Source organism: Pseudophryne corroboree, chromosome 3, assembly GCF_028390025.1.
Source record: "Pseudophryne corroboree isolate aPseCor3 chromosome 3, aPseCor3.hap2, whole genome shotgun sequence".
Lineage (NCBI taxonomy): Eukaryota > Metazoa > Chordata > Amphibia > Anura > Myobatrachidae > Pseudophryne > Pseudophryne corroboree.
Window position 1 is genome coordinate 466,573,050 of NC_086446.1, and position 144,179 is coordinate 466,717,228.

The 144,179-nt window shown below is 46.8% G+C and overlaps 1 protein-coding gene across 2 annotated transcripts; it reads left to right on the forward strand.

Moving 5' to 3' along the window:
* The first annotated feature begins 5,853 nt into the window (after positions 1-5,853).
* LOC135056023 (actin-related protein 2/3 complex subunit 1A-A-like) lies at positions 5,854-93,351 on the forward strand. 2 transcript variants are annotated; one of them, XM_063960730.1, is made up of 10 exons: positions 5,854-5,990; positions 41,984-42,057; positions 54,410-54,514; positions 63,977-64,199; positions 66,419-66,526; positions 67,037-67,243; positions 68,932-69,007; positions 83,703-83,896; positions 91,993-92,094; positions 92,177-93,351. In XM_063960730.1, the coding sequence occupies exons 2-9, from the start codon at positions 41,994-41,996 to the stop codon at positions 92,090-92,092; spliced, it is 1,077 nt and encodes a 358-aa protein (XP_063816800.1). In that variant the 5' UTR covers positions 5,854-5,990; positions 41,984-41,993; the 3' UTR covers positions 92,093-92,094; positions 92,177-93,351. The 2 variants fall into 2 exon arrangements, with proteins under 2 accessions (XP_063816800.1, XP_063816799.1); XM_063960729.1 differs by lacking the exon at positions 5,854-5,990 and adding an exon at positions 9,793-9,880.
* Positions 93,352-144,179: the final 50,828 nt, after the last annotated feature.

The following is a 144,179-nucleotide window of genomic DNA, read 5'->3' on the forward strand; positions in this document are numbered from 1 at the left end:
TGGAATCCCTGAGAGCGGTGATCTCCAGCTTGGAGGAAAAGGAATTTCTGGTATCGATGGACATCAAAGATGCTTATTTACATGTTCCCATCTACCCGCAGCATCAGGCATACCTGAGGTTTGCGGTGCAGGACTGCCACTACCAGTTCCAAACGTTGCCTTTCAGGCTCTCCACGGCTCCGAGAATATTCACCAAGGTTATGGCGGAGATGATGGTTCTTCTTCGCAAGAAAGGAGTCAAAGTCATCCCATTGTTACGTTCCTGATGCTCAGAACTAGAGAGATGTTGCGTAGTGAGTCCAGAGCACCAGGACGTGACGCTGAAATAAGGGGTGGTACGGGAATAGCCCCTAGCACCCTACCTCCATTGTTTTACCCGTGTGGTCAGTTCACGCCTGAGTGACTATGGTTTCTTGGGCCCACGGCAGCCGCGTTTGAAGGGCGGATTAGGTCTGCCCAACTCCGATGCCCCCAGGTCTTAGAGTGAGACAAGGCGTGAACCGAGACAGGATAATAACAAGGGGACCTCTAACTAAAGCAAACAGAAAGCTAGGGGCTACTAACTACCCTAAAACTAAATATATGTGCGGCACGCCGCCAAAGGAAAAGAACAACAAAAGATACCACTGTCCACTCCCCCACACGGCACCGCCGAGTTCCGGGGAGGACAGTGAAAACCGGAAACCTCCGCAAAAACCACCAATACAAAATTAACACAAGGACTAAGCGGCCTAGGCCGCAACACGCGGCAGAAGCCGCTACTCACGAAACCGGGAGAGAACCCCAACAAGCGAGAACCCCCAGATGACTGCAACAGGTTCACTTGGACAGGAAGGATTCCCAGGACCGGCTTCAGAACTCCAGAACTCAGGAGCACAGGGAGCAGGATCGACCAGATACAGCTGACCAGGAACAGACGTTGCAAGGCAGGAACAGCATACAGGAAGCTATCACCGGCGAGGCTGCAGTGTGCTGGCTCCCATAAAAAGACCCTGCTGGCCAATGACAGGAGGGCCAGCAAGACCAGCCCCCAGACCCTAATTACTAGTTGCCGTGCAGCTGCCCTGCTGCACGAGCAACTAATCAATTCTATCTGGCAATGGGGAACGCGGTCCGCCAATGGCGTCCCCGTTGCTATGGACCCAGCGGCTGAGGACGCCCGGCGTCCTAGCGTTGCCAGGGACCCGGCGGCTACAGTACGCACGGCGTCCTGGTGTTGCTAGGCGCCGGGCGGGCAGGGAGGAAGGTGCGGCGGCCGTGAGCGTCGCTCGGTAGCAGACCGAGCGGCACCGCGGACCGCGGCACCTAACACCCATACTTGGACAATCTCCTCATAAAAGCGAGATCCAGGGAGAAACTAGTGCAGAACATTGCACTTTCCCTGACGGTGCTTCAACAGCACGGTTGGATCATAAACCTTCCAAATTCACAATTGGAACCCACAATGAGGTTATCATTTCTGGGAATGATATTGGACACGGAAGCAGAGAAAGTATTCCTACGAAAAGGCTCTGGAGATCCAGAGGATGGTCAAACAAGTTTTAAAACCAGCACGCGTATCGATTCATCAGTGCATCTGCCTGCTGGGGAAGATGGTAGCGGCCTACGAGGCTCTACAATTTGGCCGATTCCATGCCAGGGTATTCCAATGGGACCTACTGGACAAGTGGTCCGTATCGCACCTACACATGCACCGGAGGATAATCCTGTCAACAAAAGCCAGTATTTCACTCTTGTGGTGGCTTCAAAGTTCTCACCTCCTGGAGGGACGCAGGTTCGGGATTCAGACTTGGATCCTGGTGACCACAGATGCAAGCCTCCGAGGTTGGGGAGCAGTCACGCAAGTGGAAAGCTTCCAAGGACGATGGTCAAGTCAAGAAGTAGTCCTTCACATAAACATTCTGGAATTGAGAGCTGTGTACAACAGCCTTCATCAAGCGGCACACCTTCTTCAAGGTCATCCCGTACAGTTCCAGTCAGACAATGTAACGGCAGTAGCTTACATAAACCGCCAGGGTGGAACAAAAAGCAGAGCGGCAATGGCAGAGGTGACAAAGATACTCCTCTGGGCTGAAAGACATGCAAAAGCTCTGTCTGCAATTTTCATTCCGGGAGTGGACAACTGGGAAGCAGACTTCTTCAGCAGACACGATCTCCATCCATGAGAATGGGGCCTCCACCCAGAAGTCTTTGCAGAGGTAGCAGATCATTGGGGCGTTCCTCAAGCAGATATGATGGCATCACGTCTCAACAAGAAGCTTCAGAAATATTGTTCCAGGTCAAGAGACCGACAAGCAATAGCAGTGGATGCACTGGTGACCCAGTGGGTGTTTCAGTCAGTGTATCTGTTTCCTCCACTTCCACTAATACCAAAAGTTCTCAAGATCATCAGAAGAACAAGGGTTGGAGCAATTCTCATTGCTCCAGGCTGGCCAAGGAGGGCTTGGTATCCAGATCTTCAGGAGTTATTACTGGAAGATCCTCAGCCTCTTCCTCTTCGCGAGGACCTGCTTCAGCAGGGGCCGTTTGTTTATCAAGATTTACCGCGGCTGCGTTTGACGGCATGGCTGTTGAGTGCCAGATCCTAGCCCGTAAGGGTATTCCCAATTAAGTCATTCCCACACTTATTCAGGCCAGGAAAGGGGTAACGTTCAAACATTACCATCGTATTTGGAGAAAATATGTATCTTGGTGTGAATCCAAGAAGTCTCCTGCGGTGGAGTTTAAATTAGGACGTCTTCTCCTATTTCTACAGGCGGGTGTGGATGCTGGCTTGAGATTAGGGTCTATCAAGGTCCAAATTTCGGCCTTTTCCATTTTCTTTCACAAACAGTTGGCTTCCCTTCCTGTGGTCCAGATGTTCGTGAAGGGGATTCTGTGCATCCAACCTCCCTTTGTGCCTCCTGCGGCGCCATGGGATCTTAATGTGGTGTTGCAGTTCCTTAAATCGGACTGGTTTGAGCCTCTACAAGAGGTAGAGTTGAAGTTTCTCACTTGGAAAGTGGTCATGCTGTTGGCCTTGGCCTCAGGCAGACGAGTGTCTGAATTAGGGGCTTTGTCACACAAGAGTCCTTATTTGATTTTTCATGAAGATAGAGCTGAACTGCGGACGCGTCAGCATTTTCTTCCAAAGGTTGTGTCTTATTTCCATATCAACCAACCTGTGGTGATGCCAGTGGCTTCTGACACCTGAGCCGTTTCAAAGTCCTTGGATGTCGTCAGATCATTGAGGACTTATGTTGCAAGAACGGCTCGGATAAGGAAAACAGAATCTTTGTTTGTCCTCTATGACCCCAACAAGATTGGGGGTCCTGCTCCTAAGCAGACTATTGTGCGCTGGATCAGAGGTACCATTCAGCACGCTTATTCCACGGCAGGATTGCCATTACCGAGTTCGGTAAAGGCCCACTCTACAAGTAAAGTGGGTTCTTCCTGGGCGGCTGCCCGGGGTGTCTCGGCATTGCAAATTTGCCGAGCAGCTACTTGATCAGGGGCAAACACGTTTGCTAAGTTTTACAGGTTTGATACCTTGGCTGCTGACAACCTTCAGTTTGGTCAGTCAGTTCTGCAGGAACATTAGCACTTTCCCGCCCGTACTAGGAGCTTTGGTACATCCCCATGGTACTAAAATGGACCCCAGCATCCTCTAGGACGTAAGAGAAAATAGGATTTTAATTACCTACCAGTAAATCCTTTTCACGTAGTCCGTAGAGGTCTAGAGGATGCTGGGCGCCCGCCCAGTGCTCATTTTTCCTGCAAATTACGTTTTGTCTTTTTACACAGGTTCTCATGTGTTAAGATGTTTTACAGCAGTTGCTGTTACGTTATGCATGCACGTTAGCATTGGTTATGTTAAAGGCCATGTTAGGCGGCATGTTTTGTATGGTGTGAGCTGGTGTGAATCTCGCCACTAGTTTAATGTAAATTCTTCTCTCAAAGTTGTCCCGTCTCCTCGGGCACAGTTCCTATACTGAGGTCTGGAGGAGTGGCATAGAGGTAAGAGCCAGTTCACACTGTTGAAAAGTCTTAAAGTGTCGAAGGCTCCTGCGGAACCGTCTCTGCCCCATGGTACTAAAATGGACCCCAGCATCCTCTAAGGACTACGAGAAAAGGATTTACCGGTAGGTAATTAAAATCCTATTTTTATTTTGTTTTTTTTTCATTTTTTTTAACTAAAATCATTTGGGATAGGGTTAAAGTAATGTTCTTCACCTAATTCACTCATAAAAAAAAAACACAACAATTTCGTAGCGGTTTTCGGCGAAATAAATCGTCAGTTAAGTGGTTAAGGACCTTGGACCTAATTCAGATCTGATCGCAGCAGAAAATTTGTTAGCTAATGGACAAAACCAAAACCATGTGCACTGCAGGTGGGGCAGATATAACATGTGCAGAGAGAGTTAGATTTGGGTGGGTTATATTGTTTCTGTGCAGGGTAAATACTGGCTGCTTTATTTTTACACTGCAATTTAGATTTCAGTTTGAACACACCCCACCCGAATCTAACTCTCTCTGCACATGTTATATCTGTCCCACTGTAGTGCACATGGGGGGTCATTCCAACCTGATGGCATGCTGACGTTTTTCGCAGCGCAGCGATCAGGTCACTACTGCGCATGCGTATGCACCACAATGCGCAGGCGCGTCGTATGGGTACAAAGCGGATCATTGCTGAGCGATGTATTTAACAAAGAATCCATTTGCACAGCCGATCGCAAGGAGATTGACAGGAAGAAGGCGTTTATGGGTGTCAACTGACTGTTTTCTGGGAGTGTTTGGAAAAACGCAGGCGTGTCCAAGCATTTGCAGGGCGGGTGTCTGACGTCAATTCCGGGACCAGACAGGCTGAAGTGATCGCAAGGGCTGAGTAAGTTCAGACCTACTCAGAAACTGCACAAAATGTTTTTGCAGAGCTCGGCTGCACAGGCGTTCACACACTTGCAAAGCTAAAATACACTCCCTATAGGCAGCGAGCTATCAACTCGGAATGACCCCCATGGTTTTGCCCATTAGCTAACAAATTTGCTGCTGCGATCAGATCTTATTCAGTAAGGATTGCATTTTCTGATAAAAAGCAGTTCAAATAGTTGCTGCCCAGATATAGAGAAAAAACGGCCATTGCAGAAATTGCGAATGCATCGCAATATGCGGGCTGATCGCATAACCATATACAATTCCCGGAACATCGAAGACACAAGAGGCTGGAAGTGGTCATCGCTAACGTCAGAGTCACTCTTAAAAACGCCTGGGCATGCCTGTGTTTTTTCAGAAAATGGCAGGTTTCCACCCAGAAACGTCAGCTTCCTATCAGTCAAACAGCCTCTGCATTGCGATCACGATGTGTACGCAATTTCTGTCGCTATAGTAACTCGCACCTGCACAATGCGAACGTTGCGCATGCGCAGCCGTTCAATAATCATCTGAATTGCGATTTGCTAATTTTGTAATCCTTACTGAATGAGATCCTAAAACTATGCAAGTACTAGGATGCCGATTACAGATTAAAATGGCTTTATTCTTTCAATTTCAAAATCTATACTTAATTGTAAAATAGTTTTAAATATACATTGCTTTTTTTTCTGACAACATGGAACTGAAAACTCAATTCTGACCAGGTCACGCATGAGTAAAACCTTTTACAGGGGACCAGCAAAGCAGTACATTAACCCTTGCAGCTCAGGGCCTTTATTGCTAAGGCAGCTGAGCCTCATAAAGTCACCAAGCCGATATTTAGTTGATAAGTGACTTTATATTGTCATGAAAAGCAGTAAAAAAAAAACTTAGGAGAGGAAAAAAATCAGTTAAGTGTTTTGTTTTTTTATTTTCTCCTGTTTCGTTTGCCAGTGGCTCCACCTCCAGCATACCTGTGCTCATCTAAGGGCTCCAGGCAGTGTGAAATACCTGCATATCCCCGCCCTGCGCAGAGTGTGAAAGGTGCATTTAGAAGCCAACATCAGCCACAGAGACATCTATCTCACCCAATATACCAGGTAATTGTACTATATAATCTAATGCTTAGAGATTTCCAACTCACATATACCATGTTGTGGGCTGTATAAATCAAACTGAGACTGATTAGATCAATTACGTGCTATTCAGCAGTCAGAAAATAGCAATAGTCAGTGTAAGAAAAAAAAAGTAAGGCTATTTAAAATCATACGCTCTCCAATCAGATTACTGTGGATGGAGGAAGAGAATGTAGCAGGGGGCTAATAAGGGTCCTGTTTAAGTCAAGAATAGGTCTACCTCTTGAATAAGCTGGTCGCAAGTATGTATATACAATACAACTAAATTGTGTGGAAATTCATACAGGCAGATTTATCAAAAGCTATAAAGCGCTACTGATTACATTTCACACGTGATAATTTCTTTTTTATAGTTTCACCAGAACGTATTTCCATCCGTAATAGCAATTACCAATGGCAAGTTCCAGGACTGAAAGCCTAAATGGGAATTCACTGTGCAAGAGCAGAGCAAAATCATAGCCAATGCCGTGAGAAGGGAAGGACACACGTGCCCACTCTCCGGTGTGTGTGTGTCCCCTGCCCATAAAAAAACACTCTATGTAGCCAGTGATTGCATTAACTTAAAGCAATAGAAGTGCTTAGGATGATTCTGTACAGCTGATCACTGAGATATTAATTGCATGTCTCATACTAAAGGTGCGTGGTTTCTGCATGCTTGCCAACCTTTCCTCCCGGAAATCCTAGGTCAAGGGAGGATGAGGTCCACGTGGAGGGGCAGGGGTGTCATGTTGATAATCACGCTTATACCATCCTGCCCCTGTTACATAATGCTGCTTTTTTGTGGTATTGTGTCATGGGGGGAGGGAGGGGGCATTATAATGTGGTTCATAGCAAGGACACCTACGACCGTTCATAGAGTAATGGGTGGGATGCAGGAGGCTTAACTACTGTCACGGAACCCACTCTACTAAAAACATCAGTCTCAGAAATTCCGGTAGAGTAAGCATGTATGGTTTTCCTTGCATTGCAGTAGTCTCCCAGGGTCTCGGAAATGTAGAAATCTTAAAACACACCAAGCTGTATTTCAGCATCTTTCTATGCTTAAAGTTAGCATCTTGGTCCTTGCACATGCTGACACACAGATGTACACCAGGGAAAGACTTCTAGAGGTACACACACACACACACACTGCAGCACTGACTCAGAATCGGGCTCTTAGCAGCATGAATGTACTAGGGACGTGTGGTAGTATGAGTGCAATTGCGACTCACTTAATGGGGGTAATTCCAAGTTGATCGCAGCAGGATTTTTGTTAGCAATTGGGCAAAACCATGTGCACTGCAGGGGAGGCAGATATAACATGTGCAGAGAGAGTTAGATTTGGGTGGGGTGTGTTCAATCTGCAATCTAATTTGCAGTGTAAAAATAAAGCAGCCAGTATTTACCCTGCACAGAAATAAAATAACCCACCCAAATCTAACTCTTTCTGCACATGTTATATCTGCCTCCCCTGCAGTGCACATGGTTTTGCCCAATTGCTATCAAAAATCCTGCTGCAATCAACTTGGAATTACCCCCATTGTGCAACTGTCATTCAGCCCCTGTAAAGGGATAGATGGATGCTGACATCATATGTTAATAAAAGGCACAGTACAGATTTGTCAGATATACTAATAGTGTAATGGAAACAGATTTGGCTCTTGTTGTTATGGGAATATTTATAACCCTTCCTTCCTGCAGTTATCATCTACAGGAAGTTTTATATTTACATTTTAGTTGCAAATGACCTGTAAGAACATCTTTTCCCAACAATGTGTAATAACCGTTGTATACATGGGATCTCTGTAATCTGGAGTGTTTTATGGCAGATAGTACCCACATGTCTCCTGAGTAGTATCACATTACTCACTAAACTAAACTAACCACTATGCATTTCTGTTGTTTTGTCAATTACATGTGCTTAAGAAGCATAAAACTTTTCTGTATGCTTAATAAACCATAACATTAACCAATATTCTGGAAGGTTTGTACAGAGTGATCAGTATAAATAGTCCATGACATTTTTCATCAGATGTCAGTAATAAACCTGGTGAAATTTTAGAATTTCAGGGATAGTTCTACTCAAGTCATAACAAACCCTGCTTGTGCTGACACAAGTCTTAGCATGTTCCACCTCTCTCAGTCAGCGGAGAGAACACACAACTGTCTCTGTATATCTCCTACATTTTACACTACAAATGAGAGATCATCTCAGCACATCGTCTAACACGATCTGTAAATGCATCACGTGGACATTGTACTGAATTATTACTTTATTTATAAATATACATATATATATAACGTAAAAAGTATGAGCGCCCACCACACTCACAGTGGGCTGTGTGTATCCGCCCGGCCTTCCTCCTCCTGCTGCTCCTGGAAGTGGCTTCCCTGGGCTGCATACTGTCCCGGGGCCGGCTCCCTGCTCTTTACAGGAGGGAACACCAAGCCAGACCAAGCCCACTGACGAAGTCTGATGACGAAACGCGTATGGGCGTGGTCTGACGTGCGGACACTGAATCCCGAACGCTGATTTGCACTGTGGGATAATTTCATGCTGGTTATACAAGCGGTGGTTTAACCGCCTTTTACGGTACGGGTTTTTACTTGATTACCGTGGATGTGTTTTAAATAAATTGTTTACACTTTTAGGGGTACATTTACTAAGCAGTGATAAGAGTGGAGAAGTGAGCCAGTGGAGATATTTCCCCATCAACCAATCAGCAGCTCTGTATCATTTTATAGTATGCAAATTATAGATGTTACTTCAGTGCTGATTGGTTGCCATGGGCACTTCTCCACTGGCTCACTTCTCTGCTCTTATCACTGCTTAGTAAATGCACCCCTTAATGCACTATTGGCGCTCCCTGCTCTTTTCATATTTTCTGGCATACATATATATATATTTAACCATTTAACCATTCTGTTACTGTTAGAAGTACTGCCTTCCGTATGAGGTAACTAAAAGGGCATGAAGTCACCATGTCTACGTTCACAGCAGAAGGTTGACCTTTATGATGTTGACATGGTTAAAACATACTTCCCAACTTTGTATCTCCACAAAGAGGAACAAGGGGTGTGGCCTAAGAAAAGGGGCATGGCTTCACGGGAGGACCCGCGATCGAGAGCCAGGCCCCCGTTTTCATCACTGAGGGGGCATGCCCAGCGCTCTGGGAACTGCTGGCATGCCCCCTCTCCCTCTGACTCCAGTAAATAGACCCTGTGCGCATGCGCACAGCGTCTATTCACCACTGCTCTGCTCTGGGCGCCTCCGCGGGACACTGCTGCCTGCGGGTGGGACAGCGGGACAGTGCCCAAAAAACTGGACTGTCCCGCGAAAATCGGGACAGTTGGGAGGTATGGTTAAAATGTTCATTAATGTCGATATAACATCAGTATCCACCAGAGACATGCAATCAGGGGAGGCAGGGGAGGCAGAGCCTCACCTGTCATGCTCCCTGTCATACTTTACAGTTTTGACTATAAAATTGATTGGAATAAAACAAAGAAGATGCTTATAACTTCTAAGCATATTCTTTGAATTATTGCAGCATTTCATAGATAAAACTGGCCAGAGCTGCAGGGCTCCCGAAATTACAGGGAGAGATAAAGATGAGGCAGCAAGAGCTGAGCCTCCTCTCACACACTGTCAGAGCCTGCCTGTACAGCGGGACTGGGCTACACAGCAGCCAATCATGCTGCTTAGAAAAGAGAAATGGGAGGCATGCCTCAGTGTGGGGGCGTACTTGTGCTATGTCATGTGACCAATCCAGGAAGTGCAGGAAGACAGACACCGGAGCTGCGCAGCGTGACAGAGGAGGAGGGAGATGGGGATCTGAAGTGCCAGCAGCAGCCACCCGTGCACAATGACTGGGGTGAGTAGCTGCCAGTACCTGGACTCTGAGTGTGTGTGTGTGTGAGAATTATCTGTAGTGAGTGTGGAGACAGAATTGTATGTGTATGTGTGTGTCTGTGTGTGTGTGTGTGTGTGTGTGTGTGTGTGTGTGTGTGGCATCTGTAGTGAGTGTGGACACAGGACTGTGTGTGTGTGTGTGGGGGGCACTGACAGCTTTGCTGGGCCCCAGTAATGAGTGGGGGCATGGCCAATGAAGGGGCGTGGCCAGAGCACTATTGAAAATCTAAAAAAAAACCTGACATGTGGCGGCAAAGCTGGTGTGCACAACGCAGTGGGGGAGCCGGTGTCAGAACTGGTGGGTGGCAGCGCAAGGGAGGGCGCGATGGCTCCCCTTCCTTTCATCGCAGTAGAGACTGGCCACCGCTGAGTTGCCTGTCACCCCAGCACATGTCAGAATTTGCTGGGCTGGGAGAGAGGCTGCTGCAGCGGCGGCGGACAGTCCTCTCTCCCCACCCAACATGCTGCTGTCAACAACAAGGAAGGTGGAGGGCAGCGGGACCAGGGCACCCCCGGGCCCCTCCAATGGGCCTGGGACAGGTAGAGAGTACCCTCCACCTCCTCTCGTCGCCACTGTATGTGTGTATCATCTGTAGTGAGTGTGGGGACTGGGCTATATGTATGTGTGTGTGTGTGTGTGTGTGTGTGTGTGTGTGTGTCATCTGTACTAAGTGTGGGAACAGGGCTGTGTGTGTGTGTGTGTGTGTGTGTGTGTGTGTGTACGGGTGTGGCATCTGCAGTGAGTGTGGGGACAGGACTGTGTGTGTGTGTGTGTGTGTGTTGCATTGAATAGGGGGACACAGACTCCCAGCACCCAGACCCACCCCCATGTGTGCCTCCACAGCCGCTGACCCCACCGCACATCACTGGTATCCACATCCTATCCGCATCAGTGGCACATTCACAGTCAGCCAATCACAAGCTGTCTGCTAATGCTGGCAGATGCAAGCAGGCATGAGGACCAGAACCACACAAGTCTGGATAGACAAATATGAGTTTATCAATTTTCGTGACATCCAGAGTGACAGTGCAAGATCACGCTGCAATAACTGGCATACCACTCACTCTGCATCCATTCTTGTGAGTACTCAGTTCTATACAAATTATAACTTTTCATGGGAACATAGTACAGATTTTATAAATGTTTCATTTGACAGAATATAAGCAAGCACCGATAAACAAATATACTATCACACATCTCATTTTGAATTAGATACATCCCGCCACTTGCCACATGTATGGTGGCATTTATTAACGTCGTCTGCATGTAGATTTGTGAAAATAAATGCAAATGACAGCTCTTCTGATAAGAGCTGTCCATTGTGATATCCGGACCTCCTAGTGTTTGCCCCAGGAGTCCTTCTACACATGCGCGGCCATCTAGCAGCACATGCTCAAGACACACGGGGATCTCTATTGGATCCCTCTCGGGGAATTATGCAAAAGGAAGCCATAGGATTCTATAAGCAACACCATCTAAAGATAGCTTTGCCTACTGGGTACGAGCTCTGGAAAGTTTTGCTTTCTGGAGCTTGATACATATGGGAAATGTGGTCAAACCTCTGAGAACTGTAGTTTTCGAAGATATGACCGCGTTTTTTGCTGTTAGTACATCCGCCCATAGAGATATATACTGGTGTATGCATCATGAAATGTATTGCTTTGATGTAGTTTTTTTCCTAAATAAAGCATACTGCACTTGGAGTGACCCAACTAGTCCTTGTGGTCAAACCAATAGCTGAAATATTTCAGCATGTGGAGTAGGGTACCATAAAACATAGTACATTAATATTCATTCACCCCTGGTATCCTACAAACAGAGACTTCACAGGGGTTTAGTATGAAATACCTACAATCAAAATCCTGACAGCCAAAATCCCGACAACAATTGAACGACGGCCAAAATCCTGACAAGGTCAAAATACCGACATTTACAATACCAACAAGGTCAAAATACCAACATTTAAAATGTTGATCGGTCAAAATGTCGATACAAGTTTTCACTGGTTTTTTTTTGCGTGTGTATGTCGACATGGACAACGTATAATTGTACCGCTGTACTCGCCATGCTTCAGGCATGGTGCCTTGCTGCGCTTGCCACACTATTATATTCCTCTTCCAGGTCCACTGGGATGGTAAAGTATGTCAGTTTCCAAGAAAAAATCCTGAAAAACTCATGTTGACTTTTTGACCTGTCGACATTTAAATGTTGGTATTTTGACCTTGTCGTTATTTTACATGTCGAAATTTTGACCATGTCAGGATTTTGACCTTGTCGAGATTTTGACCGTCGGTCAGGGGTTGTCGGGATTTTGACCGTCTGGATTTTAATTGTAGGTAAATTGACTGCATCCCCTTCACAGGTATCCTTATATTTGGGAGTAATCATTACTATATTTGAATATTATATTTCTGCAGCGGGGTACACTGGTATTCCACAGGGAATAACATCAGGACCAACTACACAGGGACCAACTACAGCAGTGGCGGATCTAGACTTAACTTTTAGAGGGGGCGGTTTAAGAATTATGACTCCTCCCCCTAATCATAACTCCTCCCACTTAGAAATGCCCTTCCCGTTCGCTCCTAAAATTTTCTATTGTTGCCATTACTAATAAAATGTTGCCAGTTAGTGGAGAGAACCCTGCACACTGGTGATACAGACTGGCGAATCGCCATTCCTGCATAGCACACAGAATGAGCCGAAATTCACATTATAGCACACAGAGTGAGCCGAAATTCACATTATACCACACGGTATGTGCTAAAATTCACATTATAGCATACAGAATGAGCCGAAATTCACATTATACCACACGGTGTGAGCTAAAATTCTCATTATAGCACACAGAATGAGCCAAAATTCACATTATACCACACGGTATAAGCCGAAATTCACATTATAGCACACTGTATGAGCCGAAATTCACATTATAGCACACTGAATGAGCCGAAATTCACATTATAGTACACCGTGTGAGCCGAAATAATGCAGGCACTGGGACAAGGGGAATCCTACCCCCTTATTAACTGTACACTGGGGCAGCGAGGAAAAAAAAACACAGGGGAGCCTGCCCCCTTCTTTACTCCGTTAGGCAGAGTATTGCAGCGGAAGGGCTTAAACAGTATCTCACCCCGAGCTGCGGGTCTGCGGATCTTCTGTCACCTCCGCCTGGCTCTCGGGCTGCACTCTTTGTCCCAGGTCCACTTCTGGACTGGAGGTCCTCTGCCAGATCAGTCATCTGTCCCACCACTCCACTCAAATGGCCGTCGAGCTGTCCCTGTCTTGGAGGGACATGGTGACATACACACTGTGGCTTTAAGGGACATAGTGACAAATACGGGGACCAGGAGAGGGATTTGGTGACAAACATACTGGGGGAGGGGGGGCATGGTGACATACACACTGGGGCCTGGGACAGTACTGGAGCAGACACACACTTTAGCTGGGGGGGGGGGGGGGGGGGCGGCACTGGGACGGTACAAGAGGAGACACACACTTTAGCTAGGAGAAGAGTGGGGGAGACTTGGTACAAACACACATTAGCTAGGAGGGGGAACTTGGCATACACTTTAGCTAGGAGAAGAGGGGGGAGACATGGCACACAGACACATTAGCTAGGAGGGGAGGGGGGCGACGTGGCACACAGACACATTACCTAGGAGGGGAGGGGGGAGACATGGCACACAGACACTTTAGCTAGGAGAGGAGGAGACATGGTATACACTTTAGCTAGGAGGGGGGCATACATGTTGAAACATACTGTATTTTGGAGTCCGTTGGCCCGCACGCTGCAGCATGAGGAGACAGAGAAGGGACGGCAGAGGCAGCAGTGTCCCCGCCGGCTTCTGTTCTGACCACGCCCCCTCCTCCCTGTAAGCCGACGGACAGATTGGCTGCTGCTGCTGCACTGTGTCACTCTTCCGCAGCGTTCTCTCTCCCCTTCCGCCGCCGCGCTGCAGCGCTCTCCAGTCCGTTCCCGGGCCGCACCGGCAGTAACACCAACACCGCAGCGGGACCCAGCCATCCATCCCGATGGCGGTATGTTTAGGGGGGGCGTTCGCCCTAATCGCCCCCCCCCCCCCCCCCCCCCCCCCCACTAAATCCGCCACTGAACTACAGACCGGTATCAAACCTTCCTTTTCTAGGAAAGGTTATTGAGAAAGTGGTTGCAAATCAACTGGAAACCCGCCTGACAACCCATGATATCTATGATCCATTCCAATTAGGATTCAGGAGAAGATATAGCACTGAAACAGCCCTGGTGTGTGTGTTAAATGATCTTCTGATGGCAAGAGACAGAGGTGATTGTTCAATATTAATCCTTCTGGATCTCTCTGCAGCATTTGATACCGTGGACCATGGGCTTCTGATTGAGCGACTGATACATTTTTGTGGACTGGATGGCACAGTCCTAAGCTGGTTCAAATAATTTCTCACAGGCAGGTCACAGAGAGTATCGTCTGGAGTATACTCATCACCATCAGTGCCATTGCCATGTGGTGTCCCACAAGGTTCTATATTATCCTCCATGCTTTTTGCAGTATACATGCTCCCGCTGGGTGAAGTAATCAGGCGCCATGGGCTGGTCTACCACTGCTATTCAGATGATACATAACTGTACTTGTCCATTGCTCCGGGCACTAATAACCCAATAGCAACCCTAAATGGTTGTCTAGCTGAACTCCAGGAGTGGATGAGTGCCAGTTGGCTGCAACTGAATCCAGATAAAACAGAGGTCCTTATGATAGGACCGCAACATCAAAGGTCAAGACTGCAGCATAGCCAACCAACTGGACTTACACTCGGGGATTCAGAATTACAAACCACTGATTGTGTGCGGAATCTTGGCGTTGTCCTGGATGGTGGCTTGACACTTAAACATCAGATATCAGCCACAATCAAATCCTCATTCTTTCACCTGAGGAACATAGCCAGAATCAAGCACTTAATTCCCTCAGATGATCTCCAAAAAGTCATCCATGCATTTGTATCATCTCGATTAGACTACTGTAATGCCCTCTACCTTGGTCTCCCAGCAATAGAATTGCACCGCTTACAGCTGGTGCAAAACACAGCTGCCAGGCTGTTAACCGACCAGCCCCGTTCTAGCCACATAACATCCATACTCTACTCCCTTCACTGGCTGCCTGTAAAATGGCGAATCATCTTCAAGATTGGCTTACTGAGTTTCAAAACCCTACATGACCAGGGCCCAAGGTACCTGAAGCAGCTTCTGACCCCATACTGCCCCAATCGATTACTGCGATCTGTAGATGAAGGACTTTTAGCAGTACCTAGAATCTCCCGTAATTCTTCTGGGGGTTGAGCTTTTAGTCATGTGGCTCCGACTCTAAGGAACTCACCCGCACAGTGCGAGAGGCCCCAACTATAGAATCCTTCAAAAGTAGACTCAAGATTTTCCTGTTTACTCAAGCATTTCCGCAATGTCCCCTTAGTATCTACATGCTTCTGTATTTTATGAAAAACTTTTTTGTACTTTATTATTTTCTGTACTATATTATGCTGTGCATCTGTTAAGCGCCTTGAGTCCTATTGAAGAGCGCTTTATATATAAAATTATTTTCTCTAACGTCCTAGTGGATGCTGGGGACTCCGAAAGGACCATGGGGAATAGCGGCTCCGCAGGAGACTGGGCACAAAAGTAAAAAGCTTTAGGACTACCTGGTGTGCACTGACTCCTCCCCCTATGACCCTCCTCCAAGCCTCAGTTAGATTTTTGTGCCCGAACGAGACGGGTGCAGGCTAAGGGGCTCTCCTGAGCTGCTTAGTGTAAAGGTTTAAAGTAGGTTTTTTATTTTCAGTGAGACCTGCTGGCAACAGGCTCACTGCACCGAGGGACTAAGGGGAGAAGAAGCGAACTCGCCTGCGTGCAGAGTGGATTGGGCTTCTTAGGCTACTGGACATTAGCTCCAGAGGGACGATCACAGGCCCAGCCATGGATGGGTCCCGGAGCCGCGCCGCCGGCCCCCTTACAGAGCCAGAAGAGTGAAGAGGTCCGGAAAATCGGCGTCAGAAGACGTCCTGTCTTCAATAAGGTAGCGCACAGCACCGCAGCTGTGCGCCATTGCTCTCAGCACACTTCACACTCCGGTCACTGAGGGTGCAGGGCGCTGGGGGGGGCGCCCTGAGATGCAATAAAAAACCTTTTTTTGGCAAAAAAATACATCACATATAGCTCCTGGGCTATATGGATGCATTTAACCCCTGCCAATTTTTCCATTAAAAAGCGGGAGAAAGGCCGCCGAGAAGGGGGCGGAGCCTATCTCCTCAGCACACTGGCGCCATTTTTTCCTCACAGCTCCGTTGGAGGAAGGCTCCCTGACTCTCCCCTGCAGTCCTGCACTACAGAAACAGGGTAAAACAAGAGAGGGGGGGCACTAAATTGGCATATTAATATATACAGCAGCTATATTAGGGAAAAACACTTATATAAGGTTATCCCTGTATATATATAGCGCTCTGGTGTGTGCTGGCAAACTCTCCCTCTGTCTCCCCAAAGGGCTAGTGGGGTCCTGTCCTCTATCAGAGCATTCCCTGTGTGTGTGCTGTGTGTCGGTACGCTGTGTCGACATGTATGAGGAGGAAAATGGTGTGGAGGCGGAGCAATTGCCTGTGTTAGTGATGTCACCCCCTAGGGAGTCGACACCTGACTGGATGGTCTTATGGAAAGAATTACGTGATAGTGTCGGCACTTTACAAAAGACTGTTGACGACATGAGACAGCCGGCAAATCAGTTAATACCTGTACAGGCGTCTCAAACACCGTCAGGGGCTATAAAACGCCCGTTACCTCAGGTCGATACAGACACTGACACGGACACTGACTCCAGTGTCGACGGTGAGGAAACAAACGTATTTTCCAGTAGGGCCACACGTTACATGATCACGGCAATGAAGGAGGTTTTGAACATTTCTGATACTACAAGTACCACAAAAAAGGGTATTATGTGGGGTGTGAAAAAACTACCCGTAGTTTTTCCAGAATCAGATGAATTAAATGAGGTGTGTGATGAAGCGTGGGTTTCCCCCGATAAAAAACTGCTAATTTCTAAAAAATTATTGGCATTATACCCTTTCCCGCCAGAGGTTAGGGCGCGTTGGGAAACACCCCCTAGAGTGGATAAGGCGCTCACACGCTTATCAAAACAAGTGGCGTTACCGTCTCCTGATACGGCCGCCCTCAAGGAACCAGCTGATAGGAAGCTGGAAAATATCCTAAAAAGTATATACACACATACTGGTATTATACTGCGACCAGCAATCGCCTCAGCCTGAATGTGCAGTGCTGGGGTGGCTTGGTCGGATTCCCTGACTGAAAATATTGATACCCTGGACAGGGACAATATATTATTGACTATAGAGCATTTAAAGGATGCATTTCTATATATGCGTGATGCACAGAGGGATATTTGCACTCTGGCATCAAGAGTAAGTGCGATGTCCATTTCTGCCAGAAGAGGGTTATGGACGCGACAGTGGTCAGGTGATGCGGATTCCAAACGGCATATGGAAGTATTGCCGTATAAAGGGGAGGAGTTATTTGGGGTCGGTCTATCGGACCTGGTGGCCACGGCAACGGCTGGGAAATCCACCTTTTTACCCCAAGTCACCTCACAGCAGAAAAAGATACCGTCTTTTCAGGCTCAGTCCTTTCGTCCCCATAAGGGCAAGCGGGCAAAAGGCCACTCATATCTGCCCCGGGGCAGAGGAAGGGGAAAAAGACTGCAGCAGACAGCCTCTTCCCACGAACAGAAGCCCTGCCCCGCTTCTGCCAAGTCCTCAGCATGACGCTGGGGCCTTACAAGCGGACTCAGGCACGGTGGGGGCCCGTCTCAAGTATTTCAGCGCGCAGTGGGCTCACTCGCAAGTGGACCCCTGGATCCTGCAGGTAGTATCTCAGGGGCACAAATTGGAATTCGAGACGTCTCCCCCTCGCCGGTTCCTGAAGTCTGCTTTACCAACGTCTCCCCCCGACAGGGAGGCGGTATTGGAAGCCATTCACAAGCTGTATTCCCAGCAAGTGATAATCAAGGTACCCCTCCTACAACAGGGAAAGGGGTATTATTCCACGCTGTTTGTGGTACCGAAGCCGGACGGCTCGGTGAGACCCATTTTAAATCTGAAATCCTTGAACACTTACATAAAAAGGTTCAAGTTCAAGATGGAGTCACTCGGAGCAGTGATAGCGAACCTGGAAGAAGGGGACTATATGGTGTCTCTGGACATCAAGGATGCTTACCTCCATGTCCCAATTTGCCCTTCTCACCAAGGGTACCTCAGGTTTGTGGTACAGAACTGTCACTATCAGTTTCAGACGCTGCCGTTTGGATTGTCCACGGCACCCCGGGTCTTTACCAAGGTAATGGCCGAAATGATGATTCTTCTTCGAAGAAAAGGCGTCTTAATTATCCCTTACTTGGACGATCTCCTGATAAGGGCAAGGTCCAGAGAACAGTTTGAGGTCGGAGTAGCACTATCTCAAGTAGTACTACGACAGCACGGATGGATTCTAAATATTCCAAAATCGCAGCTGATTCCGACGACACGTCTGCTGTTCCTAGGAATGATTCTGGACACAGTACAGAAAAAGGTGTTTCTCCCGGAAGAGAAAGCCAGGGAGTTATCCGACCTAGTCAGGAACCTCCTAAGACCAGGCCAAGTGTCAGTACATCAATGCACAAGGGTCCTGGGAAAGATGGTGGCTTCTTACGAAGCGATTCCATTCGGCAGATTCCACGCAAGAACTTTTCAGTGGGATCTGCTGGACAAATGGTCCGGATCGCATCTTCAAATGCATCAGCGGATAACCCTGTCTCCAAGGACAAGGGTGTCTCTCCTGTGGTGGTTACAGAGTGCTCATCTCCTAGAGGGCCGCAGATTCGGCATTCAGGATTGGGTCCTGGTGACCACGGATGCCAGCCTGAGGGGCTGGGGAGCAGTCACACAGGGAAGAAATTTCCAGGGCTTGTGGTCAAGCATGGAAACGTCACTTCACATAAATATCCTGGAACTCAGGGCCATTTACAATGCCCTAAGTCAGGCAAGACCTCTGCTTCAGGGTCAGCCGGTGTTGATCCAGTCGGACAACATCACGGCAGTCGCCCACGTAAACAGACAGGGCGGCACAAGAAGCAGGAGGGCAATGACGGAAGTGGCAAGGATTCTTCGCTGGGCGGAAAATCATGTGATAGCACTGTCAGCAGTGTTCATTCCGGGAGTGGACAACTGGGAAGCAGACTTCCTCAGCAGACACGATCTTCACCCGGGGGAGTGGGGACTTCACCCAGAAGTCTTCCACATGATTGTGAACCGTTGGGAAAAACCAAAGGTGGACATGATGGCGTCCCGCCTCAACAAAAAACTGGACAGATATTGCGCCAGGTCAAGGGACCCTCAGGCAATAGCTGTGGACGCTCTGGTAACACCGTGGGTGTACCAGTCAGTGTATGTGTTCCCTCCTCTTCCTCTCATACCAAAAGTACTGAGAATCATAAGAAGGAGAGGAGTAAAGACTATACTCGTGGCTCCGGATTGGCCAAGAAGGACTTGGTACCCGGAAATTCAAGAGATGCTCACGGAAGACCCGTGGCCTCTACCTCTAAGAAAGGACCTGCTCCAGCAGGGACCATGTCTGTTCCAAGACTTACCGCGGCTGCGTTTGACGGCATGGCGGTTGAACGCCGGATCCTGAAGGAAAAAGGCATTCTGGATGAAGTCATCCCTACCCTGATCAAAGCCAGGAAGGATGTGACCGTACAACATTATCACCGTATTTGGCGAAAATATGTTGCGTGGTGCGAGGCCAGGAAGGCCCCTACAGAGGAATTTCAACTGGGTCGATTCCTGCATTTCCTGCAAACAGGACTGTCTATGGGCCTAAAATTAGGGTCCATTAAGGTTCAAATTTCGGCCCTGTCAATATTCTTCCAAAAAGAACTAGCTTCTGTTCCTGAAGTTCAGACGTTTGTCAAGGGAGTACTGCATATACAGCCTCCTTTTGTGCCTCCAGTGGCACCTTGGGATCTCAATGTAGTTTTGGGGTTCCTAAAATCACATTGGTTTGAACCACTCACCACTGTGGACTTAAAATATCTCACATGGAAAGTGGTAATGCTGTTAGCCCTGGCTTCAGCCAGGCGTGTTTCAGAATTGGCGGCTTTATCCTATAAAAGCCCTTACCTAATTTTTCATACGGACAGGGCAGAATTGAGGACTCGTCCTCAATTTCTCCCTAAGGTGGTTTCAGCATTTCACTTAAACCAGCCTATTGTGGTGCCTGCGGCTACTAGGGACTTGGAGGATTCCAAGTTACTGGACGTAGTCAGGGCCCTGAAAATATATTTCTCTGACGTCCTAGTGGATGCTGGGAACTCCGTAAGGACCATGGGGAATAGCGTCTCCGCAGGAGACTGGGCACAAAAAGTAAAAGCTTTAGACTAGCTGGTGTGCACTGGCTCCTCCCCCTATGACCCTCCTCCAAGCCTCAGTTAGATTTTTGTGCCCGAACGAGAAGGGTGCAAGCTAGGTGGCTCTCCTGAGCTGCTTAGAAGTAAAAGTTTAAATAGGTTTTTTATTTTCAGTGAGTCCTGCTGGCAACAGGCTCACTGCATCGTGGGACTAAGGGGAGAAGAAGCGAACTCACCTGACTGCAGAGTGGATTGGGCTTCTTGGCTACTGGACATTAGCTCCAGAGGGACGATCACAGGTTCAACCTGGATGGGTCCCGGAGCCGCGCCGCCGGCCCCCTTACAGAGCCAGAAGAGCGAAGAGGTCCAGAGAAAGCGGCGGCAGAAGACGTTCCTGTCTTCAAATAAGGTAGCGCACAGCACTGCAGCTGTGCGCCATTGCTCTCAGCACACTTCACACTCCGGTCACTGAGGGTGCAGGGCGCTGGGGGGGAGCGCCCTGAGACGCAATAAAAACGATATAAAAACCTTATATGGCTAAAAAAAATGCATCACATATAGCTCCTGGGCTATATGGATGCATTTATCCCCTGCCAGTTTCCTGAAAAAAGCGGGAGAAAAGGCCGCCGTGAAGGGGGCGGAGCCTTTCTCCTCAGCACACAAGCGCCATTTTCTTTCACAGCTCCGCTGGAAGGACGGCTCCCTGACTCTCCCCTGCAGTCCTGCACTACAGAAACAGGGTAAAACAGAGAGGGGGGCACTATTGGCAGCTAATATATAAATACAGCAGCTATAACAGGGAGTAACACTTATATAAGGTTATCCCTGTATATATATAGCGCTCTGGTGTGTGCTGGCAAACTCTCCCTCTGTCTCCCCAAAGGGCTAGTGGGGTCCTGTCCTCTATCAGAGCATTCCCTGTGTGTGTGCTTGGTGTCGGTACGATTGTGTCGACATGTATGAGGAGGAAAATGATGTGGAAGCAGAGCAATTGCCTGTGTTAGTGATGTCACCCCCTAGGGAGTCGACACCTGACTGGATGGTAGTAATTAAAGAATTACGTGACAATGTCAGCACTTTGCAAAAAACTGTTGACGACATGAGACAGCCGACAAATCAATTAGTGCCTGTTCAGGCGTCTCAGACACCGTCAGGGGCGCTAAAACGCCCGTTACCTCAGATGGTCGACACAGACCCTGACACGGATACTGAATCCAGTGTCGACGGTGACGAGACAAACGTAATGTCCAGTAGGGCCACACGTTACATGATCACGGCAATGAAGGAGGCATTGAACATTTCTGACACTACAAGTACCACAAAAAAGGGTATTATGTGGGGTGTGAAAAAACTACCAGTGGTTTTTCCTGAGTCAGATGAATTAAATGAGGTGTGTGATAAAGCGTGGGTTTCCCCCGATAAAATACTGCTGATTTCTAATAAATTATTGGCACTATACCCTTTCCCGCCAGAGGTTAGGGCACGTTGGGAAACACCCCCTAGGGTAGATAAGGCGCTCACACGCTTATCAAAACAAGTGGCGTTACCGTCTCCTGATACGGCCGCTCTCAAGGAACCAGCTGATAGAAGGCTGGAAAATATCTTAAAAGGTATATACACACATACCGGTGTTATACTGCGACCAGCGATCGCCTCAGCCTGGATGTGCAGCGCTGGAGTGGCTTGGTCGGATTCCCTGACTGAAAATATTGATACCCTGGATAGGGACAGTATATTATTAACTATAGAGCATTTAAAGGATGCATTACTATATATGCGAGATGCACAGAGGGATATTTGCACCCTGGCATCTAGAGTAAGTGCGATGTCCATTTCTGCCAGAAGAACGTTATGGACGCGACAGTGGTCAGGTGATGCGTATTCCAAACGACATATGGAAGTATTGCCGTATAAAGGGGAGGAGTTATTTGGGGTCGGTCTATCGGACCTGGTGGCCACGGCAACGGCTGGAAAATCCACCTTTTTACCCCAGGTCACCTCTCAGCAGAAAAAGACACCGTCTTTTCAAACCCAGTCCTTTCATCCCTATAAGGGCAAGAGGGAAAAAGGCCGCTCGTTCCTGCCCCGGGGCAGAGGAAGGGGAAAAAGACTGCACCATGCAGCCTCTTCCCAGGAGCAGAAGCCCTCCCCCGCTTCTGCCAAGTCCTCAGCATGACGCTGGGGCTCTGCAAGCAGACTCGGGCACGGTGGGGGGCCGTCTCAAGAATTTCAGCGCGCAGTGGGCTCACTCGCAAGTGGACCCCTGGATCCTGCAGGTAGTATCACAGGGGTACAAATTGGAATTCGAGACGTCTCCCCCTCGCCGGTTCCTGAAGTCTGCTCTACCAACGTCTCCCTCCGACAGGGAGGCAGTATTGGAAGCTATTCACAAGCTGTATTCCCAGCAGGTGATAATCAAGGTACCCCTCCTACAACAGGGAAAGGGGTATTATTCCACGCTGTTTGTGGTACCGAAGCCGGACGGCTCGGTGAGACCAATTTTAAATCTAAAATCTTTGAACACTTACATAAAAAGGTTCAAATTCAAGATGGAGTCACTCAGAGCAGTGATAGCGAACCTGGAAGAAGGGGACTATATGGTATCTCTAGACATCAAGGATGCTTATCTCCATGTCCCAATCTACCCTTCTCACCAAGGGTACCTCAGGTTTGTGATACAAAACTGTCATTATCAGTTTCAGACGCTGCCGTTTGGATTGTCCACGGCACCACGGGTCTTTACCAAGGTAATGGCCGAAATGATGATTCTTCTTCGAAGAAAAGGCGTATTAATTATCCCTTACTTGGACGATCTCCTGATAAGGGCAAGGTCCAGGGAACAGTTAGAGGTCGGAGTAGCACTATCTCAGGTAGTGCTACGTCAGCACGGGTGGATTCTAAATATCCCAAAATCACAGCTGATTCCAACAACACGTCTACTGTTCCTAGGGATGATTCTGGACACAGTCCAGAAAAAGGTGTTTCTCCCGGAGGAGAAGGCCAGGGAGTTATCCGAGCTAGTCAGGAACCTCCTAAAACCAGGACAAGTGTCAGTGCATCAGTGCACGAGAGTCCTGGGAAAAATGGTGGCTTCTTACGAAGCGATTCCATTCGGAAGATTCCATGCAAGAACTTTTCAGTGGGATCTGCTGGACAAATGGTCCGGATCGCATCTTCAGATGCATCAGCGGATAACCCTATCTCCAAGGACAAGGGTATCTCTCCTGTGGTGGTTACAGAAGGCTCATCTTCTAGAGGGCCGCAGATTCGGCATTCAGGATTGGATGCTGGTAACCACGGATGCCAGCCTGAGAGGCTGGGGAGCAGTCACACAGGGAAGAAATTTCCAGGGCTTGTGGTCAAGCATGGAAACGTCTCTTCACATAAATATCCTAGAGCTAAGGGCCATTTACAATGCCCTAAGTCAAGCAAGGCCTCTGCTTCAGGGTCAACCGGTATTGATCCAGTCGGACAACATCACGGCTGTCGCCCACGTAAACAGACAGGGCGGCACAAGAAGCAGGAGGGCAATGGCAGAAGCTGCAAGGATTCTCCGCTGGGCGGAAAATCATGTGATAGCACTGTCAGCAGTGTTCATTCCGGGAGTGGACAACTGGGAAGCAGACTTCCTCAGCAGACACGACCTCCACCCGGGGGAGTGGGGACTTCATCCAGAAGTCTTCCAAGTGATTGTAAACCGTTGGGAAAAACCAAAGGTGGACATGATGGCGTCCCGTCTCAACAAGAAACTGGACAGATATTGCGCCAGGGCAAGGGACCCTCAGGCAATAGCGGTGGACGCTCTGGTAACTCCGTGGGTGTTCCAGTCGGTATATGTGTTCCCTCCTCTTCCTCTCATACCAAAAGTACTGAGAATCATAAGAAGGAGAGGAGTAAGAACGATACTCGTGGCTCCGGATTGGCCAAGAAGAACTTGGTACCCGGAGCTGCAAGAGATGCTCACGGAGGACCCGTGGCCTCTACCTCTAAGGAAGGACCTGCTCCAGCAGGGACCTTGTCTGTTCCAAGACTTACCGCGGCTGCGTTTGACGGCATGGCGGTTGAACGCCGGATCCTGAAGGAAAAAGGCATTCCAGATGAAGTCATCCCTACCCTGATCAAGGCCAGGAAGGATGTAACTGCAAAACATTATCATCGCATTTGGCGAAAATATGTTGCGTGGTGTGAGGCCAAGAAGGCCCCTACGGAGGAATTTCAACTGGGTCGTTTCCTACATTTCCTGCAAGCAGGATTGTCTATGGGCCTAAAATTAGGATCCATTAAGGTTCAAATTTCGGCCCTGTCGATCTTCTTCCAGAAAGAACTGGCTTCAGTGCCTGAAGTTCAGACGTTTGTCAAAGGGGTACTGCATATACAGCCTCCTTTTGTGCCTCCAGTGGCACCTTGGGATCTCAATGTAGTTTTAGGGTTCCTAAAATCACATTGGTTTGAACCACTTGCCACAGTGGATTTGAAATATCTCCCATGGAAAGTGGTAATGCTGTTGGCCCTGGCTTCAGCCAGGCGCGTATCAGAATTGGCGGCTTTATCCTATAAAAGCCCTTACCTGATATTTCATTCGGATAGGGCGGAATTGAGGACTCGTCCTCAATTTCTCCCTAAGGTGGTTTCAGCGTTTCACATGAATCAACCTATTGTGGTACCTGTGGCTACTAGGGACTTGGAGGACTCCAAGTTGCTGGACGTAGTCAGGGCCCTGAAAATATATGTTTCCAGGACGGCTGGAGTCAGAAAATCTGACTCGCTGTTTATACTGTATGCACCCAACAAGCTGGGTGCTCCTGCTTCTAAGCAGACGATTGCTCGTTGGATTTGTAGTACAATTCAACTTGCACATTCTGTGGCAGGCCTGCCACAGCCAAAATCTGTAAAAGCCCATTCCACAAGGAAGGTGGGCTCATCTTGGGCGGCTGCCCGAGGGGTCTCGGCTTTACAACTTTGCAGAGCAGCTACTTGGTCAGGGGCAAACACGTTTGCTAAATTCTACAAATTTGATACCCTGGCTGAGGAGGACCTGGAGTTCTCTCATTCGGTGCTGCAGAGTCATCCGCACTCTCCCGCCCGTTTGGGAGCTTTGGTATAATCCCCATGGTCCTTACGGAGTTCCCAGCATCCACTAGGACGTCAGAGAAAATAAGAATTTACTTACCGATAATTCTATTTCTCATAGTCCGTAGTGGATGCTGGGCACCCATCCCAAGTGCGGATTGTCTGCAATACTTGTATATAGTTATTGTTACAAACAAATCGGGTTGTTTATTGTTGGAAGCCATCTTTTCAGAGGCTCCTACGGTTATCATACTGTTAACTGGGTTCAGATCACGAGTTGTACGGTGTGATTGGTGTGGCTGGTATGAGTCTTACCCGGGATTCAAGATCCTTCCTTATTATGTACGCTCGTCCGGGCACAGTATCTTAACTGAGGCTTGGAGGAGGGTCATAGGGGGAGGAGCCAGTGCACACCAGCTAGTCTAAAGCTTTTACTTTTTGTGCCCAGTCTCCTGCGGAGCCGCTATTCCCCATGGTCCTTACGGAGTTCCCAGCATCCACTACGGACTATGAGAAATAGAATTATCGGTAAGTAAATTCTTATTGTTTCCAGGACGGCTGGAGTCAGAAAATCTGACTCGCTGTTTATCCTGTATGCACCCAACAAGCTGGGTGCTCCTGCTTCTAAGCAGACTATTGCTCGTTGGATTTGTAGTACAATTCAGCTTGCACATTCTGTGGCAGGCCTGCCACAGCCAAAATCTGTAAAAGCCCATTCCACAAGGAAAGTGGGCTCATCTTGGGCGGCTGCCCGAGGGGTCTCGGCTTTACAACTTTGCCGAGCAGCTACTTGGTCAGGGGCAAACACGTTTGCTAAATTCTACAAATTTGATACCCTGGCTGAGGAGGACCTGGAGTTCTCTCATTCGGTGCTGCAGAGTCATCCGCACTCTCCCGCCCGTTTGGGAGCTTTGGTATAATCCCCATGGTCCTTTCGGAGTCCCCAGCATCCACTAGGACGTTAGAGAAAATAAGAATTTACTTACCGATAATTCTATTTCTCATAGTCCGTAGTGGATGCTGGGCGCCCATCCCAAGTGCGGATTGTCTGCATTACTTGTACATAGTTATTGTTACAAAAATCGTGTTATTGTTGTTGTGAGCCATCTTTTCAGAGGCTCCTTCTGTTATCATGCTGTTAACTGGGTTCAGATCACAAGTTGTACGGTGTGATTGGTGTGGCTGGTAAGAGTCTTACCCGGGATTCAAAATCCTTCCTTATTGTGTACGCTCGTCCGGGCACAGTATCCTAACTGAGGCTTGGAGGAGGGTCATAGGGGGAGGAGTCAGTGCACACCAGGTAGTCCTAAAGCTTTTTACTTTTGTGCCCAGTCTCCTGCGGAGCCGCTATTCCCCATGGTCCTTTCGGAGTCCCCAGCATCCACTACGGACTATGAGAAATAGAATTATCGGTAAGTAAATTCTTATTATTATTGTTATATACCATATATAGTGTTCCACAGGGCATACTGTTTTGTATTTTTCACTGTGTGTTTCAGTCACCTCATACATCTTAAATCCTCTTTTCTGCTGCGGGGTACACTGGGCTCCACAAGGAAAGACATAGGGGTGTAGAGTAGGATCTTGATCCGAGGCACCAACAGGCTCAAAAGCTTTGACTGTTCCCAGAATGCATAGTGCAGCCTCCTCTATAACCCTGCCTCCCTGCACAGGAGCTCAGTTTTGTAGTTGGTGCCGCAGATAGCAGGCACATAACAGAGGGGCTGCTCTGGGCAGCCCTAAGAAGAGCTTTTTTTGAGAAGAAAAGTGAAGACTTCAAGGGCTGTAGCAGTGTGTACATGTCTAGTGACATTCACTGCTGCAGCTCCATCTCTCCCCAGTGGCGCTGTACACTCCCGAGCCCTGGTTGCCGGGTAACTACAGCAGGAGGCTCCGTTTTTCTTCTGAGTCAGCTCCATTTCCAGCAAATGTTCCCGCCCTGGAGCTGCATATCTGTCTCTCCATCACTCCCTGTCAGTGTTTGGGCGCCATTTCTCTCAGCTACACTGTTCCTGGGACTGCTTGGGCAAATCCACCTTTGTAAAGCCGCCTGGTTGACAGCGCTGTGACTTTACATGACACTTAAGTATTCTACATGTCAATTAGATAGTGTTAGTTAAGAAAGAGTGCATTTAGTCAGGGTTCTCTGGTACAAGTACCCTGTGATATACATCCAGTTCTTACTGTGCAGTGTTATATCTATTGACTACTTAGCTATATATATAAGCTGGTCCAGTGCAGTATTATTGCTAGTAATAACCTCTGCATTGTACAACTGTGACTATATGTGTGTGCATTAGCTTGCTGAGTGGTTTCCATTTCGTGTCTCTCACTCCACTTGCTATCCCAATATTCTATAACCTGAGGGGGCTTGGTGCGTCAGGTTTTATAATTTATATAGGATTTTCACAAGATATACTTTAATACGTATTTTTCTCTGTGATTTTAGTCACCATATCTCTCCTGTATCCCTGCTTGTGCTGACTACACTGCGCAGGGGTTTGGGCAAGAGGTATTGTGCTGCTGACAATTGTACTGTGTTACCTGATACTGCAAGTTATATCATGTCTGCTTCTGAGGGTAATGGTTCTGGGGCTGAACACACTGCCGGTGTTGCTGAAGCCACAGATCCCTATGAGGAGACCATAGCAGCTGTGGGCTCCGGTTCTGGGGGCTCCTTGCCCCCCAGTGGGACTGTGGCAACGGGGGTGCATAATGACCCACCGTGGGCTACTTTCTCCACGCTTCTGCATACACTAGTTACTAAACTAACACCCCCTATGGGACCTCCTATGCCGTGCAACCGTATATGGTCCCTGCAGCTAACCCGCCATGGGCGGATAATTTGTCTGCTCAATTGAAGAAGTTGAACCAGTCCTTGACTACTAAAAAGTCTGACCCTCGCTCGCCTAAGACCAAGGGGTCCTCTAAGCAAGCTCTTATCTCCTCACAATCCACTGCTGTCACTGACACCCCGTCTGATGAAGATGGCGCTTATACTGACCCCACAGATTCTGACACAGATACTGCTGAGAGGGAGGGTAGTTCACATGTGGATGTTCCTGATCTTTTGGAGGCTATTAAGTTGATTTTACAGATTACGGATGATCCCGAGCCATCCGCCCCTCCTAAGAAACCAGATAGGTTCAAGCATCAGAAGGTAATTAAAAAAGTTTTACCTCACTCTGACCACCTTGTGGATATACGTCAGGAACCCTGGGGAAACCCGGGAAAGAAGTTTGTGCCTCAAAAGAAGATGCTGGCTCGCTATCCCCTCGCACCAGAGCTGTCTAAAAATTGGGAAACGCCTCCTCCAGTAGACTCACATGTGGCTAGGATGGTGGTTTCCTCAGCTCTACCTGTCACTACCGTCACATCTCTGAAAGAGCCTACGGATAAACGTGTGAAGGGTTGTCTAAAAGCGATTTACACCCTCACGGGTGCTGCGCAAAGGCCCACTATTGCAGCAACATGGGCTGCAGAGGCTATTGAAGCATGGGCCCTAGAGTTAGTGTTAGGTTCCTGGTGCTCAGAACAAGGGAGATGTTGCGTAGTGAGTCCAGAGCACCAGAACGTGACGCTGAAATAAGGTGTGGTGTGGAAATAGCCCCTAGCACCCTACCTCCATTGTTTCACCCGTGTGGTCAGTTCACGCCTGAGTGACTATGGTTTCTTGGGCCCACGGCAGCCGCGTTTGAAGGGCGGATTAGGTCTGCCCAACTCCGATGCCCCCAGGTCTTAGAGTGAGACAAGGCGTGAACCGAGACAGGATAATAACAAGGGGACCTCTAACTAAAGCAAACAGAAGGCTAGGGGCTACTAACAACCCTAAAACTAAATATATGTGCGGCACGCCGCCAAAGGAAAAGAACAACAAAGGAAATGCTGTCCACACGCCGACACAATACTGTTGTGTACCGGCGGTGACAGCATAAGCAGAACCCTCTGCAAAACACCAGTAACAAATAAAACCAAAGAATACTGCGGCCTAGGCCGACGGACGCGGCAAAGCCGCTACTCACGGAACCGGTACAAATACTGGCAAACGGACAGGAACCCCCAATGTAGCCGACACAGACTCTCAGAACCGGAGGACAGGCAGAATCCCAAATGACAGACCGGTGGACACCAAGAAGCCAGATACTCGACCAGGCACAGACAAAGCCACAGGACTTCTGGACAGGAACGCTTCACGGCAGGACACGGGATCAGACACTGGAACCGACACTGGAACCGACACTGGAAGCAGCTAGACAGACACTTCTAGACAGGAGCTCAGGAACTGGCAGGGACTAGCTCAGAACTCAAGAACTCTGGAAATATCACCAGCGTCTGTGAATTGCACTGAGCCAGAATATAACAGAGTCTTAATTAATTATGTCGTGCAGCTGCCCTGCTGCACAACTGAGAGGTGCAATCAACAGACAGGTGAGGCTGAACACATGGGAACAAGCTGCAATCACACAGACTCACCACCGGCAGCAAACAAGAGTCTTCTAAAACCAGAGCAACGGGAAATCCTGGCCTGCAAGACAACTATAAACATAGAATAGGAATGAACTACTACCTGTGGTTCATAACAGTTAGAAGCTGAAATCTCTTCTGACCATGCTACACAATGCTTGTCATATATTGTCACAGCTTCTGATGCCGGTATCCTAGCAGCCAAGGCCTCTACTACATCAGTCCTGGCTCCCGGATATTGTGGCTGAGATCCTGGTCTGTGGATCTGGATTCTAGAAAAACCCTGGAGGTACTCCCTTTCAAGGGAGATATTCTGTTTGGGGAGGACTTAAATAAGATAGTGGCTGACTTGGCTACTGCCAAAACTGCCTGTCTGCCAAGTACCGCTCCTTCTGTGTCGAAGGCTAAAGGTACGTCCTTTCGCCCCTTTTGTCCTTCAGGTAAAGCAAAAGGTCAGGCGTACAACAAGCAGGCCCACACTTCCAAACCTAGTAAGCCGAAGCCCAAAAGAGCCTGGGCTGCCCGTCAGCCAGCTTCCAAGACCGATAAGCCTGCCGCATGATGGGGCGGGCCTCCCCCTGGGGGATCCCAGGGTGGGGGGCCGGCTTCTAGGGTATACCCAGGAATGGTTGAAGACCACTTCAGATGCCTGGGTACGGGAAGTCGTCACTCGAGGTTACGCCATAGCCTTCAAAAACCGCCCCCTCATTGATTTTGCAGGACAGACCAGACAAAGGCAAACACTCTACATTCGGTGGTACAGACCCTCCTGGATACAGGAGTCGTAGTACAGGTGAATCTTGCTCAGAGGGGCCGGGGGTACTATTCTCCGCTGTTTCTGGTCCCGAAACCGAATGGGTCCTCACGGCCCATTCTCAACCTCAAGGCATTGAACAGGTTTGTGAAAGTTTCCAAGTTCCGTATGGAAACCCTTCGCTCTATAGTTCTGTAACAACAAAATAACAGGTGGCGCTAGACAATCGAGTGAATTTTATAAAAACATTTATTCAAATACAATATTTAAGGTTACAACACACTCCCGGGAGAAATAAAATGATATAACAAAATTTCACAATTGTAAAAACTGTGCACTGTATGCGAACTTCTTAATCAATTTCCTCAGGAAACCAGTTATAAATTGTAAACTTATATGCACATATTTGAAAAAAATATATATAGCTGTGCCTGAGGCTATTCACTTTTTTTAAAATGCACTGAAATGCAAACAAACTTCGATATAAAATGTATGTGAATTAATTGATTAATATAGTAACATAATAAAAGTCACTCACGCCTTGGTAAGCCACAAGGTGCTGAATACGTCACAGATCCATATGTATAGATGGTTAATTGTAAAGATACATTGGTAAGTTACCTCCGCTGGGCAGGAGCCTGTGTTTTCCTTGCTCCCTGGTGTCGTCTCGTTGTGCTGTCAGAGACACACACCAGAGCCTCAGCGGGTATGGTATTGCTGTGCCGTGCAGTGTGCCTGTAAGGCCGTGCAGGTAGATCACACTGCCTCCGGTACCTCCGCACTTGCAGACAGGAGGCTATTTGGGCTGATTTTCCGGAGTGCGCCGGGCTTGCAAGGGAACAGCACCCGTGAATATCTTTTCCCCAGATGGCGTGCTCAACCGGAGCTACGGGGATTGGAAGTGGATTGCAAGTGCAGGTGCTCCCAATGGCAGCGCTGTGTCCGTGGGCTTCTCTACACGGACAAACCGTGGGTGCAGCAGCTGATGAGAGTGTGGGTCCTTGTGAAGAAAAGCCTGTATCCTAGGATACAGGCTTTTCTTCACAAGGACCCACACTCTCATCAGCTGCTGCACCCACGGTTTGTCCGTGTAGAGAAGCCCACGGACACAGCGCTGCCATTGGGAGCACCTGCACTTGCAATCCACTTCCAATCCCCGTAGCTCCGGTTGAGCACGCCATCTGGGGAAAAGATATTCACGGGTGCTGTTCCCTTGCAAGCCCGGCGCAGACCGGCGCACTCCGGAAAATCAGCCCAAATAGCCTCCTGTCTGCAAGTGCGGAGGTACCGGAGGCAGTGTGATCTACCTGCACGGCCTTACAGGCACACTGCACGGCGCAGCAATACCATACCCGCTGAGGCTCTGGTGTGTGTCTCTGACAGCACAACGAGACGACACCAGGGAGCAAGGAAAACACAGGCTCCTGCCCAGCGGAGGTAACTTACCAATGTATCTTTACAATTAACCATCTATACATATGGATCTGTGACGTATTCAGCACCTTGTGGCTTACCAAGGCGTGAGTGACTTTTATTATGTTACTATATTAATCAATTAATTCACATACATTTTATATCGAAGTTTGTTTGCATTTCAGTGCATTTTTTAAAAAAGAGAATAGCCTCAGGCACAGCTATATATATTTTTTTCAAATATGTGCATATAAGTTTACAATTTATAACTGGTTTCCTGAGGAAATTGATTAAGAAGTTCGCATACAGTGCACAGTTTTTACAATTGTGAAATTTTGTTATATCATTTTATTTCTCCCGGGAGTGTGTTGTAACCTTAAATATTGTATTTGAATAAATGTTTTTATAAAATTCACTCGATTGTCTAGCGCCACCTGTTATTTTGTTGTTAGTGGTCTATGTAAGGGATTGGCAATTCCCTTTATCAGGAGGCTGCTGACAATCTCAGTGCAGTGTTTTTCACCCAAGCGCTTAGTTTCCTTTTCTTCGGCTCTATAGTTCTGGCCTTGGAACCTGGGGACTACATGGTCTCCCTGGACATACAGGATGCTTACCTGCATATTCCTATAGCGGTGTCACATCAGCAATACCTGAGGTTTGCGATTGGCAACCTCCATTACCAGTTTCGGGCGTTACCTTTTGGTTTAACTACGGCTCCGCGAGTCTTCACCAAAGTTATGGCGGTGATGACGGTGGTACTCCGCCGTCAAGGGGTCAGGATACTGCCGTATCTGGACGACTTGTTAATCCTGGCAAATTCCCCAGAACTTCTCCTACGTCATCTGGATATGACTGTCCGGTTTCTACAAGCCCACGGGTGGCTCATCAACTGGAAGAAATCCTCCCTGGTCCCTGCTCAGAGCATGGTGCACCTGGGAGCGCTATTAGACACTCACAACCAGCGGTTGTTCTTGTCTCAGGAGAAAGTCCTGAAGCTTCAGGACAGGATTCGTTGCTTCCTTTCTCGTCCGCAAGTGTCGATACATTCGGCGATGAAGGTGCTGGGCCTCATGGTATTAGCATTCGACATGGTGGAGTATGCTCAATTCAATTCTCGCCCCCTCCAGAGGCTGATTCTAGCCAAGTGGGACGTCCTACCTCACCGTATCAGGTCTCACATAATCTCATTGACTCCGGAGGTCCGTCTGTCGCTGCACTGGTGGCTCCAGGACCAACGATTGTGCAGGGGCTGTCACTTCTGGATATCCGACTGGGTCCTGTTGACGACAGATGCCAGTCTAAGAGGTTGGGAAGTGGTGCTGGAGCAACACTTCCTTCAGGGTCAGTGGACCAAGGAGGAATCTCTCCTCTCGATCAAAATTCTGGAATTGCGGGCGGTCTTCAATGCGTTGAACCTGGCCCAGCATTTAATTCAGAACCGTCCTGTTCAAGTACAGTCGGACAACGCCACCACAGTGGCTTACATAAACCATCAAGGCGGCACTCGAAGCCGTTTGGCAATGAAGGAAGTCTCAATGATTCTACATTGGGCGGAACGGCCATATCGGCAATATTCATGAATTGGGAAGCGGACTTTCTCAGTCGTCAGGACGTACACGCCGGAGAGTGGGGCCTCCATCCAGAAGTGTTTCAACTCCTAGTGGAAAAGTGGGGCCTTCCAGACGTGGATCTGATGGCGTCTCGACACAATCACAAGGTTCCGGTCTTCGGAGCAAGGACAAGGGATCCTCAAGCAGCATTCGTGGATGCGCTGGCGGTGCCGTGGAGATTTCGGCAGGTGTCACTCCTGCCCAGGGTAATTTGGAAGAAAGAGGAATTCTGCTTCTCATAGCTCCAGCGTGGCCCAGAAGGCACTGGTTCTCAGACCTGCAGGGCCTATCGTCAGAGCGTCCAATTCTACTTCCACAACGCCCAGACCTCCTCGTTCTGGGCCCCTGTGTCTACCAGGACCTAGCCCGGCTGTCTTTGACGGCATGGCTCTTGAAGCTTCCGTCTTAAGGGCTAAAGGGTTTTCTGAGGCGGTCATTCAAACTATGTTGCGGGCCCGGAAACCGGCTTCTGCTCGGATTTACTATAGGGTCTGGCATTCTTACTTTGTTTAGTGCGCATCTAACAATTATGACGCTTCCAAGTTTAGTATAGCCAAGTTGTTGGCCTTTCTTCAGCAGGGCCTGGACTTAGGCCTGCGTCTGGCCTCCCTCAAGGTTCAAGTATCTGCCTTGTTGGTGTGGTTTCAGAGAAAGATTGCGACCTTACCTGATGTGCATACCTTTACTCAGGGTGTGTTGCGTATCCAACCTCCCTATGTCCCGCCTGTGGCTCCTTGGGACTTGTCGGTGGTTTTGGAGGCGTTACAAGAGTCTCCGTTTGAACCTCTTGGTTCAGCTGATCTTAAGTGGCTTTCCCTTAAGGTGGTGTTTCTGCTGGCTATTGCTTCAGCTAGAAGAGTGTCGGATTTGGGTGCCTTGTCTTGTAGGTCCCCATATCTGATATTTCACCGCGACCGGGCGGTTCTTAGGACTCGTCCCGGATATTTACCTAAGGTGGTTTCTTCGTTCCACCTTAACCAGGAGATTGTGGTTCCGGCACTTGTTTCTCCTGATCTGTCTACCAAAGAGCGGTCTTTGGATGTGGTACGGGCTCTCCGTATCTATGTGAAGAGAACTGCTTCTATTAGGAAATCTGATTCTCTCTTTGTACTGTTTGGATTTCACAAACGTGGCTGGCCTGCTCACAAGCAAACTTTGGCCAGATGGATTAGAATGGTGATTTCACATGCTTATGTGAGGGCTGGTCTATCAGCTCCTGCTCACATTACGGCCCATTCTACTCTGTCTGTTTGGACCTTCTTGGGCGGCCCGCCGTGGTGCGACCCTTGAACAATTGTGCAAGGCGACTACGTGGTCCTCTGTGAACACATTCATAAGGTTCTATGCCTTCGATACTGCTGCTTCCCAGGATGCTTCCTTTGGACGCCGGGTTCTTGTGCCCGCTACAGTGCATCCCCTCCCATAAGGAACTGCTTTAGGACATCCCCTATGTCTTTCCTTGTGGAGCCCAGTGTACCCCGCAGCAGAAAACGAGTTTTATGGTAAGAACTTACCTTTGTTAAAACTCTTTCTGCGAGGTACACTGGGCTCCACAAGGCGCCCACCCTGACGCACTTAGCTTCTTTGGGTTGGTATGGCATTAGCCGCTGACACTTCTCCTGTCGTGAGAGTGTGGTGTATGTGGCTACTAACCGTTGTAGTCTCTTTTCCTGCTACTGCATTGGGCTGGTTAACTAAAAACTGAGCTCCTGGGCAGGGAGGCGGGGTTATAGAGGAGGCGGTGCTATGCATTCTGGGAACAGTTAAAGCTTTTGAGCCTGTTGTTGCCTCGGATCAAGATCCTACTCTACACCCCTATGTCTATCCTTGTGGAGCCCAGTGTACCTCGCAGAAAGAGTTTTAACAAAGGTAAGTTCTTACCATAAAACTCGTTTTTGTGCTCTGCAATTGCGGTCACATATCTTAGTTTTTTTTTGTCAGGTATTGTGTTTGTCTGGCTATATTGTACTGATACACCCTAAGGCTACATTCCCAATAATGTCTGCTACACAGGGCCGGAAATCAGCAGACGCTCCTGCATCATGCAGTGCTGGCGCCATGGATTTACCTGAGGAAATGATTTTTGCTGAGGGTTCAGGTACTGGGTGTTCTGCACCCCCTAGTCAGCCCGCAGCACCTGTGGCAGATCCACCTTGGGCTGCATTTTCAAATATGCTGACACTTGTAACACGACTTACGCCCCCTGTGGGACCTCCTGTGCCATTACAGCCACATATTGTCACTGCAGTTAATCCACCATGGGCGTATACTATGTCAACCCAGTTACAGCAATTAAATCAGTCCTTAGTAAAACAAAAACCTAACCCTTGCCCTACTGGGACCAAAGGGTCATCTAAGCGGGCCATTTCTTCCTCACAATCCACTAATATTTTGGATGATTCTTCTGATTCGGATGGGGAATTAGTCTTACCACATTATGACTATTTAATTGACATACGTCAGGAATCCTGGTCTTCTCCAGGAAATAAATGTTCCCTGTCTAAAAAGATGCTAGCTCGTTATCCTATCTCTGCAAAGTTGAGTAACAAGTGCGAAACCCCACCACCAGTGGACTCACATGTAGCCCGTCTTGTGGTGTCATCTACTCGGCCTGTCACCACCGTCACCTCTTTGAAGGAACCGACGGATAAGCGTGTGGAGGGTTGGTTTGAAGTTTATTTACACTCTTACAGGTGCTGTACATAGACCCACTATGGCAGCCTCTTGGGCTGCAAAAGGCATTGATGCATGGGTACAAGCAATTGAGGAAGAGCTACCTCAGAATTTTTCTGACACTGCCAGACAATATCTGTCATATATTACCACAGCCTCCCACTATATTCAGGAAGCGTCCTCTGATGCAGGCGTTATGGCGGCCAAGGCATCTACTACGTCTATACTGGCTCGCTGTATTCTGTGGTTACGGTCCTGGTCGGTGGACCTGGACTCTAAGAAGACCTCGGAGGTGCTCCCTTTTAAGGGAGATATACTGTTTGGAGATGATCTGAACAAGATTGTGACCGACTTGGCGTCGGCCAAGACTGCATTTCTACCAAGTACTAATCCTTCGGTTCCGAAGGCTAAGAGTACTACTTTTCGTTCCTTTCGACCTCCAGGAAAAGCAAAGGGTCAGGCGTACCCGAGACAGGCTCGTACTTCCAAATCCTCTAAGCCCAAACCTAAACGTTCTTGGGCCGCCCGTCAACCTGCTTCCAAACTGGACAAGCCTGCTGCATGATGGGGCGGGCCTCCCCCTGGGGGACGTCAGGGTGGAAGGCCGACTTCTGCAGTTTGCCCAGGTATGGTTAAAGACCACTGCGGACGCCTAGGTGCAGGAAGTGGTCTCTCACGGGTACGCGATCTCTTTCAAGAGACGTCCCCCTCGCCAGTTTTGCTCAACGGTTATCCCTTCGGATCCATTAAAAGCACAAACTCTACATTTGGTTGTCCAATCCCTCCTGGATACAGGAGTGATAGTGCTGGTGCCTCTGTCTGAGAGAGGCAGGGGATACTATTCGACGCTGTTCCTAGTTCCAAAGCCGAATGGATCCTCCCAGCCTATACTCAACCTCAAATCTTTGAACAAATTTGTGAGGGTGTCCAAATTCCGTATGGAAACTCTGCGCTCTATTGTACTGGCTTTGGAACCCAAGGACTATATGGTATCCCTGGATATACAGGATGCTTACCTACACATATCGATTGCCATGTCGCATCAGCAATATCTACAGTTTGCTTTTGGCAACCTAAATTATCAGTTCCAAGCCTTGCCTTTCGGACTGACCACGGCTCCTTGGATCTTCCCCAAGGTCATGGCGGTCATGACGGCCCTTCTCCGCCATCAGGGTAGCAGGATCCTGCCGTATCTGGACGACTTGTTGATCCTGGCGAACTCCCCAGAGGTCCTCCTCCGTCATCTGGAACTGACGGTCCAATTCCTACAAGCCCACGGGTGGCTCATCAACTGGAAGAAATCCTCACTGGTCCCTGCTCAGAACATGGTGCTCCTGGGGGCATTACTGGACACACACAACCAACGTTTGTTCTGTCTCCAGAGAAGGTCCTGAAACTTCAGGACAGAATCAGATGCCTCCACTCTCGCCAGAGAGTGTCGATACACTCGGCGATGCAAGTACTAGGCCTCATGGTGTCGGCTTTAAACATGGTAGAGTACGCTCAATTTAATTCCCGCCCTCTGGAGAGGTTAATCCTTTCCAAGTGGGACGGCCTGCCTCACCGGATCAGGTCTCAAATGATCTCCTTGACTCCGGAGGTTCGTCTGTCACTGAGTTGGTGGCTACAGGACCAACAATTGAGCAGGGGTCATCCCTTCTGGATCTCCAACTGGGTCCTCCTAATGACGGATGCCAGTCTGCGTGGTTGGGGCGCGGTGTTGGCGCAACATTCTCTCCAGGGTCAGTGAACCAGGGAGGAATCGCTCCTCCCGATAAACATTCTGGAATTGCGGGCAGTGTTCAATGTGTTGACACTTGCCCTGCTTTTCGTACAGAACAGGCCTGTTCAAGTACAATCAGACAACGCCACCACGTTGGCATACATAAATCATCAGGGCGGCACTCGAAGCCGCATGGCAATGATGGAAGTGTCAAAAATTCTTTGATGGGCGGAACGCCATCTGCCAGCAATATCGTAAGTGTTCATCCCTGGAGTCCTCAACCGGGAAGTGGATTTCCTCAGTCGTCAGGACATTCATGCCGGAGAGTGGAGTCTTCATCCGGAAGTCTTTCAACTCCTAGTGGACAAGTGGGGCCTACCAGATGTAGACCTGATGGCGTCTCGACACGACAAGGTTCTGGTCTTCGGATCAAGGACAAGGGATCCTCAAGCAGCGTTCGTGGATGCACTGGCAATTCCATGGAACTTTCGGCTGCCATACGTGTTCCCTCCAGTGTCACTCCTGCCCAGGGTACTACGGAAGAGAAAGCAAGAAAGAGGAATACTACTTCTAGTCGCTCCAGCGTGGCCCAAACAGCATTGGTTCTCAGACCTGCAGGGTCTATCGATAGAGCGTCCTCTTCTACTTCCTCAACACCCAGACCTCCTCGTTCAGGGCCCTTGTGTTTACCAGGACCTGGAAAGACTGGCTTTGATGGCGTGGCTTTTGAAGCTTCACTCCTGAGGGCCAAAGGATTTTCTGAGGCGGTTATTCAAACTATGTTGAAGGCCCGCAAACCAGCTTCTGCACGGATTTATTATAGGGTGTGGGATTCTTACTTCACCTGGTGTGCTGCTAAGAATTACGATGCGTACAAGTTTAGTACTTCCAGACTTCTGGGTTTTTTGCAACAAGGCCTGGATTTAGGACTTCGCCTGGCCTCCCTCAAGGTTCACATTTCTGCCTTGTCGGTGTGGTTTCAGCGAAAAATTGTATCTATTCCTGACGTTCATACATTCAATCAGGGCGTACTACGGATTCAGCCTCCCTTTGTCCCTCCTGATCTGTCTGTTGTTCTTAATGCCCTTCAAGAGTCTCCGTTTGAACCTCTTGAGTCTGTGGACCTTAAATGCCTTACACTTAAGGTAATTTTTCTGTTGGCTATTGCCTCTGCTAGGAGGGTGTCGGACTTAGGTGCTTTGTCCTGTCGTCCACCCTTTCTGATTTTTCACTGTGACCGGTTAGTTCTTAGAACTCGCCCTGGTTATCTACCTAAGGTGTCATCTTTCCACATTAACCAAGAGATTGTGGTTCCGGCCTTTTATCTCTCCCGGTTTGTCCTCCAAAGAGCGGTCTTTGGATGTGGTACGGGTTCTCCGTATATATATGGAAAGAACTGCCACTATCAGGAGATCAGATTCTCTTTTTGTACTTTTTGGTTTTCACAAACGTGGCTGGCCTGTGAATAAGCAGACCTTGGCCAGATGGATTAGAATGGTGATTGCACAAGCTTATGCGCAGGCTGGACTCCCAGCTCCTGCTGCTATCAAGGCCCATTCTACTCGGTCTGTTTGACCTTCTTGGGTGGCCCGCTGTGGCGCGTCCGCTGAACAATTGTGCAAGGTGGCTACTTGGTCCTCAGTGAACACGTTCATCAGGTTCTATGCCTTTGATACTTCCGCCTCCCAGGATGCTTCATTTGGACGCCAGGTTTTTGTGCCCGCTACAGTGCGTCCCCTCCCATGAGGAACTGCTGTAGGACATCCCCGATGTTATTCCCTGTGGAATACCAGTGTACCCCGCTGCAGAAAAGGAGATTTATGGTAAGACTTACCATTGTTAAATCTCTTTCTGCGAGGTACACTGGTTTCCACAGGGCGCCCACCTTGACGCACTTAGCTTCTTTGGGTTTATATTTCATTAGCCGCTAGTCCCTTCTCCTGTTGCGAGAATGTCGGTGACTAATATCTACCGTCTCTCTTACCTGCTACTGCATTGGACTGGTTAACAAAACTGAGCTCCAGTGCCTGGAGGCGGGGCTATAGAGGAGGCAGTGCAGTGCATCCTGGGAACAGTCAAAGCTTTAGCCTATTGGTGACTTGGCTCAAGATCCAACTCTACACCCCCCCCCCCCCCCCCCCCCGATGTTATTCCCTGTGGAAACCAGTGTACCTCGCAGAAAAAGATTTAACAATGGTAAGTCTTAACATAAATCTCCTTTTTCTTAACTCCTGATTATGCCATGCTCATGACACACTGTTTGGGCTTTCAGTTTGTGAAGCGGTTACCATACCACTAGTCGGGATCCCGGACGTCACAATGCCGATGCCAGAATCCCGACTAGTGCTGAAATACCGACGCCGGAATCTTGCTGCCACAGGCTTTTCTCCCTCTATGGGTGTCCATGACAACCTTAGAGGGAGAATAAATCCTGTGGCGAGCACAGCGAGCCACCATGCCCACAACATGGCGAGCACAGTGAGCCTGCAAGGCAAACCGGTGGCCGGGATCTCGCTGTTGGTATACTGACAGCTGGGATCCCGCCCGCTGGTTTTACCTACTGATCCCTTCAGTTTCTATTGTAAGCAGGAAGTCACTGCTCATGTGCAGCAACAAGCATACTTACAGAAGTGGAGCTGGAGTCTCCCGAACAAGGATAATAAGACCCCATATCAATTTGATGTGTTAAGACAGTGGTCAGTTATCAAGTGGTCTTCCAAATATATCAGTGTAAATTTGTCGGTGGGTAGATAATGCAGAGCTATGTTATGTATATCTCTAGAGTGGTCAGTAATCTAATAATCTGCAATGTATCAATGTCTATATATTAAAACAGTGGTTCTAAAAATTTGTGCTGTGGCACCCTGGGGTGCCCCCGGATACTTGCAGGGGTGCCTTGGATTAGTGGTCGAGGACCAATTAAAATTATTTATGGTCAATGTAATAGGCAAAATCAGTGCTGGTGGCTGCCAATCATAAAATGTGTGGCTAAACAGAAGCAAATCTTGTCCCTCACCACACAACTGAACCTAAGGATATATGAACACAATTTACTTAATATTTCTTTTTAAGTTTCACAATAACAAACTTTTGGCCTGCTCTAGGGCACCGTGATTCAAAAAAGTTTGAGAACCACTGTGTTAAATGATTGAACAAAGCAAAGTCCTGTACATATCCAGAATACATGAATACACAATGTAACAGAGAGTTCAGCAGAATTTTAGAAATGTGAAGGTAATAATCTGCAGAATAATTTAAAAGGTAAAGAAAACTATTTTTAAAAGAAGATCCTACATGGTAAGAATGTACAGGCCAATACATTCCTGTACCCCTTCTCCCCCTCCATGGAGAAATTATTAATATAATGTATGGCTCTCATGGCGGGATCCGGTCTGAAGATCGACACTGTCTAGGTCGACAATGTTTAGGTCGACCACTATAGGTCGAGTCACTAGGTCGACATGGATGGAAGGTCGACAGGGTTTCTAGGTCGACATGTGCTAGGTCGACAGGTCTAAAGGTCGACATGAGTTTTTCACATTTTTTATTTTTTTATTTTTTCATACTTAACGATCCACGTGGACTACGATTGGAACGATAATCTGTGCCGAGCGAAGCGAAGGCACCATGCGAGGGGACGCGGTGCACTAATTTGGGATCCCGGTCAATCTACGAAGAAAATGACAAAAAAAAAAAAAATCCTCATGTCGACCTTTAGACCTGTCGACCTAGAAACCCTGTCGACCTTCCATCCATGTCGACCTAGTGACTGTCGACCTATAGTGGTCGACCTAAACATTGTCGACCTAGATACTGTCGATTTGATAAACCAAACCCCTCATGGCATGACTTCTTAAGTTAAGAAGTGGCATCTTTGCAGATATCAGATAATGGATCTCCCTCAGTTTTTTATTTATTTTTTGACAGGTACAGTGTGATGTCTCTTTACAGTTTTGGGACAGATCCCATATCGTGTCATGCCTGGAACAAAGATAGATCTCGTAAGTATAGAGTAACATATTGTACCTGCCAACAATTTAAAAAGCCACCCTGACTCCCCAAGACCATGCCCAGTCAGTCCCACTCAAACCCTATCTTCAGTTAAACCACACCCACATCATCTATAGGCCATAAACATTTCTGGCTAGCGAATTGTGGGAGTCAAAGCAATATAATGGGGGAGATCTGTCAAGCCATGGAGAGAGATAAAATGGAGAGTAATAAAGTAGCAACCATTCAGCCATTTTACAGGATGTTCTAGATAAATAACAAAAGCTGATTGATTAGTGCTTTATCTCTATGCACTTTATCTATCTCCAAGACTTGATAAATCCCCCCAATATATGTTTGGAGGTATGTAAAAGCAATTTTCACACAGGGGAAAAATGCAATACAGTAGTGAAATGGCCCTTTGTGGGGGATGGCATCAGGATCCTGGCGTTTGGGATGCCGGCTGTCAGAAGACAGTGGCATTCTGATGCGCAGAATTTCGACATCTGCTAGGTAAATATATTCTAACCCTCCCCCTCTACCAACCTAACACCTTCCCCCCGCACCCTAACCCCCCCCCCCTCCAGCAGCCTAATTCTAGCACTCTCCGCTTAGTGCCTAACCCTAGGCCTCCCTCCCCCCAGCCTAATCCTAACTCTACCCTCTTAGTGCCTTAACCCTCCCTGTCTGCAGACTAACCCTAAAATTCCCCCCCCCCCCAAAAAAAAAAAAACAACCACCACCACCCTCCCACATCATGACCCTAACCCTCTCCGGCATACTTAAGATTGGGATCGATGTTGGAATCCCGAAGTCATCTGACCTGTGTTGGGAGTCCGTCGTATGCTAACCAGATCCCCTTTGTGATGCCATGTGTCTACTTTTGTGTAAATACACTTGTTTTTATTGGTGAGAAAATAGTTTCTAAATCAAAATGGTGGCATCTGCAAAGGCACAAAAGTTTGCATCGTCAGTTGAGAAGAAATGGGCAGATCTCTGGTGTACCATGTGCATCTAGGTTTATACTTAAGTATACTTGCCTACTTTTGGAAAAGCATATCAGGAAAATTGTGAAAGCTACACCTATGCACGCAGTGTTGTAGAGGGTGTGTACTGCTCCGTGTGAGAGGCGAGTCATAAAATGGACTTACTGTATGTTGGACTGTAAATGAGTCCTAAAACAGTCACACATCCTTGGGCATACAGCCACTCATGTAGTCATCAGTGTGCTGGTGAGCAGCTTCCATTTTATTGTAGCACATGTCCTATTATATATAAATGTCCCCAGGGACTTCTTAACAGCAGTGTAGGCCCCTGGGCAAAGCAATGCACTGGGCCCCCAACCCATCCTTCAGCGGTAGGGGTGGGGGGTACTATCAGCGGCAGCTTTAATGTCCTGTGGGCGGTAGGGGGTGTTCTAGCTTCCACTCAGCATTATGGACCTGGAGCAGTAATTTCTGCTAATTTCTCCTTTACTGCACAGATGGTGGGAGATGGGGGGCAGGAAGGAGAACAGTAAACTGTAGACTGGGGCATTGGGCTGTATGAAGGGACCCAGGTACATGACTTAAGGGTGGTAGGGATCGTTTGATATACAGGGGAGGGCTGGATAGTGAAGTGGGCTTACTATTCATCATTTTCTGGTGGGAGGGCAGCTTGCTAGACTGCAAATATCTCCAGTTCCTGGAAATTGATTTCTTAGCTTTCAATTGGATTTTTTTTTTTAAACGAGAGAATCCCACCTTTCAGGGGGTACTGGGGACTTGGGGATCAGAGTTCAGAAGCCAGAGCAATCCACCAACGAAAATATAAAATTGCATACCATGCGTGTGGAGCTGGAGCAGGCACCAGCTGCTGGAAGGCTGATATCTCTGGTTCTGGGCATAGTAGAGACAAGCTGCCAGTGTCTACCGAAAGGGGAGAGTCCCAACTTTTGGAGTTGCCCTCAGAAAAACTCTACGTCAAACAGAACCAAAGATATCTGGCTGCGAAGAGCAATTAACAGGCTTGGATGGGGACCACTGCTTTGAAGTCGGATATCTCCGGTACCCCAGGGACGATTTAAAAAAATCTGGTACCCCTAGAAAAAGGGGACCCTCAGCTATCATCCTATGACCCTTATATTCCTGGGGCCCTTGGGCAACTTCCCATTGAGCCCATACGAAAAGACGGCTCTGAATATCCCGTTCCAGCAGATATTACAAAATCCAGTCTATTTAATCCCAATGTCGGATGGTAAGCACACACTTTTAGAGAATAATAATAATAATAATACAAATAATAATAATAATAATAATAAGAATCTTTTGTTAAATTGTAACAGGGCACACTAGGAGCTGAGCTGACAATGTAAATGATATTGGGGGTAATTCCAAGTTGATCGCAGCAGGAATTTTGATAGCAATTGGGCAAAACCATGCGCACTGCAGTGGGGGGGGGGGGGGGGGCAGATTTAACATGTGCAGAGAGAGTTAGATTTGGGTGGGGTGTGTTCAATCTGCAATCTAATTTGCAGTGTAAAAATAAAGCAGCCAGTATTTACCCTGCACAGAAACAAAATAACCCACCCAAATCTAACTCTTTCTACACATGTTATATCTGCCTCCCCTGCAGTGCACATGGTTTTGCCCAACTGCTAACAAAATTCCTGCTGCGATCAACTTGGAATTACCCCCATTGTAGAAAAATTGTTACTAGCTGCAGTTTTAACAATAGTGTATAACACCTGTTGTGGAAGGTTACTGAAAAAAGCTCTACCTTATCTTTTCTACGAGATAGTCAAAATTGACTTGCCTGCACAGTCTATCTAGTCTTGCTATGCCGACCGCGCATCGGCATCGAATCGGGATCGCAAGGTGACTTTCACCTTGCGATCTGCACTAATTTTTCTTACGATTTTGACTATATAATCAAAGTCATAAGAAAATATCTCTGCGTGTGTACACACCGTTAGACTAAGGTAGTACATTTTTCAGCAGACACCAAAAACAACTAGATTTCTAACAGATTATTATTATTATTATTATTATTATTATTATTATTATTCAGTACAAGTGTGTGCCTACCAGCGGATATTGGGAATAAATGCACTGGATTTTGCAATATCATCTGCTTGAACAGGGAATATTTTGTACCTTTGATTTGACTCCACTTTATCACAGAAGGGTCTATTTACTAAGCATTGGAGAGAGATAAAGTGGAGAGAGAAAGTACCAACCAACCAGCTGCTAACTGTAATTTTTCAAACAGTCTGTAACATGGCAGTTATGAGCTGATTGGCTGATGAGTGATAAAACTTGTTGTGAATGATAAAACTTGTTGCATATGATAAACGGCGCTTCTGCCAATCATCTCCTAGCTATCATGCAGCAGTGGCGGTTCTTGCCACGGGCAAGCAGGACTTTTGCCCGGGGCGCCGCCTTCCGGAGGGCGCCGCACCGTGGCAAGATCCGCCACTGCTGCCCGCTGTGTCCCCCGTCCGCATCCGCTGCCGTCCCCGTCCTCGGCGCCTCCTGTGAAGGGAACTAGACGCTATGCGTCTAGTTTCCCTTCGTGGAGAGTAACTGCTGAGCGGTGCGCGATGACGTCATCGCGCACCGCACAGCAAAGGTCCTCTCCACGAAGGGAACTAGACGCATAGCGTCTAGTTTCTCTTCGTGGAGAGGACCTTTTGCTGTGCGGTGCGCGATGACGTCATCGCGCACCGCTCAGCATTCAAGCGGCGCTTTCAATGTACAGGGGGCGTGACTCACCACGCCCCCTGTATTAGGCCACGCCCCTTTCCTGCCCGGGGCGCTCTGCGCCCTTGAACCGGCCCTGCATGCAGTCAGCTCCTGTCATATGTTTGAAAAAAAATGGCAGTTTGGATCTGATTGGCTGGAGCACCATTTACGTATCATATGCAATGAATTTTATCATGCACAATAAGTTTTATCACTGGAGAAGTTAGCCAGTGGCGAGGCTCCCCATGTCAGCCATTCATCTGTTACCTACAGTATCATTTTATAGAATGCACTTGATAAATGTTACCTCAAAACTGATTGGTTGCTATTGGCAACTTCACTGGTTCACTTCTCCATTCTATTCACTGCTTCATACATCTTCTTTTGGTTTTATATGATATAAGGTTTATGGTACAATATTTATATTTGTTCATTTCTGTATGTGTGTCTATGTTTAAAATTAGGTAAATATTAAAATATTTAATAGATCTCAAGCTTATTTCATTTTTATCATTTTAATTAAGACATGGGTGTATGGGATGGCACAGGAAATGTTGCCTAGGGAGTCAGAAAATCTAAATCGAGAGCTGGACATCACATGTATTCTGATAAGTACTATTACTGTAGATATGAAGTCTGTTGTTATCTAATCTCTATATAATATTACTATAGGAGAATTTACGCATTCTCTTAGTACTATTGTAATTCAGTACTTGCCTATCTAATACATTATGTACATTCCTAATGTCCCCAAATTTCCCACATGTGGGATGGGAGGTGAATACCAGGCAAAGTCAATATAAAATGATTTACAATTACAATATTATTGTGACACTTCCCATGAAAGAGCTGTTAATAATCTTCACCCACATATAAAATAAATATCTTAAAGCTGTATGTCGATTGATTATGTAGCCGGGCACTGGAAAGAGGGAGAGAGTAACAGGATCTTCCAATGAGTGAGAGCTCGGGAATAGGGGAGCAATGTCTCAAGAACAGATAATAAACCTGAACAGTACTAAATTATTCTACTACATCAATATATAAATACATAAATAATATATGCGGATCTGTATCTATAAAATCAAATGTAATGAAAGCGGCTCAGACTTAATACAGGCTTGTCGGTCACACAAAAGACCTTGACAAAGTGATGGCAAAAACTGAATTGATTTGACCTTATTATAATCCACAGCATATTCGTCCACTGTACCAACAATGGCAATCTCTATCAGCAGGGGTACCAGGAGGATGGTCCAATTACTCATGAGCCAAGCCAAGGCCATGGCCACTCTCTCAGAATGGCATGCAGCTAAGGTCACAAAACTCAATTTCTGCTGCGGGGTACACTGGGCTCCACAAGGATTGGACAATGGGGTGTAGAGTAGGATCTTGATCCAAGGCACCAACAGGCTCAAAGCTTTGACTGTTCCCAGAATGCACAGCGCCGCCTCCTATATCACCCCACCTCCCAGCACAGGAGCTCAGTTTTGTAAGTTGGTGCTGCAGTAAGCAGGCACTTAACAGAGGGGCTGCTCCAAGCAGCCCTAAGAAAAACTTTTAATGAGGTAAAAAGTGAAGACTTCAAGGGCAGCAGCGGTGGTAAATGTCTTGTGACATTCACTGCTGCAGCTACAGCTCTCCCCAGCGGCGCTGTACACTCCCGAGCCCTGGTTGCCGGGTACCTACAGCGGAGGCTCCGGTTTTCTTCACGTTAGACACACACGGCTGGAGCTCTCCAGGATTGCATGGCCGCGCTTCGGGAGGTTGTAAGTGGGTCCCGCGATCCGTTGCGGTCAGTGGGAGGCGGGCCGCGCGCGCTGGCGGTGGACACTGTGGCAGTACAGGCAATCCCACTAGATCACCAGGGCATGGGCGCAGGTCAGGTTTTCTCTCTAAACCAATTCTTATATCGCCCACAGTACCCGGTGGTTTTGCCAGCAGAGGGGATAAGGCTTAGACCTGAAGCCCCTCCCCCAGCCCCAGGGCGCCATTTCTAGCAAGTGTTCCTACCCTGGAGCTGCATGTCTGTCTTTTCCTCACTCCCTGTCAGTGTCTGCGTCGCCATTATCCCTCAGCTCACTGTTCCTGGGACTGCTTGGGCAAATCCTCCTATGTAAAGCCGCCTGGTTGTCAGCGCTGTTCCTTTACATGACACTTTAGTATTCTACCTGCCTTTTTAGACATTGATAGTTAAGAAAGAGTGCACTTAGTCAGGGTTTTATAGTACAATTACCCTGTGATATACATCCAGTTCTTACTGTGTACGGTTATATCTATTGTTATATAGCTGTGTAAGCTAGTCCAGTGCAGTATTATTGTCAGTAATAACCTCTGCATTGTACAAACTGTGACTTTCTGTGTGTACATTTGATAGCTGAGTGGTGTCCATTTTGTGTCTTTCACTCAACCTGCTATCCCTATATTCCATAACCTGAGGGGGCTTGGTGCGTCAGGTGTTATCTAATATAGGATTTTCACAAAGATATACTGTATTACGTATTTTTCTCTGTGATTTAGTCACCATATCTCTCCTTTATCTCTGCTAGTGCTGACTACACTGCGCAGGGGTTTGGGTTCAGAGGTATAGTGCTGCTGATAATTGTACTGTGTTAACCTCATACTGCAAGTTATATCATGTCTGCTTCTGAGGGTAACGGTTCTGGGGCTGAACACACTGCCGGTGCTGCTGACGCCACGGGGCCATATGAGGAGAATATAGCAGCTGTGGGCTCTGGTTCTGGGGGCTCCTTGCCCCCCAGTGGGACTGTGGCAACGGAGGCACATACTGACCCACCGTGGGCCGCTTTTTCCACGCTTCTGCATACGCTAGTTCATAAACTAACTCCCCCTATGGGACCCCAATGCCGGTACAACCGTATGTGGTCCCTGCAGCTAACCCGCCGTGGGCGGACGATTTATCTGCTCAATTAAAGAAGTTGAACCAGTCCTTGACTACTAAAAAGTCTGACCAACGCTCGCCTAAGTCCAAGAGGTCCTCTAAGCGAGCGCTTATCTCCTCACAATCCACTGCTGTCACTGACACCTCGTCTGATGAAGACGGCACATTTACTGACCCCTCAGGTTCTGACTCAGATACGGCTGATTTGGAGGGTAGTTCACATGTGGATGTTCCTGATCTTTTGGAGGCTATTAAGTTAATTCTGCAGATTACGGATGATCCCGAGCAATCCGTCCCTCCTAAGAAACCAGATAGGTTCAAGCGTCAGAAGGTGGTTAAGCAAGTTTTACCTCACTCTGACCACTTAGTGGATATACTGTACGTCAGGAACCCTGGGAAAACCCGGGTACGAAGTTCGTGCCTCAAAAGAAGATGCTGGCTCGCTATCCCCTCGCGCCAGAGCTGTCTAAAAATTGGGAAACGCCTCCTCCAGTAGACTCACATGTGGCTAGGATGGTGGTTTCCTCAGCTCTACCTGTCACTACCGTCACGTCTCTAAAAGAGCCTATGGATAAACGTGTGGAGGGTTGTCTGAAAGCGATTTACACCCTCGCGGGTGCTGCACAAAGGCCCACTATTGCAGCTACATGGGCTGCAGAGGCTATTGAAGCATGGGCCTTGGAGTTGGAAGCTGAAATCTCTTCTGACCATGCTAGACAATGCTTGTCATATATTGTCACAGCTTCTCAATATATTAAAGAGGCGGCTTCTGATGCCGGTATCCTAGCAGCCAAGGCCTCTACTACGTCAGTCCTGGCTCGCAGGATATTGTGGCTGAGATCCTGGTCTGTGGATCTGGAGTCTAGAAAAACCCTGGAGGTACTCCCTTTCAAGGGAGATATTCTGTTTGGGGAGGACTTAAATAAGATTGTGGCTGACTTGGCTACTGCCAAAACTGCCTGTCTGCCTAATACCGCTCCTTCTGTGTCGAAGGCTAAAGGTACGTCCTTTCGCCCCTCAGGTAAAGCAAAAGGTCAGGCGTACCGTAAGCAGGCCCGCACTTCCAAACCTGGTAAGCCGAAGCCCAAAAGAGCCTGGGCTGCCCGTCAGCCAGCTGCCAAAACCGATAAGCCTGCCGCATGATGGGGCGGGCCTCCCCCTGGGGGATCCCAGGGTGGGGGGCCGGCTTCTAGGGTATACCCAGGAATGGTTGAAGACCAGTTCAGATGCCTGGGTAAGGGAAGTCGTCACTCGAGGTTACGCCATAGCCTTCAAATATCGACCCCCTCATCGATTTTGCCAGACAGACGTCCCTTTGGACCAGACAAAGGCAAAAACTCTATACTCGGTGGTACAGACTCTCCTGGATACAGGAGTCGTAGTACAGGTGCCTCTTGCTCAGAGGGGCCGGGGGTACTATTCTCCGCTGTTTCTAGTCCCGAAACCGAATGGGTCCTCCCGGCCCATTCTCAACCTCAAGGCACTGAACAGGTTTGTGAAGGTTTCCAAGTTCCGTATGGAAACCCTTCGCTCTATAGTTCTGGCCTTGGAACTACATGGTCTCCCTGGACATACAGGATGCTTACCTGCATATTCCTATAGCAGTGTCACATCAACAATACCGGAGGTTCGCTATTGGCAACCTGCATTACCAGTTTCAGGCGTTACCTTTTGGTTTAACAATGGCTCCGCGAGTCTTCACCAAAGTTATGACGGTGGTACTCCGTCGTCAATGGGTCAGGATACTGCCGTATCTGGACGACTTGTTAATTCTGGCAAATTCCCCAGATCTTCTTCTGCGTCATCTGGATATGACGGTCCGGTTTCTACAAGCCCACGGGTGGCTCGTCAACTGGAAGAAATCCTCCCTGGTCCCTGCTCAGAGCATGGTGCACCTGGGAGCGTTGTTGGACACTTACAACCAGAGGTTGTTCTTGTCTCAGGAGAAAGTCCTGAAGATTCAGGACAGGATTCGTTGCTTCCTTTCTCGTCCGCAAGTGTCGATACATTCGGCAATGCAGGTGCTGGGCCTAATGGTATCAGCATTCGACATGGTGGAGTATGCTCAATTCCATTCTCGCCCCCTCCAGAGGCTGATTCTAGCCAAGTGGGACGGCCTGCCTCACCGGATCAGATCTCAAATGATCTTCTTGACTCCAGAGGTCCGTCTGTCGCTACACTGGTGGCTCCGGGACCAACAATTGTGCAGGGGTCATCCCTTCTGGATATCCAACTGGGTCCTGTTGACGACAGATGCCAGTCTAAGAGGTTGGGGCGCGGTGCTGGAGCAACACTCCCTTCAGGGTCGGTGGACCAAGGAGGAATCTCTCCTCTCGATCAACATTCTGGAATTGCGGGCGGTCTTCAATGCGTTGAACCTGGCCCTGCATTTAATTAAGAACCGTCCTGTTCAAGTACAGTCGGACAACGCCACCACAGTGGCTTACATAAATCATCATGGCGGCACTCAAAGCCGTTTGGCAATGAAGGAAGTCTCATGGATTCTACGTTGGGCGGAACGCCATCTACCGGCCATATCGGCAATATTCATTCCAGGAGTCCTGAATTGGGAAGCGGACTTTCTCAGTCGTCAGGACGTGCATGCCGGCGAGTGGGGCCTCCATCCAGAAGTGTTTCAACTCCTCGTGGAAAAGTGGGTTCTTCCAGACGTGGATCTGATGGCGTCTCGACACAATCACAAGGTTCCGGTCTTCGGAGCAAGGACAAGGGATCCTCAAGTAGCATTTGTGGATGCGCTGGCGGTGCCATGGAGGCTTCGGCTGCCATATGTGTTCCCTCCGGTGTCACTCCTGCCTAGGGTAATTCGGAAGTTCAAGCAAGAAAAAGGAAATCTGCTTCTCATAGCTCCAGCGTGGCCCAGACGGCACTGGTTCTCAGACCTGCTGGGCCTATCGTCAGAGCGTCCAATTCTACTTCCACAACGCCCAGACCTCCTCGTACAGGGCCCCTGTGTCTACCAGGACCTAGCCCGGCTATCTTTGACGGCGTGGCTCTTGAAGCTTCCGTCTTGAGGGCTAAAGGGTTTTCTGAAGGGGTCATTAAAACTATGTTGCAGGCCCGGAAACCGGCTTCTGCTCGGATTTATCATAGGGTCTGGCATTCCTACTTTGTTTGGTGCGCATCTAACAATTATGACGCTTCCAAGTTTAGTACAGCCAAACTTTTGGCTTTTCTGCAGCAAGGCCTAGATTTAGGCCTGCGTCTGGCCTCCCTCGGGGTTCATATTTCTGTCTTGTCAGTTTGGTTTCAGAGAAAAATTGCGACTTTACTTGATGTTCATACTTTCACTCAGGGTGTGTTGCGTATCCAACCTCCCTATGTCCCACCTGTGGCTCCTTGGGACTTGTCGGTGGTTTTGGAGGCGTTGCAGGAGCCTCCATTTAAACCTCTTGGTTCAGCTGACCTTAAGTGGCTTTCCCTTAAGGTGGTGTTCTTGCTGGCTATTGCCTCTGCTAGAATAGTGTCGGATCTGGGTGCCTTGTCTTGTAGTTCCCCATATCTGATTTTTCACCGTGACAGGGCGGTTCTTAGGACTCGTCCCGGATATTTACCTAAGGTGGTTTCTTCGTTCCACCTTAAATCAGGAGATTGTGGTTCCGGCCTTTGTCTCTCCTGATTTGTCTCCCAAAGAGCGGTCTTTGGATGTGGTACAGGCTCCCCGTATCTATGTGAAGAGAACTGCTTCTATTCGAAAATCTGAATCTCTCTTTGTTTTGTTTGGATTTCACAAACGTGGCTGGCCTGCTCACAAGCAAACTCTGGCCAGATGGATTAGAATGGTGATTGCACATGCTTATGTGAAGGCTGGTCTCTCTGCTCCTGATCACATTACGGCCCATTCTGCTTGGTCTGTTGGACCTTCTTGGGCGGCCCAACGTGGTGCGACCCTTGATCAATTGTGCAAGGCAGCTACGTGGTCCTCAGGGAACACGTTCACAAGGTTCTATGCCTTCGATACTGCCGCTTCCCAGGATGCTTCCTTTGGACGCCGGGTTCTTGTGCCCGCTACAGTGCGTCCCCTCCCATAAGGAACTGCTTTAGGACATCCCCATTGTCCAAACCTTGTGGAGCCCAGTGTACCCCGCAGCAGAAAACGAGTTTTATGGTAAGAACTTACCTTTGTTAAAACTCTTTCTGCGAGGTACACTGGGCTCCACAAGGCGCCCACCCTGACGCACTTAGCTTCTTTGGGTTGGTATGGCATTAGCCGCTGACACTTCTCCTGTCGTGAGAGTGTGGTGTATGTGGCTACCATTGTCGTCTCTTTTCCTGCTACTGCATTGGGCTGGTTAACTAAAAACTGAGCTCCTGTGCTGGGAGGCGGGGTGATATAGGAGGCGGTGTTGTGCATTCTGGGAACAGTCAAAGCTTTGAGCCTGTTGGTGCCTCGGATCAAGATCCTACTCTACACCTCATTGTCCAATCCTTGTGGAGCCCAGTGTACCTCGCAGAAAGAGTTTTATCAAAGGTAAGTTCTTACCATAAAACTCGTTTTGTGCCTACTGTAGATTTTGCTGTCACAGCCATGGAAATTATTTCTGGAGTTAAACAAACTGTTGAATGAAATCCTCCATGATCTTGAGCCTAAAGGATGAGGAGACCAACATGTGAATGGCATCTGTAGAGAAAGGACTTTGAAGACAAACATAGTGAGAATGCAGCTTCTTATCCCAATTACAGGAAGTGCAAACACAGAGGTGAAAGGTTAGGTATAGTACTAGCAGACTTCAGCACTTTACCTTCCACTTAGCTGGTGGACGCAGAAGCGTATGCAGTAGTGTCTATTGGCCATCTACCATCTGCGTCTTTAGGCAAATACTGCTGACTGAATGTGCAAGGACTGAGCGATCCATTGTCAGAGTCTGTACATGCAGTAAAACCAATTGGTCCATTCTTATTTGCATCATTGAAACTTACAGCAGGTGCAGTTCCTGCTTCTGACTATGGCCTCCCATGCCTGCAGCTGTACGTCTGTAGACGCAGCTGCTTTCACTGTCACACTCCCATAACACCCACTGAATGGGCCATTCTTGTGTGTATTTCTAGCCACCTCCCAGTCACTGCCCAGGAACACCCATTACTTTTCCACAACATTTCTGGTATCTAAGTGTAAACACTGTGTAATGCCTGCACTGACGGAGTTTTTAGGAATTTCCAAGCATGCGCAGTCACAAAACATCGCTCAATTATGTGAAAGTCAGTAGTGTGTGCCGCTCTGTCTCTGGCCGTGAGTCTGCTAGGTCTTGTGTAGGGCATAACCCTGCCCTGTATGACGGTTGGACATATCCTTTTCTTTTGGAAATGTAATCCATTCCTCACATGACTGTCTTCCAACTTGCCACAAGCAATTTTGAACATTTTTGTCATATTTACTATTATGTATTAGTTGTGTATCTTTTACGTTATTTTTATATTTTATACTTAGTTGGGCATTTATCTATACAGTATGTAGGTGCTCAAAACATTTTTTCTTGGTCTAGAAAAATTTGCATGGTCGCCAGTTCATTTACCTTTATTTACCCTGATGTTACTTTATTTTCAGGTGACCAGGTATATTCCCAGAATAACACATTATTAGCTTGTACTGATAGGTAGATTATACTCCCTGTACTAAACACTATATTTTAACATTTATAAGCTAATGTATGTTTGTCTTTTTAAAAAAGGTTTCTGTATGTATGAATGCATATTTTTTTGTTTTGTTTCGTATATGTATAGAAATTGCCATCAGCCCTAATAATCACAATGTGCAAATATACCAGAAAGTAGACGAAGGGTGGAGTAAGATCCATGAGTTGACAGAACACAATGGGCGCATCACAGGTAAGGAAGAGAGAGATTTAATTTAGTAGGAATGTGATTGCAGACCTGAGCAATATTTTACACTGCTCACTGGGGGTCATTCCGACCCGATTGTATGCTGCAGTTTTTCGCAGCCATGCGATTGGGTCCGGAATGCACATGCACTGCGGTCGCAATGCGCAGGCGCGCCGCTGCCCGGCGACGGGGAACGTCAGGTAGCGATTGATCACAGCGGCGATCGCAAGGTGACTGACAGCAGGAAGGCGTTCCGGGGTGGCAACTGACCGTTGTCACGATCCGGGTATCTGGACGCCATTTCTTACCCATCAGATGCCTCCTAAGGCTGGCTCAGCGCTCCAGGACCGGATCCCATCTGTTATCCTAATGTTCACATTCCTGCATCCTCTCCTGTCTCTCTGAGACGCTGTCACAGTAACCCCTTATTACATCTGGCATGGCGTCTCCCGCGGCCTCCGCCGCCGTCCCTGAGCTTCTGCATGCAGAGTGTCAGAGTGGCGATTACGTCAGCCGCGGCCTCCGCTGTGTCCGCGTGGTTGGATGTGCACTTGTCAGCCTGGCGTCTCCTGTCTCCAGTGGCCGGCGCCGCCATTACTGTTTTCATTACCACATGGATTACAAACCAAACTTCCCTCCAAGTGTCTGCATGGGCGCAGCCATCTTGGATTCTGTCAGCTGATCATTTCCTCCAATCTGTTGTCAGTATTGTTAATCTGCATAATTGCCTAGCCAATCCCTTCCTTGCTGCAGGTATAAATACACTGTGCCTGAGCAAGGAAGGCGTCAGTGCTTTGGTTGTCAAACCTAGTTCCTGTTTGTCTCTCTCCTGTGATTGTCTTCCAGGTTCCAGCTCCTGTCTCAAGACTTCCACCATAGAGACCCGCACCAGCATTCCACCTGCGGTGTAGCCTGACTCTCCAATCCATTGTGGATTCATCTGTTTCCAGCTACAACATTACCTGCTTCCAGCTCAGCTTCCAGCAGAGTACAGCTTCCCTTAAAGGGCCGGTGTCCTTTCTACACTTTACCACTCTCCACCGGTATTATTATTTCTCCGCTCTCAAGTTCTACATTTCAGTTCATATTTCATCGCTCCCAAGTTCATTTATTATTTAACTGGTTCCAGCCAGTATCCACTCCGTGCTAACAACAGTCTGGTTCCAGCCAGTATCCACAGCAGCTGTTTTATCTTCAGCAACCCAGCTTTTCCTGGAACACCAGCTGGCACAATCCTGGGTTATCTCCATTGCTACAGTCGGGCCTGGTAAGGACTTTCCATCTAGAAGATCATAAGAACTATCTCACACTACCAGTGCCCTGTGGCTCCTGCCATCCTGTAGTACCCAGGAACTGTATTTATTCTTTGCTGACTTTTACGTTTTCTTTTACTGCTGCTGTGTTGCGGAGTTGTCATAATAAACATCATTGACTTTTATCCAAGTTGTCGTGGTCACGCCTTCGGGCAGTTATTATTCATGTTACTTACATGTCCAGGGGTCTGATACAACCTCCCAGGTTCCGGTACATCTCAGCCCCTACAACTGAGGCTGCCTCCCGTCAGCTCAGGCCCTCAGTTGTGACAGTAAGCACTGACCTAATGAATCCAGCCGGAGACCAGGATCAAGCGGCCAGGCCGATGCAAGAACTGGCAGCCCGACTAGAACATCAGGAGGCTGCACAGGGCCACATCATCCGCTGTCTCCAGGATCTCTCTACTCGGCTGGATGGGATTCAGACAACTCTCCGTGGATCAGGCGCATCTGGTGCGTCAACCACAGTGACTCCAGCTATAACCCCACCCACCTTACCCATTTCTGCTCCACGTCTTCATCTTCCAACGCCAGCAAAATTTGACGGATCTCCAAGATTCTGCAGGGGATTTCTCAACCAGTGTGAGATTCAGTTTGAGCTACAACCTGGCAATTTTCCCAGTGACCGTACAAAAATTGCCTACATTATCTCTCTTCTCAGTGGCTCTGCCCTTGACTGGGCATCACCGTTATGGGAGAGGTCCGACACCCTGCTATCTTCTTACACCGCATTCGTGTCAACATTCAGGCGCATCTTCGACGAGCCAGGCCGGGTAACCTCAGCTTCATCCGAGATTCTCCGTTTACGCCAGGGGTCACGTACTGTAGGACAATATCTGATACAGTTCCAGATCCTGGCATCCGAACTGGCATGGAACGACGAGGCCCTGTATGCTGCATTCTGGCATGGCTTATCTGAGCTTATTAAAGATGAGTTAGCTACCAGAGACTTACCTTCTAAGTTAGATGAGCTAATCTCACTCTGCACGAAAGTTGATTTACGTTTCAGAGAGAGAGCAACTGAGCGTGGAAGATCATCTGCTCCAAAATCTTCTGCTCCTCCTCCTCGTCAACTGTCACCATCTAAAGATGAGCCCATGCAAATTGGCCGTTCCCGTTTAACTCCTGCTGAGCGCCGAAGACGTCTCTCTGAGTCTCTCTGTCTGTATTGTGCAGCTCCGTCTCACACCATTAATGCCTGTCCCAAACGTCCGGGAAAACTCCAAACCCTAGCTCGCCCAGGAGAGGGCCGGCTAGGAGTAATGATCTCCTCTCCATCTCCTCATGATTGTAATCTCCCAGTCTCGCTTCAAGTTGCTCAACGTTATCGGAACGTCATTGCCCTCCTTGATTCCGGAGCAGCTGGGAACTTTATTACTGAAGCCTATGTTAAACGGTGGTCCCTACCCACCGAGAGACTTCCTTCCTCCTTTTCCTTAACTGCCGTGGATGGCAGTAAAATTTTTGATACTGTTATTGCTCTAAGGACTCTACCAGTTCGTCTGAGAGTGGGAGTTCTTCATTCCGAACTTATTTCACTTTTAGTGATTCCAAGAGCCACACATCCTGTGGTCCTGGGCCTTCCATGGCTCCGTCTTCACAATCCTACAATTGATTGGACGACTACGCAAATCCTGGCATGGGGTTCCTCCTGTGCAGAGACATGTTTGTTTAAAGTATTGCCTGTCTGTTCTTCCTCCCCCAGGTCGTCTGATGTTCCACCTCCTCCATATCAAGATTTCACGGATGTGTTCAGTAAAGCTTCTGCTGATATCCTTCCTCCTCATAGAGAATGGGACTGCCCGATTGATCTCGTTCCAGGGAAGGTTCCACCTCGAGGCCGAACTTATCCGTTGTCTCTGCCTGAGACGCATTCTATGGAGGAATACATTAAAGAGAACCTAGCAAAGGGGTTCATTCGACCTTCTTCTTCCCCAGCCGGCGCAGGCTTCTTTTTTGTAAAAAAGAAAGATGGTGGTCTGCGGCCGTGCATCGACTACAGAGGTTTGAACGACATTACCATCAAGAACCGTTATCCTTTACCCCTGATTACTGAGCTCTTTGACAGAGTTAGCGGAGCTACCATCTTTACAAAGCTGGACTTGCGAGGTGCATACAATCTCATCCGGATCCGTGAGGGTGACGAGTGGAAGACCGCCTTTAACACCCGTGACGGACATTATGAGTACCTCGTCATGCCCTTCGGATTGAGCAATGCTCCAGCTGTCTTCCAGCATTTTGTCAATGAGATCTTCAGAGACATTCTATACCGTCATGTCGTGGTCTATCTAGACGATATCCTCATTTTTGCCAACGATTTAGAGGAACATCGTTTTTGGGTTAAAGAGGTTCTGTCCCGTCTCCGTGTCAATCATCTCTATTGCAAATTAGAAAAATGCGTCTTTGAAGTCAAGTCCATTCCGTTTCTAGGGTACATTGTGTCCGGTTCCGGACTAGAGATGGATCCTGAGAAACTACAAGCAATTCAGAATTGGCCGGTACCCTTAACCCTCAAAGGGGTCCAGAGGTTTTTAGGGTTCGCCAATTATTACCGAAAGTTTATACGAGACTTTTCCACCATTGTGGCGCCTATTACTGCTTTCACCAAGAAGGGTGCTAACCCGTCCAAGTGGTCTGAAGAAGCCATGCAAGCTTTTCATCTTTTAAAACAGAGGTTCATCTCTGCGCCTGTCCTGAAACAGCCTGACATCGACTCTCCTTTCATCCTAGAGGTGGATGCCTCCTCCGTTGGAGTAGGAGCGGTGTTATCTCAGAGGGCTAAAGATGGCCATTTACATCCTTGCAGTTTCTTCTCCCGGAAGTTCTCCCCAGCTGAGCGCAACTATGCCATTGGCGACCAGGAGTTGCTAGCCATCAAGCTCGCTCTAGAAGAGTGGAGGTATCTGTTGGAGGGAGCTTCTCATTTAATCACCATACTTACAGACCACAAGAACCTTTTATACCTGAAGGGCGCACAATGTCTCAACCCTCGTCAGGCCAGATGGGCACTTTTCTTTTCCAGGTTCGACTTTAAACTCCAGTTCTGTCCGGGCTCTCAGAATCGCAAGGCCGATGCCCTTTCCTGCTCATGGGAGCAAGAAAATGAGTCAGAGTCTTCAGACAAGCATCCTATTATAAATCCGTTGGCATTCTCCACGGTAGGGATGGACTCTACGCCCCCATCAGGGAAAAGTTTTGTGAAGCCGATGCTAAGGAAGAAGCTCATGCATTGGGCCCATGCTTCCCGTTTTGCCGGACATACAGGTATCCAAAAAACCCTGGAGTTTATCTCTAGGTCCTATTGGTGGCCAACTCTGAAAAAGGACGTCTTGGAGTTTATTGCATCTTGCCCAAAGTGTGCCCAACATAAAGTATCCCGCCAGTCGCCTGCGGGGCAACTGGTTCCACTATCCGTTCCCCGTCGACCATGGACCCACTTGTCGATGGATTTCATTACAGACTTACCCATGTGCAACAAGTTCAATACCATCTGGGTGGTAGTTGACCGGTTCACCAAGATGGCACACTTCATTCCTCTCACCGGTCTTCCGTCAGCTTCCAAGTTGGCTCAAGTATTCATACAAGAGATCTTCCGACTCCACGGTCTTCCTGAAGAAATTATCTCAGATCGAGGAGTTCAATTCACAGCCAAATTCTGGCGAAGTTTATGTCAAGTCCTCCAAGTCAAGCTAAAGTTTTCCACGGCTTACCATCCTCAGACCAATGGTCAAACCGAGAGGGTGAATCAGGACTTGGAGGCCTTCCTCCGCATCTATGTGTCCTCCTCTCAAGATGACTGGGTTCAATTACTTCCCTGGGCCGAGTTCTGTCATAACAACCAGTATCATTCTTCATCTGCTTCAACACCATTCTTCACTAACTTTGGATTCCACCCTAAAGTCCCTGAGTTCCAACCGCTTCCAGCAACTTCTGTTCCCGCAGTGGATATCACCTTGCATCAGTTTGCCAATATCTGGAAGAGCGTACGATCAGCTCTGCTCAAGGCATCGTTCAGGTACAAGAAGTTTGCGGATAAGAAGCGTCGAGCAGTTCCTGCTCTCAAGGTGGGTGATCGGGTATGGTTATCCACGAAGAATTTGAGGTTAAGAGTTCCCAGTATGAAGTTTGCACCTCGCTATATCGGTCCTTTCAAGATTGAACAAGTCATCAATCCTGTTGCTTACAGACTCCAGTTGCCTCCCTTCTTAAAAATACCCAGGACATTCCATGTTTCCCTGTTGAAACCGCTGATCTTGAATCGGTTTCATTCCTCACTTCCTCCAACTCCGAAAGTCCAAACTCAACGAGGCGTTGAGTATGAAGTGGCCAAGATCCTGGACTCACGTCACCGTTACGGTCAACTACAGTATCTTATTGACTGGAAGGGTTACGGCCCTGAGGAACGTTCATGGACCAATGCTTCTGATGTCCATGCTCCTGCCTTGGTCCGGAGATTCCATTCCAAGTTTCCTCAAAAGCCAAAGAAGTGTCCTGGGGCCACTCCTAAAGGGGGGTGTGCTGTCACGATCCGGGTATCTGGACGCCATTTCTTACCCATCAGATGCCTCCTAAGGCTGGCTCAGCGCTCCAGGACCGGATCCCATCTGTTATCCTAATGTTCACATTCCTGCATCCTCTCCTGTCTCTCTGAGACGCTGTCACAGTAACCCCTTATTACATCTGGCATGGCGTCTCCCGCGGCCTCCGCCGCCGTCCCTGAGCTTCTGCATGCAGAGTGTCAGAGTGGCGATTACGTCAGCCGCGGCCTCCGCTGTGTCCGCGTGGTTGGATGTGCACTTGTCAGCCTGGCGTCTCCTGTCTCCAGTGGCCGGCGCCGCCATTACTGTTTTCATTACCACATGGATTACAAACCAAACTTCCCTCCAAGTGTCTGCATGGGCGCAGCCATCTTGGATTCTGTCAGCTGATCATTTCCTCCAATCTGTTGTCAGTATTGTTAATCTGCATAATTGCCTAGCCAATCCCTTCCTTGCTGCAGGTATAAATACACTGTGCCTGAGCAAGGAAGGCGTCAGTGCTTTGGTTGTCAAACCTAGTTCCTGTTTGTCTCTCTCCTGTGATTGTCTTCCAGGTTCCAGCTCCTGTCTCAAGACTTCCACCATAGAGACCCGCACCAGCATTCCACCTGCGGTGTAGCCTGACTCTCCAATCCATTGTGGATTCATCTGTTTCCAGCTACAACATTACCTGCTTCCAGCTCAGCTTCCAGCAGAGTACAGCTTCCCTTAAAGGGCCGGTGTCCTTTCTACACTTTACCACTCTCCACCGGTATTATTATTTCTCCGCTCTCAAGTTCTACATTTCAGTTCATATTTCATCGCTCCCAAGTTCATTTATTATTTAACTGGTTCCAGCCAGTATCCACTCCGTGCTAACAACAGTCTGGTTCCAGCCAGTATCCACAGCAGCTGTTTTATCTTCAGCAACCCAGCTTTTCCTGGAACACCAGCTGGCACAATCCTGGGTTATCTCCATTGCTACAGTCGGGCCTGGTAAGGACTTTCCATCTAGAAGATCATAAGAACTATCTCACACTACCAGTGCCCTGTGGCTCCTGCCATCCTGTAGTACCCAGGAACTGTATTTATTCTTTGCTGACTTTTACGTTTTCTTTTACTGCTGCTGTGTTGCGGAGTTGTCATAATAAACATCATTGACTTTTATCCAAGTTGTCGTGGTCACGCCTTCGGGCAGTTATTATTCATGTTACTTACATGTCCAGGGGTCTGATACAACCTCCCAGGTTCCGGTACATCTCAGCCCCTACAACTGAGGCTGCCTCCCGTCAGCTCAGGCCCTCAGTTGTGACAACCGTTTTCTGGGAGTGGTGAGGAAAACGCAGGCGTGTCCAGGCGTTTGCAGGGCGGGTGTCTGATGTCATCGCAGTGGCTGAGAGTAAGTTCACAGCTACTCAGAAACTGCACAAAATGTTTTTGTACAGCTCCCCTGCACAAGCGTTCGCACACTTGCACAGCTAAAATTCACTCCCCCATAAGCGGTGACTATCTGATCGTACGGGCTGCAAAAAGTTGCAGCGTGCGATCAACTCGGAATGACCCCCACTGTCCGATATCTGTCATGTAACAAGGAAGCACAGTTTTCACAGTGTAACTGTGTTCTAAAAACTACTAAAACAAGGAGTTTAAACGGTCACTAACAGGTTTCAATTAATAAAAAGTCCAAACATGCTTTGGTAAAATACAGGTTTATGGCACTGACTTGGTATAGGAAAAGATCAGAGACACATACTTGAATACCTACAGTGTCGCTGTATTTTTCAGTAGGTAAATAAAAAATTTAGGGAACCTTACATTATAAACTATACACTATAAAAATGCCAGCACATAGTGATGAAATATACCTCTAATTAAGCAGTAAATGTTCTTACCTTGTGTTATAGGAAATGGGAACTGCATGCTCAAAGTTCCTATTGATATAACTAATTGTTATTTCTTAGTGACAATATTATGCTAGAATACGAAAACATCAGGTAGAAGGAGATCACTCTTCCATCAACTTGTTTTTCCTCCAGTGTTTTTGTTAAAAATAGCATCTGTCATATCCAGGGCTGGTACAAGCTCTGGAGGCACCCTAGGCAGAGCACGGTTCTGGTATGAATGGTCGACCATGTTAAGGTCGACAGTCATTAGGTCGACCACTATTGGTTGGCAAGGACATGGTCGACATGGACAAATAGTCGACACGTGAAAATGGTCGCCACTGGACAGTCGACACATGAACAGGTCGACATCGATTTTTGAACTGTGTTTGGTGTCATTTTTTCCGTAACATGACCAGGAACCCCAATTAGTGTACCGCTAGCGCTGCGCTCGGCACAGGTTACTATTCCCAATTGTAGTCAACGTGGATGGTAAAGTGTGAAAAAGTAAAAAATCTAATTTTTTTTAAAAATGCCATGTCGGCCTTTCATGTGTCGACCAATTTCATGTGTCGACCATTTGTCCATGTCGATCAACAGTGGTTGACCTAGTGACTGTTGACCTAAGTAGGGTCGACCTGCCAAATGGATACCATAGAGCACAGCATCTATCGCTGGATGCTTCTCCATCTTGTCAGCATGCAGAACTCTGTGTGAGGGCGCAGCCAGGCATTAAAATCACTGGATAAGTGCCATTTTTCAGTGTTTTAGGACCCCCTAACCATTGACCCCCTAGACAACCGCTTATGTTTTCCTAAGGGTAGCATCAGCCTTGGTCTCACCCTCTTCATTACTTCCTTATTCCGGACCATCACTCTCTATAATTCTATCCATGATTATATGCAACCTGCCCATATATCTGATTATGTATAACTGTATAATCAATGTGACTGAGCCCTTCTATAATGTTGTATTATTAAGGCAAGAAAAGTGGTGATGGTGTAAAGAATAAGTACCAGTAAATGTTAATAAAGATGTTTAAAAACTGTCACAAGATTTCTTTTCATAATAAGAGATACGTTGACTTTGATGTTGGCTTACATAAAACTGCAAGCATAACAGTACTGACCCCCCGGCATCCTGGAGTACCATATAAAATACAGCATGTGTTTTTCACAAATTAAAAATACTGATTAGTTTTTCAATAAATATTTCTGGAAACTACAGATATCAAACATTTTAAATACTGTACTGATTACCGTGATTGGGAGCTGCCATGCTGCTTATGGATCCTGCTGAAATTAAATATCCGTCACAGGGGTTTATTTATCCCATGTATTGATAGCCATGGGTTGTGGTATGAAATGTCGACAGTCATTATGTAGACAATGATGAAATGTTGACATGTTAGAATATCTACATATTGTCCCTGGTGGCCAAGCGGTCACTCACCTGCTCCTGATAGCTTCAGCTGCTCCAGTGTGGCTCCTGGGTCCCAGCGGTCATGTGACCGTCACTTCCGAAGCTGACCTCTGACCTTCCAGCAGTCTGGTAAGTATTCTTTCCCAACCTCTACTTGTAATCCTAACTACGCCTCTCCCGCACCCCGAGCCTAACCTCCCTCTAGTGATTAATCCTATTATGTCGACATTTCACATGTTGACATTCCGAGAATGTCTGAGCATTTCATTCCAGCTACATATGTTCACTTTGCATCTCTGCTATGAAATCGTTAATACACTCCATATGTTTCAGGTATTGACTGGGCCCCTAACTCTAACCGTATTGTGACATGTGCTGTGGACAGAAATGCCTATGTGTGGACCCTCCGAGATGGTGTGTGGAAGCCTACCCTGGTCTTACTGCGCATTAACCGAGCTGCGACTTGTGTCAAGTGGTCACCCCAGGAGAACAAGATTGCAGTGGGCAGTGGATCACAGACTATTTCCATCTGTTACTTTGAAATGGATAATGACTGGTGAGTAATGCAGGTCATTTCCAGGTATGCTTTTTAGTATACAGTATTTATCCATGAAATCATTGATATCTGTGCTGATGAAAGAAAACATGTCTTCCTCAAGCAAAGCAGGGCACAAAGGGACTGTACACAGGGTTCAGATTGCTTCCTGTTATTGCACTAGGAGGCACATTCTGTTTTTTTCTTGTATTGCTTGAAATTGTCATGTGGATATTAGAGGTAATCTCTCCATTTTTAAATTGAATCCCAATAGCAGAGTGTAAAAGTAAATGGCAACAACAAGGAGCAACCAGATGATATATAAATATGCCAATCACCTGTCTGACGGATTCTGGGTAACCTCCTCAAGATTTATGCAAACAAGTGATGTATCTGGCCAAGTTGGAGGCACTTTACAGCAGGAGGTTAGATATAATCTGAGTCAGACCAGTAACAAACAGGTCAGGTACAATCCAGGTCAGGCAACAGGTATTCAACTATTAACGGACACAGGCAATAAACAGGTCAAAGACAGTCCGAATCAGGTAACAGGTATCCTACTAGTGAGGGCACAGGCAAATACAGGTCAGGGATCATCAGAGTCTGGCAACAGGTATCCAACAAGTAAAGCACTTTAACTCAGACACAGGAGTTGGAGTTAAGGTGTCCGGAAGGAGACCAATCACCTAACACTTGTTAGGTGAAGTCTCCTTAAAATGCTGTGGTTGGAGTAATTCCAAGCCAGACTGGGGGGCCTCCTCTGCACAGGAGCACCAAGTTCTGGATCCTGTGTTGCAGCAGACGAAGAACCTTTGTGGTTGCCCTGGATCACAGAAAGACTCCTCAGAAGTTTGGTTGCCACCCTAAAACACTAAGGATAACTACACTTAGAACACCTATTTTAGTTTCTCAATCTCCAACTAAGTACCATGGTTTATTTCATTCTGTGAAGGTAAAAAAAAACTAATATAAACAAATTTTATGGAATAAATCAGTGTGCTTGATACAAGCAGCCTCACATGAACCAGGTGGAAAAAAACAGCTTGTCACCACACACTATAACAATGCAAAAGGTAAGGAAATCACCACCAGGTCCACAGGCACTGTGGACTTGCTGGTAGTATCCTTACCTTTTGCAAGGTAAGAAACCTATACTGTATGTAAAGAATTTCAATTGAGGCATTTCATATTATATCATTAACATGAAGCAGTCAGTGTCTCAGATTGTGATATTATCTCGATCTGAAAAAGTATATCATGCCATCACTCTAAAGTTAGGCTCTGTCTCTCTTACAGACCCCTCACGTCGTTTGAGGCTTTTTGCCTTAGATGATCCTCGACAAAAGATCTAATCTCCCTCTTATACTGAGTTGATCGAGGCTTCGACGTATACCCATTTCCACTATCAGGCGGCTTGGGAGGTGGACTTGGGAGAAACATTGAATGAGGGTGACTGGTCTGTTAAAATAAAGGGGAATGTTTCTAAGTTACTGTAGAGATGGTATTATTTGCCATCGCGTCTAAGCAAAATGTTTCCAGATACTTCAAACAGATATTGGAGAGGTTGCGCATCTGAAGGCACTTTTCTCCACATTTTGGTGGACTTGTCCCAGAATCTCAGGTCTCTGGTAGGAAGTCATTGATTTAACCTCTCACATCCCTCAAATCCCTATTCCATACGGACCTACATTATTCCTTCTTCCGCTTGATCTCTCGGTTGCTACCTGACACCAAAATAAGTTAATATGACATATAACATCTGCCACCACCTATCAGATTGCAGCTAACTGGAAACAACTCTCTCCCCCATCCCTTCACTCAATTATATCCCGAATTAGGTATATACACGGAATGGAATTCATGGCTAGTATAATTAACAACTCATCTAAGTCTTTTCTTTTGCCTCTTTCTGTATCTGATCTACTTTCTTCATATTGTGGTCTGCCACGCCGCTGTCTCCCTTGCCCGTTCCCTCCTCTCTCCTACTCCCTTTTCGTAAAATTGGTCATTACGTTTTATCTTTAGTTGTGATTGATATTAGCTTTACACTGCTTATGTCAGTCATCATACTTTGTATTGCTTTTACCATTTACGGTGACTTTCAATAAACGTTATATTTAAAAAAGAAAAAAAATGTCAAGCCATAGTTTTTTCTTCTACACTATAATTATCATATATCTCTGCAATTAAATATTATCATAGATTTGTCATCTAATCTAAAGTATACCTTATTGTGACAGGTGGATCAGCAAACATATTAAGAAATCTATTCGTTCCACAATTCTGAGCTTGGCCTGGCATCCAAACAATGTCCTGCTGGCAGCCGGTGGCTGTGACTTTCAGTGCAGGTAGAGTGACATTCATCTAGGCACTTTACTCGCTAACCTTGGTGCAGTATAGGGCTGTAAGGCATCTGGAGCCATTTATTCACTTACCCAGGAATCTGTGTTGGTACAGGGTACTCTCACTAGTCTGGTATCCTGGGCAAGTACAGAATAAAACTGGAGTCATCTGAACTTCCTACTAACCTATGGAGCCGTTTTTAGCAGTGACCCTATTCCTGTATGTCAGGGTTCATGTACAAGAAATCTAGAGACAGCTTGGAGTAGGTGGAGTAATGTTATTGAAGTGTAATTGGGGAAATGACATAGCAATCCTGATTGTGAAAAGCTTTTTCACAGAAATTGGTGCTTTACTTTTAAACCATTCCATAGACTCTGAGCAGTTTTCAAGTCATATTTCAGGATATTATCAATTACTGTGCATCAAAATCTTTGCATGTTAAATTGAGTCATTAACTGGAAAGAGAAATACAAAAAGTACCACATCAGCCCATTTATCTGGGTCTTTTTTTCTAGAATCTTTTCAGCATATGTGAAGGAAATTGAAGATAAACCGAGTCCAACTCTGTGGGGTACAAAGATGCCATTTGGAGAGCTCCTGTACATGAGGGGGGAGAATGGAGGATGGGTGCACAGTGTCTGCTTCTCTCCTAGTGGTCAATACCTCGCCTGGGTCGATCACAACAGCTGTGTCAATCTAGCAGATTCAACACACGACAAAATGTAAGACACCACTTACTAGTGAGTATGTTGGAATATATATTTGTAATACGTAGATATGACAGCTTCTGTAAGGGACATCTGCTGTACTCTGCTCTGTGATAATGATACAAGTCACACAAAGTACCACCACAGCAAAGAGTCGGCCATGTTTTGTGCTGACCACGCATTTGAAATCAGACATTTGATCATTTTCTAAATATATGTTTTAGCAAACTAATGAAAGTTAGCTCTGGATTGGTTGTTTGCAGTTTGACAAGTGTGCTTGGTGCTAGTTAATTTCATAAGTGGAAATAGATGTCATAAAACATTTTGATAAAGGAAGTAAGCTGTATTATTTTAGCAAAACCTCATACATAGATTTCTCACTTCACACAGATACCTGTGCTCATGCATGGAATCCCCACACAGGTACCTGTGCTCATGCATGGAATCCCCAGTACTGTATATTGATAAAGTGTATTTTTCCCACTGATATGACATAAGATGTGACATTATATTATGACTTGTTAACGCAGTGTGGTAGATATTTGGAACCACTGTGTATAGTGGGTGACCTATGATATGTAAGTATTTTTTTTTTAATCTTGGCTCCAGGTTAATATTTTCACATGGAGACATGTAGGGATTGATTAAATTCCAAGGTTATGTTACTTTGTCTCAACAATACACATTTTGCCAGGAAAATATATGATTGGGTTATCATCTGATGTGCACAACACTAGTATATCATGTTTTGTTGCATGATGTAACATCATCTGTGATTAAATTGCCCCCATTTAGTACAAGTTCCACTGTGGAAAGCATAGAGAACACAGCCAGATGTGCTGGAAGTGAAATCCATTCTGGGTTTTCATTCAGACATTACTGGCCTGCTACAAAAATGGATATAGGGGGTAATTCAGACCCGATCGCTGCTGTGTTTTCGCACAGCGGGCGATCAGGTCTGAACTGCGTATGCACCGCAATGCGCATGTGCGATGGCCCGCAGCGACGGGATGGTGCGAGAAATCCGATCGCACTGGCGAACGTAAGAAGATTGATAGGAAGAGGGCGTTTGTGGGTGGCAACTGACCACTAGGGAGTGTCCGGAAAAAAAAGCAGGAGTGACCCAGCGTTTTATGGGAGGATTCATCAGCTCCAGCCCCGATCATCGCATCGGGTGAGTAAGTCCTGGGCTGTGCAGAGACTGAACAAACTGCTGTTTGTGCAGTACCCCAGAACATACGATCACGCACCAGCACACACAAAGACCCCTCCACCTGTAGGTGGCGACTACCTGATCGCAGGACAGCAAAAAACGCTGCCCAGCGATCAGGTCTGAATTAGGCCCATAGTCTCTTACTGGAAAACTTGGATTGATTGTATAGTGATAGACATATATATCATATAAACACTATCAGCATATAAATAATATTTAGAGCTTTTATAAGGAGTTTGATATTTCTGATTAAATCCCTTCTATATACGTCCCAGATAAAATTCTCCCAGCTAACACTTCACTCCTAAAATTATCAAGACCCAGATCACAAAGGCAAAGTTGGTGCAAATTAAGTTGCAGGCTGCACAGACCCTTTACAAAGCTGTCTCCTGCACTGACTCAAATGCTGATCGTATGCTCTCAAAGTGGATGTAAATCAGTCTGTTCTCCGCCACCTGTTCAGTGCTGTTTCCTGTCTTCTCTATTACAGAGCCACCGAGTTGAAGACTGACAATCTCCCCTTCCTGAGTGTTCTATTTGTGAATGAGTCCCGGCTTGTCGCGGCTGTAAGCTTATCTACCACTAATCATGTTGACGTGGAATCTATTTTAAAAGCATGTGCTCCACTGTTGCTGTTTTGGTTTACAGCACATCGAATAATCAAACACTGTAAATTATATTAATAATGTTTAAGCAAGTCTTGTAGCGCAAACTGAGCTTGAAGGTCTTGCATGAGTCAGGGATGTAACTTTGATTATTAGAGGTAAACATTTGTGACATACAGTAGAAAGCACACATATTCTTGATAAGATTTCCAGATTTTTTAATTTATTTATTGAATCTGCTTCTGATACCTAATGATTGACAGGTGTCTCAATTTCCCCAATTACAAGCGTAAACCTGAGTAAGCTTTGTGTCTGAGCTGCAAATACTGCTGTATTAATGGCTTTTTAAACAAAGATCATTGATTTCTATAGCTATCTCAATGTCTTTACACACTGAGCCTGGAAATTGTCAGTATGAAACTAATAGGCCCTACACACTTGGCGATATTCTGAAAGATATGAACGATCTCGTTCATAAATGAACGAGAACTCGTTCATATCTTTCAGTGTGGAGACTTAAGCGATGAACGATGCGCGTCCCCGCGCTCGTTCATCGCTGGTCTCCCGTCGGCTGTGCATGCAGGCCAATATGGACGATCTCGTCCATATTTGCCTGCACTTCAATGCAGCCGGGTGACGGGGGGAGTGAAGAAACTTCACTCCCCCCGTCACTGCCCCCCCCGCCGCCGGGTCGCTCGTCGGCCGTATCGGCTGTCGGGCACCTCGGCGGCACATCGCCAAGTGAGTAGGGCCCATAACAATACAATTGGTATTGAGATGGCATGTCAACCTGCAATGACCACAGAGCATGCTGAACATAACGGAAAAAAACATTTACCAGTACATGTCTAGCCAAACAAGATACAATGGGGCAGATGTATTAACCTGGAGAAGGCATAAGGAAGTGATAAACCAGTGATCAGTACAAGGTGATAAAGGCAGCAGCCATTCAGATCCTTACTGTTAATTTCTCTAACGTCCTAAGTGGATGCTGGGACTCCGTAAGGACCATGGGGATTAGCGGCTCCGCAGGAGACTGGGCACAACTAAAGAAAGCTTTAGGACTACCTGGTGTGCACTGGCTCCTCCCACTAAGACCCTCCTCCAGACCTTAGTTAGATTCTTGTGCCCGGCCGAGCTGGATGCACACTAGGGGCTCTCCTGAGCACCTAGAAAGAAAGTATATTTAGGTTTTTTATTTTCAGTGAGATCTGCTGGCAACAGACTCACTGCAGCGAGGGACTAAGGGGAGAAGAAGCGAACCTACCTAACAGGTGGTAGTTTGGGCTTCTTAGGCTACTGGACACCATTAGCTCCAGAGGGATCGACCGCAGGACCCGACCTTGGTGTTCGTTCCCGGAGCCGCGCCGCCGTCCCCCTTACAGAGCCAGAAGCACGAAGAAGGTCCGGAATATCGGCGGCAGAAGACTTCGGTCTTCACCAAGGTAGCGCACAGCACTGCAGCTGTGCGCCATTGCTCCTCATGTACACCTCACACTTCGGTCACTGATGGGTGCAGGGCGCTGGGGGGGGGGCGCCCTGAGGGCAATAAATAACACCTTGGCTGGCAAAATATACATCATATATAGTCCCAGAGGCTATATAGATGTAAAATTACCCCTGCCAGTATCACAGAAAAAGCGGGAGAAAGTCCGCCGAAAAGGGGGCGGGGCTTCTCCCTCAGCACACTGGCGCCATTTTCTCTTCACAGTGCAGCTGGAAGACAGCTCCCCAGGCTCTCCCCTGTAGTTTTCAGGCTCAAAGGGTTAAAAAGAGTGGGGGGGCACTAAATTTAGGCGCAATATATGTATACAAGCAGCTATTTGGGGAAAAATCACTCAGTTATAGTGTTAATCCCTGCATTATATAGCGCTCTGGTGTGTGCTGGCATACTCTCTCTCTGTCTCCCCAAAGGACTTTGTGGGGTCCTGTCCTCAGTCAGAGCATTCCCTGTGTGTGTGCGGTGTGTCGGTACGGCTGTGTCGACATGTTGGATGAGGAAGGTTACGTGGAGGCGGAGCAGAGGCCGATAAATGGGATGTCGCCCCCTGTGGGGCCGACACCAGAGTGGATGGATAGGTGGAAGGTATTAACCGACAGTGTCAACTCCTTACATAAAAGGCTGGATGACGTAACAGCTGTGGGACAGCCGGCTTCTCAGCCCGCGTCTGCCCAGGCGTCTCAAAGGCCATCAGGGGCTCAAACAACGCCCGTTACCTCAGATGGCAGACACAGATGTCGACACGGAGTCTGACTCCAGTGTCGACGAGGTTGAGACATATACACAATCCACTAGGAACATCCGTTACATGATCTCGGCAATGAAAAATGTGTTACGCATTTTCTGACATGAACCCAAGTACCACATAAAAGGGGTTTTATTTTGGGGGAGAAAAAACAGCCACTGTTTTGTTCCCCCATCAGATGAATGAATGAAGTGTGTAAAGAAGCGTGATTTCCCCCGATAAGAAACTGGTAATTTCTAAAAAGTTACTGATGGCGAACCCTTTCCCGCCAGAGGATAGGTCACATTGGGAGATATCCCTTAGGGTGGATAAGGCGCTCACACGTTTGTCAAAAGGTGGCACTGCCGTCTTAGGATACGGCCACCTTGAAGGAACCTGCTGATAAAAAGCAGGAGGCGATCCTGAAGTCTGTATTTACACACTCAGGTTATATACTGAAACCTGCATTTGCCTCAGCATAAATAGTGCTGCTGCAGCGTGGTCTGACACCCTGTCAGATAATATTAATACGCTAAGACAGGGATAATAATATTTGCTAACATTGAGCATATTTAAGACGTTGTCTTATATATAAAGGATGCACAGAGGGATATTTGCCGGCTGGCATCCAGAATTAATGCAATGTCCATTCTGCCAGGAGGGTGGTAGAAACCCGGCAGTGGACAGGTGATGCTGCATTTAAAAGGCACATGGAGATTCTGCCTTATAAGGGTGAGGAATTGTTTGGGGATGGTCTCTGGGACCTCGTATCCACAGCAACAGCTGGGAAGAAAAAATTTTACCTCAGGTTTCCTCACAAAAGCCTAAAGAAAGCACCGTATTTTCAGGTACAGTCCTTTCAGCTTCAGAAAAGCAAGCGGGTCAAAGGCGCTTCCTTTCTGCACAGAGACAAGGGAAGAAGGAAAAAGCTGCACCAGTCAGCCAGTTCCAGGATCAAATATCTTCCCTCGCTTGCTCTGAGTCCACCGCATGACGCTGGGGCTCCACAGGTGGAGACAGGTGCGGTGGGGGCGCGTCTCTGGAACTGCAGGGATCAGTGGGCTTGCCCACAGGTGGATCCCTAGGTTCTGCAAGTAGTATCACAGGGATACAGGCTGGAGTTCGAGACGACTCCCCCTCGCCGTTGCCTCACATCAGCCTTGCCTGCTGCCCTCAGGGAAAGGTAGTACTGGCGGCAATTCACAAGCTGTACTTCCAGCAGGTGAAATCAAGGTACCCCTCTTTCAACAAGGCCGGGGTTACTATTCCAAAATGTTGTGGTACCGAAACCAGACGGTTCGGTGAGACCCTTTCTAAAATTGAAATCCTTGAACACTTATATACGAAGGTTCAAGTTCAAAATGGAATCGCTCAGGGCGATTATTGCAAGCCTGGAAAATTTCAGGGTATCACTGGACATCAAGGATACTTACCTGCATGTCCCTATTTACCCTCGTCACCAGGTGTACCTCAAAATTGTGGTACAGGATTGTCATTACCAATTCCAGACGTTGCCGTTGGTCTGTCCCCGGCACCGAGGGTATTTACCAAGGTAATGGCCGAAGTACTTATCCCGTACTTGGACGATCTCCTTATAAAGGCGAGGTCCAGGGAGCAGTTGTTCGTCGGAGTAGCACTATCTCGGGAAGTGCTACAACAGCACGGCTGGATTCTGAATATTCCAAAGTCACAGCTGGTTCCTACGACGCGTCTACTGTTCCTGGGTATGGTTCTGGACACAGAACAGGATAAAAAGGGTTTCTCCCGGAGGAGAAGTCCAAGGAGTTGGCGTCTCTAGACGGAGACCTCCTAATACAAATACAGGTATCGGTGCATCTATGCACGCGAGCCTTGGGAAAGATGGTAGCTTCTTACGAAGAATTTCCATTCGCCAAGTCCCATGCAAGGATCTTCCAGTGGGATCTGTTGGACAAGTGGTCCGGGTCGCATTCTCAGATGCATCGGCGGATAACCCTGTCTCTAAGGGCCAGGGTGTCGCTGTGGTGGTGACTGCACATCTTCTAGGGGGCCGCAGATTCGGCATACAGGACTGGGTCCTGGTGACCACGGATGCCAGCCTTCAAGGCTGGGGGGCAGTCACACAGGGAAGAAACTTCCAAGGCCTATGGAAAAGTCAGGAGACTTCCCTACACATAAATGTTCTGGAACTTTGGGCCATTTACAATGCCCTAAGTCAGGCTAGACCCCTGCTTCAACACCGGCCGGTGCTGATCCAGTCAGACAACATCACGGCGGTCGCTCATGTAAACCGACAGGGCGGCACAAGAAGCAGGATGGCGATGGCAGAAGCCACAAGGATTCTCCGATGGGCGGAAAATCATGTGTTAGCACTGTCAGCAGTGTTCATTCCCGGAGTGGACAACTGTGAAGCAGACTTTCTCAGCAGACACGACCTCCACCCGAGAGAGTGGGGACTTCATCCAGAAGTCTTCCAAATGATTGTACACCGTGGGGAAAGGCCACAGGTGGACAGGATGGCGTCCCGCCTCAACAAAAAGCTACAAAGATATTGCGCCAGGTCAAGGGACCCTCAGGTGATAGCTGTGGACGCTCTGGTAACACCGTGGGTGTACCAGTCGGTGTATGTGTTCCCTTCTCTGCCTCTCATACCCAGGGTAATGAGAATAATAAGAAGGAGAGGAGTAAGAACTATACTCATTGTTCCGGGTGGCCAAGAAGAGCTTGGTACCCAGAACTCCAAGAAATGATCTCAGAGGACCCATGGCCTCTGCCGCTCAGACAGGACCTGCTGCAGCAGGGGGCCTGTCTGTTCCAAGACGTACCGCGGCTGCGTTTGACGGCATGGCGGTTGAACGCCAGATCCTGAAGGAAAAGGGCATTCCGGAGGAAGTTATCCCTACGCTATTTAAAGCTAGGAAAGAAGTGAACGCAAACCATTATCACCGCATATGGCGGAAATATGTTGCGAGCTGTGAGGCCAGTAAGGCCCCAAAGGAGGAATTTCAGCTAGGTCGCTTTCTGCACTTCCTACAAGTCAGAGGTGACTATGGGCCTAAAATTGGGTTCCATTAAGGTCCAGATTTCGGCTCTATCGATTTTCTTCCAAAATAGGACTGGCTTCACTGCCTGAAGTTCAGACTTTTGTTAAGGGAGTGCTGCATAGTCAACCCCCGTTTGTGCCTCCAGTGGCACCGTGGGATCTCAACGTAGTGTTGGATTTCCTGAAGTCGCATTGAGTTGAGCCACTTAAATCCGTGGAGCTACAATACCTCACGTGGAAAGTGGTCATGCTGTGGGCCGTGGCGTCGGCCAGGCGTGTATCAGAATTGGCGGCTTTGTCATACAAATGCCCTTATCTGTATTTTATATGGATAAGGCGGAATTGAGGACTCGTTCCCAATTCCTTCCTAAGGTGGTATCAGTTTTTCATGTGAACCAACCTATTGTGGTGCCTGCGGCTACTTGGGACTTGGAGGATTCCAAGTTTTCTGGACGTAGTCAGGGCCCTGAAAAGTATATGTTTCCAGGACGGCTGTAGTCAGGAAAACTGACTTGCTATTTATCCTGTATGCACCCAACAAGCTGGGTGCTCCTGCTTCTAAGCAGACTATTGCTCGCTGGATCTGTAGCACGATTCAACTTGCACATTCTGCGGCTGGACTGCCGCACCCTAAATCTGTAAAAGCCCATTCCACGAGGAAAGTGGGCTCTTCTTGGGCGGCTGCCCGAGGGGTCTCGGCTTTACAAATTACTACAGATCCAGCGAGCAATAGTCTGCTTAGAAGCAGGTGCACCCAACTTGTTGGGCGCATACAGGATAAAAGGCGAGTCAGTCTTCCTGACTCCAGCTGTCCTGGAAACATACATTTTTAGGGCCCTGACTACATCCAACAACTTGGAAGCCTCCAAGTCATTCGTAGCCGCAGGCACCACGATAGGTTGGTTCAGATGAAAAGCTGATACCACTTTGGGGAGAAACTGGGGACGAGTCCTCAATTCTGCCCTATCCATATGGAAAATCAGATAAGGGCTTTTACATGACAAAGCCGCCAATTCTGAAACCCGCCTGGCCGAAGCCAAGGCCAACAACATGACCACTTTCCACGTGAGATATTTTAAATCCACGATTTTCAGTGGCTCAAACCAATGTGACTTTAGGAAATCCAACACCACGTTGAGATCCCAAGGTGCCACTGGAGGCACAAAAGGGGGCTGAATATGCAGCACTCCCTTAACAAAAGTCTGAACTTCAGGTAGTGAAGCCAATTCTCTCTGGAAGAAAATCGATAGAGCCGAAATCTGGACCTTAATGGAACCCAATTTAAGGCCCATAGTCACCCCTGACTGTAGGAAGTGCAAGAACCGGCCCAGCTGAAATTCTTCCGTTGGGGCCTTCCTGGCCTCACACCACGCAACATATTTTCGCCATATGCGGTGATAATGGTTCGCGGTTACTTCTTTCCTAGCTTTTATCAGCGTAGGAATGACTTCCTCCGGAATGCCCTTTTCCTTCAGGATCCGGTGTTCAACCGCCATGCCGTCAAACGCAGCCGCGGTAAGTCTTGGAACAGACAGGGCCCCTGCTGCAGCAGGTCCTGTCTGAGCGGTAGAGGCCATGGGTCCTCTGACATCATTTCTTGAAGTTCCGGATACCACGCTCTTCTTGGCCAATCCGGAACAATGAGTATAGTTCTTACTCCTCTTCTCCTTATTATCCTCAGTACCTTTGGTATGAGAGGAAGAGGAGGGAACACATAAACTGATCGGTACACCCACGGTGTTACCAGAGCGTCCACAGCTATCGCCTGCGGGTCTCTTGACCTGGCGCAATATTTTTCTAGCTTTTTGTTTAGGCGGGACGCTATCATGTCCACCTGTGGTTTTTCCCACTGGTTTACAATCATTTGAAAGACTTCTGGATGAAGTCCCCACTCTCCCGGGTGGAGGTCGTGCCTGCTGAGGAAGTCTGCTTCCCAGTTGTCCACTCCCGGAATGAACACTGCTGACAGTGCTAACACGTGATTTTCCGCCCATCGGAGAATCCTTGTGGCTTCTGCCATCGCCGTCCTGCTTCTCGTGCCGCCCTGTCGGTTTACATGGGCGACTGCCGTGATGTTGTCTGACTGGATCAGAACCGGCTGGTTTTGAAGCAGGGGTTTTGCCTGACTTAGGGCATTGTAAATGGCCCTCAGTTCCAGAACATTTATGTGCAGGGAAGTCTCCTGACTTGACCAAAGTCCTTGGAAGTTTCTTCCCTGTGTGACTGCCCCCCAGCCTCGAAGGCTGGCATCCGTGGTCACCAGGACCCAGTCCTGTATGCCGAATCTGTGGACCTCTTGAAGATGAGCACTCTGCAGCCACCACAGCAGAGACACCCTTGTCCTTGGAGACAGGGTTATCAGACGATGCATCTGAAGATGCGATCCGGACCACTTGTCCAACAGGTCCCACTGAAAGGTTCTTGCATGAAACCTGCCGAATGGAATCGCTTCGTAGGAAGCTACCATTTTTCCCAGGATCCGCGTGCAGTGATGCACCGACACCTGTTTTGGTTTTAGGAGGCCTCTGACTAGAGATGACAGCTCCTTGGCCTTCTCCTCCGGGAGAAACACTTTTCTCTGTTCTGTGTCCAGAACCATCCCTAGGAACAGCAGGCATGTCGTAGGGACCAGCTGTGACTTTGGAATGTTTAGAATCCAGCCGTGCTGTTGTAGCACTTCCCGAGATAGTGCTACCCCTACCAACAACTGCTCTCTGGACCTCGTCTTTATCAGGAGATCGTCCAAGTACGGGATAATTAAAACTCCCTTCCTTCGAAGGAGTATCATCATTTCCGCCATTACCTTGGTAAAGACCCTCGGAGCCGTGGAGAGACCGAACGGCAACGTCTGGAATTGGTAATGACAATCTTGTACCACAAACCTGAGGTACTCCTGGTGAGGATGGTAAATGGGGACATGTAGGTAAGCATCCTTGATGTCCAGCGATACCATGTAATCTCCCTCGTCCAGGCTCGCAATAACCGCCCTGAGCGATTCCATCTTGAACTTGAATTTTTTGATATATGTGTTCAAGGATTTCAAATTTAAAATGGGTCTCACCGAACCGTCCGGTTTCGGTACCACAAACATTGTGGAATAGTAACCCCTTCCTTGTTGAAGTAGGGGCACCTTTACTATCACTTGTTGTGAATACAGCTTTTGAATTGCCTGTAACACTGCCTCCCTGCCTGAGGGAGTGGTTGGCAAGGCAGATTTGAGGAAACGGCGGGGGGGGGAGACGTCTCGAATTCCAGTTTGTACCCCTGAGATACTATTTGAAGGATCCAGGGATCCACCCGTGAGCGAGCCCACTGCTTGCTGAAATGCTTGAGACGGGCCCCCACCGTACCTGGCTCTGCCTGTGGAGCCCCAGCGTCATGCTGTGGACTTAGAGGAAGCGGGGGAGGACTTTTGCTCCTGGGAACTGGCTGTATGCTGCAGCTTTTTCCCTCTACCTCTGCCTCTGGGCAGAAAGGACGCGCCTTTAACCCGCTTGCCCCTATTGGGCCGAAAGGACTGTACCTGATAATACGGTGCTTTCTTTGGTTGTGAGGGAACATGGGGCAAAAATGTAGACTTCCCAGCTGTTGCTGTGGAAACGAGGTCCGAGAGACCATCCCCGAACAATTCCTCACCCTTATAAGGCAGAACTTCCATGTGTCGTTTGGAATCTGCATCACCTGTCCACTGCCGAGTCCATAACCCTCTCCTGGCAGAAATGGACATTGCACTAATTTTGGATGCCAGCCGGCAAATATCCCTCTGTGCATCCCTCATGTATAAAAGTGCATCTTTTATATGCTCTACGTTCAGCAAAATAGTGTCCCTGTCTAGGGTATCTATATTTTCTGACAGGGAATCTGACCACGCAGCTGCAGCGCTGCACATCCAGGCTGAAGCTATAGCCGGTCTCAGTATCACACCTGTGTGTGTATATATAGATTTCAGGATAGCCTCCTGCTTTCTATCAGCAGATTCCTTCAGGGCGGCCGTATCCGGAGACGGTAGTGCCACCTTCTTCGACAAGCGTGTGAGCGCTTTATCCACCCTAGGGGATGTTTCCCAGCGTGACCTATCCTCTGGCGGGAAAGGGTACGCCATTAGTAACCTCTTAGAAAGTACCATCTTTTTATCAGGGGAAGCCCACGCTTCTTCACACACTTCATTTAACTCTTCAGATGGAGGAAAAGCTACTGGTAGTTTTTTCTCTCCAAACATTATACCCTTTTTTGTGGTACCGGGGGTAACATCAGAAATGTGCAACACATTTTTCATTGCCTCAATCATGTAACGTGTGGCCCTACTGGAAGTTACATTAGTCTCTTCGTCGTCGACACTGGAGTCAGTATCCGTGTCGACATCTGTGTCAACCATCTGAGGTAGCGGGCGTTTTAGAGCCCCTGATGGTTTTTGAGACGCCTGGGCAGGCACAGGCTGAGAAGCCGGCTGTCCCACATTAGGTATGTCGTCAAACCTTTTATGTAAGGAGTCGACACTATCACGTAATTCCTTCCACAGCACCATCCACTCAGGTGTCGACCCCGCAGGGGGTGACATCACATTTACAGGCATCTGCTCCGCCTCCACATAACCCTCCTCATCAAAGATGTCGACACAGCCGTACCGACACACCGCAAACACACAGGGAATGCTCTGACAGAGGACAGGACCCCACAAAGCCCTTTGGGGAGACAGAGAGAGAGTATGCCAGCACACACCAGAGCGCTATATAACACTGGGATCCCACTATCAATGAGTGTTTTCCCTATAGCTGCTTTTTTATATATATTACATATATATATATCTATACTGCGCCTAAATTTAGTGCCCCCCCTCTCTTTTTTACCCTTCTGTAGTTTTCTCAGACTGCAGGGGAGAGCCAGGGAGCTTCCTTCCAGCGGAACTGTGAGGGAAAAATGGCGCCAGTGTGCTGAGGGAGAAGCCCCGCCCCCTTTTTCGGCAGACTTTCTCCCGCTTTTTCTGTGATACTGGCAGGGGTAATTTTACATCTATATAGCCTCTGGGACTATATATGATGTATATTTTGCCAGCCAAGGTGTTATCTATTGCCCTCAGGGCGCCCCCCCCCAGCGCCCTGCACCCATCAGTGACCGAAGTATGAGGTGTACATGAGGAGCAATGGCGCACAGCTGCAGTGCTGTGCGCTACCTTGGTGAAGACTGAAGTCTTCTGCCGCCGATTTTCCGGACCCTCTTTGTGCTTCTGGCTCTGTAAGGGGGACGGCGGCGCGGCTCCGGGAACGAACACCAAGGTCGGGTCCTGCGGTCGATCCCTCTGGAGCTAATGGTGTCCAGTAGCCTAAGAAGCCCAAACTACCACCTGTTAGGTAGGTTCGCTTCTTCTCCCCTTAGTCCCTCGCTGCAGTGAGTCTGTTGCCAGCAGATCTCACTGAAAATAAAAAACCTAAATATACTTTCTTTCTAGGTGCTCAGGAGAGCCCCTAGTGTGCATCCAGCTCGGCCGGGCACAAGAATCTAACTGAGGTCTGGAGGAGGGTCTTAGTGGGAGGAGCCAGTGCACACCAGTAGTCTAAAAGCTTTCTTTGTAGTTGTGCCCAGTCTCCTGCGGAGCCGCTAATCCCCATGGTCCTTACGGAGTCCCCAGCATCCACTTAGGACGTTAGAGAAATTGTACATAAGTTAAGAAGAAATGTCCTTAGTAATGGAAGCAAAACATAAAATAAATTACGTGCCTTATACTGTATGTCTATGCCCACCAGAATTCGACCATATTGGTTTCGGATTGGTCCTCATACCTGATTCTTCTACCAGCATCTTAATCCAGTAGCAACTATATTCCCAGACAATCTCAAACACAACACTGCATATTCCCCGTACAATGCAATAACCCCAGCTTTACTTGAACTAACTAGTGCCTTCCAGGTTTTGGGATCAAGTTCCCTAGAGAAGAGATATAGGCCCTCATTCCAAGTTGTTCGCTCTGTAAAAATCTTCGCATCGCAGCGATTTTCCGCTTAATGCGCATGCGCAATGTTCGCACTGCGACTGCGTCAAGTAAATTTGCTATGCACTTAGTAATTTTACTCACGGCTTTTTCATCGTTCTGGCGATCGTAATGTGATTGACAGGAAATGGGTGTTACTGGGCGGAAACAGGCCGTTTTATGGGCGTGTGGGAAAAAACGCTACCGTTTCCGGAAAAAACGCAGGAGTGGCCGGAGAAACGGAGGAGTGTCTGGGCGAACGCTGGGTGTGTTTGTGACGTCAAACCAGGAACGACAAGCACTGAACTGATCGCAGATGCCGAGTAAGTCTGGAGCTACTCAGAAACTGCTACGAGGTGTGTAATCGCAATATTGCGAATACATCGTTCGCAATTTTAAGATGCTAAGATTCACTCCCAGTAGGCGGCGGCTTAGCATGAGCAAATCTGCTAAAATCCGCTTGCGAGCGAACAACTCGGAATGACCTCCATAATTAGGTAGGCTTATGTGTATACAATTGTAGTTTACACAATAGTTAGGAAAGGAAAACATGACAACGCCCCCTATCTGTTCTCATACTCTGGACCAGGGAACATATGCGCAGAATGGGTTTTGTGCCTGTGCAGACACCGCACCATCGTATTTGTGCGTAAACTATCGGGTTTACATACAGTTGTGCTCATAAGTTTACATACCCTAGCAGAATTTGTGATTTTCTGGCCATTTGTCAGAGAATATGAATGATAACTCACAAACTTTTCTTTCACTCATGGTTAGTGGTTGGGTGAAGCCATTTATTGTCAAACAACTGTGTTTACTCTTTTTAAATCATAATAACAACAGAAACTACCCAAATGACCCTGATCAAAAGTTTACATACCCTGGAGATTTTGGCCTGATAACATGCACACAAGTTGACACAAACGGGTCTGAATGGCTACTAAAGGTAACCATCCTCACCTTTGATCTGTTTGCTTGTAATCAGTGTGTATAAAAGGTCAGTGAGTTTCTGGACTCCTGAAAGACCCTTGCATCTTTCATCCAGTTCTGCACTGACGTGTCTGGATTCTGAGTCATGGGGAAAGCAAAAGAATTGTCAAAGGATCTGCGGGAAAAGGTAACTGAACTGTATAAAACAGGAAAGGGATATAAAAAGATATCCAAGCAATTGACAATGCCAATCAGCAGTGTTCAAACTCTAATTAAGAAGTGGAAAAGTGGGGAGATCTCAAACGTGCAGTTCATGCAAGACAGCCCAAGAATTTACAGGAACTGGAGGCTTTTTGCCAAGAAGAATGGGCAGCTTTACCATCTGAGAAAATAAAGAGCCTTATCCACAACTACCACAAAAGACTTCAAGCTGTCATTGATGTTAAAGGGGGCAATACACAGTATTAAGAACTGGGGTATGTAAACTTTTGATCAGGGTCATTTGGGTAGTTTCTGTTGTCATTATGATTTCAAAAGAGTAAACACAGTTGTTTGACAATAAATGGCTTCACCCAACCACTAACCATGAGTGAAAGAAAAGTTTGTGAGTTATCATTCATATTCTCTGACAAATGGCCAGAAAAATCACAAATTCTGCTAGGGTATGTAAACTTATGAGCACAACTGTATAAATCTAAATTAGGCCCAGACTCTATGTTGTACTAAATTTGTATTTTATTGCAGGAAAACTTTAAACCTTTAAAAACGTAAAAAATTCTATTGAAAAAAAAAAAACTTGTTAACTTCCTATATACTGTCAGGCATTTTTATAGAATAACAACCATTAGAATATCCATGGCTTGGTGAATTCTTCAGAACAGCATACTTTCCAGAACGGGTATGGGTCGTTGGATAGACACAACTTAGATCGACAGTCATTAGGTCAACCATGGAAGGTCGACGTGCATTAGGTCGACAGGGACAATAGGTTGACATGGTCATTAGGTCGACATGTACTATGTCGACACGTCGAAAGGTCAACATGAGGTTTTTGACTGTTTTTGGTGTCGTTTTCTCCGTAAAGTGACAGGGAACCCAAATAAGTGCACCGTGTCCCCTCGCATGGCTCGCTTCGCTCGCCGTGCTTCGGGCAAGGTGCCTTGCTCCGCTACCGCTTCGCTTGGCACAGATTACCATTCCAATCGTAGATCACGTGGATCGTTAAGTATGAAAAAAATCCAAAAAATGAAAGAAAAAAAATCGTGAAAACTCATGTCGACCTTTTGACCTTTCGACCTAGTACATGTCGACCTAATTTCCATGTTGACCTTCAGTGGTCGACCTAATGAGTGTCGACCTAAGTTGAGTCGACCTAACGGTCGTAACCATCCAGGACACATGTAAATGAGAGTAAGGTTGGTAAAGTGAAATAAAATTATGAGAAAGGACAGAATTATTTTTTATTGATATAATTAATGGGGGCATCCTCACAAAGTACTTTTTAACTTTGAATAAGATAATCGTTCTTCTTAACTATAGTTCTGCTTTGATTTTATAATATAAAGCTTATCTTTAATCAGCATTAAGCTAAAACATTGATGGTAAATGCCGTATTCACGGCCCGATTTGGGGAGAGATGTGTGCTGAGCGTGCGGGGGAGGGTACGGGGGGCCGCTGATTTCACCCAGCGGGTGAAATGAACGACCTGCTAGATTGAGCATGCAGGCCAATCTAACACCAGCGATAGCGATGCACTGGGCCGCGCATCGCTATCACTGTGGGGGTACACACAGAGAGATCACTTCTTAAAAGCTAAGCAATCTAGTCAGATTGCTTAGATTTTAAGCAGCGATCGCTCCGTGAGTACCCCCCTTATCTGTGATCTAATGGGAAACAAAAGTGAGATGAGAGCTGGCTGCCTACTGTCTGCTTTTAATAAATGAGCTACAGCTAATCAAAAGCTTCTTTTTCCCAAATCACTTCATTAAGGTTAGCTGGATCTGGCTATGGATATGTAAATTGCCTTTAATGAACAATTATTCGCAAGTGATACTGCAGATCTTTGAATAGAGATCGCACACATGGCAATGTGTGATAGGGATCATGGCTTTGGGTGTAAAAGGCCTCTGCTCTTGAATGGAGTCCTGTTTAAACTGAACCTGTGTAATCCTGGATTCACATTTATCGAATCAGTGCATCACAAATTCCACATACATACAATTCCATTAATTTCAGGCTCCTTAAGTCTATCCCTCCCATTTGTTTCTTGGTAGTGTTTGTGTTACTCTAGAAAATGAAACGATCTGTATCATTTATATTTGTATAAAATAAAGATGGCTATTGATGCTGTCCTATATGTCATGCAGTATACTGCACACTGCTGCAGAGAATGTGCTGTATAAATACTTGATAATGCCATTATTGTTGGTTTTATAATGGAATGACAAGTTCCTTTTAATATTTAATAAATATTTAATTGTTTCATAGACTTTATTCTAATAATCTCTCCATCAGGGATATGACTACACCCCCTATCTATTCTCATACTCTGGACCCGGGAACATGGAGTTCATCTGTAGAAATGACGCCCAGAGACAGAGCTCCAGGTCCACTACGTCAGCTATGCAGCATTTCCGCAATCTGGATAAAAAGGCTGCACAGGAGAATAACAACGAAGAGGTGGACACCCTACATCAGAACAGCATCAGGTGGCAGAATATATTATGTCCTATCTAAAGCTAGTGATATAGTCAGACACAGCAAACATGTACATTCTGCAGAGACAGCAGCAGCACTGCCATCATAGTCCATAATCACATCCAATTATGATATCCTCTTTTTATTACTGTAAATTTACAAAGGATGAATCGATCCCAATAAATTATGGGACATATCCAAATACCTTTCTGTTGGGACAACCAATTTATGGCTAGTATCTAACTATGATTTATGATTTTAGTAATGTTGTGTGCACCAGTCTTTATCTGCACATCAGTATATGCATATACATAATAAGATAACTTGAGGATGGGAATCAAGTCTAAACACATAATTAATTTGTATTTCATTCATATACACCTTATACACATGGCTTAAAGGTAATTTTATACAATATCTTTAATAATTTTGTGCATGAAACAAACTTTGTGTACCCTGAGCCATTAGAGAGCACGTTATATCATTTTCTCAGTCAGCGCTCAAACAGTTTTGGAATTGGGGGCATTTTGGATTTCTGAAAAGGGGTACTCAACCCAGTGGCATCAGAAGAGGGGCGCTGCTAGAGGGTGCATAGTGCGCACTGGGTGTCACCAGACCCGGTGACGCCACTGACTCAACCTGTATATATAATACAATAGTGACTGGCACTCATGCTACTCACAAATTTATCTGCCCTGGTGCCCTCCTCTAGCATAGGCAGAAAAAATCTGAGCATTAATAGGCGGCACTCTGGGTCTTAATGAAGTAATATGTTTATGGTATGTCACAGATGCCAACGTTTCAGATTTGAAAAGGGGGCATGGCCACAGGTAAAGTGACGTGGCCACGTCCCTTTTTCTACACTTTCAATGGAAGTTTGGAGAGCCAAAAATCGGTACAGACCATAGAAAAAAGGTACTGTACCTGCCAAAAAGATACAGTTGGAGGGTATGCCACTGCATCTGCAGCACGTCTCTGCGCTGTAGATAGGGGGGGGGGGGGGGGGAATCCTTTTACTGCAGCGTCCTATGTCCTGCTGCCAGTCTGCCTGCCCCCTCCGGCCTCAACAATCCCCACTCCATAGCCACAGCGCAGGTGGAACAAAAGCTGCTGCGCCCATCGGCATAGATGTGTATAAAAGCGGCGCAGCGGAAGGCTTTCATAGCCCTCCCTGCGCCGCATACTCTCTGAGCCCCGGAGCCTCCTCTGCGCGTGATGTCACAGAAGTGCCTCCTCACCACAGCCGTGCCCAGATCCCCAGAGGCCCTGACTCCGCAACACAGCACCTGGGCTGCTGGCCTGGAAGCCCCGAGATGGCTAATGTAACGGATAGAGTGGGTGATATCGCGGAGGGTAGTGTCTGGACGCTGAATCAATGTAAAAGGTGACAGTGCTGTGCAGTGCAGTGTCACTGACACTGCACAGCACTCTCACCTTTTACATTGATTCAGCAAGTCAGTCATTTCTGCCAGCCTGTCACTACTGTTAGCGCCAGTGTCTCAACACACCGCATTACAGGGAAGTAGACGCACTAAATAAACTACAGCTCCCAGCAGACCTTAGCGCCGAAGCATTCTGGCGCTATGGCCTGCTGGGAGCTGTAGTTTATTGGGTGCATCTTCTTCCCTGTAATGCGGCACGTTGGGACACCGGCGCTAACTATAGTGACTGCCTGCTTGGTTGATGTACGAGTCTCCGGGAGAGCCACTGCCAAAGGGAGGATATCAGCTTAGCTGCTTCCAGCAGGAGAAGCATGGGAAACATTACCCGCCACTCCTCCACTCGCAGTACCTCTGGGCCCCATCCGCAGCACCCCCCCCCCTTCCACCAACCATATGTTGCGTATTTAATGGGACAATTTTGTGCAGTGTGCCTCTTCAAATGTTTTCATCTCTCCACACATCAAGGCATATTTGGCATTTATAGAGAGCTCTCCCGAGAGTTAACTGTGAATGTTCACCTTTATGTAAGCAGGGTGACTCATCTAAGCGCATCAATACAGAAATAAAACATTTTGTGCTTCACATATAGAAGTCTGAAGGCCAATGTATCCACCCCTCTAATCCTTTACATACCTCCCTGCACTGAATAGATCCATGTATACTGAAAGCCATAGCATACACTGTGGCTCAGAGGGTGAATGTCAGGAGGCTTGGGTAGTGTGTGCAGTGCAGATGCCTCTAACAGCAGGTCTCGGAGCAGTGCGAGATATTTGGCATTATGGAATGTGAAATGTCAACTATTGTCTTACAATGAACTGCTCAATACTATTTATATGCAGTAGTACATTTATACCTCCTTTTTCAGATCTGCTGGTAATAATTGTTCCATTGGCATGAGCAGTGTACAACTTCTTTAATGTTACTTTGACTTACTTGAGTCGGTGGTGTGCAAAGTCTTTCTTGTATCACTTTGGAAAGGGAAAGAGGAGAAAGGTAGTACAGGTTGAGTATCCCTTATCCAAAATGCTTGGAACCAGAAGTATTTTGGATATCGGATATTTCTGTATTTTGGAATAATTGCATACCTGTTATGAATTGAGTACTTGGAACTCAGGGGAGTATATTACAATGGAAGAGTTCCAGTACTCACTGGAGGCTGCAGCTGGAATAGACGTCTGTAATCACTCGTGCTCTACCCCTGACTCCGTTACCCCTCTTAGTGGTCGAGTTGTGCCTGCGGTGCTAAAGTTCTTGTGCCCACGGCAGCTGCGTTTGAATGGGCGAATTAGGTCCGCCCAAACTCTGATGCCCCCGATCTTATAAAGTGACAGGGCACCACCCTAGACTGCGAGTGAGTAAGGGGAAACCTAACTAACCCTGCAACACCAAATGCACGAGTGATAGTGAGACCAACAATGGTCTAAGATGTTATAAACAAATAAACAGAGAAAGCAACAATGCTCAGAGATGTTAAGATATGAATACAATAATAAACTGTTTAGCGTGGATTCTCCACGAAAACCTGAACTCCGGCTGACCAGATCTGGTAAAGAATTGATCAGGGACAGACTCCAGGTCACAGCGCAACACGACAGGATTGCCAACGACCTGAAAGGTTCACACTGAAGTAGAATTATCACCAGCGTCATTGGAGTGACCAGGAAGACCAGGAAGAGAATATATCTGATGTTGCACCAATCCTGGAGGACAGGAGGACCGACTACTTACAAAATGATGTGCAGCTGTCCTGCTGCACGTCTGATAAGCTGGCTACTAAATTACCCAGCAACGGGGTACGCCGTTTGCCTCCGGCGTCCCCGTTGCTAGGAACCCGGCGGCTCCCAGCACCTGGCGTCTGTCTGTTGCTAGGCGCCAGGCAGGGACCAAGATGCATCCGCCTATTGCTAGGTGCTAGGTGGAAGTCAGCGGGAGGCACGGCGTCCCAGTTCCATGACGATGGCTGGGGCACGCGTCTCCCGGCGCTAACAGTAACCCCCCCCCCTTTGAAGAGGGGTTAAGAAACCCCTAGATCCAGGCTTCTGGTGATATTTCTTGAAAAATCCTCTCTTTAAGTCAGAAGCATGAAGGAACTTCCCAGGCATCCAATCTCTCTCCTCAGGACCGTAGCCTTTCCAATGAACTAAAAAATGTACTTGACCCTGCACATACTTGGAGTCCAGAATTTTCTCAACAACAAATTCTTGATGTCCTTGAACCAGGACTGGGGAAGGTCTCCTGAAACTTCTTACTTTAAATTTTTTAGAAACAAATGCCAATTTAAAAAGAGAACAATGGGCGGTATTATTGATTCTCAAAGACCTGTGTAACTGCAGACGAAAAGCAACAGGATTGATTTTCTGGATGATTTGAAATGGTCCAATGTAACAGGAGCAAACTTTTGAGATTTCTGGCGGAGCTTGATGTTTCGGGTAGATAACCATACCATGTCTCCCACTTTAAACGAGCAAGGTTTCCGAAACCTGTCAGCAAATCTCTTAGACCGGACTGCCGTGTCCTCCAAGGCTCTATGTACTTTCCTCCAAATCTTCCTGAGGCAAGACACAGGAGAAGAAGAACTAGACAGTCGTGATGGTGTGAACGTATTGAATTTGGGATGAATACCGGAAACACAGAAGAAAGGAGACATGGAAGTTGAAGAATGTTCCGAATTATTAAACTCAGCAAAGGGTAGATAGTCAAACCAAACATCTTGGCATTTAGAGATATAACATCGTAAATATTGCTCCAAAGATTGGTTAACCCATTCTGTCTGGCCATTTGACTGAGGGTGATATCCTGATGAGAGAATGACATTGATTCCCAGTTCCGCACAGAAAGATCTCCAGAAACGGGCTACGAATTGATAGACTCTATCCGAGACAATATCTTCTGGAAGGCCATGAATACGGAATATGTGCTGAATAAAGAAGCAAGATCCTTAGCATTAGGCAATTTAGACAGAGATATGAAATGATCCATTTTACTGAAACGGTTAACCACCACCCAGATGCCTGAACATTTGGAAGATCTTGGTAAATCTACAATAAAATACATTGACAAATGTGTCCATGGCTTGGAGGGTACAGACAGAGGGAGTAATTGTTCAGAGGGAAGAACACGAGGAGACCTGTTTTTGGCACAGACATGACAGGCCCTAGCAAACTCTTGAACGTCTGCCTTATTAGTTGGCCACCATACTGAGCGTGAGAGAAGATGTAAAGTCTTATTAACCCCTGGATGTCCTGAAGTCTTGTTGTCATGGAACTCAGATAACACAGCTGATCTGAGTTTCACTGAAGAAGTCTTAGATGGGGCCTGCATCTGTGCTGACTGGATTTAATAGGGAAGATTCATGGTTAGGCCAGCAAGGATACAACCTGGGGAAAGAATCGGCTCCGTACGCTTAGAGATTTCATGACAAGACATAAAACTTCAGGATAAAGCATCAGCTTTGATGTTTTTAGAGCCGGGCCTATACGTAATAATAAAATTGAACCTAAGAAAAAACAGTGCCCATCTGGCTTGCCGAGATTTTAGTCTTTTAGCAGATTCAAGGTAGACTAAATGTTTGTGGTCTGTGAGAACGGTTACAGTATGCCTTGCTCCCTCCAGCCAGTGTCTTCATTCTTCCAAGGCACATTTGACTGCAAGAAGCTCACGATTCCCTATGTCATAGTTGACTTCTTTGACTTCTGTGGGAGAACATTTTTGAGAGAAAAAGGCGCAGGGATGGAGCTTATGACTGAGTGGATCCTCTTGTGAAAGGACAGCTCCAACGCCTACCTCGGAGGCATCCACTTCTACAATGAAGGGCAGATTTGGGTCGGGATGCCAAAGAACAGGAGCAGCGATAAACGATTTCTTGAGGTCCTCAAAAGCCTTTGTTGCCTGTGGTGGCCAATGCACAGAATTTGCACCTTTCTTGGTCAGGCTCACAATTGGAGCAACAACTGAGGAAAATTAAGCGATTAATCTTCTGTAGTAATTTGCAAAACCAAGAAAACGTTGCATGGCTTTTAAATTGGAAGGACGGAGCCAGTCCACGATTGCCTGAAGTTTCTTAGGAGGTGATGATGTATCCAAGGAAGGCTAGCTTCTCAACCTCAAATTCACACTTTTCTAATTTTACATACAGATGGTTCTCTCCTAGTTTGGTGAGGACTGCTTTAACATGAGCTTGATGTTCTTTAAGTGAGGCAGAATAGATCAGAATATCATCAAGATAGACGACCACAAATCTTCCAAGGAAATCCCGAAGAACATAATTTATGAGATCCTGAAAAACAGCAGGAGCATTGGAGAGTCCAAAAGGCATGACCAAATATTCGTAGTGACCCGAATGAGTATTGAATGCGGTCTTCCATTCATCTCCCTGCCGGATCCGAATGAGATTATATGCCCCTCGTAAATCAATCTTGGAAAACATAGTAGCACTTCTGAGGTGATCAAATAAGACAGTGATCAGGGGTAAAGGGTATGAATATTTGATTGTGATCTTATTCAGTCCCCCATATTTGAAAAGGAATAATTGAGCATGATATTTTTAGATATTGATCTTTTACACCTACCCCAACATTTTTTTAATTAAATAACCGCAAAACAAGATTTAATTTTGTCTTCATATTTTTCATATTATTCAGGTGAATATGAGCCTACTAGATGTAGGGCCTAATTCAAGACTGATTGCAAAACAACATTTTCCTCTAATGTGCACTGCAGGTGGAGCAAATAAAACGTGCAGAGAGAGTTAGATTTGGGTGGGGTGTGTTCAAACTGAAATCTACAGTAAATTGCAGTGTAAAAATAAAGCAGCCAGTATTTACCCTGCACAGAAACAATATAACCCACCCAAATCTAACTTTCTCTGCACATGTTATATTTGCCCCACCTGCAGTGCACATGGGCCCTCATTCCGAGTTGATCGGTCGGTATTTTTCATCGCATCGCAATGAAAATCCGCTTAGTACGCATGCGCAATATTCGCACTGCGACTGCGCCAAGTAATTTAACAATGAAGATAGTATTTTTACTCACGGCTTTTTCATCGCTCCGGCGATCGTAATGTGATTGACAGGAAATGGGTGTTACTGGGCGGAAACACGGCGTTTTATGGGCGTGTGGTTGAAAACGCTACCGTTTCCAGAAAAAACGCAGGAGTGGCTGGAGAAACGGAGGAGTGGCTGGGCGAACGCTGGGTGTGTTTGTGACGTCAAACCAGGAACGACAAGCACTGAACTGATCGCACAGGCAGAGTAAGGTTGAAGTTACTCAGAAACTGCTAAGTAGTTTGTAATCGCAATATTGCGAATACATCGGTCGCAATTTTAAGAAGCTAAGATACACTCCCAGTAGGCGTAGGCTTAGCGTGTGTAACTCTGCTAAATTCGCCTTGCGACCGATCAACTCGGAATGAGGGCCATGGTTTTGCCCATTAGGGGAAAATGTTGTTTGGCAATCAACCTTGCATTAGGCCCATAATGCAGTAATTTGCCTATTTTACCTAGTCTTCTGCATTAAAATATACATACCCTATAATGCGTTTCGTATGTAGTACCGATGGGTGGGATGTCGGCTGTCAATCAGGGCCGGCTCAGGGTCTTCTTGCGCCCCGGGCGGCCATAGTGGGGCGTGGCTTCATACAGGGGGCGTGGCCAGTTACGCCCCCTGTACAGTAGTAGCGCCGCTGAAATGATGTGCGGTGCGCGATGACGTCATCGCACATCGCACAGCAAAGGTCCTCTCCACGAAGGAAAACTAGACGCTACGCCTCTAGTTCCCTTCGTGGAGAGGACCTTTGCTGTGCAGTGCGCGTTGACGTCAACGCGCACCGCACATCAGTACAGAAAAGGTCCTCTCCACGAAGGGAAACTAGACGCGTAGCGTCTAGTTTCCCTTCACAGCGGGCAGCCCACGAAAGGAAACTAGACGTGTAGCGTCTAGTTTCCCTTGGCAGCGGGGCAGCGGCAGCGGGGGGCACAGCAGCAGCGGATCTTGCCGTGGTGCGGCGCCCTCCGGATGGCGCCGGCGCCCTCCGGAAGGCGGCGCCCCGGGCAAAAGTCCTGCTTGCCCGTGGCAAGATCCGCTACTGCTGTCAATATCCTGACAGCTGTATCCCACCCGCCAGAATGCCGGCAGCGGGGCGAGCGCTAAGAGTCCCCTTGCGGGCTCGGTGGCTTGCCACAGGATCTATTCCCACTCTATGAGTGTCATGGACACCCACGAGTGGGTATAGCCCTGGTGCGCCGGGATACCGGCTGGCAGGATTTCGGCATAGGTATCCTGAACGCCGGGATCCCGGCCGCTGCAAAAATGACTGCATCCCCCTATAACATATAGTTTCTAAGATGACTTAATATTTACAATGAAGCAGTCAGCTAATGTGTACTGAAGACTACGGCAAATGTAATAGCCTGTGAACTGTGGCAAGTGATGGGATTTTGGCGCAAGTGCAGAGATTTAAAGCACCATTTTATTAAAGACAAAACAAACCTTGTTTTGCCTTAAAAAATGGCTTTTTAAATGTTGTGTCTAAATCTCAGCATTTTGCCCAACTTGCAGGCTATTACATTTGGGCCTATACTGAGTGAGCCTTCCTTTTATAGAAATAAAGTGTAATCATCCAGGTCTGATATACTGCCATACTCATCCTTCCCCTCTTTCCACAGCCAGTTATCAGTCGTTGATGGAGATCTGACCAATGTGAACACTTTTAGCAGCAGTGGGATGGATGGAGCCCTGGTTATTTGGACCACTAAGGTCCTATAAAGGTTTGTGTATTTGTGTTTGTCTTTGGAGAACATATGGTTAATTCCAGGAGCAGCTCAGAATAACATGTGTCTCTGATTGCAGAACTGAGCAGACAGCAATCACCACCCTCTCTTGGGGTCAGCGGATATGTGACAATTAGAAACCTGAGACATGGCTGGTCACTGTGAAGTGGGTGCAGAATGTCACTGAGGATTCTTGGCAGTGCCGAACTTCCGGATGCTTCACATACAGACAAATCAGAGGACAGTGAGCTGTGATCTCCAAAATGGGTCTCAATCTGTGCAGAGCCTAACTCATGTGGATTAAAATATAACTCCTGTTGTGTAATCGTATGCAGACATTTTACAGAACTATAGCCTTGTTTACTTATATGCATTATCTCTTCATTTTACTATTCCTTTCAGTCAATAAATAGTATTTCTAAGTACAATGTAAGCTCTCACGAGCAGGGCCCTCAACCATCATGTGCTTATCCTTCTCTTACTTAAACCATTCCGGACGGCACCTAATCCTGCGGGTTTAGGACACCCTGATACTTATGTCAGTGTTTATTTACCCTGTTCTTGTCCTATATTGTTTTTAACTGTAAGTCACTATTGTCCTGTTTTGATTTTTAAGTTATGTATTCTGTAAGGTATCCGTTCAGATGGTCGACCATGTTATGGTCGACAGTCATTAGGTCGACCACTATTGGTCGACATTGACATGGTCGACATGGACACATGGTCGACACATGAAAGGTCGACACGTGAAAAGGTCGACATGAGTTTTTTTACTTTTTTTTCTTTTGGGGAACTTTTCCATACTTTACGATCCACGTGGACTACGATTGGAACGGTAATCTGTGCCGAGCGAAGCGAAGGCACCATGCCCGAAGCATGGCGAGCGAAGCGAGCCATGCGAGGGGACGCTGTGCACTAATTGGGGTTCCCAGTCACTTTACGCAAAAAACAACACCAAAAAAAGTTTAAAAACTCATGTCGACCATTTTCATGTGTCGACCACGTGTCCATGTCGACCATGTCAATGTCGACCAATAGTGGTCGACCTAATGACTGTCGACCATAACATGGTCGACCATTCATACCGGAACCATTCTGTAATTGGGCACTGCGGATTCCATGTGGTGCAATATAAATAACCGTTAATAATAATATTAATAATAATAATAATAATAATAATACTGTAACATGATCACAACAGACACCTGGACATCTTACACAAATAAAATACAGGAACCCCTGATTCATCTCTCAGCTGCAAACAGTTATTTATAAGGATTGTACAGTTTGAGGTAATACCTCCTCTTTAGGAAGTGCTCCCTAACTTAAATATTACTGGGATCCTCCTAGGACTGCTCCTAAGTGGTGGTGCTGTACTGCAGAGTTTCACCAGATTAACAAAACAAATATGGTTCCTGATTGGGCAGGAAACAGAACCATCTAATCAAGTAACACAGAAAATCCTTCCCATTTAATCTTATTATTGCCTTGGACACTCACATCCAATACCCCATCCATTCTCTACAGATAAACACCATGGCCTAGTGCTCAGCAAGTGGTATCTAATGTAAAGAGGTGGTAATCCTCATCAAGGTCACCCCTTTAGAAAGCTGCCATGTACCGTCCGATAATGACTGCAATGACTGATAATGATCATATTGAAAAAAAAAGGACTGCAAGAAAGAGTAGCCTTATCATGCATGTTTGTGCATGTGGTTGGACGATAGCCTCTAAGGGCCCTGACAATTCTAAATTCCTTGTCGTATAAACAACCCTTATGAAGCTAAGAACACTGTACGCTGTTTATTTAAGAAATACCGTAATGATACGCTATTTGCGTAACGATCGCTCAGCCGTAGGCGAGACGCTCAAGCGTCACGTTCGCTCACGGCCCAGTGATCACAGGACACGTTATTGGTTATGTCTAGGGGAAAGATTCGCTGTAACGTAGCGTACGCTAGAGACCACGAGGAGGTCACCAGCGATGCAGACGCTCACAACACTATACCTTTATGTTAAACCTTATACCGATGAAATACACTGAATACCTTAATGTGAGTACAGGGTGTAAGTGCAACCTTGTGGAACCTGACTATCTACAAAGCTGCATGAGCGTCACCGACGCTCAAATGAACACTTATCACTATAGGAAATACACAGATACTGGTTTAGGTTTCCAAGGCCTATTAACTGTATTATGTCTAATATACTTGTAAAAGGGGATAACAGTACATATGATACACTACAATATAACAGAGACTTCCTAACCACAGAACTAAACAATAAATACAAAAAGACAATACTACACTGACCTAAATGCAATACGATACAATACTATAATACTATAAGGTATTTAAGAGAAAAAGAGGAGAGAGAGAGATAGAGAGAGAGAGAGAGAGAGATTGGCTCGCAGAAAGACAATGATTATGGAGAGAACTTACGCACAAAGGGTATGATCGCCAGCGCCTCGATATCCAGCTCCCGATTATCAGCAGATAACCGTTGATGAGAGAGTGAGAGCTGGATGTGGTCGGTCTGCCTATTTATGCCCCACACACAATGCAATCTCCTGGTCCTACAATCCCATTGTCCATTGGCCGAAGGAATTCGGCCCTGCATCATAACAAAAGGTCATAGGGTGATTCATACAGGTGGGCTGTGACGATTTCCAACAGCTCAGGTGGGTGGGAAACTGGGTTTCCCGCCGCATACCTGAGTATGTGCAAATCATAGAAATGGACATAAACTTCTTATGTCCATAACTATTCGCACGAGCGATTAATACGCTCCAAACCAACACCGGAATATTGCTAATTAAATACTCTTCCGATGGGTACTAAACACTGCTGTATGATTCCTGTTAAACCCTTCGTACGATGCAAAGAGGGATTCCTCAGCTCTGGGACATTATACTTTAACCAAACTTACAGAAACTATCAAAGGGATCATGATCTATAAACTACATTAATTGTGAACATTTGTAACTAATGAGTCGCACGCTACGATCACATAAACTCTACCGTAAATGCGCATACTGCGCGTGCGAGTGCACGCTATTGCGGGTATGCGCTTCCACGGGAGAGCGTACGCATGCGCAGCACGGACCAGTGTGCGGTGCAAATATGGCAGTGTGCACTAAGACATTTTTCTGACTTTGACAGCCCATATGGACCAGTGTACGTGCTTATCTTCAGATTGCACAAATGTTTAATGCTACTGGAAGTAGTCCCACAAAAGAAATGCAGAACTGAAAACAAAGGTTAGGGAGACCCATGAAGGGCTGAGCCAGGTGTATAAGTATGGTTAATAGTAAAGATTGGGACGTTTACATGATATATGTTTGAAATGAGTAGGCTCTAGCAAAGAGGTGAGTTGTCACTGAGGGTTTCAAGATTGAAAGAATGTGGGAAAGTCGATAAGATGAGCTAAGGATTTCAATAGGTGGGTGAGGCTAAGGTCAGAGACAGAGAGTCTGAGGTACAGCATTTTGTGTAGGTTCTTGAGAGCTTTTTAGGTTAAGGTGAGTAATTTGACTGGGGTTCTAGAGGACAGTGTTGGGAATTGCAGAGTGGATTAGCAGACGTGGATTGTCCTTCAATGTGCAGTTTCAGAAAAGACTACAAATTTGGTAAGGTTGAGTAGCATAGTTAGACCCTCCATCCAACTTATGCTGTGGGGCCTGACGATGCCACGTTCTGCATGGGAATCCATCAGGAAAAGAAAAGTATGGTTTAGACAGCCTATCTATTGGGGAATTATCTAGAAAACTGAGTTCTGGGGGCATGTGTAATTGCATCCAAGATTGCCGGAGGTGTGGGTTGCCGGCCAAACTCGGATGTTTTTTAAAACGTCAATCACTTAACAAGGCAAAACCATGCCTTCTAAATGACTGCCACTTTTGAAGTTTTGTAGAGCTGTAGAGAATCTGATAGGGAGAGGTAGAGACTTCCAGCGGTATGGAGCACCACAGCCAAAATCTTGAAGGCAGGAATGGGAGGAAGTAAGCAGTTGTCAAGTGAGGCAGCAGGCATTTGTGGAGTGAAGACGGAAGGGTAGGAGTGTAAAAGGAGATAAGGTCAGATATGTAAAGGAGGGAGGAATGGGTGAGGACTTTGTAAGTGAGTGTGAGAAGCTTGAATTGTATTCTGAATGGGAAGGGGAGCCAGTGTAAGGCTTTTAAATGAAGGGAGGCAAATGTAGTATGTTTGGAGAGGAAGATGAACCGGGCAACAGCATTGAGGATAGATTGGAGGTGGTAGTCAGGGAGGCCAGAATGAAGCAGGTTACAGAAGTCCAATCTGGAGATGATCAGTAAGTGGATGAGGGTCTTAATAGCATCCAGGGTAAGAAAGGGTATGTTCCTGGAAATATTTTTGAGATGGAAATGGCAGGACTGTGTGAGATACTCAATGTATGGTTTGAAGGAGAGGGAGAAACAAGGATAACTCTAAGGCAGCGCTTGTGGAGGCTAGAGGAGATAGTTGTGCTGTCAATAGAAAATGAAATAGTGGGAGGAGAGGGAAGATAATCATCTCAGTCTTAGACATGTTAAGTTTAAGATAGCACTGGGACATTGCAGGTAACAATAGCAGAGACAGTTGGAAAGACGAGTGAGGAGAGAGGTCAAAGGAGGAAAAGTAGATTTGAGTATCATCCGCATAGAGATGATATTTGATGTCAAAAGACCTAGTGAGTTCACCTAAAGTTGACATATAAAGAGAGAAAAGGAGAGTTCCAAGAACAGGACCTTGTGAGACACAATATTAGAGGAAGTGCAGGGGAGTTGGAGTCATGAGGAGACAGAGAAGGAGCGGTAAGAGACTTAGGAAGATAACCAGGAGAGGGCTGCATCAGGCAGACCAGGTCATCCAAAGTGTCAAAAGCAGCAGAGAAGTCAAAGAGAATAAGCAGAGAGTGTTGACCCTAGGATATGGCAGCATGGAGATCATTGCAGAGCCTTTCATGAGGGCAGTTTCAGTGGCGAGAAGTGGACAGAAGACAAAATAAAATGGGTCGAGAAGGGACTGGGAGGAAAGAAAAACAGTAAGAAAGTTGTAGACAATGCACTCAAGGAGTTTAGAGGCAAAATGGAGGAGAGAGACGGGTTGGTACTTGGGGAGAGATAGGATAAAGTGTAAGTTATTTAAGAATGGGGGACACAAGGGCATGCTTGAAGGCAGAAGGGGGTATTTCTTTTGTTGTGGAACTACAGGTACCAGCGGGCCTGTTAATTCCCCGCATGCTGGTACTTGGGGTTCTCCAATTACCAGCATGCAGGGGAGGATTGTTTAAACTCATAGTTCCATAGCAAAAGACAATATTTTAACACTTTCACAGCTATCAGACCTCCATCCACAGCCCACGGCGTCATCCCTGCCCCTTGGGTGCCTGGAGGGGAGGACCCATTTATTTTAGAGGTCCCTACTCCCCCAGGGAACCCTGGCCATGGGTGACTAGTTGGGGGGAGTGATGCTGCGGCCGCAGGGACCTATATAAAAGTGTCCACCAGCTACGGCATCACCTCCCTGGCTAGTGGAGCCCAGTGCTGGTTTAAAAAATACGGGGGACCCCTACTTCTTTTGTTCCCCAGTATTTTTTGGAACCAGGACCGGTCCAAGAGTCCGGTGCTGGTTGTCAAAATACGGGGAAACCCCAGTCATCTCCACCCCCACCCCTGTATTTTTGCAACCAGGACCGTCTCAAAGAGCCTAGGGCTGGTTATGCATTTGAGGGGGACCTGCACGTCTTTTTAAAAACAAACAAACATTTTAACACTTTCTTTACTTTTACAGACAGATGCATGCACGGATCTCAATGATCTGTGCATGCTTCTGACTAAGTAATATGATTAATTAGCTTCTGAGTTAATGGGGGAATATGAGGTATGGCTCTCTGTATTAAAGACTAGAGTGAAGTTTCAGGCATCTGAATACCAGTAATTGATTTTATTAGGTTATGAATCTCCATTCAGAAAGGGCGAAAAAACGGGCAGGACCACCAAACATGTAGCATTGTTCCCTTTTCACCACACATTCTCCAGCAGAGGTCAGAAGCTGTCGGGTAGATAGAACGAAGTCTAGTAGGGACTAGATACCTTCTAATATATAATTTATAGGCATTTTCTATAATGCAATCGGATATGGAGCTTTTAGTTACCCCTAATATAATTTTAGTCCATTCTTCAGGAGACAAAGTTTCCTCAGCGTCACGTTCTCACGAGCTTCTTTTTGTGTCTGCCTGTAGGAAAGAAGTAGTTAATAAATTGTGGAGATAAGTTTTTTAGTTGATTGAGAGTGTCGGCATAGGGATTCTATAGACAAGTAGGACATAAAGGGTAAGACTTTTGGAAGAGCGTGATAGAAATGTCTAATTTGCAAGTAATGGTAAAAAACATGAGGAAGTGAAAATCTTGATTGTATACTTGCTAAGTCAGGAAAGGAGGATAGTGGATCCAGTTGTGAAAGGGACGATGGTCTACTCCTGGTGTGAAAACTAGAGATGAGCGGGTTCGGTTCCTCTGAATCCGAACCCGCCCGAACTTCAGGTTTTTTACACGGGTCCGAGCAGGCTCGGATCTTCCCGCCTTGCTCGGCTAACCCGAGCGCGCCCGAACGTCATCATCACGCTGTCGGATTCTCGCGAGGCTCGGATTCTATCGCGAGACTCGGATTCTATATAAGGAGCCGCGCGTCGCCGCCATTTTCACACGTGCATTGAGAGTCATAGGGAGAGGACGTGGCTGGCGTCCTCTCCGTTTAGAGAAGAGAGAGACACAGTATTTTCGGGGAGCATTATTAGGAGGAGTACTACTGTATACTACTATACTACTTGCTGAAGTGATATTTATAGATTAGATAGTGTGACTGTAAGTGTATTATCTGACTTGTGGGGGAGACACTGACAGTGGGGAGCAGTTAGAGTCTGAGAGCAGGACTCAGGAGTACATATAACGTACAGTGCACACTTTTGCTGCCAGAGTCAGTGCCACACTCAGGGCCGGTTCTAAGAGTTGTGGCGCCCCGGGCAAAATATGGGGGCGTGGCTTCAATTGGGGGCGTGGTCACAACGCTGCAAGAAAATTAATAAATAAATAAAAAGAATACTTACCATCCCCGTTCCTGATCCAGACCCCCTCCGCCGGCGGCACCGCTCTTCTCCCCTCTCTCTTCTCTTCGATCTATGGGAGAGACGTTATTACGTCTCTCCCATAGAACAGCATAGACACTAGAGGTCAATTATGACCCCTAGTGTCTGTGCCACTATGCTGTGCGGTGCGCGATGACGTCATCGCGCATCGCACAGCAAAGGTCCTCTACACGAAGGGAAACTAGACCGTAGCGTCTAGTTTCCCTTCATGGAGAGGACCTTTGCTGTGCGGTGCGCGATGACGTCATCGCGCACCGCACAACTAAGGTCCTCTTAATGAAGGGAAACTAGACGCTACGCGTCTGGTTCCCTTCAAAGCGGGGGGGGCGCAGCAGGGCACTGCGGGGGGTACAGTGGCGGATCTTGCCCTGGTGCGGCGCCCTCCGGATGGCGCCGGCGCCCTCCGGAAGGCGGCGCCCCGGGCAAAAGTACCGCTTGCCCGTGGCAAGAACCGCCACTGGCCACACTGCCATTGTTGTGACCACACTGACCACCAGTATAATAATATATTTTGTGATTGTCTGCTTAGGCCTCGGAGTACTAGTTGCAAGTTGCAACGTGACCTGTCCTGAAGTGACCACCAGTTTAATAATCAATCACCACCAGTTTAATATATATATATATATATATATATATATATATATATATATAATTGTATATAATATATATATATATAATATTGTATACCACCTACCCGTGGTTTTTTTTTTTTTCATTCTTCTTTATACATACTACTATAGTAGCTTACTGTAGCAGTCTGCGGTGCTGTGCTGACCTGACAGTGTCCAGCAGGTCCGTCATCAGTCATTACATAATAAATATATATAGTACCTGTCCGGCTGCAGTACTAGTGATATTATATTGATTTCATCTCATTATCAATAATTTATCATCCAGTCTAGACTCTATATTAGCAGCAGACACAGTACGTTAGTCCACGGCTGTAGCTACCTCTGTGTCGGCACTCGGCAGTCCATCCATAATTGTATACCACCTACCCGTGGTTTTTTTTTTTCTTTCTTCTTTGTACATACTACTATAGAGTATAGTAGCTTACTGTAGCAGTCTGCGGTGCTGCTGAGCTGACAGTGTCCAGCAGGTCCGTCATCAGTCATCATTACCTAATAAATATATTATCTACCTGTCCGGCTGCAGTACTAGTGATATTATATATACATACATATATATATTGATTTCATCTCATTATCAATCATCCAGTCTATATTAGCAGCAGACACAGTACGTTAGTCCACGGCTGTAGCTACCTCTGTGTCGGCACTCAGCAGTCCATCCATAATTGTATACCACCTACCCGTGGTTTTTTTTTTTTCTTTCTTCTTTGTACATACTACTATAGTATAGTAGCTTACTGTAGCAGTCTGCGGTGCTGCTGAGCTGACAGTGTCCAGCAGGTCCGTCATCAGTCATCATTACCTAATAAATATATTATCTACCTGTCCGGCTGCAGTACTAGTGATATTATATATACATACATATATATATTGATTTCATCTCATTATCAATTATCCAGTCTATATTAGCAGCAGACACAGTACGTTAGCCCACGGCTGTAGCTACCTCTGTGTCGGCACTCGGCAGTCCATCCATAATTGTATACCACCTACCCGTGGTTTTTTTTTTCTTTCTTCTTTGTACATACTACTATAGAGTATAGTAGCTTACTGTAGCAGTCTGCGGTGCTGCTGAGCTGACAGTGTCCAGCAGGTCCGTCATCAGTCATCATTACCTAATAAATATATTATCTACCTGTCCGGCTGCAGTACTAGTGATATTATATATACATACATATATATATTGATTTCATCTCATTATCAATCATCCAGTCTATATTAGCAGCAGACACAGTACGTTAGTCCACGGCTGTAGCTACCTCTGTGTCGGCACTCAGCAGTCCATCCATAATTGTATACCACCTACCCGTAGTTTTTTTTTTTCTTTCTTCTTTGTACATACTACTATAGTATAGTAGCTTACTGTAGCAGTCTGCGGTGCTGCTGAGCTGACAGTGTCCAGCAGGTCCGTCATCAGTCATCATTACCTAATAAATATATTATCTACCTGTCCGGCTGCAGTACTAGTGATATTATATATACATACATATATATATTGATTTCATCTCATTATCAATTATCCAGTCTATATTAGCAGCAGACACAGTACGTTAGTCCACGGCTGTAGCTACCTCTGTGTCGGCACTCGGCAGTCCATCCATAATTGTATACCACCTACCCGTGGTTTTTTTTTTTCTTTCTTCTTTGTACATACTACTATAGAGTATAGTAGCTTACTGTAGCAGTCTGCGGTGCTGCTGAGCTGACAGTGTCCAGCAGGTCCGTCATCAGTCATCATTACCTAATAAATATATTATCTACCTGTCCGGCTGCAGTACTAGTGATATTATATATACATACATATATATACTGATTTCATCTCATTATCAATCATCCAGTCTATATTAGCAGCAGACACAGTACGTTAGTCCACGGCTGTAGCTACCTCTGTGTCGGCACTCAGCAGTCCATCCATAATTGTATACCACCTACCCGTGGTTTTTTTTTTCTTTCTTCTTTGTACATACTACTATAGTATAGTAGCTTACTGTAGCAGTCTGCGGTGCTGCTGAGCTGACAGTGTCCAGCAGGTCCGTCATCAGTCATCATTACCTAATAAATATATTATCTACCTGTCCGGCTGCAGTACTAGTGATATTATATATACATACATATATATATTGATTTAATCTAATTATCAATCATCCAGTCTATATTAGCAGCAGACACAGTACGTTAGTCCACGGCTGTAGCTACCTCTGTGTCGGCACTCGGCAGTCCATCCATAATTGTATACCACCTACCCGTGGTTTTTTTTTTCTTTCTTCTTTGTACATACTACTATAGTATAGTAGCTTACTGTAGCAGTCTGCGGTGCTGCTGAGCTGACAGTGTCCAGCAGGTCCGTCATCAGTCATCATTACCTAATAAATATATTATCTACCTGTCCGGCTGCAGTACTAGTGATATTATATATACATACATATATATATTGATTTCATCTCATTATCAATCATCCAGTCTATATTAGCAGCAGACACAGTACGTTAGTCCACGGCTGTAGCTACCTCTGTGTCGGCACTCGGCAGTCCATCCATAATTGTATACCACCTACCCGTGGTTTTTTTTTTCTTTCTTCTTTGTACATACTACTATAGTATAGTAGCTTACTGTAGCAGTCTGCGGTGCTGCTGAGCTGACAGTGTCCAGCAGGTCCGTCATCAGTCATCATTACCTAATAAATATATTATCTACCTGTCCGGCTGCAGTACTAGTGATATTATATATACATACATATATATATTGATTTCATCTCATTATCAATCATCCAGTCTATATTAGCAGCAGACACAGTACGTTAGTCCACGGCTGTAGCTACCTCTGTGTCGGCACTCGGCAGTCCATCCATAAGTATACTAGTATCCATCCATCTCCATTGTTTACCTGAGGTGCCTTTTAGTTGTGCCTATTAAAATATGGAGAACAAAAATGTTGAGGTTCCAAAATTAGGGAAAGATCAAGATCCACTTCCACCTCGTGCTGAAGCTGCTGCCACTAGTCATGGCCGAGACGATGAAATGCCAGCAACGTCGTCTGCCAAGGCCGATGCCCAATGTCATAGTACAGAGCATGTCAAATCCAAAACACCAAATATCAGTAAAAAAAGGACTCCAAAACCTAAAATAAAATTGTCGGAGGAGAAGCGTAAACTTGCCAATATGCCATTTACCACACGGAGTGGCAAGGAACGGCTGAGGCCCTGGCCTATGTTCATGGCTAGTGGTTCAGCTTCACATGAGGATGGAAGCACTCAGCCTCTCGCTAGAAAACTGAAAAGACTCAAGCTGGCAAAAGCACCGCAAAGAACTGTGCGTTCTTCGAAATCCCAAATCCACAAGGAGAGTCCAATTGTGTCGGTTGCGATGCCTGACCTTCCCAACACTGGACGTGAAGAGCATGCGCCTTCCACCATTTGCACGCCCCCTGCAAGTGCTGGAAGGAGCACCCGCAGTCCAGTTCCTGATAGTCAGATTGAAGATGTCAGTGTTGAAGTACACCAGGATGAGGAGGATATGGGTGTTGCTGGCGCTGGGGAGGAAATTGACCAGGAGGATTGTGATGGTGAGGTGGTTTGTTTAAGTCAGGCACCCGGGGAGACACCTGTTGTCCGTGGGAGGAATATGGCCGTTGACATGCCTGGTGAAAATACCAAAAAAATCAGCTCTTCAGTGTGGAGGTATTTCAACAGAAAAGCGGACAACAGGTGTCAAGCCGTGTGTTGCCTTTGTCAAGCTGTAATAAGTAGGGGTAAGGATGTTAACCACCTCGGAACATCCTCCCTTATACGTGACCTGCAGCGCATTCATAATAAGTCAGTGACAAATTCAAAAACTTTGGGCGACAGCGGAAGCAGTCCACTGACCAGTAAATCCCTTCCTCTTGTAACCAAGCTCACGCAAACCACCCCACCAACTCCCTCAGTGTCAATTTCCTCCTTCCCCAGGAATGCCAATAGTCCTGCAGGCCATGTCACTGGCAATTCTGACGAGTCCTCTCCTGCCTGGGATTCCTCCGATGCATCCTTGCGTGTAACGCCTACTGCTGCTGGCGCTGCTGTTGTTGCTGCTGGGAGTCGATGGTCATCCCAGAGGGGAAGTCGTAAGCCCACTTGTACTACTTCCAGTAAGCAATTGACTGTCCAACAGTCCTTTGCGAGGAAGATGAAATATCACAGCAGTCATCCTGCTGCAAAGCGGATAACTGAGGCCTTGACAACTATGTTGGTGTTAGACGTGCGTCCGGTATCCGCCGTTAGTTCACAGGGAACTAGACAATTTATTGAGGCAGTGTGCCCCCGTTACCAAATACCATCTAGGTTCCACTTCTCTAGGCAGGCGATACCGAGAATGTACACGGACGTCAGAAAAAGACTCACCAGTGTCCTAAAAAATGCAGTTGTACCCAATGTCCACTTAACCACGGACATGTGGACAAGTGGAGCAGGGCAGGGTCAGGACTATATGACTGTGACAGCCCACTGGGTAGATGTATGGACTCCCGCCGCAAGAACAGCAGCGGCGGCACCAGTAGCAGCATCTCGCAAACGCCAACTCTTTCCTAGGCAGGCTACGCTTTGTATCACCGCTTTCCAGAATACGCACACAGCTGAAAACCTCTTATGGCAACTGAGGAAGATCATCGCGGAATGGCTTACCCCAATTGGACTCTCCTGTGGATTTGTGGCATCGGACAACGCCAGCAATATTGTGTGTGCATTAAATATGGGCAAATTCCAGCACGTCCCATGTTTTGCACATACCTTGAATTTGGTGGTGCAGAATTTTTAAAAAAACGACAGGGGCGTGCAAGAGATGCTGTCGGTGGCCAGAAGAATTGCGGGACACTTTCGGCGTACAGGCACCACGTACAGAAGACTGGAGCACCACCAAAAACTACTGAACCTGCCCTGCCATCATCTGAAGCAAGAAGTGGTAACGAGGTGGAATTCAACCCTCTATATGCTTCAGAGGTTGGAGGAGCAGCAAAAGGCCATTCAAGCCTATACAATTGAGCACGATATAGGAGGTGGAATGCACCTGTCTCAAGCGCAGTGGAGAATGATTTCAACGTTGTGCAAGGTTCTGATGCCCTTTGAACTTGCCACATGTGAAGTCAGTTCAGACACTGCCAGCCTGAGTCAGGTCATTCCCCTCATCAGGCTTTTGCAGAAGAAGCTGGAGACATTGAAGGAGGAGCTAACACGGAGCGATTCCGCTAGGCATGTGGGACTTGTGGATGGAGCCCTTAATTCGCTTAACAAGGATTCACGGGTGGTCAATCTGTTGAAATCAGAGCACTACATTTTGGCCACCGTGCTCGATCCTAGATTTAAAGCCTACCTTGGATCTCTCTTTCCGGCAGACACAAGTCTGCTGGGGTTGAAAGACCTGCTGGTGAGAAAATTGTCAAGTCAAGCGGAACGCGACCTGTCAACATCTCCTCCTTCACATTCTCCCGCAACTGGGGGTGCGAGGAAAAGGCTCAGAATTCTGAGCCCACCCGCTGGTGGTGATGCAGGGCAGTCTGGAGCGACTGCTGATGTTGACATCTGGTCCGGACTGAAGGACCTGACAACGATTACGGACATGTCGTCTACTGTCACTGCATATGATTCTCTCACCATTGAAAGAATGGTGGAGGATTATATGAGTGACCGCATCCAAGTAGGCACGTCACACAGTCCGTACTTATACTGGCAGGAAAAAGAGTCAATTTGGAGGCCCTTGCACAAACTGGCTTTATTCTACCTAAGTTGCCCTCCCACAAGTGTGTACTCCGAAAGAGTGTTTAGTGCCGCCGCTCACCTTGTCAGCAATCGGCGTACGAGGTTACATCCAGAAAATGTGGAGAAGATGATGTTCATTAAAATGAATTATAATCAATTCCTCCGTGGAGACATTGACCAGCAGCAATTGCCTCCACAAAGTACACAGGGAGCTGAGATGGTGGATTCCAGTGGGGACGAATTGATAATCTGTGAGGAGGGGGATGTACACGGTGATATATCGGAGGATGATGATGAGGTGGACATCTTGCCTCTGTAGAGCCAGTTTGTGCAAGGAGAGATTAATTGCTTCTTTTTTGGGTGGGGGTCCAAACCAACCCATCATTTCAGTCACAGTCGTGTGGCAGACCCTGTCACTGAAATGATGGGTTGGTTAAAGTGTGCATGTCCTGTTTATACAACATAAGGGTGGGTGGGAGGACCCAAGGACAATTCCATCTTGCACCTCTTTTTTCTTTAATTTTTCTTTGCGTCATGTGCTGTTTGGGGGGGGGGGGTTTTGGAAGGGACATCCTGCGTGACATTGCAGTGACACTCCTAGATGGGCCCGGTCTTTGTGTCGGCCACTAGGGTCGCTTATCTTACTCACACAGCTACCTCATTGCGCCTCTTTTTTTCTTTGCGTCATGTGCTGTTTGGGGAGGGTTTTTTGGAAGGGACATCCTGCGTGACACTGCAGTGACACTCCTAGATGGGCCCGGTGTTTGTGTCGGCCACTAGGGTCGCTTATCTTACTCACACAGCTACCTCATTGCGCCTCTTTTTTTCTTTGCGTCATGTGCTGTTTGGGGAGGGTTTTTTGGAAGGGACATCCTGCGTGACACTGCAGTGACACTCCTAGATGGGCCCGGTGTTTGTGTCGGCCACTAGGGTCGCTTATCTTACTCACACAGCTACCTCATTGCGCCTCTTTTTTTCTTTGCCTCATGTGCTGTTTGGGGAGGGTTTTTTGGAAGGGACATCCTGCGTGACACTGCAGTGACACTCCTAGATGGGCCCGGTGTTTGTGTCGGCCACTAGGGTCACTTATCTTACTCACACAGCTACCTCATTGCGCCTCTTTTTTTCTTTGCGTCATGTGCTGTTTGGGGAGGGTTTTTTGGAAGGGACATCCTGCGTGACACTGCAGTGACACTCCTAGATGGGCCCGGTGTTTGTGTCGGCCACTAGGGTCGCTTATCTTACTCACACAGCTACCTCATTGCGCCTCTTTTTTTCTTTGCGTCATGTGCTGTTTGGGGAGGGTTTTTTGGAAGGGACATCCTGCGTGACACTGCAGTGACACTCCTAGATGGGCCCGGTGTTTGTGTCGGCCACTAGGGTCGCTTATCTTACTCACACAGCTACCTCATTGCGCCTCTTTTTTTCTTTGCGTCATGTGCTGTTTGGGGAGGGTTTTTTGGAAGGGACATCCTGCGTGACACTGCAGTGACACTCCTAGATGGGCCCGGTGTTTGTGTCGGCCACTAGGGTCGCTTAGCTTAGTCATCCAGCGACCTAGGTGCAAATTTTAGGACTAAAAATAATATTGTGAGGTGTGAGGTATTCAGAATAGACTGAAAATGAGTGTAAATTATGGTTTTTGAGGTTAATAATACTTTGGGATCAAAATGACCCCCAAATTCTATGATTTAAGCTGTTTTTTAGTGTTTTTTGAAAAAAACACCCGAATCCAAAACACACCCGAATCCGACAAAAAAAATTCGGTGAGGTTTTGCCAAAACGCGGTCGAACCCAAAACACGGCCGCGGAACCGAACCCAAAACCAAAACACAAAACCCGAAAAATTTCCGGCGCTCATCTCTAGTGAAAACAGGGTTATTCCAGAAAGGGGTCAATAAAGGGTGGAATGAACATAAGTGGTATAGTTTGGAGCAGAAGTCCCAAATGTATAGTGTAAAATGGATGGATGGTAATAATGTAGAGACCGCTTGGCGTTTAACGGGAAGGGACCAAAGAAAGCTAGATAGAGAATAGATATCTAAAGAATCTGATTCAATACACGTCCATGCGCTTTGGGAAGGTGGAGCATGCTAAAGTACAGTATACATGGGGCAAGGTGAACTGCACAAAATAATTTAATGAGATCTGGTACTCCCAAGCCTCCTGTAGTGTGATGTTTTTGCGAAAGGCGCATCCGAACTATTGTTTATTTCCCTGCCCATAGAAAGTCAGTTATATCATGTTGGAAATGTTTTAAAATTGTTGCAGAGATAGGTATGGGGAGAGACTGCCAAAGATAAAGTAGGCATGGAAGAACGGACATCTTCACAGCTGCCATGCGACCAAGCCAAGAAATAAATTGTTTATTCCATGTTGAAAAGGTCAGATTTAATGGACTGGGGAAATTTGCTGAATAGAGATTAGAATATGATTTGGTAAGATATATTCCTAAGTATTTCAGTTTGTTACCCTGCTATCAAAGTTGGTAGAGAGGCAAGATCCATAGAGTTTATATTACTATCTAAAGCTTCCAATTTCGTATTATTGACTTTATAAACAGAAAATCGACTATATATGTCAATCTCTGTAAATAGTTTGGAAAATGAATGGTGGGGATCTCAGAGTCAGTATCACATCGTCAGCATATAATGCAATTTTATGGTCAGTGGAACCTACTTTAATACCAATAATATCCTTTTTCAGTCTGATACTAGCGGCTAATGGCTCCATGATCAATGCAAACAATAACGGAGAGGGGTCATCCCTGTCGAGTACAGTTACTTATTAGAAAAGGCTCAGAAATGAGACTGTTCACCATAACTGTCGCCAAGGGATTAGGATATAAAGAAAAGATGCCTTTAAGAAAGGAGCCCTCAAATCCCATACAATTGAGGGTTTGTTGGATAAAGGGACAAGCTACTCTATCAAAAGCTTTTTCCGCATTGAGGGCCACAACCAGAGCCGACAGGTTTGTCTCTTGTGCCAGGTGAATTAGCTTGATGAGGTGTCTAGTATTATCTAGCTTCTCTGTTACAAATCTCACTTGGTCGGGGTGGGGAAAATGGTTGCTAGATGGTTGGCTAAGATCTTGGCAAATAGTTTTATATCTACGTTTAACAAAGGTATTAGTCTATAATTACCCATTTCCATTGGGTTCCTGTCAGGCTTGGGGACGATAATGTTGAATCTGGTGGTGGCGGTCTTGAGTGAATTGCTATCTAATAGTGAATTAAATAAGAGTTTAATCATCGTTAGTAAGGGTGTAGACAGTTTCTTGTAATACAGGTGAATGATTCCAATTGGGCCAGGGGCAGCGGAGTGACACAGATTTTTTATAGCATCAAGGATTTTTTCCTCCGTAATCGGCAAATTGAGAGCAGAGGCTTGAGACAAAGAGATTTTAGGCAGACAGCAGGAGTTTAGATATATATATGAACAGCATCGTAATCTGGATAGGGGGATACGCTGTATTAGAGGTCAAATTATAGAGCGCTTCAATAAAGGACCAGAATTGACTAGCTATTGTTTGGGGATTATGCGTTACAAAGCTGTCAAAACATTTCAAAGTGTGTATACGATTTTGAATGCACGTAGAGAATCTGGTTTGTTGGATTTCTCGTAAAATCTTTGTTGAACCCAAAAAAGAGCCCAAGATGCTTTTTTAGATAAAATCTTATCTAATTGCATCTTAACTGCAAGTATCTTAAGGTATATATGTGTTTTGGGATACAGTTGATGAAAGTGGGTTAAGGAAGTTAAGATAGTTCATGTATTTGCGCAGAGGTGGCTTTCTTTTGAGTAGTGGATAGGCTGATAAATGTGCCACGTAGGGTTGCTTTATGAGCTTCCCCGATCATTGATGGAGGCACATCTGGGGTGTTATTTAAGGCATAAAATTCACTGTCATATTGAGGTTGGCAATAATGGGGGGTTTGGGAGTAATGCATCGTTAAGATGCCAGTGGCGAGTTACTTGTGGTACTTAATCTTAATTTCAAGTTCTATAGCTAAGTGGTCTAACCATGAAATAGGAAGTGTCTGAGCCCCAAGGAGATTTTGAGAGGAGGATCGAAAAAAAAAAGGTAATCAATGCACGTATATAGAGCGTGAGGTGGCGAATAATGGGTATATATTCTAGCTGAGGGATAGAGGACCCACCATGCATCATAGGAATTGTTCAGGGATAATTGTGAGACATTTTCAAGAGTTGGGCATGGGTAGAAAGAGTCGAGTTGGTATGTGACCTGTCTAGTGAGGGTTGCAGAGTAGCATTAAAATCGCCTCCTATAATAGTGAAACAACAAGGTAGTTAGGCAAGACGGGTAAAAAAAGGTAGTATAGAGAAAGCACGGCTGGGTGTTTGGAGCATAAACTAGAGCTAAAATAATTGGGTCTTGATTATAAGAATTTATGATAATTATCCTGATCATCTTATATGGAATCTTCAATTACAATTGGGAGACTGCAGTGTAGTATAACAGCGGTTCCCCCGCCTTTTAGCTGACATGGAAGAGTAATAGACATTTGGATATTGGGGGTAATTCCAAGTTGATCGCAGCAAGACATTTTTTAGCAGTTGGGCAAAACCATGTGCACTGCAGGGGGGGGGGGGGGCAGATATAACATGTGCAGAGAGAGTTAGATTTGGGTGTGGTGTGTTCAATCTGCAATCTAAATTGCAGTGTAAAAGTAAAGCAGCCAGTATTTACCCTGCACAGAAACCAAATAACCCACCCAAATCTAACTCTCTCTGCAAATGTTATATCTGCCTCCCCTGCAGTGCACATGGTTTTGCCCAACTGCTAAAAACTTTCCTGCTGCGATCAACTTGGAATTACCCCCATTGTTTGCAAGTCAAAGAGGAGTGGGGAGATTTAAGTTGGGTCTCCTGCAGTATAATATCAGGATTTTGCCTGGAGAAATATTGAATAGTAATGGAGCATTTGGTAGGGTGGTTAAGGCTGTTGACATTAAGTGTTAAAACTTTTAGAGTCATGGTGGATTATAGATCAAGAAGTAACAAGAATATAGGGAGACACACATTGACTACAACAAAGAGAGAGAAAAAAACAAGAAATTTAATACCTACCGGTAATTCCTTTTCTCGTAGTCCATAGTGGATAATGGGGAATAGTATATTACCATGGAGTATAGATCGGGTGCACTGGACCCTGGCACTTTAAGAAATTAATAGTGTGTGCTGGCTCCTCCCCTCTATGCCCCTCCTAGCAGACTCAGTCAAGGAAACTGTGCCTGAGGAGACGAACATACTTTGAGAGAAGGATATAACATATAAAGCGGTGAGGTCACGAACCAACACACAAACAATAAGGTAGCAGAGCTAACCAGCGCAGAGGGAAGCAACGCTAACAATAGAAGGATAGCAATGCTAACCAAACATGGAACAGGGAAGCAACAGGAAACCCATCCAATAACACTTACAACCAGGTAAGCAGGAAATGAAGCACTGAGGCGGGCGCCCAGTATCCACTATGGATTATGAGAAAAGGAATTACAAGTAGGTATTAAGGCCCTCATTCCGAGTTGATCGCTCACTAGCTGCTTTTAGCAGCAGTGCAAACGCTAAGCCGCCGCCCTCTGGGAGTGTATCCTAGCTTAGCAGAAGTGCGAACGAAAGGTTCGCAGAATTGCTACAAAAAAGATTGAGCAGTTTCAGAGTAGCTCGAGACTTACCCCTAGCTAGTGATCACTTCAGTCTGTTTAGTTCCTGTTTTGACGTCACAAACACGCCCTGCGTTCGGCCAGCAACTCCCCCATTTCCCCAGCCACTCCTGCGTTTTTATCGGGCACGCCTGCGTTTTTACACACACTCCCCGAAAACGGCCAGTTACCACCCAGAAACATCCACTTCCTGTCAATCACTCTGCGGCCAGCAGTGCGATTGAAAAGCGTCGCTAGACCTTGTGTGAAACTGCATAGCTTTGTGTGAAAGTACGTCGCGCGTGCGCACTGCGCCCAATATGCATGCGCAGAAATGCCACTTTTTCACCTAATCGCCGCGCTGCGACCGAAAGCAGCTAGCGAACAACTCGGAATGACCCCCTAAATTCCCAAAGATCCCAGAATGGGTGGGAGAGTGCTGAGACCCCTGCAAAACCGCCAAACCAAACTGAAGTTATCTTGGGCCAAGGTGTCGAACCTGTAGAACTTAACAAAGGTGTGTTCACACCATACCAAGTTGCTGCACAGCACAACTGTAAGGTCAAGACACCCCAGGCAGCTGCCCAGGAAGAACCCACCGACCTTGTGGAGTGGGCCTGAACCAAACTCGGCAGCGGCAGTGCAGCCAAAGTACAGGCTTATTGGATAGTTAATTTGAGCCAACGAGCAATGGACTGCTTGTAGGCAGGACGACGAATTTTGGAGCATTATAGAGGACGAAAAGTGAGTCAGACTTCCTGTGATGAGCCGTTTGATGTAAATCCTCATAGCCCTCACAACATCCAGGGACTTTGGAGCAACTGAAGTGTCTGATAAGACCGGTACCACAATTGGTTGGTTTATGTGAAAGGTGGAAACTACTTTCGGTATAAACTATGGGCTCTTGCAAGACAAGGCCCCCAATTCTGACACTGGCCTAGCTGAATCCAAGGCCCAGTGGCGCACCCAGGGGGGGGGGGGGTTCCGAGCACCCAGAAACCCCCCTCCACCAAAAAAACAAATTTTTTTTTATTTTTTTTTGCTGCATGAGTATTATTAATGGCTGTCTAGCGTCCTCTGCAGCCTGCTGTCTTCCTGGTGGCACTTGTAAGTGCTTAATAAAAGTTTACTTTACTTTAATTATAGTACATATATATCCATGTGCATACATATATACACAGGTATATATATATATATATACATACATATAAACACACACATATATGATATACATACATGTGTGTGTATATAGAAACATAGAAACATAGAATTTGACGGCAGATAAGAACCACTTGGCCCATCTAGTCTGCCCCTTTTTTATTTTATCCTTTTGGCAATCTCAAACCTTTTTTAACCTTAATTCTTTGTAAGGATATTCATATGCCTGTCCCAAGCATGTTTAAATTGCCCTACAGTCTTAGCCTCTACCACCTCTGATGGGATGGCTATTCCACTTATCCACTACCCTTTCTGTGAAGTAATTTTTCCTTAAATTTCCCCTGAACCTCCCCCCCTCCAGTCTCAATGTATGCCCTCGAGTTCTAATACTTATTTTTCCTTTGAAGAATGTTTCCCTCCTGAACTTTGTTAAGACCCTCGATATATTTGAAAGTTTCTATCATGTCCCCCCTTTCCCTTCTTTCCTCCAAACTATACATGTTAAGATCTTTTAGCCTTTCCGGGTAAGTATTGTGATGTAGGCCATGCACCATTTTAGTTGCCCTTCTTTGTACACTCTCTAATGTATTTATATCCTTCTGGAGATAGGTTCTCCAGAACTGGACACAGTATTCCAGATGGGGCCGTACCAATGACCTATACAGTGGCATTATCACTTCTTTTTTCCTGCTACTGATTCCTCTCCCTATGCAACCAAGCATCTGACTTGCCTTTCTCATTGCTTTGTTGCATTGCTTTCCTGCCTTCAAGTCACTTGAAATAGTGACTCCTAAATCTCTTTCCTCCTCAGTAGTTTCCATTATAGTACCCTTGATACTATACTTAGCCTTTGGGTTTTTGAGACCCAAGTGCATGATTTTGCATTTTTTAGCATTAAACTGTAGTTGCCACGTTCTTGACCATTTCTCAAGCCTACCTAGGTCATTAATCATTTGTTTGACCCCTCCCGGTGTGTCTACCCTGTTGCATATCTTTGTATCATCTGCAAAAAGGCATATCTTCCCTTCAATACCATCTGCAATGTCACCAACAAAGATATTAAAGAGAACTGGACCAAGTACAGATCCCTGGGGTACTCCACTGGTAACATTTCCCTCCATAGATTGCACTCCATTAACTACGACTGTCTGTTTCCTATCCTGCAACCAGGTTCTTATCCATTTAACTGATTTATAATCCACCCCCAGGCTTTCAAGTTTATTTAGCAGTCTGCGATGTGGGACAGTGTCAAATGCCTTACTAAAGTCTAGATATGCTACATCTACAGCTCCCCCTTGATCTATTATTTTCATCACAGAGTCAAAAAAGTCAATAAGATTTGTTTGGCATGATCTCCCACCAGTAAATCCATGCTGTTTTGGATCCTGTAAGTTGTTTGATTTAAGATATTCCACTACTCTTTCTTTTAATAGTTTTTCCATTACTTTCCCTACTACTGATGTAAGGCTTACTGGTCTGTAGTTACTTGCTACTTCCTTGCTTCCACTTTTGTGCAGTGGAACTACATTTGCTCTTTTCCAGTCCTCTGGAATAGCACCTGTATTTAGTGACTGGTTAAATAATTTTTTAGCTCTTTGAGTATCCTTGGGTGTATCCCATCTGGTCCCATTGATTTATCCACTTTTAGTTTTGAAAGTTCTGTTAGGACCTTCTCCTCTGTAAATGTATTTTCATCTACCTTATTTTTATGAATGTCCTTGCAACTTAACTGTGGCCCCATCCCTTCTTCTGTAGTAAATACTGAGCAAAAATAATTATTTAGGTGATCTGCTATTGACTTGTCTCCCTCCACCAAATGCCCACTCTCTATCTTAAGTCTTATTATTCCTCCATTTGATTTTCTCCTTTCACTTATATACTTAAAAAAAGTTTTGCCCCCTTTATCTACTGACTGGGCCATTTTCTCCTCAGCTTCTGCCTTTGCACGTCTGATCACTTTCTTAGCATCCTTCCGTCTGTCCAGATACACCTCTTTGTCGTTATTATTTTGAGTCGGTTTGTATTTCCTAAAAGCCATCTTTTTTGCTTTCACACTAGTTGATACTTCTTTTGTGAACCACACTGGCTTCCTTTTCCTGGTGCTTTTCCTAACCATTTTGATACAAAGGTCTGTTGCACTTAGCATTGCACTTTTCAGTTTTTTCCACCTCTCCTGCACTCCTTCCAAGTTCCTCCAATCTGCCAATGAATAACTTAAACATCTCCCCATTTTTGCAAAGTCAGCATTTCTAAAATCCAACACCTTTGTTTTTGTGTGACAGGAGTTGGATCCTGTCTTTATACTAAACCATACTGCTTGATGATCACTGGATCCCAGGTGCTCACCCACATATATATCAGATATCCTATCACCATTTGTAAGAATTAGATCTAATATTGAGTCTTTGCGAGTGGGCTCCATCACCAATTGCTTGAGAGATGCTCCCTGTAAAGAATGTAAAAATTTGCCACTTGTAGCGGAACTTGCAAAAGACCCCTCCCAATTTACATCAGGTAAATTAAAGTCTCCCATGATTATGACTTCTCCCTTAAAAGCCATTTTAGAGATGTCCAACAATAGGTTCCTGTCCAAATCCTGCCCCTGGCCTGGTGGTCTATAGATCACCCCAATGCGAATAATGTCCTTCTTCCCAGTTTCTATGGTGACCCAAAGGGCCTCAGTTTTGGCTTCAATATTTTGTATTAAAGTAGCATTTATGCTTTTTTTCACATACATTGCTACCCCTCCTCCTATTCTTCCTATTCTATCTTTCCTAAATAAATTGTATCCTGGTATAGCTAAGTCCCAGTCATGATTCCCATTGCACCAAGACTCTGTAATTGCCACAAAATCCAGGTTATCCCTTGTCATTATTGCAATTAGCTCTGGAATTTTGTATATATACGTGTACTGTATATATATATATATATATATATATATATGTATGTATGCATGTTTAATATGCTATGTATATGTGTATATTTATGTGTCTGTGTATATATATATATATATATATGTGTAGATATGTATATATATATATATATATATATACAGACACACTAGTTTTATGGACCCAGCATATACTGGGTCACCTCAGTCCCCACCCCCATGATTGGCTCCACACAGTTCTGGAAACCCCCCCATGGAAATCCTGCATTTGCCACTGAGGCCAGTAACATAAGTCTTCCACGTCAAGTATTTGAAGTCCACCTTATGCAAGGGTTCAAACCAAGCCAACTGGAGAAAAGTCAACATCACATTGAGGTCCCACGGAGCAGTGGGAGGAACAAAGGGTGACTGCATGTGCAACACTCCCTTAAGAAAGGTCTATACTTCAGGAAGTACCGCCAGTTGTTTCTGGAAGAAGTCAGAGAGAGCTGAAATATGATCCTTGATGGAGCCTAAACGCAGGCCCTTATCTACTCCTGCTTGCAGGAACAGTAGAAACTGGCCCAGATGAAACTCCACAGGAGAACATTTTCGACCCTCACACCAAGAAACATATTTCTTCCAAATACGATGGTAATGTTTGGAGGTAACCACCTTACGTGCCTGAACCATCGTGGAAACCACCTTGGAGGGAAGACCCTTCCCTTTCAACCTCCAGGCTATCAAACGTAGCCGCTGTAAGTCTGGATAGACAAACGGTCCTTGTTGAAGGTCCTTGAGAAGCGGCAGAGGCCATGGTTTCTCCAACGACAGGGTCAGGAGGTCCGCATACCAGGCCCGACGAGGCCAATCCGGGGCAATGAGAATTGTCTGAACCCTTTCCTTTTTGAGTCTTTTGAGAACTCTTGGGTTTAGCGGTATTGGAGGAAACAGGTAAATGAACTGGTAAGGCCATGGCATCATCAGAATGTTTACCGCAACCGCTTGTGGGTCCCTCGTTCTGGAGCAGTAACGACGGAGCTTCTTGTTGAGATGAGAAGCCATTAGGTCTATCTGTGGACAAACCCACCAGTGAACAAGTTGTTTAAACACCTGGGAGTGGAAGCCCCATTCCCCCGGATGGAGGTCATGCCTGCTTAGGAAATCCGCTTCCCAGTTGTCCACTCCTGGAATGTGAATGGCTGAGATGGCCCTTGCGTTGGCTTCTGCCCAGAAGAGTATTCTTGACATCTCTCGCATTGCGGCCCTGCTTCTTGTTCCTCCCTGCTGGTTGATGTATGTCACTGCCATGGCATTGTCCGACTGCACCTTGATGTCCTGATTCCGAAGTAGGAATGAGGCCTGTATTAAAGCATTGTAAATTGTCCTGAGTTTCAGGATGTTGATTGGAAAAGCAGATTCCTGAAAGGACCACGTGCCCTGGACCTGCGCTCCTTGAGTCACAGCCGCCCAACCTTGAAGGCTGGCATCTGTTGTCAACAGCAACCATGACTGGGTGTTGAAACTCCGACCATCCACCAGATGGGGGACTTGTAGCCACCATAGCAGTGATAGCATATAACCCTGTCACTGAAAGCATGGCTATCTGGCGGCAGAGGAACTACTGGCTATACCGCAGCGGTCCCTAGATCCATGACAGGGCACTCATGTAAAACCTGGTAAGACTGTTCTGTAGGAAAAGGGTCCTGAGCGTTTAAAATAATGCAAAAATAAAGAGACTGTGAGCGCTCGATACAAAGAAGGACCTGTGGGTCCATAAAGGTCTCAGCCACCTAATACACTTGATAATCATGTGATGAAATTTCTCGGTGTGGTATGCCAGGACATGTTGTTATTAACTGCCCAGCTACTTATGAACTCATACCATGTGATGCTGTCTTTGAATATTGCAGAATGTCTTACTTTACCAGGTTAGCCTGTACCTTCGGCTGAGCGCAAAAAAAAAAACACTTGTGAAATTTTTATGGAAGGCAACGGTGTAGAAGCTTTGTTAGACTGAGGAAGCTTAATTACCCTTGTGCAAGATGGAATGGTAAATGCTTTAAAGTTCCAGTGAATAAATGTCGGTGTAACTTGCATACATGGTGACACCTACTATTATAATACTGCTGAAGTGAATATCTTAATAGTGGATTATGCTACTCAATTTCCTGAGGCAATCCCTTTGCGTAATATGTCAACCCAGACATTAGCTAGAGAGCTGATGCATGTTTTTAGTAGGGTGGGAATACCAAAAGAAATTTTCACTGGCCAAGGTACAGTACCTCTTTTATGACTAGAATTATGAAGGATTTATGCAAATTGTTTAAAGTTACTCACCTGAGAATTTCAGTTTATCATCCCCAAATGGATGGATTCGTAGAGAAAAACCAAACGAGGGAGCGCTATTCACATCTAATGTGGATTTTATTTTTCCTTATTAATCAATATCTCCTAAAAACACATTATATATTTTTATAGTGCCGGCCGGCAATGCACAAAATTATTAAAATATCACAATAAAATCAATGCTTATGCTCTAAATGGTTCATTTCATATATACATATGGATTATAACCACAGCAACTCTGGCTTATAATATCTCTCTAATGAAACAGATATTTATATGCAAACCATGTAACAAACTAAATATCTCTTGTATTCAAATGCATTGTAACTATTTTTCCCATATTCACAGTGGACCATGTACCTTTGTAGAAATATTATATAGTACTTATGTCCATATGTCCATTATCGTAATTAATAGAACACGTGTTAGTAGCAATGAAAATGGGCAGTCTTGCTATCAGCTTGTTAGTAGTATTAAACGCTGTTCATGCAAAAGCTGATTGTACATGAAAGTCACTGTGCCGCAGTAATATATAATGAATTTGTGTACCGTACAAAAGCCTCTGTTCAGTCACAATGCATGCGACAATCCTCCTGGCTGATCTTTCACGGGTAGCCTTTTATCGGAGTAGCGCATGTGTCTGCTTTTTCCACCGTGTATTCACTTTTTCCTCCCGGCCGGTGCAGGTACTCTCGGCCTTATCCGGAGTTCGTGGGCAGGTGATTGTAGAGGCGTCCCCCTGCTACGGGAAAAGTGCTCAGCTAGCCGGCTGATATAAATGGTCCGCTCAGTGTGAGGAAGCCGCCGATGCTTGCGAGTAGGCGGGGAAACGCGTCTGTCAGCACCTCCAGTTATATACTATAGCGGACGCAGGGGGACGCCTCTACAATCACCTGTGAATATGGGAAAAATAGTTACAATGCATTTGAATACAAGAGATATTTAGTTTGTTACATGGTTTGCATATAAATATCTGTTTCATTAGAGAGATATTATAAGCCAGAGTTGCTGTGGTTATAATCCATATGTATATATGAAATGTATTGATTTTATTGTGATATTTTAATAATTTTGTGCATTGCCGGCCGGCACTATAAAAATATATAATGTGTTTTTAGGAGATATTGATTAATAAGGAAAAATAAAATCCACATTAGATGTGAATAGCGCTCCCTCGTTTGGTTTTTTTCTATTTTCTTTTGTAGGGGTAAAATACCAATTGCCCCTGAGAGAGCAGCTTACACACCTATGTAATCACAGCGCCAGGAATTTTCTCTTGTTTTGGATACGTAGAGAGGTTCAACAAAACCTTAAAAAGTAAACTTAAAAGGTTGTTGATAAGGATGGGAAAAACTGGGATTACTTAACTCTAACTGCCATATTTGAAGTTGGCTATTAGAGAAGCACTTAAGGGCCTTATTCAGACTTGGCCACTAATGTGGCCCGCAGCGCAGTTATCTGCATCAGCAAACTGTGCAAGTGCCGGAAGGATGCAGCCGCAATGTGATTGACAGTGGCTGGCATTCGCGTGGCGGCAACACAGCTTTGTGGAGGCATGGCGGGCTGAACATGGGTGTGCCAGGAGCGTTTTTGGGGTGGCTGCATGACACCACACGCAGTTGCTCCGATTAAAAAAGTAGCGGTGTACCACCTACCGCCAGTGGTCAACCTTAGTTCCATGCATCCGCAATGTAATTGCGTATGCAGTGATCTGCGTCCATCTCTGGATAAAGTCCTAAGTCTTTTAAGGGATTCTCTCATTTTGATCTGTTGTATGGGAGACATTCCAGAGGGTTTCTAGATGTTGCTAAAGAGACTTGGGAAGGGCAGCCCACACCCTATTAAAGTGTAAATGAACATGTATCGCAGATGCACGACAAGGTTGCAGACGTGGTCCCCATTGTCATTGAACATATGGTGCAGGCCCAACAAGCTCAATAGAGAGTATATAATCGGAAATGCCCATTTACGTACATTTGCCCCTGGGGATAGAATTCTTGTTTTGGTACTCACAGTGGAAAGCAAGTTTTTGGCTAAATGTCAAGATCCTTTGGAGATCAGGGAGAAAGTGAATGAGGTTAATGATAAAGTAAACCAACCAGGCAAAAGAAAGCCTGGACAAATTTACCTTGTAAACCTAATTAAACCCTTGGGCCTACTTCAGACCTGATCGCAGCAGCAAAATTGTTCTCTAATGGGCATAACCATGTGCACTGCAGGAGGGTAGATATAACATGCACAGAGAGTTAGATTTGGGTGGGTTATTTTGTTTTAATGCAGGGTAAATACTGGCTGCTTTATTTTTACACTGCAATTCAGATTTCAGTTTAAACACACCCCACCCAAATCTAAATCTCTGCACATTATAGCTACTCCACCTGCAGTGCACATGGTTTTGCCCATTAGAGAACAATTTTGCTACTGCTATCAGGTCTGAATTAGGCCACTTGCCCACTTCTATCCCCACTGATTCCGAAATAAAGGTGTCAGAGAAAATAGGGATAAAGAATTCATCATTAGGAACATGGATGTGTTCTCAGCGTTGCATGGCATATATGGCCATAATAATGCATGACATTGTCAAAGAACAAGGGGTCAAGGTCAACATAAAGCCATATCGAATTCCTGAAGCACAGTGAGAGGCTGTCAGTAAAAAGATTAAGAATATTCTAGAACTTGGTATCATCGAAGAGTCTAACAGTGAATGGTCCAGCCCCATAGTTCTAATTCTGAAACCAGATGTCAGTCTACACTTCTGCAATGATTTTCGTAAGTTAAATGCAGTGTCCAAGTTTGATGAGTACCTCATGCCCTGAGTGGATGTGTTGTTAGAAAGGCTAAGAACAGTCAGATATCTCACCACATTGGACCTGGCAAAAGGTTACTGGCAGAACCCATTAAATGACAAGGCAAAAGAAAAAAAAAGCTTTCTCTGTTTCAGAGGAGCTGGTTCAGTATAGTATGTTGACTTTTGGGTTGCACCTTCCAACGTGCAATGAATAAAAATTTGGAGCCTCACAGGCAGTATGAAGCTGCCTATTTGGATGATGTCATAATCTACAGACCAGACTGGAAGTTTCACTTAGTGAGAGTACAAGCAGTGTTGGACTCAATCAGAACAGCACGGCTAACAGCCAACCCCAAAAAATACTGCTTAGCAATTCAAGGGGTTAAATACTTGGGGTGGTCTGATTAAGCACCAACCAAACAAAATTTAGGCTATCCAAAATTGTCCCTGTCCAGTACATACAAAACAGGTGACAGCCTTCTTGGGGATCACCGGGTGTTACTGACGGTTTATTCTTAATTTTGCCACCACTGCAGGTCCTTTATCAGACCTTACCACAGATAAACAATTAAATATGGTGAAACTGAACCCTGAGGCAGAAAAAGCATGTCAGGCATTAAATGTGGCATTAGGTGCACAATTGGTGTTGATAACACCCAACTTTTCTAAATAATTTTTGGTCCAGACGAATGCCTTATAGGTAGAGGTAGGAGGCATGTTGTTTCAAAACCAAGATGGGGAGAAGCACACCATTATGTGAGTAGAAAACCCAATAAACATGAGAAGAAGCACACTACTATTGAAAACGAGGCCTTGGACATTAAGAGGGCATTAGACACCTTGAGGTATTACATCTTGGGCAGACGATTTAAACTAGTGACTGATCATGTCTGTCTGGGATTACATGAAGAGACAGAAGGATTTGTGCAAGCCTACATCCACAGAAGATCTGTGGTTAGTTCTCCAAGATGTTTGAAACAACCTCACGAGTTCCTTCAAAAACTGTGCAAGTGTACCTAGAAGGATTGATACTGTTTGGAAGACAAAGGGGGGGTCACACTAAATATTTTTCTGCTGTGGGGTACACTGGGCTCCACAAAGAATGGACAATGGGTGTAGAGTAGGATCTTGATCCGAGGCACCAACAGGCTCAAAGCTTTGATCTTCTTCCCAGAATGCATAGCGCCGCCTCCTATATCACCCCGCCTCCCTGCACAGGATCTCAGTTTTGTAGTTGGTGCTGCAGTAGTAGGCACTTAACAGATAGGCTGCTCCAGGCAGCCCTAAGAAGAGCTTTTTTTCTGAGGAAAAAAGTGAAGACTTCAAGGGCAGCAGCAGTGTTACATGTCAGTGGACATTCACGGCTGCAGCTCCGGCTCTCCCCAGCGGTGCTGTACACTCCCGAGCCCTGGTTGCCGGGTAACTACAGCAGGAGGCTCCGGTTTTCTTTTTGTCAGGCACACACGACGGGGGCTCTCCGGGATCGCTTGGCCGCGCTTCGGGAGGTGGTAAGGAGGAGGTCAGTGGGAGGCGGTCCGCGCGCACTGGCGGTGGACACTGTGGCAGTACAGGCGATCCCACTAGATCACCAGAGCATGGGACAGGTCAGGTTTTCTCTATAAACCGTTTTATTAGAGCCCGCAGTACCCGGTGATTTTGCCAGCAGGGGGGTAGAGCTTGGACCTGAAGCCCCTCCCCCAGCCCCAGGGCGCTATTTTCTGCAAATGTTCCCGCCCTGGAGCTGCATATCTGTCTCTCCCTCACTCCCTGGCAGTGTCTGCGGCGCCATTATCCCTCAGCTCACTGTTCCTGGGAATGCTTGGGCAAATCCTCCTATGTAAAGCCGCCTGGTTGTCAGTGCTGTGACTTTACAAGACACTTAAGTATTCTACCTGCCTTTTTTTAGTCAGTGTTAGTTAAGAAAGAGTGCACTTAGTCAGGGTTTCCTAGTACAATTACCCTGTGATATACATCCAGTTCTTACTGTGTACTGTTATATCTATTGTTCTATAGCTGTGTAAGCTAGTCCAGTGCACAGAGGCGTAACTAGGGTTTTTGGAGCCCAGGGCAAGATGTAAAATGGTGCCCCCCCCCCCCACAAAAAAAAAACATAGTAAAAGTATGTGCGCGCGCCGAAGGCCCACAGTGCCAGTTACATTGCCCCACAGTGCCAGATACAATGTCCCACAGTGCCAGTTACATTGCCCCACAGTGCCAGATACAATGCCCCACAGTGCCAGTTACATTGCCCCACAGTGTCAGATACAATGCCCCACAGTGCCGGAAACATGCCCCACAGTGCCAGTTACATTGTCCCACAGTGCCAGATACAATGCCCCACAGTGCCAGATACATGCCCCACAGTGCCAGATACAATGCCCCACAGTGCCAGATACAATGCCCCACAGTGCCAGTTACATTGCCCCACAGTGCCAGATACAATGCCCCACAGTGCCAGATACAATGCCCCACAGTGCTGGATACATGCCCCATAGTGCCAGTTACATTGCCCCACAGTGCCAGATACAATGCCCCACAGTGCCAGATACATGCCCCACAGTGCCAGTTACATTGCCCCACAGTGCCAGATACAATGCCCCGCAGTGCCAGATACATGCCCCACAGTGAGTGCCAGTTATATTGCCCCACAGTGCCAGTTACATTGCCCCACAGTGCCGGATACAATGCCCGACAGTGCCAGATACATGCCCCACAGTGCCAGTTACATTGCCCCACAGTGCCAGATACAATGCCCCACAGTGCCAGTTACATTGCCCCACAGTGCCAGTTACATTGCCCCACAGTGCCAGTTACATTGCCCCACAGTGCCGGATACATGCCCCACAGTGCCAATTGCATTGCCCCCCAGTGCCAGATACAATGTCCCACAGGAGACCGGACACAGCAGCGCTGCTAGTGCTGGCAGCGGCGGTGAGGGGAGGGAGAGACGCTGCGCTCTCCTCCCCCCACATTTAGGGTTGACGGGGGCGAGTGGGGCATGATGCCCTGGTCGCCGGCGGCGCCCCCCTCTCCTGGGCCTGCCAAGGCACCCAGGGCACGTGCCCCACTCGCCCTACCCTAGATACGCCTCTGCCAGTGCAGTATTATTGTTAGTAATAACCTCTGCATTGTACAGACTGTGACTATTTGTGTGTGCATTTTAAGCTGAGTGGTGTCCATTTCGTGTCTTTCACTCAACCTGCTATCCCTATATTCTATAACCTGAGGGGGCTTGGTGCGTCAGGTTTTATCTAATATAGGATTTTCACAAAGATATACTGTATTACGTATTTTTCTCTGTGATTTAGTCACCATATCTCTCCTTTATCTCTGCTGGTGCTGACTACACTGCGCAGGGGTTTGGGCTAGAGGTATTGTGCTGCTGACAAATTGTACTGTGTTACCTGATACTGCAAGTTATATCATGTCTGCTTCTGAGGGTAACGGTTCTGGGGCTGAACACACTGCCGGTGTTGCTGAAGCCGCAGATACCTATGAGGAGAATATAGCAGCTTTGGGCTCTGGGGGCTCCTTGCCCCCCAGTGGGACAGTGGCAACGGGGGCAAATAATGACCCGCCGTGGGCCGCTTTTTCCACGCTTCTGCATACGCTAGTTCATAAACTAACACCCCCTATGGGACCCCCAATGCCGATGCAACCGTTTGTGGTCCCTGCAGCTAACCCGCCGTGGGCGGACGATTTATCTGCTCAAATAAAGAAGTTGAACCAGTCCCTGACTACTAAAAAGTCTGACCGTTGCTCACCTACGTCCAAGGGGTCCTCTAAGCGAGCGCTTGTCTCCTCACAGTCCACTGCTGTCACTGACACCTCGTCGGATGAAGACGACACTTACACTGACCCCCACAGGTTCTGACTCAGAGACGGCTGATGGGGAGGGTAGTTCACATGTGGCTGTTCCTGATCTTTTGGAGGCTATTAAGTTAATTTTACAGATTACGGATGATCCCAACCCATCCGTTCCTCCTAAGAAACCTGATAGGTTCAAGCGTCAGAAGGTGATTAAACAAGTTTTACCTCACTCTGACCACCTAATTGATTTACGTCAGGAACCCTGGGAAAACCCGGGTACGAAGTTTGTGCCTCAAAAGAAGATGTTGGCTCGCTATCCCCTCGCGCCGGCTCTGTCTAAGAATTGGGAAACGCCTCCTCCAGTGGACTCACATGTGGCTAGGATGGTGGTTTCCTCAGCTCTACCGATCACCACAGTCACGTCTCTAAAAGAGCCTACGGATAAACGTGCGGAGGATTGTCTGAAAGCAATTTACACCCTCACGGGTGCTGCACAAAGGCCCACTATTGCAGCTACTTGGGCTGCAGAGGCCATTGAAGCATGGGCCTTGGAGTTAGATGCTGAAATCTCCTCTGACCATGCTAGACAATGCTTGTCTTATATTGTCACAGCTTCTCGTTATATTAAAGAGGCTTCTGATGCCGGTATCCTGGCAGTCAGTCCTGGCTCGCCGGATATTGTGGCTGAGATCCTGGTCTGTGGATCTGGACTCTAGAAAAACCCTGGAGGTACTCCCTTTTAAAGGGAGATATTCTGTTTGGGGAGGATTTAAATAAGATTGTGGCTGATTTGGCTACTGCCAAAACTGCCTGTCTGCCAAGTACTGCTCCTTCTGTGTCGAAGGCTAAAGGTACTTCCTTTCGCCCCTTTCGTCCTTCAGGTAAAGCAAAAGGTCAGGCGTACAACAAGCAGGCCCGCACTTCCAAACCTGGTAAACCTAAGCCCAAATGTGCCTGGGCGGCCCGTCAGCCAGCTTCCAAGACAGATAAGCCTGCTGCATGACGGGGCGGGCCTCCCTCTGGGGGATCCCAGGGTGGGGGGCCGGCTTCTAAGGTATACCCAGGAATGGTTGAAGACCACTTCAGATGCCTGGGTACGGGAAGTCGTCACTCGAGGTTACGCCATAGCCTTCAAAAACCGACCCCCTCATCGATTTTGCCAGACAGATGTCCCGTTGGACAAGACAAAGGCAAACACTCTACATTCGGTGGTACAGACCCTCCTGGATACAGCAGTCGTAGTACAGGTGCCTCTTGCGCAGAGGGGCCGAGGGTACTATTCTCCACTGTTTCTAGTCCCAAAACCGAATGGGTCCTCCCGGCCCATTCTCAACCTCAAGGCATTGAACAGGTTTGTGAAGGTTTCCAAGTTCCGTATGGAAACCCTTCGCTCTATAGTTCTGGCCGTGGAACCTGGGGACTTCATGGTCTCCCTGGATATACAGGATGCTTACCTGCATATTCCTATAGCAGTGTCTCATCAGCAATACCTGAGATTTGCGATTGGCAACTGCCATTACCAGTTTCGGGCATTACCTTTTGGTTTAACAACGGCTCCGCGAGTCTTTACAAAAGTCATGGTGGTGATGACGGTGGTACTCCACCGTCAAGGGGTCAGGATACTGCCGTATTTGGACAACTTGTTAATCCTGGCAAATTCCCCATAACTTCTCCTGCGTCATCTAGATGTGACGGTCCGGTTTCTGCAAGCCCACGGGTGGCTCATCAACTGGAAGAAGTCATCCCTGATCCCTGCTCAGAGCATGGTGCATCTGGGAGCACTATTGGACACTCACAACCAGCGGTTGTTCCTGTCTCAGAAGAAAGTCCTGAAACTTCAGGACAGGATTCGTTGCTTCCTATCTTGTCCGCAAGTGTCGATACATTCGGCGATGCAGGTGCTGGGCCTCATGGTGCCAGCATTCAACATGGTGGAGTACGCTCAATTTCACTCTCGCCCTCTCCAGAGGCTGATTCTAGCCAAATGGGACGGCCTGCCTCACCGGATCAGGTCTCAAATAATCTCATTGACTCAGGAGGTCCGTCTGTCGCTGCTCTGGTGGCTCCAGGACCAACAACTGTGCAGGGGCCTTCCATTCTGGATATCCGACTGGGTCCTGTTGACGACAGATGCCAGTCTAAGAGGTTGGCGCGCGGTGCTGGAGCAACACTCCCTTCAGGGTCGGTGGACCAAGGAGGAGTCCCTCCACTCGATCAATATTCTGGAGTTGCGGGCGGTCTTCAATGCCTTGAACCTAGCCCAGCATTTAATTCAGAATCGTCCTGTTCAAGTACAGTCGGACAACGCCACCACAGTGGCATACATAAATCATCAAGGCGGCACTCGAAGCCGCCTAGCAATGAAGGAAGTCTCATGGATTCTACAGTGGGCAGAACGCCATCTACCGGCCATATCGGCAATATTCATTCCGGGAGTCCTGAATTGGGAAGTGGACTTTCTCAATCGTCAGGACGTGCATGCCGGCGAGTGGGGCCTCCATCCAGAAGGGTTTCAACTCCTAGTGGAAAGGTGGGGCCTTCCAGACGTAGATCTGCTGGCGCCTCGACACAATCACAAGGTTCCGGTCTTCGGAGCAAGGACAAGGGATCCTCAAGCAGCATTCGTGGATGCGCTGGCGGTACCGTGAAGGTTTCGGCTGCCGTACGTGTTCCCTCTGGTGTCACTCCTGCCCAGGGTAATTCGGAAGTTCAAGCATGAAAAAGGAATTCTGCTTCTCATAGCTCCAGCGTGGCCCAGACGGCATTGGTTCTCAGACCTGCAAGGCCTATCGTCAGAGCGTCCAATTCTACTTCCACAATGCCCAGACCTCCTCGTTCAGGGCCCCTGTGTCTACCAGGACCTAGCCCGGCTGTCTTTGACGGCGTGGCTCTTGAAGCTTCCGTCTTAAGGGCTAAAGGGTTTTCTGAGGCGGTCATTCAAACTATGTTGCGGGCCCGGAAACCGGCTTCGGCTCGGATTTACTATAGGGTCTGGCATTCTTACTTTGGTGTGCATCTAACGATTATGACGCTTCCAAGTTTAGTATAGCCAAGATGTTGGCTTTTCTTCAGCAGGGCCTGGACTTAGGCCTGCGTCTGGCCTCCCTCAAGGTTCAAATATATGCCTTGACGGTGTGGTTTCAGAGAAAAATTGCGACCTTACCTGATGTCATACCTTTACTCAGGGTGTGTTGCGTATCCAACCTCCCTATGTCCCGTCTGTGGCTCCTTGGGACTTGTCGGTGGTTTTGGAGGCGTTACAAGAGTCTCCGTTTGAACCTCTTGGTTCAGCTGACCTTAAGTGGCTTTCCCTTAAGGTGGTGTTTCTGTTGGCTATTGCTTCAGCTAGAAGAGTGTCGGATTTGGGTGCCTTGTACTGTAGTTCCCCATATCTGATATTTCACTGTGACCGGGCGGTTCTTAGGACTCGTCCCGGCTATCTACCTAAGGTGGTTTCTTCGTTCCACCTTAATCAGCAGATTGTAGTTCCGGCACTTGTTTCTCCTGATCTGTCTCCCAAAGAGCGGTCTTTGGATGTGGTACGGGCTCTCCGTATCTATGTGAAGAGAACTGCTCCTATTAGGAAATCTGATTCTCTTTTTGTTGTGTTTAGGTTTCACAAATGGGGCTGGCCTGCTCACAAGCAAACTCTGGCCAGATGGATTAGAATGGTGATTGCACATGCTTATGTGAAGGCTGGTCTCTCTGCTCCTGATCACATTACGGCCCATTCTACTCGGTCTGTTGGACCTTCTTGGGCGGCCCAACGTGGTGCGACCCTTGAACAATTGTGCAAGGCGGCTACGTGGTCCTCTGTGAACACGTTCATAAGGTTCTATGCCTTCGATACTGCCGCTTCCCAGGATGCTTCCTTTGGACGCCGGGTTCTTGTGCCCGCTACAGTGCGCCCCCTCCCATAAGGAACTGCTTTAGGACATCCCCATTGTCCATTCCTTGTGGAGCCCAGTGTACCCCGCAGCAGAAAATGAGTTTTATGGTAAGAACTTACCTTTGTTAAAACTCTTTCTGCGAGGTACACTGGGCTCCACAAGGCGCCCACCCTGACGCACTTAGCTTCTTTGGGTTGGTATGGCATTAGCCGCTGACACGTCTCCTGTCGCGAGAATGCGGTGTTGTGGCTACTAACCATTGTCATCTCTTTTCCTGCTACTGCATTGGACTGGTTAACTAAAAACTGAGATCCTGTGCAGGGAGGCGGGGTGATATAGGAGGCGGCGCTATGCATTCTGGGAAGAAGGTCAAAGCTTTGAGCCTGTTGGTGCCTCGGATCAAGATCCTACTCTACACCCATTGTCCATTCCTTGTGGAGCCCAGTGTACCTCGCAGAAAGAGTTTTAACAAAGGTAAGTTCTTACCATAAAACTCGTTCTTTGATTTACATTTTTTCATCTGATCATACACTTTGCATTTTGGTAATTGATAAAAATAAACTATTAACACTTGTATTTTTGAAAGCATCCTTACTTTGTAGCATTTTTTTTAATATATATTGGCTGTAGAAGAACAATCCCAAAAAATTCTAAAGTAATTGAGCGCTAGGATTCCTTTGGACACCAATAAAAAAAACCTAAAAATCAAATGAAATGTAAAAATACATATGGGAATCCATGTATATTAAAATAAACATATTTCTACACAATTCAAATCTTTGATGCACTGATATACTTCAACTACTAACAAATAAACACGTTCTTATGGAACTACAAGTCTCAGAAAAATATTACACTGATAAAGTTGCATAAGTGCCCCTGTGGAACAACAAGTCAAAGAGTGTATAATTGCAAGCACGCCTTCAAATATTTTCCCAGTGAGAACACCAAATTTAAAAAGGTCAGTAGGTGTTACAGCTAACGACAGTTCTCCTTCCAAGGAGGGTGGAGCTCATGGAGGTTTTCTGGGAAGTGACCCTTGTACACCCGGGGTTGAGACTCATAGAACCTACCAGCAGGTCTTTTTCTCCTACAAGATGCATAAAGGGGGTAAAAAAATCCCGGGGGTGACCTCACCTGATTCCTTTCTAAACGAGCTACCCCTGCTAAGCCTAGATCTAATAACTTGGATCCTTCCCATAACCACAAGGACTGAGGTGAGATTTTCTCCCCCTTCTCAAACAAGTCAAAGACATCAAGGCCTCTGTATAAGCCCCTCATTCCCTGAAAACTGATATTGCTGAAATTGGAGGCAGAACTGACCAACTTGAGAGACGGGTGGTAGCGTTCCAACAATCCGCCGAGAGACTTTCACCAAATGCGCCAAGGTATCTCCCAGTTGTAGGAACACAATGAAGACCAAGAGAACAGAGTACGACAAAACAACCTGAGAATTGGGATACCAGAGGAGGTGAAACCAGCACACTTTTCCTCAAATGCCTCTTTACCCAGCTTTTCCCTGAGACCCCTGAAGATCATCGGATTGTGCTCACTGAGCCTTGCATACTTGCTCACAGACTCATCTTACACAAGAGATGTTATCCTTAGGATGCACTACTTCACTGCGAAAGAAGCCAATATGAAAGCAATCCGTCGACTTGGTTCTGTTTCCTTTGAAAACTCTACTCTGCAAGTCTTCCAGGATCTTTCTCTAACCACATTAGCCAAACGTAGAGATTTCAAGCCTGTTACCCCTCTACTTCACCAGCACAACATCAAATATTGATGGGGCTTCACCTTCCGTATCTTGGTCTGGCATCAGGGGAAGATGCTTACAGACAGATTTTTATCTGAGGCCTCATCTTTCTTATCCAAGCTGGGTACCCATAACAGGGGAAGGACACTCTTCCACTGCACCTCCACTCCCACAATGACTGATGACGTCTCTACCTCCTCCGTTGGAATGGTCCACTATTTCAAAGTCATCTGCTGCCTCAGTTCTGCCTTTTATAACCTCACTTTCCACTCTAGGATTTTTGTTTTACTACTCAACCTCCCTTGTCACAGTGACCTGTAATAGGCGTTTTCCTTTACCAAAAGACTTTCAATACCTCCAGGACTTTTTATGCCTTCTTTATATTCTTGTTTTTCGGAATGTTCTCTGTCTCACCTCATCTCTGTTATTATGTCCCCTTAGGATACCTGCTTCAGTATTTCCATTTTTTTTCTCCTTTATGTTGATATATGAGACATCCCATTGTTTTGTTTGATCCATTACATTATGTTTGACCAAAATGACCTCTTAGTAGATTTACTTGTTATTTTTACTATACTTGCTGGTTTCTTCTTTATTTTTTCCTTTCTCCCAAATGTATATGTTTTCTTCCTTTACTTTCTCCTTTCTTGTTCTTTCCCCCATGCTCCTACTTTTGTACCCTTTTGCTCTACTTGCTCTCTATTCTTATCTTCTCCTCCGGTCTTTTCCCTCAGGATCCCCTGCCTCTGTCTGTATTCTGTAATATGATACGTCTGTTCATTGACTTGCCGTACCCCCACTTTAGCCTTTGGCTGACCTAAGTGTCCCTCAGACATGTTGTATCCTTTCCCTCTGTCAGCACCACTGGTCCTGCACTATTCTGCCAGATGACCTCCTGATTGCACCTACCCTCCAGTCCTTACTTTTCCCTTCTCTCTCCTCCTTTTTGACCACGACTACTCTTGGCCTCTACCTTCCCTACTCAGTTTTCCCTCCTCCCCATCTGTTTCCCTACATTCTAAGTCTCTCCTTCGTCTTATGAAGTCCCAGCTCCTCTATGACTCTTGGATAGTGAAGGACCATTCTGCTCGCGATTATTCATTCTATTCCTCATCCCACAACTCATACTCCCGTATTGACATGATCCTACTCAGCTACGAAACTCCAATCAACTCTCATTCACTCGCTCGCTTGGTCCAATTATGTCCCATTATCTGCTGACATTTCAGGTTTGCTCTCCCGCTATCATCCTATGAGTAAGCATTAAATGATTCTTTATTGCATAACCCTAAAGTACTAACCCATCTTCAGACACGATTATCATTTATTTTTTTTACTCTGAATGATTCCCTGGACACGTCTAGGTCAGGGGTGGGCAATTATTTCAGCTGAGGGGCCACTTGACATTTCCTGTCAGTATCCGAGGGCCACACACAAAATAGCAGCTCCCCCCACTTGCCAAAAATATAGGGACGTGGCTTCATGTGGAAGGAGTGTGGACAAAAAATAATACAGATTCGTATTAGGCTGCACAATAGTCTCCATTATTCAAATTGCGCCACTTACATACATTACAGCAGGTAGAGCCCCCTTTTACACAGTACGGAAGGTAGAGCCCCCTTTTACACATTACAGCAGGTAGAGCTCCCTTTTACACAGTACGGCAGGTAGAGCCCCCTTTTACACATTACAGCAGGTAGAGCTCCCTTTTACACAGTACGGAAGGTAGAGCCCCCTTTTACACAGTACGGAAGGTAGAGCCCCCTTTTACACATTAACATTTTATTTAGGATAATTATTGGGGGTGACACGGTGACAGAACACGGGGGGTGTGACACAGTGACAGAACATGGGCGGGTGACACAGTGACAGAACACGGTGGGGGTGACACGGTGACAGCACACGGGGGGTGACACGGTGACAGCACACGGGGGGGTGACAGTGACAGAACACGGGGGGGGGGTGACACAGTGACAGAACACGGGGGGTGACAGTGACAGAACACCATGGGGGTGACACAGTGACAGAACACGGGGGGGGTGAAACAGTGACAGAACATGGGGGGGTGACACAGTGACAGAACACGGTGGGGGTGACACGGGGGGGTGACAGTGACAGAACACGGGGGGTGTGACACAGTGACAGAACACGGGGGGTGACAGTGACAGAACACGGGGGGTGATGCAGTGACAGAACACGGTGGGGGTGACACGGTGACAGAACACAGGGGGTGTGACACAGTGACAGAACATGGGGGTGTGACAGTGACAGAACACGGGGGTGTGACACAGTGACAGAACAAGGTGGGGGTGACACGGTGACAGCACACGGGGGGTGTGACACGGTGACAGAACACGGGGGGTGACAGCACACGGGGGGTGACAGTGACAGAACACCATGGAGGTGACACGGTGACAGAACACAGGAGGGTTTGGTACAGCGAGAGCTAAAGATCTCTCCCCCCAACCTAAAAACAGTCTGACGCCACTGTCCGCACACACAAATACACACACACACTCTCACATATATATATACACACACACACACACTTTCTCTCACTCACTTTTCCCATTAACTTACTGATCTGGCTGGCAGTGGCAGGAAGGATGGATCTGCAGCAGTCTGGCTCTTGTCCCGTGTAGCCCCGCCCCCTGAAGTCCCGTGTAGCCCTGCCCCTTCGTCGGCACGTAGCCCCGCCCCTTTTCGGCTGTCACTGGGGAGTCTGGAGGCGGGAAGAGGAGGCTGCTACAACGCAGCAGCAGGGGAGAGAGGCGCCGCTGGCAGCTTGGAGGTACTGCAGTGCAGAGCAATGACAAGCAACTCAGCTGGTCGGGCCGCTTGTCATTGCTTGCTGGTGGGAGGCAGTGGGCTGGGCAGGATCGGTTTGCGGGCCGTATTTTGCCCACCCCTAGTCTAGGTCCTCTCTTTGGCTGGCACATAAGGCTATCCTTTGGAGACACTTGATCAGCATGGCTTCTAGTAAAAAAAGACTCCCTAACGCAGATTAACAAACTTTCTATTAAACTCCACACTTTGGAGTCTCAACATAAATCATCTTTTGACCCTGCCATTTTGTCTGAACTCCAGGCAACCAAGTCAGAACTTGATCTTCTACTTTCCCGAAAAGTGGCCAAATGCCTTAAATGGCTTTTTTGGTCCTTTTATAAAAAAGGGGACAAGGCAGATACGATTCTTGCATCCCACCTTCGATCTGCCAAGGCCCATACCAATACTATTTCGATCCGAGACCCCCATGGACAGCTAGTCTATGACCCTACATCTATTAGAGCTGCCTTCCAAACTTATTACACTGGTCTGTACAATTTGCCATCTTCCTTTGTGTTAGGCGCCGGGGTCCGCTCGTCGGTGCGGCCCGGCGCCTAGCAACCAGGGACGCCGTACGCGGACAGCCGCCGGCTCCCTGGCAACGCTGGACGCCGGGCGCGCTGAGCCGCACGGACCCTAGCAACGGGGACGCCACTGGCGGACCGTGTTCCCCGTTGCTAGGTTTTAAGAGTTAATGTATTCTCCTGCTCTCTGGCCATGCAGCAAGGCAGCTGCACGGCATTTATTCTAATCAGCCTTTTGGCAGCTGATTGGAGGACTCCTTGTTAAATACACTCCCAGGGCTTCTCACAGACGCCGGTAATAGCTTCTTGCATGCTGTATCTGTTTGCTGAGAGTCTGTTCCAGTCTTGCTGTATCCGGTCATTCCAGTATTCGGAAGTCCTGAACTCGGAAGTTTGTCATCTTATTCCTGGAGTCCTGACTAATCACCATATAACATCCAGTGGTGTTCGTGAGTCGCGGCCTTGCCGTGTGTTGCGGCTTGTCCGCTTTATTATTTATTATTTGTGTTTTGGAGCATTCTGCGGAGGGTTCCGCTTCCACAGGTCCACTCTGGTATCCGGCGGTGCTGGGTAGGAGTATTGGACAAGTGGATTTTGGTTGTCCTTTTCCCTGGCGGGTTTCCGCACATACTTCTGTTTTTGTTAGTTAGCTTGTTGCCCCTGGCCTGTTGTCAGTCAGAGGTCCTCTTGTTATCATCCTGCCTCGGATTTCCCTTTGTCTCTCACTAAGACCGGGGGGCACCGGAGTTGGGCAGACATAATCCGCCCTTCAAACGTGGCTGCCAGGGGCTCAAGAAACCATAGTCTCGCAGGGGATTTCCGATAGCACGGGTGAGACAATAGAGTTAGGGCGCCAGGGGCAACTAGTCTTCCCTGCTCCCGTTACCTGCATTCCATTCCAGCGCTCTGGTCCTTGTCATAAAATCTCCTCCGGTCAGGAGTGCTGGAATCATAACATTATTACCGGCCATACCAAAACTTAAAATTAAAACGGAGTTTAATTTTTATTCAGTTTTTGTAAGAAATTGTCAGCCTCATGAATCCAACAGGGTTAGGACCAAATCCTGGTCAGCTCTTAGTCAGTCAGATTCAAGAACTTACTCAGATGGTTCAGGATCTTTCCCTTCGGGTGAAGTCGCAGGAAGATCTTTTACGAACTTCCCCGAGGGTAGTTCCTGAACCAAAAATGCATTTGCCTGACCGTTTTTCTGGGGATAGAAAAGAGTTTTTTAATTTTAAAGAATCCTGTAAACTTTATTTTCGTTTAAGACCGATCTCCTCGGGTACTGAGTCTCAGCGGGTCGGGATTGTTGTTTCTTTGCTCCGGGGGGATCCCCGGACTTGGGCATTTGGTTTGAAAGCAGATGATCCGGTGTTGCTGTCAGTAGACGCTTTTTTTGGGTCTTTAGGACTGTTATATGACGACCCTGATAGAGAGGCATCCGCTGAAGGTCAGTTGCGCGCTCTGAGACAGGGTAGGAATCCCGCAGAGGTTTATTGTACGGAGTTTCGCCGGTGGTCGAACGACTGTGGCTGGAATGACCCAGCCCTGCGCAGTCAGTTTCGCCTCGGCTTATCAGAATCAATTAAAGACAGTCTCCTCCAGTATCCCGCTCCTGAGACTCTCGATAAACTCGTGGAGCTTTCTATTAAGATTGATCGTCGTCTCAGAGAGCGGAAGGCTGAAAAAGGAGCATCGGTCAGGTCATCTCCGTGTGTATATTCCATCCCTGAGGACATAGAGGAGCCCATGCAGATGGGTCTCTCCCGGTTGTCTCCTGAAGAGAGAGCCAGAAGGCAAAACTCTGGTCTTTGTTTGTACTGTGGGGGTAAGGGACATTTTGCTCGTAATTGTCCGAATAAGTCGGGAAACGCCTTGACCAGGTGAATTGTGAGGGGGTTCACCTAGGTCTGCAGCTTATCTCCTCGCATAACTCCCTTTTAGTCCCAGCTAAGGTTTCCTTTGGCAGCCTCAGTTCCTCGGTGTCGGCTTTTGTCGACAGTGGAGCCGCAGGAAACTTTATGGATTTTACTTGGGCCAAGGCCTTAGGCATTCCTCAGTTATCTTTGGGTAGGAGTGTCACCATGCATGGTTTAGATGGGAGTCCACTGTCCAATGGGGTTATTTCCCTCTGTACACCCCCTGTACTACTTACGGTAGGAGCTCTTCATTCTGAAAAGATCGAGTTCTTCCTTACCCATTGCCCAGCAGTTCCAGTGGTTCTGGGTCACCCTTGGCTGGCCTTTCACAATCCCACCATTGATTGGCGGTCAGGGGAGATTTCTCAATGGGGTGCCTTCTGTGATAAGGAATGTATTTCGTTTCCAGTCAGAATAGCTGCTGCAATTCCTGAACTCATTCCCGTGGAGTACCAGGAGTTTGCTGATGTGTTCTCCAAGGGCAATCCAGACCTTCTGCCTCCCCATCGGCCTTATGATTGAGCCATTGAGCTAATTCCTGGTGCCGCATTGCCAAAGGGAAGGTTATATGCTTTATCCGGGCCAGAAACTGCGGCCATGAATGACTATGTTAAAGAGAGCCTAGGGAAAGGATTTATTAGGTCATCTAAATCTCCTTTAAGTGCAGGCTTCTTCTTTGTGGAGAAAAAGGATGGCTCACTCAGACCTTGCATTGACTATAGAGCCTTAAATAAAATCTCAGTTAAAAATACTTATCCTCTGCCGCTGATTTCTGTCCTCTTTGATCAGCTGCGTTCGGCTGTGATTTTCTCCAAAATCGATCTAAGAGGAGCGTATAACCTCATCCGAATCAGGTCCGGAGATGAGTGGAAGACAGCCTTCAGTACTCAGTCGGGTCACTACGAGTACCTAGTGATGCCGTTCGGCTTGTCTAACGCTCCAGCAGTTTTCCAGGACCTCATTAACGATGTGCTCCGTGACTTCCTAGGGAAATTCGTGGTCGTTTACTTAGACGACATCCTGATTTATTCTGACTCTATTGAACAACATGTTACCCAGGTGCGTCAGGTTCTTCAAAAGTTACGTGAGAATCACCTATATGCCAAACTGGAGAAATGCGAGTTTCATGTCACGGAGGTATCTTTTTTAGGATACATTATTTCCCCTCGGGGATTTTTCATGGAACCAAAGAAGCTTCAGGCCATCCTTAGTTGGGCGCAACCCACCAATTTAAAAGCAATTCAGCGCTTTTTAGGGTTTGCGAATTATTACAGGAGGTTCATTCATTCCTTCTCCGACATGGTTGCTCCCATTGTGGCCCTGACAAAGAAAGGAGCGGATCCTACCAACTGGTCGCGTGAAGCGGAGTTGTCCTTTCGGGCCTTGAAACAAGCTTTTGTCTCGGCTCCAGTCCTTAGACATCCCAATCCAGGATTGCCCTTCGTGGTGGAGGTTGATGCCTCGGAGGTTGGAGTAGGGGCTATACTATCTCAAAAGGATCCAGAGTCTCAGGAACTACATCCTTGTGCCTTTATGTCTAGGAAATTCTCCTCCGCTGAATCCAACTATGACGTTGGTAACCGGGAACTACTGGCAATAAAATGGGCTTTCGAGGAGTGGAGGCATTGGCTGGAGGGAGCAACACATACCATTTCAGTATTGACTGACCATAAGAATCTGCAATACATCGAATCAGCTAAGCGGCTGAATGCCCGGCAGGCTCGTTGGGCTTTGTTCTTTACTCGTTTCAAGTTTATTATAACTTTCAGGCCAGGTTCCAAGAATACCAAGGCAGATGCTCTGTCACGCAGTTTTCTTCCGGTTCATGATAACAGTCCTGTTACTCCCATTCTTCCATCTTCAGTCATTTGGGCAGGCCTCACACAAGATTTATTTACCCAGTTAAAACAGCTTCAACACCAAGCTCCTGGAAATTCTCCTGCTGGTCGTCTTTACGTCCCTGAGTTCCTGAGAGCTAATGTTTTGACTGAGTTCCATGATAACAAAGTTTCCGGGCATCCAGGGATCTCTAAGACATTGGAGTTAGTCTCCCGCTCAGTATGGTGGCCTGGTCTTTCTAAAGACGTTAAGGAGTTTGTTTCTTCATGTCAGGTTTGTGCACAGCATAAGGTTCCCCGTTCCTTGCCTATCGGGCAACTTATGCCCTTGAATGTCCCTCTCAGGCCATGGTCTCATATTTCCATGGATTTTGTGGTGGACCTTCCCCTTTCAGCTGGATGCAGAGTCATTTGGGTGGTAGTAGACCGTTTTAGCAAGATGGCTCATTTCATTGCCCTTCCCCGACTGCCATCTGCCCAAGGATTGGCAGTGTTGTTTCTCCGCCATATTTTCAGACTTCATGGGTTGCCCACTGATATTGTTTCTGATCGGGGTCCACAATTCGTTGCACAATTCTGGAAGTGTTTTTGTGCTTCATTAAAGATGAGATTGTCATTAACATCTGGTTACCACCCACAGTCCAACGGGCAAACCGAGCGAGTTAACCAATCATTGAAACAGTATTTGCGTTTGTACTCAGCCAAACTCCAGAATGATTGGTCCGAGTTTCTTCCATTAGCGGAGTTTGCTTACAATAATTCTTGTCATTCCTCCACCAACGTGTCTCCATTCTTTTCAGTTTTTGGTTTTCACCCCAGAGCTAATTCTTTTTTTCAACATTCCTCAGTTTCCTCGCTAACCTTAACCTCCCATCTCAGAGCCATTTGGAAAAAAGTGCACCTTGCTCTCAGAAAAGCGGCCTTTCGTGAGAAAAAAATTTCTGACCGGCTCCGACGTCCTTGCAATTTTAAGGTGGGAGATAAGGTATGGTTGTCGACTCGTAACATTAGACTTAGACAATCTTCAGCTAGGTTGGGACCCAAATTTATTGGACCATTTCATATCATTAAAAAAGTTAACCCAGTTGCTTTCCGGTTACGTTTACCAAAATCTCTTCGGATTGGTAATACGTTTCATTGCTCCCTGTTGAAGCCATACATTTCTTCCAATAAATTTCCTCGGAAGATCTCTCAGGGAAGATCTCCAGTGGATGTACAGGGACAACAGGAGTTCCTGGTGGAGAAGGTTCTCGATTCCAAGTTGTCCAGGGGCCGGCTTTATTTTCTGGTTCATTGGAAAGGTTATGGTCCAGAGGAAAGGTCCTGGGTCCTGGATAAGGATCTTCATGCCCCAAGGCTCAAGAGGGCATTTTTTCGGGAGTTTCCTTGGAAGCCTGGCTTTAGGGGTTCCTTGACCCCTCCTCAAGGGGGGGGGGTACTGTTAGGCGCCGGGGTCCGCTCGTCGGTGCGGCCCGGCGCCTAGCAACCAGGGACGCCGTACGCGGACAGCCGCCGGCTCCCTGGCAACGCTGGACGCCGGGCGCGCTGAGCCACACGGACCCTAGCAACGGGGACGCCACTGGCGGACCGTGTTCCCCGTTGCTAGGTTTTAAGAGTTAATGTATTCTCCTGCTCTCTGGCCATGCAGCAAGGCAGCTGCACGGCATTTATTCTAATCAGCCTTTTGGCAGCTGATTGGAGGACTCCTTGTTAAATACACTCCCAGGGCTTCTCACAGACGCCGGTAATAGCTTCTTGCATGCTGTATCTGTTTGCTGAGAGTCTGTTCCAGTCTTGCTGTATCCGGTCATTCCAGTATTCGGAAGTCCTGAACTCGGAAGTTTGTCATCTTATTCCTGGAGTCCTGACTAATCACCATATAACATCCAGTGGTGTTCGTGAGTCGCGGCCTTGCCGTGTGTTGCGGCTTGTCCGCTTTATTATTTATTATTTGTGTTTTGGAGCATTCTGCGGAGGGTTCCGCTTTCACAGGTCCACTCTGGTATCCGGCGGTGCTGGGTAGGAGTATTGGACAAGTGGATTTTGGTTGTCCTTTTCCCTGGCGGGTTTCCGCACATACTTCTGTTTTTGTTAGTTAGCTTGTTGCCCCTGGCCTGTTGTCAGTCAGAGGTCCTCTTGTTATCATCCTGCCTCGGATTTCCCTTTGTCTCTCACTAAGACCGGGGGGCACCGGAGTTGGGCAGACATAATCCGCCCTTCAAACGTGGCTGCCAGGGGCTCAAGAAACCATAGTCTCGCAGGGGATTTCCGATAGCACGGGTGAGACAATAGAGTTAGGGCGCCAGGGGCAACTAGTCTTCCCTGCTCCCGTTACCTGCATTCCATTCCAGCGCTCTGGTCCTTGTCATAAAATCTCCTCCGGTCAGGAGTGCTGGAATCATAACACTTTGCCACTCCACACATCTCACTCTGCCCTGATCTCTCACTTCCTTGCCAAGTCCAACCTCCCACAATTATCTCAAACTGATATAGAGTTTCTCAGCACCGCGATCTCCGTGTAGGAGATTGAACAGACTATAAAAGATCACAAAAAGGGCAAATCCCCCGGCCCTGACAGTTTTATGGCTGCGTATTATAAAAAAAATTCTGACTTGCTTTCCCCACCTCCAACCCCTCTTTAATGAGGTTTTATAAGATGACCCCTTCCCTCCTAAGATATTAGAAGTCAGAATTGTGGTGATTCCTAAGGAGGGTAAAGACCCGCTTAATTGTGCTAGTTACAGACCCATGTCCCTTCTTAATCTTGATTTGAAAATATTTGCTAAAATCCTGGCAAACTGTCTAAACCAGTTTCTCTCATCCATGATCCATTATGACCAGGTAGGGTTTATCCCGGAACGCCAGGCGAGGGATAACACCAGGCGTGCCATTGATCCATATCCTGAATTCCAGGAGATCCCCTACTATCTTACTTTCTTTAGATGCTGAAAAAGCGTTTGATAGGATCTCCTGGAGTTTTATGAAAGCTGATCTTTACGCCTTGAAGCATGACTGGCAACTATCTCATTGGTCTCCTAGTACTATAGTCTGACCCCTCAGCTACAGTCCTGATTAATGATGTGCCCTCTGACAAAATCCGTATCCGTAACAGTACAAGGAATGGTTGTCCCCTATCCTCCCTGATAGTTGCCCTTCAAATTTAACCCCTTGTTTCCCAAATTAGATCTCATCCAGATATACAAGGTGTGCAAGTGGGCCATACGTACCACAAGATTTTGCTCTTTGCAGATTATATCCTTTTATCTCTGACTTAATTGATGATTTCTCCCCCTAAACTCTTTTCTGATCTTCAGTCTTACAGTATTGTCTCAGGCTACAAGATTAATTACTCCAAATCGGAAGCCATGCTGCTCCATGTCTATCCTCGAGACGCCAAAAGCCTTAGAACTCATTTTAACTTCTAGTGGCAGCCTAAAAAGATCAAATATTTGGGGATTTATCTGACCTCCAGTTATGATTCCCTTTTTTCGTGAAAACTTTCTTCTTTTATTTACTAGAATGCAGTCTGATTTGATATCCCGGAATCGACTTATTATTTCGTGGCTGGGTAGGATCATATCTCTCAAAATAACTGTTATACCAACATAACTTTTCCAGACTCTCCCCGATGCTGTCCCTGCTCTCTTCCTCAATAATAATTAAAAAGCTCTAGTCCACTTTATTTGAAATCATAGACCCTACAAATCGCAGTTAAAACCCTGGGAAGGTCAGTTCCTGGAGGTGGTAGAGGTCTCCCTGACATCAAACTCTACTATTTTGCCTCCCAATTCTCTCACATTATTGCTTCCCGTTCTCCCTCAAGGTCCATTTCATGGCTTGACATTGAATTGGCCTATGTTAATCTCCCAGACCTGACCCCCTTATGGGGTCTATCTTCCGCACATCGACCCCCTGCGTCTACACTACTCCCTACTATCAAATTTAATATTAAACTCTGGGATTAATACTCTATCAAAATTAATTTTACCACTCCTACTTCTTCTCTGACACCTGTTTGGCACAATTCCTTGTTCCCGCCTGGAACTTCTCCTTCAATATTCCGTAGTTGGATCCATATGGGGCTTAAGTTCCTGGTTGATTTCTCTGATCAGGGTCAATGGTTAACCCTATTTGAATTACAGCAGAAATCCCCGTCCCAGATACTAAATCCTTTTGAATTTCTTCAAATTCACCATATTTTACACTCCCTAACCTCACTCTGTTCTTTGAGACCTTACCCCATTTGAGAGTCTGTGTAAACATCACCCCTTATCTAAAGGCTTGATTTTCCAACTTTATGCTATCCTTCTAAATGTCACACTCCCATCTTTGAGGCTCCATGAAGTTGCTTGGGAGCAGGACCTTGGCCCTCCTCCAAGTGATGAGGCCTGGGGTGACATGAGACTAGGGATAGCCAAAAGCTTTATCGTAACCAAAAAAAACTGTATAAAAAAATAATTATCAATGGTATTATACCCCCGTGAGACTTAATAAAATGATCCCATCCTCCTGACTGTTGGCAGGGCTGTGCCTGCAGAGGTAATATGGTCCACATGTGGTGGACCTGTCCAATTATTGTCCTCTTCTGGGCCTCCTGAACTCCCTGTTGATTTAACGCTCCTCCAGGAATGGATCCCGTAGTATAGGCTACCAGGTGGATGTGATCAGCTGCAGGAACGGTGCTCTGGAGAAATGGAGGGAGGTTGCGATATGAAGCCTGCCGAGGAAACCTGCTGGTATCTGGTGCTTCTTCTGTAATATAATCCATAGCAGAGTGTGATCAGAATGTCTGCCAGTAGTGAGCACCAGAGTCTGGGCAGGGAAGGAATTAACTGGTAGGGGTAAGAGTGTCCTTAATGAAGGCAACCAGTGGCGTCACTAGGACTGCACTGGGTGAGACCATCTGAGGTGTGTGACAACAAAATAGCAGAGCTGCTCTGCTAATATGATGTCACCCTGTCGTATTGTGTCACTGAGCAGCTGAGAGTCCGGAGAGAGGCTGGAGGCTGCCGGGAAAGCCCCAGTATGATGAGGACATAGCAGTTACATCCACCAAAAGCATTACAGCAGGCTACACCCCCTTTCCCCCCGGGCCCCACAGGAGACAGGAGCATCAACTGTGCATTTGCCAGGGAATGCAAACCGCCAGCACAGTGGTAGTTCACAGGTGGCGGAAAATGCCCAGCAGTACAAAGAGGCTAACGGTGGAGGAGACTGCAGAAAGGACATCCACTGCTGCAGGTGGAACACCAGGGGGCATGGCTTTGTAGGTACAAGGTCACTCCCCTTTCACGGGCGTGCAAGCAATCTCAGCTACAGCACTGGATGTCAGAGCACCTGGTGATGCCTTTGGAACCAACAATATTAGTGTAGACTATTGGGAGGTCTAGGAGCTTGTCAGCTGGCATAATCATTCGCATCAACATGGCCAGAATCAAATTCCAGAGTGTAGATTTTTAAGCCACCTTGCTGCTTGCAATGGTTGCTGGCCTAGGAATGATATATCTGGAAAGGATACCTAGCTTGTGGCATGTGCCTATTTTCCTTACCACTAAAAAAGTTTTAGAGCACTTCCATTTTTATAGTTTGTACTGAAATTTAACCTGAAACAGTATAAAGGTAAACGATTAGCAGTTAACTGAACAGTTTATGTTAGCAAAAAGAGAAATTTTAAATCTGTGGTTCATTAGACAGCAGGGTTGGCTGGTATAAACCACCTTGGTCTAAACCAAATGTGTTTAAAAAAAAAAAAACCTCAAAACATTCAGGATTTTTTTAATGCTGTGACTACAGTATAAAAGCCTATTATATGGGAATGCCCTGGACACCATTAGCTCCTGAAGAGTACTGAACACTAGCTGCGGCTACGCGCTCACTCCCACAGCATGCCGTCACCCCCCTAACAGAGCCAGAAGTCAGAAGACTGGTGAGTTGTATCACCAGAGATCTGCAGAGAGGGATCTCCGGTCATAGTGACGGCTTAAGGTACCGCGCAGCGAGCGGGAACGCTGCGCGAACATGCTATCCATAACACAGTGCACAGCAGGGCGCAGGGGGGGGGGGGGGCGCCCTGGGCAGCATGAAGCCTACTCTTACTGGCAAAAGGTAGCATACTTTGTGTTTACACTGTCCTACACCCCCGCCAGTATAAATATCTATTCTAAAAGCTGAGGAAAAACGCGCCATTACAGGGGGCGGGGCTTCTTCCTCAGGCAGCCAGCACACTGCTCAGCACAATTTTCTCCCAGCAGCTGCAGAGCAAGAAACGCTGATCCTCCTCTCCACTTCTGAATCAAGTATCAGGGTGCAAAAAAAAAGGGGGGGGGGGTGTAATATTCGGTGCTAAAACCTATTACTCATAATATAAAGCGCTTGAGAATCTCTGTGTACAAAGACTTTACTGTGGGTCTGTCCCCAGAAGCCCCGGAGTGTCTGTGGTGTGATTGTGCACGTGTGTGACATGTCTGAGGCAGGGAGCTCTTCCCCTGAGGGAGCCATTTTAGGGACACAGAGTTGTAATGTGGTAGCGCTGCCGGCACACCACAAGCCTGCATGGGTGAAAGAATTACGTGATAGTGTGAATCATATCAGTAAGAGATTGGATAAGTCTGAGTATCATCCAGAAAACTGGAGAAAATCTGTTGAAGATGTGATTTTTAATAGTTCTGCCTTTTCATCCACAGGGGACCCCTCTGGCTCACATAAAAGATCATTTGCACAAGTAGTACAAACTGATACCGACACGGACTCTGATTCCTGTGTCGACACTAGTGATTCCAGGGGAATAGATCCAAAGTTAGCAAAAAACATTCAATATATGATTGTTGCTATAAAGGAGGTGTTAGAAGTTTCGGAGGCCCCTCCTTTACCACAGGAGAAGGCTTACTTTTGTAAAGAAAAGAAAATTAATGTAACTTTTCATCCATCTCATGAGCTGAACAGTCTCTTTGAGGGAGTCTGGAATAACCCTGAAAAGAAATTTCAGGTTCCCAAAAGAATTCAGGTAGCTTACCCTTTCCCTGCAGAGGACAGGAAAAGGTGGGAGTGAGCCCCCGTTTTAGACAGTGCCCTGTCGCGGATAACAAAAAAGGTGATTCTCCCTGCGCCTGCGACGGCTTCACTAAAGGAGCTGGCAGACCGTAAGTTAGAGACTACGTTGAAATCTATTTATGTGGCCAATGGAACACT

What these genes read in the sequence shown, in the direction of transcription:
- LOC135056023 (XM_063960730.1), top strand. Translation starts at nt 41,994, where the DNA reads ATGTCTCTTTACAGTTTTGGGACAGATCCCATATCGTGTCATGCCTGG. An exon ending in GGCTGTGACTTTCAGTGCAG is followed by an intron (nt 66,527 to 67,036) that starts GTAGAGTGACAT and finishes CTTTTTTTCTAG; the next exon opens with AATCTTTTCAGCATATGTGA. An exon ending in GATTCAACACACGACAAAAT is followed by an intron (nt 67,244 to 68,931) that starts GTAAGACACCAC and finishes TCTCTATTACAG; the next exon opens with AGCCACCGAGTTGAAGACTG.